This window comes from Cimex lectularius, unplaced genomic scaffold (assembly GCF_000648675.2).
Source record: "Cimex lectularius strain Harlan isolate CLEC.00 unplaced genomic scaffold, Clec_2.1 scaffold46, whole genome shotgun sequence".
NCBI lineage: Eukaryota > Metazoa > Arthropoda > Insecta > Hemiptera > Cimicidae > Cimex > Cimex lectularius.
The window spans coordinates 979,016-1,100,911 of NW_019392654.1; the positions used below are offsets into that span (position 1 = coordinate 979,016).

A 121,896-nucleotide genomic window follows, 5' to 3' on the forward strand; every position below is an offset into this window, starting at 1 on the left:
ATCAATAGCATAGCAAATGCCAACGGCTCAGATTTATAAATGACTCTTATCGCGATTCCTCTCACCTAATTTATTTCAATGATATTTTACTGAAAGCTTGCTACGATATAAAAAAAAAAAATAGAGACAGTAAACCTGTGCAAGCCAAAAATTGAGGTAGGTGCATCTTTTTTCTAAATTACTTATGAATAAACTGGAGCGAGAACAATTTCAAAACAATTCTGGACAAAAACTAGTATTGCGAAAGGGGGCTTGGACTTGGGCCAATCTCGCTTTTGTCCTTAGAGCAAGGCTATAACGAGTCAAAGGAAGCTATTACCGTGTTTTTACCAACTATTACAAGTCTCCACCTTCTAGGCCTTAAAGAAATAGTTGAAGGTTTAAATAATTTGGCTTTAATTTCTTTTTACATTATTATTTTTATAAGAAATATTTCTTAAAAATTAGCTCGCGTTATTGACTGACCTAAATAAGGTGTGACTCAATTCAGTTTTGTCTGATGTTTATCATGTACTATCTTTCCTACTTCCTATTAGGGAAATTAACAGCACATTCTGATATACGATAGAACGTACACTTGACTCATTTTCTTTCAACGTACGCAACTCTAATTTGTGGGTCTTTCTACACGTAAATAGAAGAAAAAAAATTTTTGTTTATATTGTGCTATCAAAAAAAGCTTTGGGACAAATTGTATGAATTTTAAAATGAGATAGTAATAATAATTGCTTTATTAAAACAAAATTAAAACTTTATTTTTGTTAAATTAAAGAACATGGACATGGATCGTTCGATTTACAAATATATGTATGCAGTTTAGTAAAGAAAGAGAAAAAAAGAAAACAGAAAAATATACACAAAAAATATATAAAATACAAAAAATAAACCAGCGTACGATATTAAAATTGAGGACTATACCCAGAAATTTGATTGCTTAAAAACAATGAAAGAATAAATCTTAAAAATTAAATTGTTGAATCAATTCATATCTGTAGCATCTGTACATCCAAGCATGTTAAGCATACCGAATCAAGCACCGATAATTTGAGCCATTCAAGAACCGCAATAGCTCACGTCTTGAGAGAGTAAAACAACCAAGGTGTAAGAGCCAAAGCTCACGCAAAATCGAGCACTCTGCCAAAAAGTGAAAAACAATCTCGAACAAGAATTGCATAGGGAGTATGTACCAAAGTTATCCCCATTCCACACAGCTGTATTTACATGTAAAACCTCACATCTCAGCTTAAAGCCCAGCTTAGTTCACGCAAGGAAAGACCGAAAAATCATTAAAAATCTGGAAAATGAGAAAATTGATTTGTTTAGCATTAACTTGATTTCGATGATTGTTTTCATTTTATACACCTAAATTAAAATCTCCTACTTAAGTTAGTTTGTAATGTGTGATGTACAAATACTTTGATTAAATCTAAAATTTCTATATTATGTACAACAATACATATATATTCATTTTCACATCGTACCTGCATTTGTATAATTTAAACAATGTTTATAAATCCCAGGCCCTGAACATGATCGAAATAATGTTCGAAACGTTGGCACAATAAGGAAAATACTTTTCCAAACCTAAATCACACCAGACCGCATCTCAAGATCTCTAAATAATCATTAGTTTGTAATGTTTTTATATACATCTGTATATTAACGCTCTCAACAAACTTAACATCTTCTATTTGTATGGACGTTTGGTAACGTATTTTTATTAAGGCATTTTTTAAAAATAATTTTAAGAATTCTTACTGTTTATGAACAAGAATTACTAACATAAGATGAGATTCTGCTCCAATCTCCTATCGCGTAATAGGAAATAAAAAACAGTAATAGGGCCAATGCCATTTGTTACCATTTATTTCTGCAAGTGAATAGGTAATTCGTTTATCTGTGCACTATACAATTATTACTGCTACTAACAATACTAAAAACCTAACAAAAAAGCACCATGTTTTCCTCTGGATTAGGACGTGAGAACGCCATCTGTGCAAAAGTTACGCGTTTCTAATAAGGGCACGATTCGCAGAGAAACGGCCCGATAGAGTTAATCTCGCTTCCATTTCAAAACGACGATGTTTTGAAGTTCCAGAAAGGTTTTTTTTCTGCCGTTCGCTTCATCAATAAAAGATGTTTCGTTTTCATGAATGCGGTAGGCGAAGACAAAACGGGAATGGAATAGACATGAGATTGAGAACTAACAGCCAGCAAATACATTATAGATGATTTTCGTCTTTGGCGCGGATGTAAAAAAATTAAAACGATCGATTAAGCCTTGTTCCCTCGAAGTGTGGCTTGGGGAGCCTGGTCTGAAGTTTGTCATCTAACGCCGTGGGAACAAACCATTACATAAAAACTTCTAGTTTCTATGTTGTAACAAAGTTATTGCCTAGGCTGTATTTGATTTAATTTGTTCCAAATAATAATTACGACTACCCCTTCATCCCCGAAGTTATCTATCTTAACGTTAAAATATTCAAACATTATGAATATTTACATTCCAAGAATTGGATTGCTATGGAGAACAAGACGAAAATAGGGAAAAGAGGTAACGTTTTATTTTCGGCCGTAATTCAATCCATCTTCGGTACCACCGGTGAAAAATTGACTCGGTTGACTTTTACTCCACTTTTGGTCTTGAAGTTTGGCTCGGCTCGAAATGTCAATAATGGAAACAGAATCCCATTCTTCAACAAATTGGTTTTAAGCTGTTCAACGAATGCTGAGGGCGGCGTCCAACCCACCTCTTTAACGTATCCCGTAATCGTTCCAAAGGATTCATGTAAGGAAAACATGCTGGCCAATTCATTGTGGTAATCCACGCATAATGAAAGTAATGGCAACAACTCGAGTTACGGTCGAGCATTATCATTCGTTAACAAAATTGCCCCCAATAAATAGAGCAACGGGGACCCAGCTCCCAGAGGACTTCCTCAATGTACCTAGGTGCAGCCAAAGGTCCATTCAGTAGGATAATCAGTTCGGTATGACGTAACTCTCTTTGAACAGGCTGTGACTCACTCATAGCACACGACAGAAAGGGTTCTCCAGTTTTCTCCACAAATACTCCCAGTCATCTAATTGCTACAAACCAACATCACTTGACTGTGACGAGAACAGCCCCCGATGTCCAAACTAGATGCTGATTTGCTATTAGTCGCCTTTCTACTCTATGCCGCTTCATTTGTAGACAACCTGATGTGGGACGTTCAGAGATCACCCTTAGATTACGGACCGTTTGCAGTTGACTACCTATCAAGGAAGCCGTTAAAAGACTGTTCCGTTGTGCGGTAAAACCATCTTTTAAGAAAAAATTTAATAATTCATTTTTTACTCCAATTTATTGTTTCTTCAAAAAAATAATTTAAACAATGATCTAACTGGACAATTTGGGCCTTGGAAGGATAAAATGGAACTCATATTCCTTTATTTTTAATCTAAAGAGGCCTGACAGTCCCAAAATCCTAGGCCTAACCACCAGATTTGATGCCAGAGTGCTCAGAGTGAACTCAGTTTATTCAGTTCATATTCTTATATTGACATAAAGATTATTAAAACTGACTTTGTTTTACAGGTATGCACCAATAATTATAAATTATGAAAATTATAAAATATTAATAAACTTTGTCTTACTGAACCAAATCTATCTATAGTCAAACCCTACTTAGAAGAAATTATATGCATATAATTGACTGAATAATTGACTACTGAAATTTAGTAAGACCATTTTTTTCTAATTCGAAAAATGGGCAACCTTGCAAACAACAGGACCTACTTAATTTAGATTAGTTTCAGTCTTAATTTATATGCTTGTTTGTATATGTAAGTAAACCAGGCCAATCTTTGATCTGATAGAAACTCCGAGCCTGATCATTTTTTCTCATCTCCTGCAATTTCGTGCAAGTGCCATTAATTAAACTACTTCCTCAAGAATTTTCTTAAGAACTGACATTGCCTGTTGACGTGGAAAATCTCCAAAGCGTAAGTACCACGACAGCTCTTTAGATTTGTGCTTTATAGAAGCTGACGAGGGTAAAGCTCAGTGTGTGATTTGCGCGAAAGCCCGTCCAAACAGTTCTATTGGTCCACTTAAATTGTGTCGTCATTTTGAGCGTACACAGTCAAAACATCTTAAACAACAGTGTGATTTTTTCACGAGGTAGTGCACTGAACTGACTGCTTCTCAAACGATCATTAAAACTCATGCAAAAACTGTGATAACTCACTAAAAGTGTAAATAAAATAAATAAATTATCGAGCAGATTATTAAGATCAAACCATCGCTGACTCCAACATAAAATCGTATGTTAATGCTATTGTATCTTGCATGCTTGACGAAAAAGCAGTAAAACTTATGTGTTCGGGGCCATTATCAAACACTACTGTGAAAAGACGGATACTCGATTTGTTAAATGATGTGAAAGAATCGCTGGTTTTCCATATCCACCACAATTTATTTTCTCTCCAAATCGACGTATTAACTGACGTCGCATGGTTGGCTGTTTTATTGGCTTTTGTCCGTTATGGATCTTCTCTTTGGCAATCCAGATCTTTCCAAGGTAACAGGTGCCGATTTATTCTGTTTGTTGAACGATTTCTTTACAACTTACAAAATCTTCCAATTGCATTGACGTGTGCACAGATGATGCAAAACAATGGCCGGCCGAACGATCGGTGTGATTACTAAAATAAAAGAAAAATCGAAGGATTGCAGCAGCACTATGTGCTCTCCTCAGATCTGCTTTAGCTATGAAACCAATTTGGAGAACGACTTGGTTGGGTCTGTGCAAATTGTTATTTATATCAAAGTCCATAAAGTCAAGACTTTTTAACAATGCTATGTCTCGATATGGGAAGCTTACTTCACCATTCTCTGCTTCACCATACAGAAGTGAGGTGGCTGTTTCGTGGGCAAGCACTATCATGATTACGTGAATTACGTTCTGAAGTCTTATCTCCGTGAAGAGATTTATGAAGAGTTTTCCTGTGTTGAATGATTTTTTTAAAAGAAAACAAACTAGTTCTTGGGAATGGCCCGTTGTTTGATGAAATGTGTGTACATCTTCGAAGTTCCATTGAGCAATACATCCCAACAGCTCGAAAATACAATACTGCAAGACTATGAATGGGTGTTTTACAAATATTTTTCAATTCGACCAGGTCAGTCTATCTTCAAGTGAAATATTTGGTAGACATTACTTCAGATTCCACCTTGAAATCTACTTTCAAGTCTGATACTTACGCTCTTTTTTGGCTGGAAAACAAAAAATTTCAACCACACATTGAAAAAGTGAAACGTGTTCTTCCATTTGCCACAACTAATGCGAATCCGGACTTTCTATTTATACAACCAACAAAATTAAATAGCTGTCCAGATGTTGAACCAGACATACGTCTCCGAGCATCAAAAATTAAACCCAACATATCCAAATTGTGCAGGCTAAAACAATATTTTCTTCCCATTCTAATTCATTAATCATTATTATTCGAATTATTATTTTTGAATTTCATATGTCAATCTAATGTTTGTTTTAGTAGTGATATCCCTCGCAATCACTAATTAGGAATAGATTGGCTAATTTACGAAACTTTAGTTTACTACATATACTATAATTTATTTAAGTAATTTTAAGTGCTTGATAAATGCGAGGGGTCCGCCCTGGATTTTGTTCTGTGAAAGGGGTCCGCTGGCTAAAAAGTTTGGGAAGCCCCAATCTAGATTGACAGAAAGGTTCACACATATTGGCATAACGAGAAATATCATTAATCATATGTTGTTAATGCTTGTGGGGCCGAAGCGACGAGCTTCGCATCATCTTTTTTATTTCACCACAATCGATTGAATCTTCGAGATCGTTAAGGAATAAGGACAAGAGAAATGGGCATAATAGTGCCCCTTTTTTACGCTCATGTCATTGAATTTTTTACACACTCCATCTCCAATTAATACGTGACCAGTAGTATCTGTCAAAAAAAATATTTTACAATAGAAACAAATTTACTTGAGATGTCCAAATGGAATAATTCAACAAACAACGAATGCCTATCCATGTGTCAAAAGTCTCTGAAAACTCAACGAAGAAAGCATACAATTTTTGTTTCTTATGTTGGTACGAATTGGCATAGAAAACTGGAGAACGTGAATATTAATTTGAACCAACTTGCAACCAGGCATTTAACAGTTACGACTAACAGCAGGTATGATACGTGACGAACCGATCCCTGAAGAGGGAAACTTGCTGAAACGTATTTGAAAGACAAAACCGGCAGACTTGGATTAGGGACTCGCCCGATTACCTTTATACGATATTATCACAGTTGAGAAACATCGATATACATTACAACTTGTTCCGGGGAAAAATACTCCTCTCCCTCTAACGGTGGCGGGATCTTATAAGGGATTTTGCCCATTTTTCGCCAGAGAATAAATGAAAGTGCAAACCTGTTTTCCTTAGCACATCCGCCCTTATGCTCTTGACATCCCCTAAACATAACTCATCAACCCTTCCTTCCTCCTTCGGCCAGCGTCGGTTACAATATAAATTATCTGGACCGATAATGGAACTCTGAGAAAATCGAAATCTTCTAAAGAGGTCTTTTGTAGGCTGGAAAACCGGTTCGACGGTCGTTATTTGTTTTGAAGACCATCATTTTATTATTATACGATTAGAAACATTTTATAAAATTGGAGGCTCGTTCCATTTACATCTGTAGGACGGATGATCGCAAAGGGATGAAATGAGTTAGATCCGATTAATTTCAAATTTCCACCTCGTCAAAATTGTTAAACAAACTTAAAATATCGATTTTTCTATTATGAAAACATTGAACTTAGATAACGACGTTGACAATATAGCAATAATTGAGATAATAAATAAATTAATTCCCTACAGATTTTTGCAGGAACGTAGTGTCGGTGGATCCGATTTTCTCAATTGACTCAGTACTTGATCCATAGCGAGTGGTTCTTGTTCAAGTCCATCTTGGGGTTGACCTCGTTTTCCAATCCGACGCAGAGAAATCTATAACGCAGTTGGACTTATCCAAGTACCGTTTTCAAACTAACGGCCTAAAACAACGGGAGAACCGAGGATAACTGTAGCCAGAGTTAAACCCTCACATTTTGATAGAGCAAAAATGTATTGTAAAAAAAAATGTTTTATGTATGTTATGTACAGAATTAGGAGGATCGGCCGATAGTGGTAAATTGTTCGATTTCCGGTTCACATTTCATGACGGAATTATAGAAGGAACCTGTCAACACAGAAATCCGCACATATTCACCCATGATGATGGCGGCCAAAAAAATTAGGATAGGCTCACCGAAATAATTGGAAGAGGACAGATCTTGGCGAACCGAGGTTCATCACTCCAGTAGGCCTCGAGTGGAAATCTCACGATTTAACCAAATATATGGTTATTCATTTTTTAATGTTAGATTAGAAAAATAGAAAATCAAAACCTTCAACTGATCGAATCTTTGGTCTTATATTCAATATTTTGTGTTTCCTCTTCTAACTTTTACAATGTTCTTCTACAAAACCAGACCTTAAACACGTAGATTGTCTAATGTTGGCACTTCTTTCGACCGCCGGTGTGCTATTCCGAGTGTCAAAGTGGACTTTGCTTCACGGTATTTAGACATACTTCTTCTGGATGTAGTTTCGACGCGACTAGCCGTTGTCTGTTGAATCTCGACCTAGCTGTTTCCATCTCGAAAGGCGTTCAGACCTTAGCAGAAATAACCTTTGGACGTTCTTGGCCAGTTCGATAAGAATTACTTCCTGTCTCCAAGTATCAACGCCTCATTGTTTCGGGCAAACAAAACAATAGTCTGGCCAAGGAACGTTGACAATGTCCTTTAAGATTTTAGAGATTTTTTGAAATATTAAAAAGACGCTTTAATAGTGGGGAGTCGATGGCCTCAAACGATTAAGGGGCTGACACGGCGCTCATCACTGTAAGGTAAAGGTCCCGGTTCGAATCCAACATACTTAAAAATGGATTTTTTTCTTTCAAAAACTCTGGCGCTAATGGGTTAATAAACATTTTTGTCCCTGAGCGCAAAGGTTCATAAAAGGGATGAAACTTTTTCTGCTTAGTAAATTTCAACTGCAAATCATACGATTTTGGTAACAGAGTTCTAGTGTAGAATTATAACAATAAAATTGCTAATTTATAAATCAGAAAAACATCGAATAGAAAAAATAAAGGATCTCGCAATTCGACTCGTTGCTGAAAACAGTTCAATTAAGTTGTCCGATTGATTTATCACCACCGGGCAAGGCGCTTGCTTGTTGTTTCGATTGGAAATCGACAATGACAAAGGACGAAAATGAAGAAAAATCGCTTTCCAAATCCTCGAGGGAAGTTAATTAATACTCGATGGATGTGAAAATTTCCATTCACCCTCATTATTTTTGCACACATTCCGGCTGGTATTAAAGTAAAAAGTTTTTTTGTTTAGATATTGTGTTATTGTGTGTAAAACATCCTGCTGAGTCGATTTGAACAAGACTTATGCTCGTAAACCCCGTAATTTTTGAGATATACGCAAAACAACCGAAATTCTTTTGTCTTATTCGATGTAAAACGATCTGCTGAGTTGAACATCCGGTCGCTAAATATCACACATTACTTTTTATGTCCAGTTTCCCATAAACCCCTGGAATTTTAAGATTTTTGTTTTTGAGTTAAATTATCGAGAATCGTTCGAGACGTTTAGATAGAAGTCCTAGCAGCTCTGTCCCCAAGGTAGTTCACTCCTGGAGATTCGTCGCCATTCCCTTTAAAGGATGAGAAGGACGTTTTGAAACCGACCCTAAAAGTAGACAAGGCCGTGGCTATGTTCCCATTCGAATTCGAAAACGAAATCTCAAAAGCAGCAATTTAATTTAGATTGGAGCATTTGCAAAGTGAACAACTCAGATTAAATTTGTCAAATAAAAAAGGAATATCTATAATTTAAGTCAACAATTATGACGGCCCTGCTTTCGTTTCTGAGGTAAAACTTTCCAGGTTTATTTGATTTCAAAAATGTACGTTAAGTGTAATTTTTTTATGTTTAGTTTGGAATATTCTGCCCCTTGGCATATTAAATTATTGACATTAATACATTCCGCTTCTTTAACAATGGAATTTTTTTTAACATGTCTATTGGTTTTATTGGTAGTTAAATTTTTAACACCATGTATTGTATAAGGGAGGAAAAAGTCACTGATCACTACTCACTTAGTAGCTGACTGAGAGGTAAAAAAATACACCGTCCATTCTTTATGATACGGAAATATCATTATTGTACTGCTTATTATCATTGGGGTGTCGCAACAATTTAAGAAGGGAACTGCACAGTCCTTTATGCAGTCCGGTGCATAACCGTCGGCCCTAGCTCGAGGCCGGTTGTGCAATGGACCCCCTGAGAAAATGCCATTCGATGCAACTCGCACGGAAAAGTTTAGGATCGCATCGTCAAAAGTGGTCCCCCGACCGGTCTAGAATCATCTTCTAGATTTATTCAATGAAACGTCCAGCATTAAAATCAGCATATCTATCGAACAACCGCTTCTAGTCGCCTATTTGTGTTATCAAGCTTGGAATTTTTCTATTTCGAAATAAAAAATAGGCATAAAGAGCGAATAAATGACCGTGAACATCATTTGCTCAAACAGAGAAAAGGATGATATGTTGTAGTTCTTTTTTCAAATCAACTCGATGTCCCACCGGACTCTACTCATGAAAATCGGTACGTCCATTCTGTTCTAACATACAGATCAGAAAACCGATTAAAAAACACATAACTTTACAGTATTGATTCCCTCTTTTTAAGAAGATAGTTAGTTCCCACTCACAGCCAGACACTTTCATGCTCAAAAATCCACAAATCAATCTGTTTCATTCTTGAAATTAAACCTAACCCCAAAATTCGTTCTTGCTAAATTGACTATTAAGAATTGTTCAAGTCTCTTACAACGTAAATGGCCAAAAATCATATCAAATAATGAATTACATAAATTGTACAGTCAAAGGCATACGAAATTTTGTTAAATAGTTTTTATCAATATCCTGTACACATTAGGCTTGCCTCAAAATTGTTTCCAGTAGAATGGGGTAAATTCATTATGATACGCGATAAAATTTAAATTTATCATTGATAAAAAACAAAGTATATTGGATAAAAAAATTAAAAACATGAAGAACGGTACACTTAAAAATAAAATACTCAAGACAAAAAAACTGTGAATAGGAACTATCTTTTCAAAAAGATTGAACACACTCCCTCCGCCATTTATTGTTAAAAAAAACCACTATAACTGAATTAAAATTATAGGTTTTTTGTTTATTCAAGAGTTTAATCTTCTTTATGCAGTAGAAATGTCATGTTGTTTTGTTCAAATTTCTCCCATATTTGTCTTGGCAGACGAATTATCATTATTGTAAAAACTTTGTACGTCTCTTGAAAAAAAAAAAATAATAATTTGCCTCAACAAAAAGATGATACGTAAATTGTTAATTGTATCTGCTTTAAAAATATATACTTAAACTCAACTCATTTTGTACAAAAATGAAATTCTCATGCAAAATAAAGATTGTTACATATTATTATTATTGTTATTATTATTATTATTATTATTATTATTATTATTATTACAGAGTGAACATAAACATAGTTTATCTCAAACTCAAAATCAAACAAATATGTATATTTTTCTTCTTTCCCAACAACTTTTTGTAAGCATTTGAGAAATCTCCTCTTTTTATCTGTACAAATCAATTCGAATAAAAAAGATCTATTTTTAACACGACCATTTCCTATTCCTCCCATATTCATGACATTCGTTTTAATGTGCATATATGATATGATATTAATGTAAATTTTTTTTTAAAATAGAGAGGATAACTTTTTTATTATTATTATTATTATTGTTGTTGTTGTTTTAGAACACATTTATTGACAAGCTAGGTAGGGCCAGTTTGACTGTAGTGAAAACAAATAAAGTTTAATATTATTGTTATATCTATTAGGTTTCGTAGTCCGATTGAAAAATGGCAAAAAGGGGAGAAAATTCGAAAGGTAGGTAGAGATGGGAAGTTGGTGTCCGATAGCTCAAGTGGTAGAGCAGCGGCGTATTTAGCTGAAGGTCGTGTGTTCGTATCCCGCTTGTGACAATTACTTTTTTGATCACAACCAAAACCTTAATTAAAGATTAATTAATTGGAAAGAATTATTGTTATATTTCTGATATATGATTTTTTGGTTTTACATAAACGTTTGCTTTTGGATCCAATTGCTTGGATGACGCCCAACGGATTGTACATAATTGACAACCATATAGAGTCGACGTTGGGAGTTTGGATCTGGGTCGTTACGGACCTTCACTTTTATGGTCGGGGCCGTAAACGTTCCGGTTCAGAAATCGAAAGGAATCCGCGTCACTGCAATGGTACCCGAATATTCTTTGAGGACATTTATCAGACCTAATCGATGTCTAGTTGCAGACCGGCCCTGAAAATAGAGTTCGAACACCATTATCGCTTGATAAAAAGAACAGACCGTATCCATATATGGCGAGTTGAGCTGGGCATTTGTGAGATTTCCAATCATTAAGGTATCGAGGGTGATGGTCTAGGGTTCGGATTATCACCCCTGTCCGCCTTTCGCTGGCTTGATTGCTTTGATCTGTCAGATGCTTTTTGGCTTTTCCACTTTTTTAGGAACTGCTAATGGCGAGATGCTGAAATGCGACGAAAATATCAAAATAACCAGGAAAGGCAAACCAGTACGATGAGAATCGAACATACAAGTTAGATAAGTTCCGTTTTTGGTTTCTAAATTTGAATTACATGCAGGAAAGAGATAAACAATAATATATTTGTCATTAATTAACAATGATACGATCTAACACGTAGGTTTTTTACACGAAGACACTGTACACTAAACAAATAGTAGTATTCCGTTAATTAACCTGAAAAGAGAGCCATCGAGAAAGATGAAAGTTCATGAAAAACATCCGTCTATAAGTAAAAAGGTTCTAAGTAATGTTATTAAATAATAGTAATAAATAGAAGAAATAAAATACAAAAGTTTGAATGAAAAGTAGAGCGAGCGAAGGAGGAAAAAATGTTACTGATAAAGAGCGATGTGAGAAGTACGGGTTTCAAGTAGGTCCGATAACAGTTCAATGACCCTTTTTTTAAAGATCCATTAAAATACTGACCAATCTCAAATCGTGCAACGTAGTCTGATATGCACATTTTGCCATGTTCCCTTTTTTCCTTTTTAACAGCCTATTTCTTAGTCGGGAGAATTATTTTTGAGCTACCAACACCATCACTTGAAAATTTACTGTTAATAGTAATAACTTTTGTTTCAAGTATTTATTAATCTGTAACGATGTTTGTTTAAAATTAAATTTTTACACCTTTTCCTATACCTTATTGTTTTCAATTCTTTATTTAAATATTAAAAAATTTGGTTTATTTCCAGTTGTTGTAAGCGGACAGTGCTAACTTCTAACAGGATAACTTTATTAATCTGTTAAGGAACTCTATTAAGAACTTTATTAACAATTGATAACAATATAACAAACAAGTGTAGAATCTTTTTTTAGTATAAGGAACCGTTTTTATTTTCTCGAATTTATATGTGATAAAAACTTTGCATATTATCATCTTCATAGCGAGAGTACGGTGAAGTCATTTCCTAAAAAGATAAATGTAACATTGTATAAAATGATAGTGACAATGGCTAAATTATTATTTATGTAGTTTTATTAATAACTAATTTTTTCCTGTTTTTTTTTCGTTCGTATTATAGAATCGAAGAATAAAATAAATTTATAATATATTTAGTTTGTTTAGTACTTCCATACAATTGAGATAATTTTCTATTATTCTTAATATAATAAAGGGAATTATTTAAAGTAATCTTAGAGCTGGTTTTATTCTGTCAGAAAGCAATTAACAAATAGACAAAATTAATAGTGTTGATCAGAACCGTGGAATACCAATAAGATAACAATTGGGTACCAATAAGACGAACGAATTGTGAATACAAAACTCAAATCTAGCCAATACTGAAATAGTCCAGCTGGTCTTGTAACCTGGATTGTCGCACGTGCTAGCTTTTTACAAATAGCGTTACAACTGTAGCAGATCAACTCGACGGATGGAAATATTTCTACAAACTAGTCCGATGCTGAATTTACGCAGGCGTTGTGTTTTAAGGGTATTTAACACTTACAAAACTCAAGCATTATGAAACGTGGCACAATTATTGGGCATGTGGGACCTGATCTATTTTGAAAGTTCAATTATTCTAACATACATATAATCATTTATAAAATAATACAGAGCGGCGAAAATGAAATTACTAAACTGCATTTTCATACTAATTCCTTAAAAAGTTAAAATCGGTGACCAGTACAAATAGTCCTTTATGATCACGTCAAAATATTTTACACAACTGTTTCAAGTGGCATAAATAATATTTTACTTAATTAATAAGAGAACATGGAAATTTTCATGATCGGGTTTTGTTTGAGGTTTAATCAACCGACGCACCGGCAATTGTACAATTTACTTCTTGTCAAGAGGGTCTGCAAACGAATCGATTTATATTTGAAATGTTCTTTTCCAACTAACCGATTTTAATTAACATCAAATTGTCATATCTCGTTTATTATTGGAAGCTATCGTCTTAAACCTGTTATATCGACTACAACAGAACGAACCGTGAAAGGAAGATAGATGTCCTTTTGAATTGCTACAGAATTTTCGTCGATGCTGTCTCATCCTTGGCGAAGGAGCCGGCCAATTACCGTTCGAAACAAACTAGAAATCACAGTGGGAATAGGTCACGAGGTAAAAGTTGGCTTTTCCAATCCTCGTGACGACTGAACGGGTCAACGTTGTTACATTTATGGATGAGTCTCAATTTTAAAACTTCTCAATACTGATTTTAGAATTACGTTTTGTCACATACAACTTAACCTGACTCTGCGATATATTCGTGTAGTCCGTAGTATACAAAGGAGGAGGAAATAATATAAAAGAAATGTGTGAGAAAGCATTGTAAGCAATAGGTAAATTAACCATTAGCCGAAACAGAACGGGGGACGTTAACAGTAAGAAGCGGAAGCGTTAAAAATAGTAAAAATGGATCTTTTAAAAACGCATGAAATTAAATAATATTATAACGGAATATGGAAGACAAACTACATTAAAACGAGTTCAAATTATATGCCAACAACTGCTCGAGCAGATGACGGCTGGAGACGCAGCCAACGCCACTGTCTAATTCGAAGCCCATTTAATAATGTCAGCTAATTCGATTTATCGATAAATTGTTTTGAAAAATAACACGTATAAAAACTAGTAGCAACTCTAGGCTGATTCAATTGCAGTACTTTTAATGTAAGGAAACCCCACAAAAATTTAAACCGGGGGAATAGTTCGAAAAAGTATTTTAAACTGAGCCCACGTTCGCTTCATACAATGAGTGGGTAGTGAGTTATAGTACTACAAAATTATTACGGTTTGACCGGAATTACTTTACTATTACTGTGCACAAAACTCAAACAAACTGTAATAACAATTTTAAAAAACAAACGACATTTTAGAGATTAATAAGTTATGTACACAACATAATGAAATTGAACCTGACTGACAAGGGATGTATTTCATGTATTGGTGAGTGACGTATTTGGACCAAACTTTTGTTGGGTGATTCCACGCTCCAAAATATCGGACACTCATCGTAAGCAATAGGTCAGAAAATGGTCAAAACTTGTATTTGACCTAATCGTCGTAATTCAACGTTATGAAACCGTCTTTCGCGGAAATGGGTGTAAATTAATTTTTTGACTGATAATTTCGACGACCTGCCTGACGTTCCCAGTGCAACCTCTAACAAATTTTTTCTCAAAAGAAGACCGATTTTCATGATAATTCGTGTTAAAAAAATTTAAAACATTTCATAACTGAATCAAACATTAAAATCGGACTATTTTTTCCAGTCAAAAAAAGAGGTTAATTTCAAAATAATTTTCCTTTTTTGTGTCTTTTTTCTCTCTTCTTTCGTACATACGTCGTTAAAAAGCTATATTCCGCTCCTTTCAAGTGGTACGTTTGATGTTAAAATCCTTTTAGCCGTTTTTAAATTATAGCCTTTTCAATCATATATTCCGATAGCGACTTCTCAAAAATCGGAAAAATTTTAGGAGTCATAATTTTGAACGTTTATACCAATGATATAATACTTACTTTGATAAACGTTTATTTTAGAAACTGACTAAGGCAAAAAAGGAAGAGTCACAATTTTTTTTCTAAACAGGCCGCAATTAATTTAAAAAACAAATATTTTTGTGAAAATGATAGTTTAAATTTTATTAGCTCTATGTTAAAGGTTCGAAGAGAGCCGTTAAGATTAAATTATGACATGAAGTAGAGTAGAGGAAAGAAGAATTTGTAATTTAAGTAATACGGCAGAAGTGTACTTTTCATTTTATTAGTACGTGTCCAGTTTTGAGTAGTTTTGGCAGGATTGTTTTGATAAAATTACCATCACTGAAATTTTTATGTTTGAGTTTTATGTTTAATTTTCAATTTACAACGATCTCCGACAATAGACGGATTTAATTCCATTTTGTATGTACTTTTACTAATATGTGTCATGATGTGCTCAATTGTAAAATAAAGTTTTTCTATCTATCTATCTATCTAAAAAGTGAAAAAGAGGAGTTTATGAAATATATAAACGGCAAAAATTTGGAAACATGTAACACTATACATACATGGAGAGCTCTTAAATACCGTAGATTATTAGTCAGAGAGTTTAATTATTGATATGAACAAAATATAATAACGTTGTAGTAATTTAATTACATGTAAATATATTATCAATTAATTATATATTAATTTGTTTTGAGATTATTTGAATATTAGTAATTAGTTTATGAAATAAGAAAAACATTTGAATTGATTGTTTTATCAATTGAATTTATGATTGTTGAACTTATATAAGACAAAAGTTTAATTATTTAAATATTAAATTATTTAGTATGAGTCAAGAAATGAAATTTTTATATTTATTAATTAATTTTTGAACCTTGAAGGAAAATTTATATTTTAATTGTGATCAAGGCCTACTCTCAGCTGACGGACTAAATATCCAAGCTAAAGTGTATCGTGTAATATTATTAATTATGCCGGTTTCAATCAGGAATAAAAAACGATATATTTCAATTCAAACAAATTTTTAGGGGTCTCTAGAGGTGCTAACGAAATTTTATATTAGTTTCACGAAAAAATTGCTTTATAACCTAGTTTACATGAAAAATATTTCCCTTTTAGAAATTTGTTCGTTGTTGATAAACTTACTTTTTACTACAGTTTTATTGCAATCTACATAAAAAGTGCTATAAAATAATGTATTCAAATATTTGAGCACGTCGAAATAAAAATATTAAAAACGGAAAAATTTTCAACTGTTTTTTGTAAAACAGGGCCTTTTTACAAGAAGTGGCGGATACGTATCCGATATTTTGGAGTGTATTATCACCAAAAAAAGTTTGTTTCAAATCCTTGACCCACCAACCTGGTCGATAGTTTCGTCCAACCGTTATGCGACTTTTGAAAAATTGATTATATATACCCGATTAGGTTTAATATGTTTTGGGGGGTCAGGTTCGAAAAAATGCTAAGTGTTGTACCCTGACAAGGAGTTTGACTTTTTTATAGAGAGACATTCACCACCAAACTTAGTCTTAATATTTGTTTGTATTATATACCAAAAATACAACTACAATACAGCAAGACGTTCGAAAATAATGGTTCGATAAAAGATTACAAACGCTCACGATATATGATACAGGCCAATAAAGGTCTTGTCAAAGTTCAAAATTGTTAAAATAACGTGAAGGGTTTGGGTTAAATGTCATGCATATGAAAACTGATACGGATTTGAAAATTCTCATATAAACTATTTTTTTTAAATCACTCTTGAATCAAACTACAAGTTGAAAATTTCCAGTATATAATAAATGAAGTAGAAAATCACTGCCATTTCAATTCACGATTAAATGTTATGTAACATTGTGCCCATTAAGCAATAACTTAATAAAGAAAAGATATTAATTAAAGGCATATTAAAAGAACTTGCTTGATACAGTTGCCATACCAGCCATCAATATTATTAAATTATAATAGTATTAACTAAATAAAATCAGTGGTGAGGCCAATTGAAAGTAAAGAAAACATTCAGTTATTGCCTATATATAACAATCGGGAAATTATATCGCCTTTATCAGAGCTTTGAAACTATGTAAATATTATATGTTATTTATTGTGCAAAAGTAATGTATTAAGAGTATTAATGTAATATACATAATATTTATTTATAAAAGTTCAGAAGGTTAACGAATTTGAACCTCTACTTACAGGGCTGCTCGTATGGTTTCAATCATAGCAAATGTCCGAGTCATCATCACCCATCTTTTCTATATCGGAATTGTTCTTTAATAGAACCACAATAAAAGCTGCGGTTTTGATTGAAATCCACAGATTTAACAAGTGGGTCACCGTTAACATATGCCATCGGCAGATGGACCCCGTGAGAAACTTGGACGATTCCTGTTCTATCTGGTTCCCCTGTCGGTCTACCGTTCGGTTACATGCGAGTCAGATGCTTGCCTACCAAGCCAGTCCTAGAAATAGCTTACAATAGATAGGAGAATAAGCACGAATTATAAACCGTCTGATGTATGTTATTACTTAACAGTAAAGTGATATGTGTAAAAAGGTTTACTCCGGCCGTCACCTGGTGCACGGTGAGACGCCTTTCAGTAAACACTAGGTCGTACTGAATGGATTCCGTTAATACACCTTTCGCTTCTTTTTTTATCAGTTCTGCTGGTACGAGGAACAATCCAGTCTCAAGCGAAATAAAAAGGTTTATAAACTTCTATTGTCTCACGGGCATAGAAAATTGATATAAACAGGATGTTTTAAACTTTAACTCAAAAACAACTACATCTTTATAAAAAATTTTGAATCAACGGTCATTTACTTTTTGTCAGTAATAAGTCCTCGTTCAATACATGAAAGACAAACTTTATTAATCAATACAATGCCAGAAATCCGCTAGAGTTGTTCAGTGTCTAAAATGCACCCGGAATCTACAGATGACTGCAGACGTTCATGCAGCATCTTTATTATGTTTTCATTTGGACAAAATGTTTTTAAAAAAACTACTTATTGTCTCTAATTTTTCGTCCTAATGAAACTATGAGAAAGATTACACCTCGTGTGAGTTGAAAACGAATCTGAGTGAACTGCAGTGCGGTGACCGACGAACCAATTCACCCGGTTTTTCTCACCCTCATATCTTTGCTTCCTCTTAAGATGGGCTTTTGAAATTTGAAACATGAATTAAGCTTACGTCGCTTAGGACATTGTAATAGTTTGAGCATTAATATTAAGCCTTTTCGGAAGAGGAGAATTTCAAAATTTACATTTTTGTTACGGGCTGACTCACGGATCATCAAAATTATAAGATACTTCCCGAATAGGTAGAAACATGACATTTGGTACAAAAGTAGATCTTATATTGGAAAAAAGGTATGAATGTGAATCTTGTAATTTTCCCGAAATTAATGTCTCTGTAGGGGAGGAGAGGGTAGTCTCATTATCAAAATTGTAAGACACTTCCCGTATATGCAAAAATGTGAAATTTGGTAGAAACGTAGGGTTTAAATTGTAAATAAAGGGAAAAATCTGAATATTGCGATTTTCTCAAATTAGTGTGGCTTTAGGGGTGGCTGTGGCGGGTAGTATCATCATCAAAATTATAAGCCACTTTCCATATAGATAGAAACGTGATATTTGCAACAAAGGTAGTTTCATATTGTAAGTAAAGTGAATAGTTGCTTAAAACTTGTGCCGCTTAGGGGAGGGCAGTTTTAAATGCGTGATTTACCCGCACGATCTAAAAAAATTAATTTTCGTTACAACGTTTCACCTTCAAATTGCGCGTTGCTTGATTAAAATGGATGGTTTTGGTGGCCCAAACGGCCCTCGGGATTGAATAATATTGTTTTATAAATCGTGTTTAATGAAAACGAAAATATGAATAATAAATTTTAGTTTATTATCTGTGCCTGCTGATTAATTGAAAATATATTAAGAAAAAATGTAAATACACGTGACTACGCACAAGGGGCTAATTTCTCAGCTCCTCAACAGAGGCCCAAACGATCTTATAAGAGAAAATCTACGACATACATAATCGCTACTGTTCCTAGGAAATACCAAGACGACGTCCACGATGCTGAAGCGAACAAAAATATATGATTTCCAACAAAAATCTAACTGTGAAAAAAGGGCCAAGTTCAGACCCCCTCTAAAAAAATTAGCCCATAATTAATGATATCTACACTGAGGCCAAGTCCGTTCTTTTTTTTCCATAACCTGAGAGAACTCGAAATAAAAGATAAAAATTCAAGACTCTCTTCCAAAAAAGTAAAAATGTCAGCCTATCAAATAGTGATATCTACATTGTGGCCCAACCTCATTTCACTCTTACTTTTATGAGCAACACATTAATTCTTTAATTTTTGTTATTTAACGCTTGGCCTGTTTCTGAATGAGCAACAAGTGGTCTGGAACGTTTTTCTTTTCTTATGAGTTCCCTATCTTCAATCAACTCCTCTATGTGAACAAACATGGTCCTGATGTTTTAATCATCATTCAGAAACTGGCCAAGTGTTAACCAATAAAAATTAAAGAACTGTGTTGCTCATAAAATTTTCTTTTCTTTGGAGTTCTCTCAGGTTATGGACTAAAACAAGAACGGACTTGTTCACAATGTAGATATCATTACATTGATAGGCAAATTTTTTGTAGGGGGGGCTTGGAAGCCTTGCCCTTTTTTCGCAGTAGGTGTTTGTTGGGATTTTAAATTAAAGGATTTGTTCTTCGCTGAAGTTCTTCTTCGTAAACAATAATTATGTGAAGAGTAGCGTGAGTGTTAGTAAATAAATAAAAATAAATGGTAGGACGCTCTGCCAAAAATTGCCCCAGGCTGAATTCTGAATTCTGACCTGGACAACATGTTCCAGCCTTACCCTTCCACATACTGCTCACGCTTGCTCCCCCCCCCCGCAACACCCGCATAAATCGCAATACCGGGTCAGCGTCCCGCTGTGGTAAAATGAATATCGTCGTTCACAACTTGAAAGGCAGAATCGATGTGCCAGACAAAATTTGCCCGTTCGAACGAGGGATTTCACAACTTTAATTAAATGCCAATTTGTCAATAGAGTAGGAGAAACATTTGAAATAAATGCATGTTTCTCTAGAAAAATTATAGCTACTTTATTCTCTTCCGAACAAAAATGTTTTTTTATAAATGTTACAAACGTACATATTTTTAATGTTTGTTTTGTAGCATTTCTTTACTTGGGAATTACTCAGTCTTTACCAAGATGTCAACGTGTTATTTTCACGTAATCTCGTTTGACGAGTTTAAACTCGGTCGGAACGGTGCCCAAACAGCCTGAATCATTAATGCAGTCTGGGGGGATGGCATTGTGAGTGAGAGCACCGTTCAGAGATGGTTGAAAAAATTAAAAAGGGGCTTTAGCCTTGAAGACAAAGAAGATCGTGGAAGGATATCTACCCTGGATAATGATGTTTGGTCGAACTAAATCCGAGACCAATTGTTCGAGAACTTGCTGTCAATCATTCAGTTAGCAAATCGAGTCAGTTGGAAAGACGAAAACCCATGAGAAGTGGGTTCCTCAAACATTAAACGACCGCCAAAAAAAAAATCATCGTTATGAAATTTGCGCAACCTCTTTGCCGAAACAGTAACGTTTTCTGGATAGAATTGTTACTTGTGATGAAAAGTGGATTCTCTCCTATAATGGCAGATGTTCTGGACTGTGCGGCTCGACAAAGGAAAAATAGCACCACATTTTCCAAAGCCCCAACCCATTAAAAAATGATAGTGACTCTTTTGGGCTAATTTACTACCTTTCAAATACTGGCGAAACAATCAATGCCGGAATGTATTTCTTTCAAATCGAAGCAATGCACCAGAGGCATTATTGAAATCATCTTTGGTGAGTCGTAAAAGGCCGATTATGGTACACGACACACCCACATGTGACAACACGAAAACTAAGTTGTGAGGCTCTGCCTCACCCTCCCTATTCTCCAAACCTCTTTCCATTTTTTGTAGACACCTGGACAATATTTTAAAACTTTAACTTAAAATTTATTGATTCAAAGTCTTTAGAAAATTCGTTCATTGTTTGTTAATAATAAACGATATCTGAATAACTGTTAATAATAAAGACTCAAAATTCTATCCAGAGGGTATAGCGAACTTGCCATCACGTTGGAAGAATTATATTGAGAGTGATGGAAAGTACTTTAATTTAATGTAGAAATAAAATAAAATCACTTATTTGTCACGAGGCGCTAGGGGTCGCCTTTGGACACGTTTAGGTAGGACAAATGCCCCCTTCCATCACAGAAGGTAGGTCAATTAAATTTCGGGCTAATAAGACACGGCTCCTGATCCTGCAGCGAAATTGATAATTTTTTTTTACTTTAAAACATAAACCTGCATTATTTTTCGGACAACCCAATAATAACTATTTTATATAAATGTCACTAATCCATTTAATTACTGTTCGATAGGTCAATAGAGCCAAAAAAAGGGGTTACTTTACTTTTTTCATCATTATTTTTAAATATTTATTCCATGATCTAAAGAGCAAACAAGGTAAATATTATTAATTTGCTTATAATATTGAGTTTAATATTTATGTGCTTAATGCATTCTATGTATAAACAGTAATAAAATGCGTTGAATAACCCTGATGATGTTGATAATGGAACTCAATGAGATGTAATTAATTGAAAACTCATGAGAGAGCAAATTAAAGATAAACGTTTTTCCATTCTGATTTCCTCGCTTTAAGGAATCGTAGTTTCAACCACCTTCACCGTATATATGTTCGGATTGTTTCCAGCTTAACCACAGTTTTCCATTTACCGTCAATAAATCGTTATTAACACTCAAAAGTAGACCATCTCGCCATCAATATGTCAACTAGCATCTATCGAAACTGACTGAGATAGGAGCCAAACTGTTAAAAAATACGATTGATGAGAAGTAGGTAAAAATAGGTGAATAATAAATATCACGACGTTTACTGGTCTAACACTTCAAAGATCGTTTTTTTCCTGATCAATAATTGTATTCATATATATAATTAATAATCAGTACTTATTACAAAGAATAAATATTTGTACCAAATTATTTTTCTCAGAAGAATGTGAATAAGATCAAAAATGAAATTTATTGTGTGCCATAAGAATACACTTTATTTCTCGGATTATTTTCTTTAAATTATACATTACTATTTTGCATATAATAATTATTAGAATTCTTATTAATTACTACTTAAAATAATTATTATTTACGATAATGATAATTACAAGTTATCAAATAATAATATTTAAAAAAAATAGTTTTACAAATAAAGTGCATAAGTATAGTGCAGGATGTTGAAACATCTAAACACAAATAAATTTCATTTCTGATCCAGTTACATATATATCTGCTTTATAAAAAAAAGGTTTAAAAAAATTTAATACTAGTACATTATACTGCAATAAGGAAGAAGGGCAACAAAACCTATATGGTATTGATTATGAAAAGAAGTACACACATTTGTCTGCTGGGTAAAGGGACACTCAGGTAATGGAGACTGCCGATAAAAGGGCAAAACTGTTTACTCAGGATGAGGATTGAAGCTCTCATCCCAACTTCGTGAAACGACATCAAATTTAAAATGAAAGAAAAGTGGCAAAAATACAACAATGCCCTGGTCACGGGTCTGCTGTACCACTCTGTCACCCCCAGTTTAATAATACACCATGGTTTTTGACGTCAAAATTCAGTAAGAGGTATTGCTCGATCATAACAATATGGAGCTGCAATCAGGGGTTAAGTGGGTCTTTTCTATATACGCTTAACCTGCGAAGAAGTGATATAATATATATGATTGTCCAGTGTGTAAGATAAAAGAAAATTTAGAACATGCTATAATGGTGTGCAATAAATTTGAATACAAATGATGAAAATTTGAAAATAAAATATACATGATGAAACATAACAAAACCAATAAATTACAACTATGTCTTGAGTATAAGTGACCTGGACGTTTATAAAACGATACTGGTCTTTGTATATAGTTGTGTCATAACAATTTAAAATTAATATAATTATTTATTTATATGTCTGTGTTCGGTATTTCCATTATATATTAAGCTGTTTATTTGTCTATTGATTTATTAATATATTTATTTTGTTTTTTTCTAATACACCGCCCCGCCTTAGGGAGACCCGATAACGGCGGACCACGTCAAACTAAAAACTGGAAATGTGAAACAGAGAAGGGGGGAATGTTTGAGCTTATCGTATTCCTCGGGCCTTGCCTTAAACTTTTGTAATAATATACAATTGTAATATATGATTATAAATATATTATATACTATGTAATATCATATAACTTGAAGATAGAGCTATGACCGGCCCCTCACGTCTTGTCTATCTCGCATTTCTTTCATTACCCCATTCTTCATTTTTTACCCCTTCCACACGTGATTAAAACATCCTAAGTCAAACAAAATATTTATTTTGTATATGTGGAATATAGATCAAATACTTTATACCTGTGACATGTGACATGACATATAAATGACACATGACATATTATATATATATATATATATATATATATATATATATATACACCTGTGTGTATGTGTAGGGTATTTCGTAGTGGTATTTACATTTATTTCATAGATATACGTATATTTGAGTTTTGAAAAATTTCTTTGAGGTATTTGATAAAGCAAAGGTAAAAAAAAAATTTATGAACAATCTGTGTGAAATTTCGAGTACACACAAACCGATCGAATGAATTCGGTTAACTTAGGATAGTGCTTGATTTTGTATGTATTTATTGGCGTGAATGAACGGTTAGGTGAAATTCACCTTGCCGGGCTCCAACCGGAGATTTAGGCTGTACATAATTTTACCCTGTGATTGTAAGGGTAGGGTCTCAGCAGTGTATCCAAAACGCTTGATCCTCTTTAAATTTAGGATAGTTTAGATTAGGTGATCTTTTATCTTAACTAAGGAATGTATTTCACTTAGGATATTTTAGCCATGTGTGGAAGGGGTAAAAATTGAAAGTAGGAGTAATGAAAGAAATGCGATATAGACAAGAAGTGAGGAGCTGCAAGCTATATGATATTACATAACATATACTATATTCATAATAATATATTACAATTGTTAATAATAGGACCTTTGGAAAGCAAGATGGAAAAGAGTAAGTCGTTATTAGTCAAGTTTAATAATTTGCAGTGGTCTAATGCGAAATAGACGAGTTGCTTAGAATAATTAAAAGGTTTGACTTCGTCTTTATCCCTCAGTTTGACTGGAATGATTTTGTTTGAAAATTGCCGGCGGAGGTTAATCCTCTTGGTCGGGGGTATTGTTACAGAACACGTCCCTTCCGCTCAAGTCGGAAAACGTTGGAACCTCACTCAATCAGATCCTACGTGGCGACGTGAGCCTCATATTAGATCCCCGACCGGAGATTACCCTCTCAGAAACAATAAAAATTGTTGTAATTGCAAAGAGAGAGAAAAAAAAACGTTTCGACACAGATCGCGGTTGAAGCCCGCGACCAGGCTCATATTAGTCGTGTTTAATTGAGGTTTTATCTCCTCAATTGAATCTCCCAGCTTTGCTGTGAAAAGAACACTGCGAAACCTCCCACAATGTAGGGCGACTCGTGGAAATGGAATAGTTAACAGGCAAAATGGGATCCAAATACGGAAACGATTGGTGATGTGTAAAATCATGGCATGAGGTGAATAAGGTAACCGGACGGGACCTGGAATGTGCATGTGGTTGATTATGTTCTCATTTATGCTTTGTTGTTCGTTTTAGCGCTTCAAAACTTTTACCTAGAATTAATTTCGCCTATAATTTTAATGATGTCATAGCCGTATTCGGAATGATCGATCTCTCCCCCCCTCACCGAAGGATAGAATCCCCCGTTTGAAGAAACCCATTTCCCGCTTATTTCCCGGCTTCCGTTTTTCCTTCGAGAATTGAAGGACCTCAATTCTCGGAATTAGGTTTCTATTAGCATTAGGACCTCCTAAAAACTAATTTTCAAATACGTTCAATCATCCGGCGGGGATGTCTTCCCCATCGCATTTGGTCAAAAGAACCCGGTTTTAATTAATCGAGAAAGAGGAAATTAAAGGGCGAACATCGGAAAATAACGCCTTAATTTTGAAAAGGTGATTAGGCGTTTTGCAACTTTGATAACAGTCGATTTCAGGAGTTCCAACAACATCACTGGCCATAACTAACGCGGACAACCTCTGAAACCGATTAAAAAAAATAGATTTAGTAGTAGAAAAGTTTCTATGTATTTATTTGTAGCTGCATTATTTCTCGCGAGAACTTTTGTTCTAACCCAAAGTATTTAATACAATTAATTATTCTTTTATAAGTAAGGTCTTGAATGAGACACTCACGATAGCTCAAGTGGTTAGACTAGCGGCGTTCTGAGCCGAAGGTCGTGGGTTCGAATCCCCTGCTTGTGACACTAACTTTTTCATCTCAACCAAGACCTTACTTATAAAAGAATAATTAATTGAAACAAGAAATTGGGTCAATCAGACCACTATACATAATTGAATTAATATTTAATACATTTTTTATCTGACTATTTATTAGTTTTCTTTATGTTTTTTATTTTTTTGAAAATGGGTAATTTGTAATTTAGATTTCTTTTATTATTTTGTAACAGACTATGTACGGGGAGTAATAATTTATGTACTAATTATAAATTAATATTCATTGTAACTCAACAATTCATGAGACATTAGAACCCTGTATATTTACTGGGGCTAAGTTCAAATGTTGAACTTTTTGCATTGAAATGTGTATTTACACAGGGTGCCCCAGAGATAGTTCGAAAAAAAAGATTTGGGTGATAGTGCACCCTATTTGCAACAACGTGCCCCACCTATGTTCAGTCCCTGATGAGTTAAGATTTTTTGTTAATTTTTCCAAGGAAACTTACTTGAAAAAAACACCATCCACCATCAGGGCAGTTTTGGACAGTTTTCGATTTAGCATTAAATTTGCACTATTTTCATCTGAAATAATTTTCAATTAAGTATCTTAATAAATGCTCAAATTTAAAAAATACCACGAAGTTTGGTTTTTAAGAAACAATGAATAATTATGTATGCCCTTATGTTTAATCGTTATGTTTAATTTAAGATTATCAAACTTCACGAAAAGTCCATTACATAAGCGTACTGTGTATCAATAGTTGAAGAGATCAGATCAACAACCACGGCTCAGTTCAGGATGGTAAACAGAACCGTTTGGCTTTCAAGTTTTATAATTTTATCTACAATAAATTATTTAATGATTTACAGCATTTTGGACATTACAAATTAATATGATGACCACGAGGTCGACACACAATTTTGTGGTATTTTTTAAATTTAGGCATTTATTAAGCTTCCTAATTGAAAATTATTTATGATGAAAATGGTATAAAGGAAATTTGATGCTGAATCCAAAACTGCGGTAGATATTTGTGTTTTTCTCAACTAAGGTAACGTTTTCATGTAAAAACTAACAAAAAATCGTCCAGTATTGAAGACAGATATAAGATAACTAACAATAACTGGCAGACGGCTATACGTCGGAAGTTGTTACAAATAGGGTGTGTACTATCCAATAAATTTTTTTTCACGCTATCTCTGGGACACCCCGTATAGTAAAGAGTAAAAACGTCAATGGAAAACAATTGATATTACATTATTTCAATATTAAACTCTAAAATAAAAATTTCAAACCCTTTTTGTGTATATTTAAAATAAACTAAATAACAATCTATGCAACTATGTTTTAATCTTTTACTGTAATGTTTACTTTTAGAAAATACAGTAAACGCAGCTCAGACAAACTCTGTAATTTGTTTTTTTATTATATATAGATTTTTCATGTCCCTTTTTCTTTTGGAGGCCATTTAAAATCTGTAGTCTCAGTTGATATCGATTAAAGTAAGGAGCGAATTCTCACTACAATTGAGAATTTTCCGATAGATGTAATTCAGACTAACTATTGAAAAAAAAAAAAACTGAGAAAAATGTGTTGAAAGTGAAGAAAAACTTTAATACTGACATTTTTTAGCCTTTCTTTTATCCTCATCCATGATTTTTTTTGTGCAGAAAATTGTCATTCTTTACGAAATAAGTGACTTAAGTTTCCTGAGTTGTGTTTAATGTAACTGGCGGTTGTGAAAGTGTTAATACTTAGTAAAACTGTCATTTCGGTAACTTCTATAAAAATTAAGCTTTCGAACCCGGACCAAAGCGAGCAATTCTTAAAAATGCCCGTTTTGAAATTCGAAATAAAAAAATGAACAATCCCAATTTAAAAAAGTTATGTAAGAATATATTTTATGTCATAAAACAATGAACCAAAAAGTTATTTCAGGAACCAATAAAACATCTAAACATAGTCTTCATAACGTAATAATAATGAATTAGTTTTATTAAAATTGGACCATGTCTGTGGCGTATGTAGTTCTTCCTAAAATGTCATGCACCCGAAAATTACTTTCCTTTGGTTTAGATCTTCCTGACGGAAGCTTGAGAATTTGAGAAGAACAATATTATTTATTGTTTATTACAGGGACCAATGAAACATTAAATAAATTAGCCAATTAAGGGCTAAAGCGTACAATATCTTTGTTTTATGACCAATAGGCCAATTTGGAGTTTTATCAATTATCAAAAGACTTTAGCAGCCCATTGCTACTGATCCAAAATGGAAAACTATACTATGTTCGATTGGGCGACTCATACAACAAAATCCGATTAGTGGCCATTCATTTCTTTTTATTGAGTTCCAAGGCGTCGCTATCCTCTCTTTTCTTCGTTCTTCCGTCATATTTCTTCGTTGAAAGAAACCTAGCTAGGCATTTTGAAGGTATTTGTTCCCTTTTAAATTGGCGGTTGGCATTTTCAAACTCTGTATTTGAAGGCGACTCTTGCTCTGTTAAATTACTGCCCACTCCTCATCGATAATAACAGATATTGACGGAAAACGGCATTTCGAGAATGCGCCCGATTTCTATTGAGATATCATCTTTTGGGAAAGGATCAGTATTTATCTATAAACTATTCTTTCTCGATCTATCCAATATTATTGAAACGAATGAACAAAACTACCTCTAATCCCAATAGTGGAGGTATGCAAACAAAATACATTTAGTTGGACATTGTGCTTTGGTAATGTCCATGTTCTATAGGAAACTGCAGAAGGGCGATAACCTGTTCCAATATGACCATCAACGTACCTGTTATCAAAAATATTGAAGAAATAAAAAGATAATAGAAAAGTTTATTTTTGGTATTATTGTTTTTTTTTAATCAATAATATTTGTAGGTTACTTAGATTATACGGCACTCTCACTACTTTATGAAAGGCTACATTTTGCAATATACAGAGTGAGTTTAACTTCTGCCCCATATTTATGTTTTATTGGGGAGTTTTTGGGAAAACGTAGAGGGACGTAACCTTTAATTTTTTTGTCTAATTTTACATGATTAAAAAAGTTTTAATCTAACTCTTTAGGATAGCAGGATACGAATAGAGAAGATAGTGGTGACGATGTACGTCTAGAAAGATCGTTTTATTGCTCTTACCGCACAACGGAACAGTCTTTTAACGGCTTCCTTGGTAGGTAGTCAACTACAAACGGTTCGTAATGTAAGGGTGATCTCTGAACGTCCCACATCAGGTTCTATACTACTGAAGAGGCATAGAGTAGAAAGTCGACTATTCGCAAATCACCATCTAGTTTGGACATCGGGTGCTGTTCTCTTCACAGTCGAGTGATGTTGGTCTGTAGAAATCAGACGACAGAGTTTTGTGGAGAAAATTGGAGAACCCTTTCTGTCGTCTACAGAATGGATTTTGGATGAACCTATAAGCATTGAGGAAGGTCATTTCTTTTATTGGGGACAATTGTGTGTTAATGCATGATGATGCTGGACCACATGCAGCTCGAGTTTTTATGGATTAATTGGAGGATGTGGAGGTAACCACAATGAAATGGCCAGCACGGTCTCTTGACTACATGCTTCGTATAGAACACTTATGTTATGATAAAGAGACGGATTAAACATCGTCCGCCACATCTTCAAACCGCTCTTGTTGAAGGATGGAATTCTGTTTTACAAGATGAACTGCTTCATCGTTTATTTACTCCATGCCAAGAAGATTAAGACTAGAGGATATGCATTATTAAGAGCATTATTAATAGAATAACCTTGTTACTTAAATTCTAATTTATCACTATATGATTTTTCCGGTTTTTTGGTGAATTTTCTTTCAGACCATAACAATTAGTACTTTTTTATTAAAAATCATAAATTTCTGATCCCGCTTAACTTGGTTTACATAAATAAGTATGATGTAATTAATATAAAGGTAAAAATACATATAATTTGAAAGAAACAATAAAATACGAGTGTCTGGGTTTTGTCTTTGAGTATATAACAAAACGAATTAAAAGCCGTTGGTTGAACCTCGTTGTACTCAACCCCGAAGAATTCTTTAAGGAAGACAATTTTGACTCTAAGAATTGTATATGACAAAACGAAACAGTATACTATTAAGTTGTTAAGTACTAGTAATGCTACCGTTAGTTAAATTCAAATAAATAAGTACATTTTTGTTCTTCCCCGATAACTTTTGAACAATATTTAGAAAAATGGAAAGACTTGACTATTCAAGTCTCTTTTTATTCCACAAATCAATTCAAATCAAACCCTACCATTACCTGTTTCCTCCAAGGTAAATGATATTCGTTTTTAATACGCTATTCGTAATATGATACTAATGTAAAACTTTTTAAAAGATAAGTTAACTTTTTTTTAATGTAAACCAAAAATCAGATCTCGTGGTCCAGTGCAAATAGATAGATTGCAATATTTCTTTTGATGGCGTATAAATTCTAAACTGGACTTCACAAATATGACGACAATATTAAACTTAAATTTTTTTTAAATTCATAAAGATTTGCATTAATTACAATACATTAATAACAATAGTGTTATAATGGCCTCGTAGTGTTGTCTCTTGTCGCCATCCTTCTTCATTTTCTTCCCAGCCAGATACTTGGGCTACGAGCAAATCACACTCTGAAGAGTTTCACACGACATCATCTCTACTGCAAATCGTACATCATTGATATCCAGAAGCTGAGGTCATATTATATTTAAATCTTTTCTACAAAATATTTGGTTAATGATAGAGTAGGTGTAAGGCGGATCTCAAAGTATTTATATTCATAAAGCACCTCAAAGCATTATTTACCGAGATGCCACGTCTCGTTTGAGGCAGGTCTGTCCACATCGCTAAAGCAGTAATTATGTAAAGATTATGTAATTTGAAAATTAGTGAATTTAATAAGTTAAATGAAGTATATCTTCACTAAAGCTCTCCGTGACAATTTCCTTTGTCGCCGAGAATCAAATAGATTACACGACATTTGAAAATTGGCAAAAAAGGAGGGAAAATTCAAAAGGTGAGGGTGAGATGGGAAGTTAGTGGCCGAGTGGATCGAAGTCACGTTAGCACAAGTGGTAGAGCAGCGGCGAATTTAGCCGAATGTCGTGGGTTCGAATCCCGCTTGTGTCACTGAATTTTTTTACCTCTATCAATACCTTAAACACAGATTAATTAATTTAAAGATATTATTTGGTCAAGCGGACCGCGAAAACTAGTGAATTATATAAAGAGTTGAACATTCATTGCAATATGTATTAGACCTACACCTTTAGCAGTATCAGGCCATCGGAAATTGAGGCCAATTAACTTCACCAAGAACTCATGAGGAAAATAACACTCCATAATACTGTGGTAGAAATTAATAAAGATGTCAAATATCTGGGCGTCACACTAAATAAAAAACTGACATTTAAGTAACATATCGGCTCCCTCATCATGAAGGCGATACGAGCTTTGACGGTGTGCAGAAGAAAATCAAGGAAAACCTGGGGATGTAGACGGGAAACCCTGCCCATAATGGTTTTTCTTACATACGGAGCCATGGCCTGGGCCGATAAAGCAGAACAAATAACAAAAATAAAGAACTCACAAAAATTCAGTATGGAAAAGATACTGTAATTAATCACCCTATACACATGATAATGAGACAGCACAGAAAACTAACAGTATTATTAAAGAGAAACCTCCAACAGGAATAAAACTAAAATGGAGAGATAGCAACAATATGATGAATGACCATCCGATATTCATGGCCCGAAGGGACGACATGAACAGGATGTTGGAATTTAATCGGAACTTCCAAACAAACAACATAAAGAAATGAGAACGAGAGAAAGGTTTTAAGAACGCGGCACCACCTTTAGGTACACACACATACTAAAACAGAAGAAGGTACAGCGGTAGGAGTATTCGGTCCTGGAACCAAATAGTCAGAGCACAAGGAAAATACGCTATATCTTCCAAGGTGAGGTATACGCAATCGAGAGATCAATTCAAGTTGACTAAAGGGTACAAAAAACTATCTTGTCAGATAGCCAGGTGGCCATCAAAGCACTAAGCTCAAACATCATTAGTTCAAAGATGGTGTTGAACTGCAAAACCAAAATAAACATTAGGTATTCAGAACAAAGTCAGCCTCTGCTGGGTCCCAGGACATGTGGGAGTAGAAGGCCACGAGAAAGCGGACTCCCTTGCAATAAAAAGGGCTGCTATACAGCTGATAGGACCCGAATCTTTCTGTGGCAGAGGAACATGAAGGAACAATGCAACTCACTTATTGATTCACGATCCTAACAAATTTCAAAGTGCTTTGAGACGTACACCGCAACCGTAGAAAAAAATTCAACCATAGCAACCAGGCCTACTAATCGAATTCCTTGATGAAATAGGACTCAACGGTGTGCTATAGGCACAGAACGGGGGATACAACAGCTCTTAACAGGGCCCACCCCGACAAAAACAGCTTCATCTACATTTTACACAACCATACCAACACTCTCAAGGCACCATCCAGCTCGTTATAAAGATGTGGATCTTGTGTACAGAGAGAATTGCATAGAGAAAAGGCATCCTTGCGTTAAGAAATTTAATCACAAACGCTAGCTGTATTATTTTTTAACGCGTTTTTTAATTAAATTTATGTTTTTGAGGAGATCTATTCTATGGATTTCAAATAAGTCGTAACATTTTTTGATGATAAATTCTATGAAAATTGTAGGTTCTCGTATACCAATTTTATTAACAATATATGGACAATATATATTACCAGTTGCCATCTTTCGTGTAATTTTGTAAAATCATCCTCCCAGAACTTCTCGGTGTTTTCTACAGTCCTCAAGTTAAGTAAAGTTTTCCCGTCAATTGAGTTTTGAAGTTGATCTATTGCCAGAAATAGATGAATATATCTGAAGGGGCAATGTCAGAAATACGTTGGGTCGAGTAGCACATTCCAGACATGCACCAACAATTTCGGGAGCGCCTGCAGAGAAACGGGTGGGCGAGCGAGAAAAATCTCTTTGCGATTAGCCAATGCCGGTCGTTTTTTGTCATTTGCTGAGTTCAATCGCTTCAAATCTATTCATTATAGACTAGAATTAATGGTTGGGTTGGGAGGAAGAATCTCATAATAAAGCTTAAACCCTTTCAAATCCTAATAAAATGCGCATTACCTTCTTGACATGTAATCTGGCTTTTGGAGTTGTTAACTATGATTATTTGGAAATCGTGAGATGCGGTCTGGTGTGATGTAGTTTTCAGATAAACATTTTCTTTATCGTGCCAACGTTTTCGATGTTTATTGAGATCATCTTCAGTGCTGTGATTTACAAACATTGTTTAAATTTAACAAATACATGTAGGATATGGAAAAAAGTGAATTTATACAATGCAATATATATATTCAATCAAAGTATTTTGTTTTATATTATTATTATATAACAGCAATATCTCACTGGCGATCGCAACACGACCCGCAGGAATGGCACAATTACACAGAAAACACACACTATGATTGAGTCTAATTTTTCTATCATTGTATAAATTGATGTTTTCATATCCTACATGTATTTGTATAATCTAAACAATGTTTATAGATCCCAGGCCCTGAAGATAATCTTAATAAAGATCGAAACGTTGGCACGATAAAGAAAATGTTTTTCTGAAACCTACGTCACATCAGGCCGCATCTCACCATTTACGAATAATCATAGACTAACGGTCACTAATCACCACACATTATGTTTAACCTTTTTTGAGTGTGTGCTAGCATATAGCGAATAATGCTACAACCTCGCATTAATTCTTATCCCTTTATTATTATTTTTTTCGTATATTCTTTTTCTCTTAACAACGACCTAAGTAAATAATCATACTGTTATATTTGTAGAAATAAAAAGCATTAAAAAAATTAATTGAAAGAAATAATAATAATAAAAATCTTTATTAACAAATACACATACAATATTATAAATTTCTTTCTCCATTCCATACGCTAGACTTATTCATAGCCATTGAGGCCGTCTGAGGGGTAAAAACTGTAATGTATTTTTTAATTATTTAAAAATATATTGACAAATTTTAAACTGTTCAATTTTTTGTATATTATTAAATATGCCGTTGTTTTGTTATTGTTATAGCATTGTGTGTTAAGAAATATCAGGGGTGTGGTCCAAATAAAGGGTATTGTTATAGCTCCGCCAAGCTTTCAACTCGTTATGCTTCATCAGGGTGGGATACACTGTCAGAAAAGTTAACTAAAAGCGGTACATTGGAGTTCTTCAGTTATAATTTCTCATATATATATATAAAGATAAAAAATGATCTGAACTTCAAATAAAAAATCTTTAATTTATACACTGGTCGAAATCAGCTACTCATGTTAAGAAAGATGTTATACTAATTAAATTGGCTTAATGTAAGTTGTAAAAAAAAAGCTAACAATTGTAATGTGGTTGATGCTGGAGGACTGATGATGGCAATAAAATGTGCTGGAAGCTTGGCAAGGTTGCAATTAGTTTTTCTTTAAAAGACTTCTGATTATCCGTCAAGCCACCAAATACTCTTTATTGGTGAAAGGGAATAAAACGCAACGCATAAATAAAACTGTTTACAATAGAGCAGGAGCAAATCTAGGAAACGACTAATGTTTGAATACTTTCTGAGGGCTTTGACATCTGGGGTGGAGGGTCAGGTCTCATCCCGATCTAAAGTAGAAAAAAAAAGGAAACCTGAAATCCGCCATTTTTCTCTCTACTGAGTCGAAGCCAAACTAGTTTTGATGACACAAAGCGATGTCGTTCGCAGAGGTCATTTAAATTCTTTCAGTGAGGAGGCAGGGTTCCTTGCCCTCCCTTCACGAAGAACCATAACATCGCATTGCTCTTGTACAGGCCCTTTTCTCGCGACGTACGCACATTTTCCGAGGGTCAAGGGGTCGGCGGAAAAAAGACGAAGACGCATGAAAAACGACACCCTCTCTCCGTCTTATCTGATCCCATGAAAATACCGCTTCACATTTCAAATAAGACGCGAAGCAATTTTTATAAATTTACGATACAAAATAAGAGTAAGAGATTCGGCGAGTAATTTAAATTGGAAAAAATTAACAATTTAATTTGGCATTTTAACGCCTACAACTTTATTCGGATTAATCGTTACTACAGTTTTTGACCGATTAAAACAGAACAATCAAAAATGTTATTGCTTCGGATATGAAAAAGTAAACTACGAATAATTTTTTTTCTACATCGATAGATATTGGCTTGCATCTTCTGTTCAATCAGTTTTGTATGTTCGAGTTTCGTTTTGACCAACCATAACCTTCATATATCAATATTAAATTCATAAAAAAAATAAACTGACAGGTAAACAATTCCACCCAATTGATTTTTCTCGGTAAAAGAAAATTCTACCCTTAATTTACCACATTGATTTTACCATTAAATATTTGTTTATGCTATGTTTTAAATTGGGAATATCAATTAGACATAAACACACTTAAACCTTAATCCAAAACAAGGATAAAGAATTATTCAATGTTCTTTTTACGGAATTTAAAATGTTTATTCAGACTCATTCGAATTCTGAAGCAATAAAATGTTTAGTTTTCATCTTCGTTTTCTTAATGTCAATTTTTATGCTTAAAAATGCTTCTTAATGCTGAGGATGTTGCGAATGGTGTGGCACTTATTGGCAGTTATGATGGACGTTCTATCAGGTAATCGGCTATTGCCATCGGAGTTCCATATGAAACTATGCGGGACGACGTTAGACGTATTCGAGAAACTGGATCCTACCATAGAAGGCCCGGTTCTGGACGCCCTATGGTAACTGAACCACAGGATGAACTTTTTTGACTTTGAGAATATTAGAAAGCCGGCACCTTACTGTGTTCAAGCGAATCATCACCTCCAGGAAGTTCGAGGTGTTCAAATTTCTGAACGCACTGCTCGAAGAAAATTAAATCAGAATGGACTGATGTCTTTTCGCCCTGGTAAGAGGACCAGAATTGACCAGAACACACGGAGTTGCACGGCTCGGATTTGCTCGAACCCACGGGCATTGGTTTTTGGACAATTGGTCTGCTGTACTTTTTGCAGATGAGTGTAGATTGGCGATCTACAGATTGGCGGGAAAGAGTGTGGAGAAGGCGAAATGAAAGGTACGAAGCCTGTAATTTTTCCCAGATCTAACTTTTTCAACGTAGATCAATGGTGTGGGCGGGAATCTCTATGGAGAGTCGCACATGGTTGGTTGAAGTCCATGGAGGGTCTTTGACGGCCACTCGCTATGTGGATAAAATTTTGGAACAACATGCGTTGTCAATCCTCGATGAAATCAGCGACAATCCTGTTCTAATGCACGATAATGCCCGTCCACATGTCACTCGCATAGTACAAACGTACCTCCAACAGCTTAACATCAGGGTTTAGCCGGGCCAACCCGTTATCCAGACTTGACAATTAATTAATTGTTGCATTAATTAAAAATCTGAAACAAAATTAAAACAAATGTTATCTGTCCGTTTTGTCCTTAGCAATTTACATTGTTTTACTTTTTTAGACAAAGACTCAATTATTAAAGGTTAAAAACGAGAAACTTTGGTTAATATATAAAAATATATACAAATCAAGTTATATTACAAGTGTGTGGAATTTTTTGCCTGTCAGTGTATGATATGAAATATTTTGTTGAGGTCTACGAGGCGAATAACGTTGGCCAGATTGTCTCCCGTACCCAGGTAAAAGTTCATTCTCTCTGGTTTTATCTGATAAAAGGGTTTCGGAATTTCTCCATCTTCGGTGATCGGTCTGTCTCCGAATCTTTGTATTGTACCGCTAATTAATTCCACTCATTCAACTCACTCAGATTGTGCTGCTCTAAACAAGCGAGGTTTTAACAACACCAAATATCTCCTGCGTAATGTAAACACGTTTAACGGTACCGTGTCATTTTCTAATCATTACAAATTATTGAATAACCGTAGATTTTATACAGACGAATATCTGTTCTCCTGCGGTTAGGTCACGAACGCAAGCCGTGCATTAATGCGTAGATGCGGGCAGATCTTATTTATACATCCTCGCCTCGCTCTCACGGCACAGCGGACATCCTTAAATCCTTAAACTGGAGACTGGAGATTTGCGAGCCGAGGACCCCGCCGAATAACTCACCTTTCTACATGTTTTTGTAGCGAGCAAATACTTGTGGAGGAATTTATAATTTGCACGAATCTCGTTTATTTATTGTTTGTGTTAAAAACAAATCTTTTTTTGTGGTATGTTGCTCTTGTTATTATTTAATGGGTATTGTGGGAGGGGTCAGAACCCCATCTTCATCGCAAATATACCAAAAGCAATTATAGATTGAAAGATAAATTTATTTTGCAAAAAAAAAATTATTTCACAACTAAGAAAAACAGAATAATTTTAACAGGGAAAGCGCTCCGGTTGCTTTAACATCCTTTGGCAGGGTACGAGGTTAGAACTGCGTGATTTTTAAAAACAAAAATGTCAGAGATTGTGGGAAAAATTATTTAAACAAAAACCTCTCATCCTCAGCAATGTAACTAAATCCTACATTATAAATAAACAAAAAAGTATATATACAATTTTATAAATAGATAAATAAGTCTGTCTAAATAAGTACATAGGCATCAATAAATAAATATGTAGATAAATAACTTTAACAAAAAATAAATAAATAAAAACATAATAAATAGTAAATAAATATAATATACATCAAATAACCAAGCAACAGTAGAACGACATAATGTATCTTGGGACTCTTTAAGTACCCGAAAGAATTTAGTTGCCGTCCTATGCACCTCTTGACCGATCTAGATAAGTGTTCGTGATGTCATGCAGCGTGATAATTTTTAAACTTCTACTGGAGTTTAAGAACAACCTGGAGTTTATTTAATTGGTCTTCCAATTGTGGCTCCAAGAGGGACAGGCATACAGTAACGTAGGTTTAACAACTGTTGTAAACCAAGAGTTTGTTTTTTACGCTCATGTCCAATTGTCTCCTAAGCAGCGGGAAAAGGATTCTGATGGCAGCTTTTCTTTTTCCCAGTATATTTTCAGTACGGTCGCTGAAGTTAAATTTCGATTTAATTTCAACACCCAGGTAAGTGATTCTCTTGGACCACTCAAAATGAATTCCTTTCATAGTTATTTTGTGGGAGATCATAAGCCTGCGTTTTATGAAGAGGGCACACTGATTTTCGGGATGTTGATCTTCAATTTACATCAGATACAGTAGCGCATTACACGTCATTTAGTATGCCAGAGATAGCACTGATTCTCCGCTCTGCTGAAAAGTAGTACAGTGCGATGTCATTTGCACATGCAGATGCAAATTGAAAAAAAGTGTTGGATCAAAAATTGACGCCTGGGGCAGTCCTGCAACAAGGTTAAAACTGGCTAATAGCGAATTGTTACGGACTTGTTGTTAAATAAAATAGTGATCCTTGACAAATAGGAAAATTGTTTTCTACCATCCGGTATACTATCCCGTGCTGACACACAGTATCAAAGGCCTTTTCTTACTCCAGGACAAAACAAAAACAATTATAAGTCAGCATTCAACACTATAACATTACATAAAATTTATTTACAAAACTATTGTATTATTTTACAATATGTAGGTTTTTCACTTTTTATCCAATTGTATTCTTTTCTCCGCTCTTATCTGACAGAGTTTTTCCGGTACAAAAAGGATCAGATCTTTTGCCGATGACACAGCTATATTACCGTCTAACCCCGATCCTGTAGTTGCTTCGGAAGATGGAATATCACATCATCAAAAAAAAAAAAATGAAAAGAACGTTTTTTCTAAACTTCCTCATTAATGTTAGACAAAAAACAAACAATCTTCACCCTAATGCGCAAGTTTCGAAGCTTTGTACTTTTAGGCACCCTGTTTCTAAGTTGATAGGTAGGAAGTAAAATGCCTTTTCCACAATATCCAGTTCAGAATGGAACTTATATAAACCAATCTATAAATTTTCTTGATTTAAAAATAACTATATCTATTACTAAATTAAATTTTAACATATTTAGAAAACCAACTCACACGGACACCGAAATACACGCCCAATCTTCTCATTCCACACCTCATCTGCCATGTCAACAGTATGATACATTTACTACCAATAGTTTATAGTTTATTTCAAGTTATTAAAGAAACTGTTTCCTGGTTTACATTTTTTGTATTTTTTTATTTATTTACTTGGCTCTTGGCTCTCTTTGACACTCTTTAAATATCAATGTTATTCCTTTTTATCATTTCTACTATTTTGTCCAGCAGAGGGACATTGTAAACTTGACAAAGTAGAGCACACAACTGTGGTGGTAATTGGATCTGTTTATCTATCAAGAAACGCGCGCGCGATAAAAACTCTCTCTGTCAATGCAAGTCCGGCGGCACGCAAAAATAGTACAAAAAAATAGTTGCCTTTCATTCCTTGATAGATGGATACATAGACTTTACATCGTGCCGCTTGACTGGACTAAGCCTATTGTGGAAAACGCACACCCATCTACGTATTATGGAATTCCACAAAATCAGAACGGACACTATCAACAAATAACCATGTTTTTGTCTTTTTATAAGCCTATCATCTTTCTCGCCGTTTAATTAATGTAATTGTTTTTTAAAACGTACGATTTGATGTGGCAGGCGGGATATTTCCATAAAATTAATCAATACTACTACAGTCAAACTACATTAGATACAATTAACAGCTTTCACCCACGCCTACAATTTACACATGAAATCGAAAATAACAAAACAATACCATTTTTATATACACTCGTAATAAAACAACCAGATGGCGCATTAATCACTGATTGGTATCAAAACCACACCAACGAGAAACACAGATCTCTACCTCAACTTTACGTCTCACCATCCTCTTCATACAATAATAAACACTGCCAAAGGGCTACTTCACAGAATTATTACTCTAAGCCATGAATCATTTCACCACAAGAACATAAAGATATACAAACAGATCCTTCAAAACAATCACTACCATAAACACATAACCAACAGAATAATCAACAACTACAACTCAAAACTAACACCATCTGCTATTACTAATAATATCATATAAAATCTATCAATACAGACAAACCAATATACATATCCATGCCATTCATTCACGGCCTTTCACATAAATTAAACACATTTCTCTCTTCTGATAACTTTAAAATAGCCCTTAAAAACTATAAAACAATTCACACACGTTTTTCCAAAATTGAAGATCTTACACCAGTAACTAATAAATCTGACGTAATTTACAAAATCAATTGTTTAAATTATCCGGCAACTTACATCGGTATTACATCCCAATATCTGGATACGAGAGAAAAGCAACATATCTATGATTGCAAAAAACCGAAACAAAATCCTACAGCACTGGCTACCCACCATTTTGAACACCAACACAATTTCGACTTCAACAATCCAAAAATATTACACCCAGCACAAAACAAAAATAAACGTAACTTTTTAGAAATGGTTTTCATGAACAGAGATAAGCACAGCATCAATTACAGAACAGACACATGTAAACTCAGTCGCAGCAATATCATTATTCAAATTCAATATCGATAACATACATATATCATCATCACATCACGCATAACATATAATATAACATAAAAAACAATCATCACATTCTACACATTAAACATTTCTAAGTAGTTCTAATTTTTCAACAATTTAGCTTTCCTTTCCCTAATTATCCCTACCTATATAATCCTGAAAGGATAATCATGCCGAACCATTACCCATTCTTTCCCATTGTCAGCTCCTTGTATCTCAAAGAAGCCGATTCCTCATATAAAAATGTTTTCTGCCTCAACTTTCTTCCGCACCTCTTCAAAATCCAACGTATATAAACATAATACATCAATATCACACGACACCCAATAATGGCACATCTACACAGAAAACAAACACTTTGAGTGAGTACAAATACTTTGAGTCTAAAATTTCTAGCATTGTATAAATTCATTTTTTTCACATCCTACACGTATTTGTATAATTTAAACAATGTTTATAAATCCCAGGCCCTGAAGAGGATCTCAATAAAGATCGAAACGTTGGCACGATAAAGAAAATGTTTTTCTAAACCTACGTCACACCAGACCGCATCTCACGATCTCCAAATAATCATTAACTAACGGTCACTAAGCACCGCACAAATGAATATAATTATAACATTAGTTTCTATTTTTAATACATCTTTCCATACTTCTCCATTTTTAACATTTTCATTCACTTTTTGAGGGGTTAAAAATAATTTCTTAACTTTATGATGATATGTTATATATAGCAGAGCTAGTCCCATTCTTAGAATTAATTGCCCCCAATTAATTTTGAATATTTGAAATATCCCAACTTGAGCTTGACGTGTCCATACCTGAGTGGGACATACTTTTGAAGCATTTTCTAATATTGTTTGTACCTTATTTTCCTGAATGAAATTAGAAAACTTTTTCTATAACCGGGTTTCGGTGTAAACAGTACCGTTTCCCATTTTAAATTCATCACGAATGAAAACTGATTATTCGGCGGAGGGAGATGAATGACGGCCGAGCGGCGGATGACGATTTGGCATTTTGGGAAAATATCCCTGTGGATTGCAAGTGGCAAGGGTGGAGGGTTGCCACCCCTTAGCAGGTCGGACGCCCCGCCCCTCGGGCCCGCCATCTTTACTAGGCCTACCCTAGGCAAAAACAGGAAAGCGCCATTATTTGTTGTCCTCTCCCTCCAGCTATCTCTAGGTTCGTAGGCGTGCTGAGCACCTTCGGGCCCCGATATTCAGACAGGCTGCAGCCCGAACACGACCGACTTCTTCCTTCATTCATTTTCCCTTTGTAAAAACAGCGTTTTCGAACGAAACCTCGTCACATAGAACAATTCATATCACACGGTAAATATATTCTATGCTACATAATCTAACCAATTTGACTAATACAACTCATGCCATGATTATCTTTCATGGTATTAAACAATAAATCCTTTGGCTTCGAAGTCGTTCGCATTGTTCCAATCGCCGTTGTCACTGGTCGAACTTTTCTTCTTATCCTGTCAACGCACCTTCGAAAAGTGACCTTCTTTACAGGAACAACTCAATTTTCGAATAGAGTAGATCAAGGGTTCCCAATAGCCAGTGGATCCCTTTCACAGAAAAAAAATCCAGGGCGGACCCCTCACATTCATCCAGGACTTATAATTAGATACTTATAGTATATGTAGTACATTAAAGTTTTATAAATTAGCCAAGCTATTACTAATTAGTGAATGCGCGGGATAACACTACGAAAACAAACATTAGATTGACATACTTATCTTTATTTACAAAATCCGGAACTCAAAAATCAAATTCGACAGAACGGAATCAATAGGTATATAAAAGTCGATTCAAATTTGAAAATAATGATTTGAAAATAATGAAAAATGAATTATAATAGGAAGAGAAGGTTGTTTTAGCCTGCACAATTTGGATATGTTGGGTTTAATTTTTGATAGCTGGAGACGGATGTCTGTTTCAACATCTGGACGCTATTTAATTTTGTTGGTTGTAGAAATAGAAAGTCCGGATTCGCATAAACAGTGGCAAATGGAAGAATAACACGTTTCGCTTTGTTTGTTTCCCAGACGGAGTCAAAAATGGGGAGTAAATATCAGACTTGAAAGTAGATTTCAAGATGGAGTCTGAAATAATGTCTACCAAATATTTCACTTGAACATAGACTGACCTAGTCGAACTGAAAAATATTTGTGAAACACCCATTTGTTGCTGTATTGTATTTTCGAACTGTTGGGATGTAGTGCTCAAAGGAACTTGGAAGGTGTACAAGCATTTCATCAAATAACGAGCCGTTCGCAAGCTCCAGTTTCTTTTCTTTTAAATAAATCATTTAACACAAGAAAACACTATATCTTTTTTATCAACAGATTCAACCCAAAACTTTTGTTTCGTTTGAAGGCGCAAATTTTGTCATTAGCATCAAAAGTTGTGATAATCTTCCCTTCCAAAGAAATTTGAATGAAAATATCTGATAAATACGATTGGATTCTAGCCGAAGATAGTGGGTTCAATCCCCCTCCCATTGACTTTTTTTATCTTAACTAAAAACCTTAATAATTGTAATATACTAATTGGTCAAGCGGACCACGAAATTAGTGAATTTAATGAATTAAAATGAAGTATACTTCAATAAAGCTCTCCGTGGCCATTTCGTTTGTCGCCGAGAAGCCAATCCGATTACACGACATTTGAAAAATGGCAAAAAGGAGGGAAAATTCAAAAGGTGGGGTTGAGATGGGAAGTTAGTGTCGAAGTGGATCGAGGTCACGATAGCTCAAGTGGTAGAGCAGCGGCGTATCAAGCCGAAGATCGTGGGTTCGAATCCCGCTCATGCCATTGACTTTTTTATCTCAACTAAAAACCTTAATTAATTGTAAATTATTGATATAAATAATAATTTTGACAGACCCATGCAAAACGTTATTAAAAGAGGCTGTCATTTCTTTCATAGCTAATGCAGGTCTGAGGAGATCACACAGTGCTGCTGCAATCCTTCGATTTTTCTTTTATTTTAGTAATCACACCGATCGTTCGGCCGGCCATTGTTTTGCATCATCTGTGCACACGTCAATGCAATTGGACGATGGAATTTTGTTAGTTGTAAAGAAATCGCAACAGAACAAACAGAATAAATCGGCACCTGTTACATTGGCAAGAGAAGACCATAACGGACAAAAGCCAATAAAACAGCCAACCATGCGACGTCAATTAATTCGTCGATTTGGAGAGAAAATAAATTGTAGTTAATATGAAAAACCAACGATTCTATCACATCATTTAACAAAACGAGTATCCGTCTTTTCACAGAGAATCTCCGCACTAGAGATTTCGCCCTGTTGAGTAAAGGGCCTCTTTCGGCATGCGTTTATTTTGAATGCAACACATTGTAATTGTACTTTAACATTCGCCTATAACTGAAGTAATTCTTATTATTAAAATGTCCTATGGAAAACGGGACCGAGTAATTAGTGCGTCCGGAATTGTATTTGCCACGTTTATTTGCCTTGGTTCGAATCCCACACCAAACCCATGAACTTTTAATTGAGAACAGTATCAAAAATTATTGTAAGTGGTTCGACCTCTCGTCCATGACAACCAAGGAACAGGTAGACGTGAATACCTCCTGTACGACACGAATTAATTTACTATAACGCCAATTGGAAAGAAAACAGTTCCTTCGTCAAACATTCGTCGAAAATACCCCTTTTATTAGTACTTTATAACTCAGTTAACAAATATAAACATCGGGGGGGGGGCAACGGTTTAGGCGAAAACCTAAGGTTTCAAGAGCAATGGTATTAAATGCTGAAATGATTTAGCGACAATTCATACATACACGGTGCTTTCTATGTGAACAGATCTAATTGTGAAAAATAGCTATTAACCTTTTAAATTATCTTTGGATGTGTAGTCATTACTCACTAGTCTACCTTTAGGGTTCATAAGTTATGTACGAATGAGACGTTGGAAGGAATTAAAAGAACACTAGCATCCCTTGTCATAGGTTACTGGATTTCACTGGATCACTGCATTTAGTGGATATTTTAAATATGAAGATCAAATGTATGAACAAAAGGAGGGTGTAACAATGAGAAGAACTCTTTCACCAATCCTTGCTGACATAATAACGAATGTGTTAATTAAATTGGATTAGTCTTAAGTATGAATTCCGCATAAAATTATCACAAAATATGTTGATGATTCCTAATTTTTTTTCTTGCCCATCCACCACCCCGCCGTACTGCCGGCGGACCTCGGCCTCTAAACTGACTTAACTATTTTCTTCTTCTTGTATGGGGGAAAAATGGAAGCTTAAGCCTTCCTTATGCCTCGCTCTAAATGAGGGGCACGAGGAAGGTTAGGGATATATGGGATGACTCCTAATTGTAAAAAAGAGAGTGTTGGTGGACATTGTAGTAGCTTTCAATTCATATCACCTATCATTATAATTCACAAAAGAGATAGAAGTGGATAGGACGCTTCCTTGTCTGGAGTTGGCCGTGATTCGGGAGGAGAAAAATTGTTAACCAATATGATATATGAAATCAAATAATTCTGATAGGATGTTACATTATTCATCTGCTCATTTATTGAAAATGAAAATTAATATTGGGTACAACCTGATAGATAGGCCACTAAAACTGAGTGATATTAGTTTCCAAAAGAAAAACAAAATGAAGGTACAATCCATGTCCAATGGATATCCAAAGTCTTTAATAAACAGAGTATGGAACAATTGGGCGAGTGTAACTACAAAACACCACCAGCAGGAGAAAATTTTTTATCAACCTATAACAGGTATTACAGAAACATCAAACAAATTAAAACGATTATTGGAAACAAAAATCAATAATATAAAAATAGTATTTCAATTTAAAACCCAGATAGGAAAAACATCTACACTAAATTGACATGTAAAGAACCTCTGCTAAAAAACACTAATGTTGGGAGTTATATAAAATGTACCAAATGTCTGACTGTTTATTATAGTCAAACCAAGCAGTATCTCTACTGATTAACAACAACATCAGTATGACTGTAATGATGTTGAAAGGTAAGGAATTGCATTATCAAAACACGATCATAGTAGTAATTATAACTTCGATTTTGACACAGTTGAAATTATGAATATAGGTCTTAGGGAAAAAGAAATTGTGTACATTCATTAAGATAAGTCTTATAATCTAAAAACGGATCTGAACGAGCGAAGAGTAATTTATTGTAAGATTTTGGAGAAAAACAAGCGCCCTCCTAAAATTTGTACAATACATATCAGTAAAAAATAAAGAAAGAAATTGAAAATTATCGATAAAGCCACGAGAGTTCAGATAGTTAGAGCAGCGGGGTATTGAGCCGAAGGTCGTGGGTTCGAATCCCGCTCATGACACTTTTTTCATTTCAACCAAGATCTTAGACAAAACGTATAATCAATTAGCACAATTGATATTAGCTAATAGCTTGTAATAATTTTTGAAAAAAAGACTTATTTTACAAAAAAGGATTTTTTATCATCGTCGAGTCCATTTCATTTTTAAAATAACTCACAGCTGTTATTATGTATTGTTGCAGATTTAACGCTTTAATGAATGTTCAAATACGCTTCCTACGCAAAAGAGGCACGGTGCAACCCCTGCATTTTAAATCTAAAACGGGGAGGGCCATCTTGTTATTATAAGTTGTTAAAAAGCATACCCTTCTCACGCGTCTTCCGTCGAGTATAACTCGGAAATGGTCTATCCTATCAAAATTTTCCCTTTAATAAAAATTGTATAAAATAAGCTCTAGGATCGAATTGTACAATACAAATATGGGATTCTTGTATAAAATAACAAACATAGTGTCATTTCCCAGGTAGATATTCAAAAAGTTATGTTAAATCCGTTACTGCCACGCCAAAATTACTTTGGGTTTGTAAAATACCATTTTTGGCCAAAGTTAATTATTTCCGAATTAAACGGTGGACTATAGAAGCTGATACACCCTGTTTATATATATATANTATATGTGTGTGTGTGTGTGCGCGGAAGTTTTTGTTATATGAGAGTTTTTTCCTCATGTCTTCCCCTATCGTTTTTTTTTTTTTTTCAATACAAAAATTTAACAAAGAGCGATAATCCTTTCAATACACCCGCAAGAAAAGGTGGAGTTCCCTAAGATCAAAACAAAAGGTATAAAACGCCACGGTCGGCCGCGAGGGTTTGGGACAGGCAGGAGATCCGATATCACGAAACTATGTTCAGATGTGATATACAAGGCCAAAAAAGAAAAATAATAGTTTTTCAATTAATTAATCTTTATATAAGGTATTTGTTCAGATAAAAAAGTCAGTGTCACGAGCGGGATTCGAACCCACGACCCTCGGCTAAATACGCCGCTGCTCTACCACTTGAGCTATCGTGACTTCGATCCACTCGGACACCAACTTCCCTCTCAACCCCACCTATCGAATGTTCCCTCCTTTTTGCCATTTTTTTATCTCAACAAATACCTTATATAAATATTAATTAATGAAAAACGTTATTCGGTCCATCGGACCACGAACTCTACTGAATAATAATTAGCGATAAAGATTATCACAGTTGTAAGCGAATATATATATATATATATATATATATATATAAAATAGTTCCGTGACTGACTGACAGAAGCGCACAGACCAAACCGCTTGATCTAAAAGGCTGAAATTTCGACAGTGCATTCCTACAATGACATGGATAGCAACTAACAAAAGGATTTTTTGAAATTCCATCCCTAAGGGAACTGTATGGTCAATTTTTTACCATGTATAGACCGAAGTGAACTGAAGAAGAGAGAATTTGAGAAACGAGACATTATATTAGGAAGCCATACTAGTAATCTGCAACGCATTAGAAGGACTGCATTACATTAAGGACTAAGTCGCGGGTAAAAGCTAGTTTCAAAATAAAATTACAACGTCCTCCCATAATTTCTAATTAATTGTGTTATTTTCTTACTTTACTTACACCAAGAACAAACAATTATTTAATTTTTATTATTATAAAATAAATAAAATTAACCATTATTAGGCAACTCACGAGCGACGGATTGTTACCCCTATCGTAATGTATGTACTTGGGTAAAATATGTTTGAACAATGTAAAAATAACTTAATTATACAAGTTAGGTTTACAAAAAAGTGAATTTTGTACCAAAAAGATCGTACTTTTCAGGACGCACCTATGACGGGAAAATCCTGCAAAACATGTTCGCATGTCGCCCAAATCCTTCATTTAAAATCATTTTTAATCATTTTTACCGTTTTATGACAAATAGTTGCCGAGGTTTAATTCAACATCTTTCGCTTGAAATTTATTTCTCGTGAAGATTCGTGAACTCATGATGAATGAGTGAATTGTGTTCTCATTTCTGAATCACAATGCCTTTATTTTTTTAATAGTACAACATGATAAAGAAAGTGGCAAAAATAATTAATGCACTTAATACACAGTACAGGCTACCCTTGTATCCAAAACTGCGTTTGTGAGATTCGGAAGGGAATCAAAAAAGGCGACGAAAAGATTCATGCAGTAATTTTTTTTATCTTGAATTGCTTATATTACCTCGTCCATTTAAAACTGTCAGCACCAAATGACCTATCTACGTCACTAGACATTTTCAATAATATTCATGTCAGGGGATCTAAAATTTAGAGATGTAATTTGGTGGCTATCCTGGGTTCATGCCTCAATCTGTCAGAGGCGTCACGGCATTTCGCCATCTTCAGTGCGTACAGACCCAACAGCACCAGAATGAGCGGGAAGGATAAAATTACGTATTATACATCACCTCGCAGACCACCCAGAATCCTTCCAATTTTAAATTTTAATATATTTTCTAAATAATTATTTTAACGCTTAACCCAATCTATACTGTAACCCTTAACCCTATTCTGTTGAAAGCCAATATTTCATTTACAGATTGTTTCTTTTTTTTACACATTTTTTTAGTCAATGCTGATTATTTTGCAAACACTAATTATATATTTTTATTAGAGTCAATTCAACGTAAAATCCATTTTAATTCCTCTACTACTTCACAAACACTCTTCCTTCTTTGCATACACCATGGAAATTAGAAGAACCGTCTAAATAGTTTTCCTTATCTTAGAACAGACCTTTCTTCCTCTCTTCTATCAATTGGAAGTATGCGTGGTTTTATCTTGAATTTTTTTTTTCTTTACGAGGGTGTGTGTGTGTGTGTGTGTGTGTGTGTGTGTGTGTGTGTGTGTGTGTACGTGTGTGTATGTGCACGTGTGCGTGTGTGTGAATGAATAAATACCCAAACAAAGAAGCAATGATATCATTCTATATCACAAAAATTAATATATACCGGCCTTTGTAGATTTGTGAAAGGTTTGTAACATTCACTATTCCCTATATTTTCGTAGTTGTTTTTATTGTTTGAGTCATGTACTGATTTACTACGTCAATTAAACTTTTTACCTGGTTTTACTGGCCATTTACAGTGCTACCGATGTAATTGAAAAATGCAGGGCAAAGATGCCTCATTATCGATCGGAAAAGGGTAATGACTGTAATGGTCTCCTTTCGGCAGGTCGAGCGTAAAAATCTTCCCAACTGGAAACTAGATTCCAAAATCCTAGGTAAAGCCAGTCTTAACTCGCTTCCCGGATTCGCACCACCTTCAAAAGTTGGTTTTTGGGTATGCCTTTTTTCTGTCCGTTTTACAAGTATTAGAATATTATTGTAAAAGTAAACACAACAGAAATTCCCCAGTTGAGTGTTATTTCAATTCGCAGCATTACCAACCCATCTGTGTTTTACTTTACAAATAGGTTTAGGAATGGAAAACATTTGCCATTTTATCAACTCGATAATTTATTATACCGAGTTTTTAAGTGAACCATGTTATTGTGTTCATTTTGTTTAATGACATTGGACTACGTTCATGTTCAAACTGACAACAAAAATATATACAATATACACTGATAGATATATTAATGTTAATATAGGCGTCATTTTCCCATGCTTATACAATCAATATCACAATACATCTCGTCTATGATGCGTATCTCTCTCTCTCTCTCTCTCTCTCTCTCTCTCTCTCTCTCTCTCTCTCTCTCTCTCTCTCTTTCAATAATTAATAATTATACTGCCGCAGGATTAGTCACTAGCAACTTTCATGTAATCTCGACATGTCATTTTATTGTTTTAAGGAACTTTTTAAAGCAATGCATATATGAGAAACGGGGTAAAAGAAAATTGGTAAGTAATTGAAAAAACTGATTTACAACTAGGGATTAATTGCATTGATAAACGCGACAAACTTAAATAGGCTGAGAAAATTAGCTCGGTTGAAAAATGATTCTTTATCAATTCTTTATTCTTCTTTTAACTTTCTTATTGAATAAAATCAATCGCGAAAAAGGTCAGCCAAATATATCGTCCGACCCAAAAGTTTTAATAAATAAGTTAAATAAAAATAGCCTTTATTCCAAATCACTATATATTGTTATTATTAATATTAGTGTTATTATTGTTGTTACTGATTGATTGATTTAGAAACTGCTCAAAAATGAATTGGTTGTTATTCTATTAATTTTAATTAAATTAACCGATATATTCTCATTAGTCGTATAAAACAAAGTAGAAAATACAAACAAATGTTAATTTTCATTTTTAATAGCGGATTTACTTAAAGAGAGTAAACATGAAGATTACTCATTTTCTAAACAAACACCTTTTCTCCATTTTAATCCAGTTGTATTCTCTTTAACCATGGAAAGACATCATCTTGAACCAGAAGTTGGCAATATTATTGTGAGAATGAGTCATCGAGATCACCGGCAAGTGGATATCGCAGAGGCAGTTGGCGTTTCCCAGAGCATGGCTTCCCGGGCTTTAGCCAGATACCGAGAGGGTGAAGTGCCAATGCTTACTAGTCAATCTCAGTACATTACGACATTAAGGGAGGACAGAAATATTGTTTTACCCTTAGTGCCCGCCAGATCGTAAATGAAGTATAAGATGTTTTGGCAAGGCTTTATCAACACAAACTCTTCGTAATAGTTTGTAAGAAGTTGGCGTCACATCGTATCCACCTTTGAAACGACCTGCAGCAACAGACACCAACCACTCAGACGAATATGGTGCAGCGAGCACCTAGAAGAGAACACCAATTGGAATGCTGTTATGTTTACTGATGAGTCGCGATTCTGTCCGTATATAGCAGGCGCCGAAGAGTCCACCGTGAACAGAGGATGAGTACAATGCCCCAGTTCGTGCTCCCTTCAATGCAGTTGAAAAGGCGGTGGAATGGTCTGGGCTGGGGTTTACACTGGAGGACGAACTTGGCTTCGTATTGTTGAAGGCAACCTCACCGCAGTCATTATGTCCAAGAAATTATCGAAGAACACCTACATCCCTCAAATCAGGGATTTTCGATTTTTGGATGACAATGGCAGACCTCATAGGGGCAGAGTTTTTCATCAATGTTTAGAAAACCTGGTGATTTCCCATCTGCCCCTTCCCCCATTGTCTCCGGACCCCAATCCCATTGAGCACATGATGGATCCGTTGCAGAGAAGGCTTTTCGATCACCATCGCAGCCAGTTTACCTTCAACAACTGAGTACAGCTTTGCAACATCTATGGAGTACACTCACAAATTAGTGACAACCTTATTAACAGTGCCCAGTGGTTTTAACTAACAAAGAACGTTTCTTTGTAGGAAGCCGTCTGACAAGGTAATTAAAAAAATATTGTGTCCAATAAACAAATTTATGGAATTAAAACCTTTTATTTTATTTTGCAAACCTCTTAATTAAATTTTTCTTCAGTACAAAACATAATTTCTAATAAATTTTAATGCGATTTATGATAAAAATAAAAATGCTATGGAAATTATATACTGCAGAATTGGCAATATCCCTATTCATTTTTGAGCAGGCTCTCCACTCCACACATTTATGTACAATACATAAATAAAATAATCCGCTCTGGTGTATGGCAGTCGGAGTCGAACCTAGGTCTTATCCTACTAAGTACTAGCTACTTACTAATTTTGTAAAAAGCAATTATTATGTAATTACTTTTTAAGTTAATATTCTACTAACTATAATAAGCTCACAGTTAGGCAAAGACATCTCCCATCTTTTTCAACCATCCTTGTCTTTTGCATCTCTTCGTCAAAGCGCAACCACCAAACGATGTAAGCTCAACTCCGTGTGGATAGTAAACAAATTCGCCCATCTATCGATCTATCTAGAGTAATATCTATGTGGGTTCGCGTCCCGTTCGTGACAATAGCTTTTCATCACTACTTTCTTTTGGTAGTTCCATTTAGTACAAACTGTAAAAACTTTGTTAATTAAATAACAGTAAATTGTACATATACATAGAATTGCATACATAGCTTTGCTTGAAGTATATCAAAGTAACCATAATACTAAAGATGTAACTAGTTATATAAAAATGAATCACAAAATTAATAACTTAAAAATGGAAAGTTCTGAGAAAAAGTAAATTTAATGTGTAAAAAAATCTAGGAAAATATCGATAGATAAGCATTTGTGAACAAATTCAAATCTTTGTACAATCCTAACCTAGAAAAGGGTCAAATATTGCTGCTCCTTTTTGAAATCAAGATCCGCGAAAACCTTTTAAATGTAAACAAATGAGAAATAATAAAAAATTATAACGATTGCACCTCTTTGCTAAAAAAAAACGAGGGTCGCCACATTTTTTGCCTCTCAGTGTAATATAAATATTAACATGTATGAGAAGAATTGAGCTTATATAAATCAATCAATCAAACTTTTAAATCTTGCACCTATAGATTTAATTGTCTCTATTAATGGTAAGATAAACATAATTGTATAGCATTTTGATTTCTCAATAAAACTTTGACGTGTACATTTGATTTATGTTATTTTGTATATAACAAAATTCTGTTGCGCAAATTCCTGTTGTTCTATGTTCTAAATAGTATTGCAATGTATATTATTAATTATGTATAAAGGACAATTCCTGGCTTCCAGCTCAAATAAATCTTATGAATGGCAGAAAATTTAAACATATTTACATTAAATTTAAACATTTTTGTAAAGCGTCGCTAGCAGCAGGCGTCCATCACAGTAAGGTTAAGGTCACAAGTTTAAATCCGGAGGCCCTACATTCGAACAGGGCATACTTACAAATATGTTTTGTTTGTTTTTTTCAAAAACCACCGGCATCCCGATGGGTCGGTATACCTCGTAGATGAAATAACAATGTATTTTTTTAATATTTTAAAAAATGAATCTACAGTCTATCTGTTTTCCATGAAACAAATTATTTCGGTCTGCCACGTTCCAACTCCACAATGGATTCAGAAAAGCTATAAAAAAACTAATTTTTAAGAAAGTGCATCGTGGTGTTGCATTGTTGTTTATTACAATGTTGGCCGGTGATGCAGCTGCTCCTTCACAGCTGTTCCCTACTCTAGTCTGCAAAAAATGCATACGGGTTTTCCTCTTAAGTCTATTTTTTAGAAAATAAAACCTTAAATGCAAAAAGTACAACTTACGGTTATCTTTTGGCAAGATTAGAAATCAGCAACCAATTCATGACTCTTTTGTAAATTTTACTTACTTTATATCCTTATCAGAATCATTTCATAAATCTATTTATTTACACTCAAATTAAGATATCTTCCTTCGGTTGTAGTGCTACTGGTATGATTTTTTTATAAATCTTTATTTTGCACATTCTACATGCATTTAATTTCCAATTTACATGCATTTACCGTACAAAATGGAAAAGTATACCCAGTATGTATACGATACCATTAATAAATTATAGATAATAATCTAATTATAAAATTAAGATATACTAAGTATAAATACATAAAATTAATACATGCTATCATAAAAGAAAGTATACTATTTATACTGGTGTGCATTATGCTATACGTATAAAATTTACGTCATATTATAGTTTAATCGTGTTTCGTATTTTTTTGGAAAATCGGATCTCGATAAGTTTCGCAATAAATTAACTCGTCCTCTGATTGGAACGTATGCTGCATTAAATCATTATCGGCGTCAAACATATGAGGATTTGTAGCTTACTCGATCATTGGCGGCGGGACAGGGAAAGCGTCGTGGATTAAATTTATCTCTTACTAGTAGAATATCCGATTAGGACGTAACTGAATCCTCATTATAAGTCACATAATTTTCCGATTTGACGCTCTTAAAATTTTAAATTCTATTTTTTTCGAACTCTTTTTGAATTTTATAATGTTTTTCTTGGAGTTAAATATATAGAAATTGGTATTTAATTTTGCAACTTACATAATTTTTGTTAATTTTCACGTTACATCGAGCGTATAAATTCATAAAGTAATCCGTTAATAATGCATGTAAATCGGTTGATTTTCTATTAAATATATTTTGTCCGTTGTTATTGTTGCTTAGTTTAACCGGTAAACATGTTGTATATCTAGTTAAATGGTATCTATTCCGTGAATAACCAGATGAAACCACAGCAATCAGATCCATTGAATTTCCTTCCACTAATTTGTAAATTAAGTGATCTTTTTATGCTGTCATCGATGAGGTTAGGGCTGATATCGACCATATCAATTCACCAAAGAGTCTACTTTGTCTTTCAACGTACAAAGACAATAGGCGCTTAGATAATTATTTTTCTTTTCAAGGTCTCCTATCTTAAGTTCAAGGTTAATAAGCGTAACGGAGCAATAATTAATGCACAGTTACGGTAGCTGGTGTTAATAGTACAAATCTCTATTGATCGTCCGATTATACCAGGCACTCGTTATTTGTACAAATAGATTACTCGTCGTTAGATAAACGGCGCATTCGTCTACAACGGCGAACAGAACGCATCTCTGATGGAACCAATTACATGGAGGTGTAATGTAATTAGGTTGCGAGCAAATATTGTGCTTCCCACGGCTATTTACACGATTTAAGCCCGGCCCGCTGTCAAAGGGAGAGCCGTTATACGTATTGCTAACACCCGATAATTACGCTTCCTTTATCTCAGTTCGACCGTTGTTGTTTTCTCGAGAGGAAAGATCAGAAGTGAGAGGTGTCATCATGGTCGTTTATGGTTTTACGCTTTGCAAAGTCGTAGTAACATTGAAATTACCTTTAGAAAAAGCATCTGCAGAAAAACTGTACATGATCCCATAACGGTTGTTTCAACAAAGCTCAACACGATAAAGATAAATCAACTCGACATACACACATTTCGCCATTTTTTTTTTTTTTTTTAAATTCGAAACGCCAATAAATAAACTTTTGACATGTCAACCTGCACTGTGAATACGCAACCACGACACGATGAATTTCACAACTGCCTCGGGGAATCCTATTCTCAGGAAACGTTACGCCAAAATCGATGTTTTATTTAAACATTACGCTTTCTGTTCTTGTATCCGAATAATAACCAGTTATTTGTGTAATTGCCGTGTTGGGGCCAGAACGTGACTTCGCGCCGGCTGAACACTGAGCCCTCAAAATTGCAAAGAGTGAAAAACGAGAAAATGAAAAAGAGCATTGAGACTCACATTTGAAACGTTTTCGAAAAAAACACAACGAGCTTACGAGAACGGTGGACTAACAAATGTAATCTCGACGGTTTGACCATTTAAGTCTATTAATAAAACAACAAGGCTTGAAAATTAGTGCGTGCCATATCCTCGAATAGTCCTCAGTAGTTCAAGCTATTGGGTTATCCGGAAAATAATGCAGATTTATGGTTACAAAATAAAACCAATTAAATAAATGATTTTAAACATTTTTTTAACTACCACCCTAAACTTTGCAGACAGATACAGCGATCCTTCAAGCAATTCTGATCCAGTCATCTCCATTCGAAACCTTCAAGAACACCTCACACTACTGGAATCATGGTGTAAAAAAAAGACAAAAATTCAACCCAGAAAAATCCACCCACATAACCTTCACCCTTCGCAAAAAGATCCCTCCTCCAGTCTACTTCAATCAAATACCCCTCCCAACTGCAGACAAGGTGCGCTACCTAGGACTATACATTGACAAACGTCTGACGTGGATCCCCACACACGACTGAAACGACAAGAAGTTATGAAACGTTACAGATTACTTTCACATCTTCTTGACAGACGTTCTAACCTACCTCTCTTAAACAAAAGACTACTTTATATCACCGTAGTGAAGCCGATATGGACTTATGGACTGGAAGTGTGGGGTTCAGTCAAACATTTCAATATCCTACGCATCCAAAGAGCCCAATCCATAATCCTCAGAAAAATCCTTAAAGCTTCCTTTTATGTATCCAACTACCCATATAGACTTAAATATTCCTTGTGTCCAAGAAGTAATCCACTCCAGGTACCGAAAATTTTACACAACCTCCTCAAATTCAAATCCTCTCATCCCGACGAATTCCTTCCAACCCTATTCGCCGACTAAAAAGACGATGGCCACGGGATCTTCTATCCAGTGACAACAATTGAATAAAGAATACTTAGGAGTACTACTACCATCCCTAACCATCCTTCTCCATTCTCGAGCCACTGTCCAGAACATCTTCTGTTATCGTAGAGATTTCTCTTTTCACCACAAGTAACAATTCTATCCAGAAATGGTTCTTTTCTGTTTCGGAAAATTAGTGTTGCGCAAACTTTATAACTATGATTTTTTTGGCGGTCGTTTAATGCATGAGGAACCCAACATTCGAGCTTTTTCACCTTTTCAATTGGCTCAAGGTGGTCAGCGACGGTCGATTTGCTAATTGAAAGATTCTCTACAAGTTCTCGAAAAGTTGTTCTGGGATTTTCTTCGGCCAAACAACATTTTGTAAATCATCTCAAACCGGTGCTCTCACTCACACTGGCATCGCTCAGACTTCATTAATGTTTCTGGCGATTTGGGTACTGTTCCGACCGAGTTTAAACTCGTAAAACGAAATTACATAAAAATCAAGCGTTGACATTTTAGTAAAAACTGAATTATTCTCAATACAGAGGTAAACAAACATTTTTGGTTGGAAGAAGAAATTATATCGAAGGGTAATTGGAAGAAAAAATGAAAATTTGCATTTTTATCCGGACAACCCAATACAATATACAATACCAAACTGAGAGAATAGGGTAGCTGGCCATCCACTCGGCCCTGTAAAACCTGATTCATTACGATAAAAAATATGAAGTCACGACAGCTCAAGTGGTAGAGCAGCGGCGTATTTAGCCGAAGGTCGTGGGTTCGAATCCCGCTCGTGAAATTGGCTTTTCTATATCAACCAATACCTTACATAAAGATTAATTAGTTGAAAGAAGTTATTTGGCCAATCGGACCACCAAATATAATGGGCAAAAAATATGATTAATGGATTTGCCAAATATTTCTAAAGCGATATAAATCAATTTATTCGATAAAAAAAATTGGGGGTCGTGATATCTTCCCAAAAGATAGGAGGAGATTATTTTTTGCCCCAAATAATATTTTATATAGTTTCTTAGAATAACCTTGGAAAATGAAAACAAAAATAAATTAAATACACTGACAGGCAAAAAATTCCGCCCACTTGTGATATAACTTGATTTGTATATATTTTAATATATTAATCAAAGTTTCACGTTTTTTAACGTTTAATAAATGAGTCTTTGTCTAAAAAAGTTTTAAACAAATGTAAATTGCTAAGGAAAATGAAACAAAAAAATTAAAAAAAAAAGACGGAACGATAAAATTTGTTTTAATTTTGTTTTAAATGTTTAATTGACATTTTAATACCGCGTATTTCCTCCTCGTGCCTTAGTTTCATATCGATGACTTTCTACCAGTCTGGAAATGTCCCTTTTCTGGAGGTTAGGCCATTCTTCACGATGAGTCTTTTCAAGATCGTGGAATGTATCAGGAAGCGATGGAGGTGGTCATATTCGTCTTTTGAGTTTATCCCATAAATGTTCAATGCGGTTCAAGGCTGGAGTACGGGCTGGGCAGGCTAAGACCCTGATATTATGCTGTTGAAGGTTTGTACTATGCGAGTGACATGTGGACGGTAGAATAGGATTGTCGCTGATTTCATCGAGGATGGACAACGGATGATGTTCCAAAATTTCATCCACTTTGGGTGGAATTTTTTGCCTCTCAGTGTATATTCGTAAAGGATACCTTGCCATTGAAAGTTGTTAAACGTTTCATAAAGGTAAATAGTGAATTGTTTCATTCAACGGTAGTTTCTGAGCGGCGGAATATTTTTAGAAAACATCCAAATAATTGGATTCATGCGTGGATTTCCTTCGAAAGTAGGGGGCCGAGAAGTTTGGCAGCGTGGAGTGGTGGGACGTCGTGCTCGTAATTCGGCTGCTCACGCAAGAGTTGAACGACCCCCGGTGCCGATTCCGACCTGGGTCAAATTGACCTCATTCCCTAATTCACGACCTCCGACAATAGGTCCCATGCTCGATCCGAGAAACCCTCTTCGCCGTCTCCCGACCTCTCCACCCATTTATTTCCACTTTCTTAAGGAAAACACATCAAAACCTGTTGCTCATCTACTTAATACTTTGTTTGGCCTTACTTTTAAATAATAAAAAAAGTACATATGAAATTAGGTTTTCTCATAGCCGGTCCTGTACAGCTGAACTTGTACAAATACAATAGTACATATTATAATTCACATTACAATTAATAAATAATATTCAAATTCCTATCGTTTCCATCCGTCCGGGTGAAATTGTTCTTTTATAACATCGAAGATTATGTAAATAGGTTATCGTCAAAATGTGGGTCAATTTGATATTTTTTCATTCAACGTTCCGAACACGAACTATATCGACTTTAACTAGATTGTAAGTATACATTATTACAAACTATTTATGTTTAGTGGCCTAATTGACCATATTAATTATTTCAATTAATTATTCTTTTTTTGTAAGGATAAAGTCACGAGTGGGATTCGAATCTATATATTGACACTAACTTCATCCCAACCAAGACCTTACATAAAAAGAATAATTAATTGAAATTATTACAAACGCGAAGTCGTAAAATGAGCAAATAATTACATTAAAAAGAAGATGATTAAATAGAATGGGTAATTATTCTTTTTGTCTCGTCTCAACCATTGACTAGAAATGTATTGTTTTTTCAAAACTAACACAAAACACCACATTATCAAAATAGTCATTGAAAATTAATATAACTAGTCAAACGTGAAAGTTCAACGCTCAATCTTACCAAAATAATCGTCTGTCAAAAACTTAATTTATGCCGAATTGTAGAATATTTAAGATTGTTTTGCCCCGATGATTACCTCATCCGAAAGGTTGGTAGTAAAACTGAATTTGCTTTTTCGTCAAGACCTTGATCCAGAGTATCCGTTACCAAATAACTGTAGTGAAAATGATAGTTTTCATGTGCAGAGAGGGAAAAAGATATATTTTTTATATATTTTTATAATAATTGATCATTATGTAAAACGGTAAGTAATCATTTATTTATCGTATAGTGTGTTGAGAATTTCGCAATCTAGAAAGCCTCTCAACTTATAATATTTTTAACTCTTAAAAAAAAAAAAGATGAAATACTCAATGTAGATAGCAGTGTTTAAATAGTGGATTTGTTGTTCGTGTATTCAATAAAGCTTTTAGTATTAACCGGTTCGCTCTTTACTCGTCTTAAACTAAATTCCCACAATGTTTTGCCTATGCCAGTGTGCATACAGTGCACATTAATGATAAATGGTGGAGTGAGTGTGTTATTCAATATTAAAAAAAAAAAAAAAATAGTTCCGACAGTACAATGTACAGTGTATATACAAGATTTAACTCCCGTCAAATCTTCTACGGGTAAAAGTAAGAAGAATGAGCGGGTTGAGCGAGCGAGTGAGAGTTTTGTGTCAGTCAGTCACGGGTTAGTCAAGAGCCTGTGGATTGGAGTAGGTCGTAGCCTGTTGGTTGAGGTAGGTCTAAAAAGGCCATCGGCGAGTTCGTTCAACCCGATTTCGCCCCACTCCGGGTCCGTTTTGTTTCGTCGTAACGAGTTAGGCCGCCAACCACGCCGAAATATCGAACCCACGCCCAAGGACGGCAGATTCGGCGGAGGCCCCCCTCTTCGAATCCCCCAGCCAGACGAAACTCCTCTGAATTGCACTATCGATCTGCCAAGACGAGTCCTGATTTCAAGGAGGAACATCTCAGGTAAGTCGAACCTTTTGTCTCGTTATTCTCTTCGGTTTCGCCCGCAGACAAAGGTGATGATCGCTCCTCCATCCGTACAATTCGCTCATCAAGAATTATTTCCTTCTGCATCCATACGTTACAGTAGAACTTAGAACTTTTTTCGTGTTCTAACAGACTTTTTAACCGGTTACTGCACTTATCACAAATCTAAACCACAAACGTTCATTTTCCTCTTTGCCATCATTTATTGTTATTTGAATTGTTCATTGTTTTGATAGGCGGCCAAAGTAAAAAAGTCTTCCGCCCCATCCCCTTTAGTTTTTACGATATTTCTACGTTTTATTTTTTATTTATTTCATTACTCACCTGAAGAATCAATAGCTGATGTACACTGTATGAGCTATATGTAGCTGTATGTACACTAAAATTGGAACGATACATGAAATGATAGCATGACCCCTGCGCAATGGTAACAAGATGGGAAATTATCACCTTTTTCCACGTGTAACAAGCTCAATTACTAAGTTGCCAGTTACCACATTCACTCGATGCCTCGATGCTACCATAAATCGTCGTTGTAAAAAAAAAAATTCTTAAAAAACAAGATACACAAACCAACATGGTAGTACATCTATTACAATAAATTTACTGCATATTTAATGTGTTTATAAAATACAATGTTATACTGACTTTTATGAATAGCATAATTATAAAAACAAGGATAAGTGAAATAGATGTGTTGGCTTTCTCGCGCGATGTATTAAGGAGAAAATACCTTTCGATTTACCTTCATTACAAAATACGGCTCCGATTTAATTCAGATCAAAAAGTTGTGGTTGTTCCGTAAGCAAATCTCCCGTGAAAAATAAACAATCGACTGATAAACAATTGCAAGAAAGAAAACAAAAACAATTGCATAAGATAAAAAATAAGCTTTAAGAATACAATGAGGGCTAACATACAACAAGTTAGGCCAGGTCAGGAAACGGAGTCCTTGAAGGGGCCCAGACCGGGTTCACGGCTCTGTCGAAATTCCCGATTAGATACCCGGTCGTGGAACCGACGAAAAAAGTTATCGCGTGTCCCGCCGTGAAAACAGAGCTCATTGATTCTTCAGGTCGTTGGCCTCAGTAGCAACATTCTTTTTTTGCACACATGCACGCATGTACATAATCATCTTCATGGCCAACAGCAGGTGCAATCATACTGTACCATCAAAACCCACCCAAAAATTGTGTGATTGTCGGTAGTACGGTCTAAAGCGATTAAACAATTTTAGATACAGTTAGCTTTTCCCCCGTGAATGATTGGACAGTCTAATATTTCAAGCAGCAAATAACGAAAGGAACGGTTAACGAAGCTTTCTGACTGGATTCTAATGTAACGGGAGAGGACAGTCGAAAAAATCCAAGGAAGAATAAGAGATAATTATCATGTCCATAATTGAATTGGATTACGTCTCAGCTGTTTTAAATAACCTGTAAATTAGCACGACAACAAATCCAAAAATATTGTAGGTGTAGATTTGCAGCAAATCTAGAAAGCATACCCTTGTCGAGTGTGGTACACAATTCAAAGAAAGGGTGTCGCATCGATGTACGCTCTTCTCCGGAAGGGACCTGGAATACGACAGTAGCTCACGTACGTTCAATTAACCGAGCCAAGATCGGATGATTATAAGTCTGTGCCAATTAACCTCAAATCTCACGTGTGAAAAGCTTTTGTCGGCAACTACACCCATTATCCTCTAATAGCCCCAAGAGCTTATAATTGAAAAAAAAAAGATTAAGCTAAAAGTAGGAGCTTTCGTTAGTAAGGAACCGGCGAGATTCAATATTAATTGCACCGGCTGAAATAAACCGTGTCGCGCTTGATAACATGAACCATGGCCCTCCCCTCGTAAATCTGCACCGCGGAACCGGTTGCGACGATTCGTAGAGGGAAAGTGGTGGCAGAATTCTCATCGAACACATCTTTTTGATTGTGAGATTGAAAAACACATAGGAGGAATAAACCAGCCGAGCCAAACCTTGAAAATCGCACGATACCACCCGTAAAACAATCTTCAAGTGAAGTTCAAAGTTGAAAAAAAAATGTCATCATATAATAATATGATTTACGTATACAATAGATCACTCATAAAACAAAATGCAAATATCAAATTGCCTTTCCCATATCTAGTGATTAATGTAGACTAGATTAGAGAAATTATGGGCGGTAGTCGAAAAAAACGTGCACGATAATTTGGAGCAGCGTTGTTTCCAACGTAACAGTGTATGTTCAACTTTCATTATAGATGAGAAGCTTTCTTCTCTGATATCCTCTCTACCAACTTGCGCTTGGGACGAAAAATTTTCACTTGTTGGAACTGTACACTTGGAGAGAACCAGTTCGATTTGATATTTAGCTAGTGGACAGTTTGAAAATTCGACCGTCCAGAAAAATAAAAACAATCAGTCGTTTGAATTTCTATCGCTGTTAAATGTCCCACTGTTTTTTCTTTCAATTTTTTTCTTCATAATATTAAATTTCGTTTCATTTTGCCTGTGAAGAAGTATGGAAATGAGCCCGATACAGCCGGTTGCACTCCCTCTACAAGCTGGCCCCGTTTTGTTCCCTCTTATTTTTATTGAGACTTTTCCTGTAAAATCATAACGAGGCGTAAAAGTATATTTTTTTACAAAGTATAACGGAAAATATAATAATTTTTTTTAAGTGAAACTATTTTGCAAGGTTGTTCAATCTTCTTCCAAATATAATCACTTAGACTACGTATATTTATTATGATATAAAAACTTTATTATTACTAACTTTATTACTAACTGGATGGCGTGGCCCCGCTCCCAAAATAATTACGCAGAATTAACTCATGCGCCGGATTAATTACACAAAAATAATACCCTTAGGATGTTTATAATGTCTACAAAATTGTACTTATAAGTATGTCAACTATCAACCTCCGGTGTGACGCAATTTTTGAAAAAAGTCGAACAACGTTGAGTACAAATTCAGGCCCGCTGGATTCGAACGCAGGATTTTACAGTGATGAGTCGCCATGTCAACGCCTTAACCGTTGCGATCACTGATGACCCTTGTAAATCAATCTTCTTTTAAAATGACTTACTTGAACCTTGCAATTTAAAATATATTATAATATAGATAATAATGATATATATGCAATCTCTTAGGACACTAATAGTTTTTGTGGTAGTCCTCATTAAAATGAAAATTATGAATAATAAATTATCCGGGAAATAGACGGTGAAAATCCTGGAGTAAAATTCAGACCAAAAAGCCTCTGGTGTTTCTAAATACACTTACAGACAAGAGTGAAAGTTAAATCTGGTTTTGGTGCAACCTGAATTCATGATCACAAGCCGCACTTTCCTCCTAAAGGTCATAACTATTTTAGAAACAATCCATTTTCCAGTAAAATCCAAGTAAAAGAAGCAATAGAAACATACTATATGTTTTACTCTGAACTTGGCAATATCTGTGTTGAAGAATGGTGTCGGTTTAGCTCTCCAATTAAAACGATCTATAATCTGATCTATAAAATGATCTATCTAAATAATTTAAGAAATATTTTTACTACTTCTAATTACATATCAAAGTTTTACGTATTTGATGCTATGCATTAAGCATTCACATCGGGCGACTTTTTGGAATTGTTATTTAGTTAAAATGTTAACTATACCGTAGGACATAGCACAACCAGGAATATTTCATTTTCATGACACAATTACCAATTTGGACGCCAGAAGGCCACCCAATAGTATTTAGTTACCATGTATGTTTACAAGAATTAATATCACCCCATATAAATGAATGTCTAAGATAGTAGATTTTAAAGATGACTTAACTCTGTATAAAACTAAAGCATTCGTTAGGCTGTTTAAATGTGCAGCTGTTATGTGAAAAGACGAATAAAATGAGAGAGAATTATGGAATGTAAGACATTTTTCTGTTAACCTGAACGAAAATGGCTTATTAATCAGTAGAATAGACTGTCAGTAGAATAATTGACTAAGGAAACAATACCTAAGCTGTCTGAGCAGATGGAGAAATATAACTTGACCCAATTATAAAGTTAACCAGACGGTTGTATAAGTAGCTCGCAATGAACAGTAATCCACTGATTAATCTAATTAATACTTGAATGCTCGGGAAACTTCTGGGAACCGCTAGTTAGCCGATGTATTTGACCAGTGAAAGCCAAAGCCAACCTATTGGCACCAAACTTCATAAGTACAAAGGGAATAGCTAACTTGAAAACCTCTTTTAGTCGTTGACGGGAGCGTTTTACCACAAATCTCATGACCAGCTGTTATATCGCTAATGTTCGGGTCTAGAAAAAAAATATTCCACTTACGATGAAACGCATTTGCATATCGTTAGCTATTTATAGATAAACCACCGAATTCGGCTGCCGCCGAACGATTATTTTCACTCTGCTTATGTCACCGAACTGAAGCCCATTCCAAGTAGTCACCAACAGTGAGGGGCCAAGTGTTGTAATGCATAAAAATAAAACAGTCGCTAATTAGTGGCATATAAGGTACAACTTCTTCTGGTAACACATCTTCAATATATCGCGCAGCTTTTAGGGAAACCTGGATGAAAATCAAGTTTATGCGACCTTCTATAAAAAGACTCTTCGGACTGTTGTTCTGAGAATATTAAGCACCCTGGTCGCATACGCTTGGCTTCTTCTATCTTTCACCTCCGTAGGTTCTCCAGAGTGAAAATGTTGCGGGGCTGTGCTGTTCTTTTCCACACCCGATCTCGGCCGATAGAAGGTCTCAAACAAAACCTTGACTCATCTGAAAATAAGATTTTAGTCTAATCTTGCTCAGACCAATTGATGTGGCAGGCTTTGCAGCAGGTAATTCAACTTCTTAAGTCTTCCCCTTATAGTGCGACATGGTGATGATACTAAGATATAAAGGGGGGAAAACTCATAAGGTGGGGTTGAGATGGGGAGTTGATGTCCGAGCGGATCGAGGTCACGATAGCTCAGGTGGTAGATAGGCACGACAGGCAGCGGCGTATCTAGCCGAAGGTCGTGGGTTCGTATCCCTCTCGTGTCATTAACTTTTTTTCATCTCAACTAAAAACCTTAATTAATTTTAAGATATAAAGTTGCAATACTGTTACAGCCCTTGTACATGTTGGGACTGAATCGGTCTTCAAGGAAATTTGAGATCGCCTGTAAAACTTAAATATGACAATCAGTCATATTTACGGTTGTTTTGTTAGTACTATAGTAATATTGATTGTTAAATCAATTGTACAAATATGTTTTTTATATTGTGAAATTAATATAGGCCCTGATGGTGGTTACCTTAAAATAGGTCGAAGCTTGAGAGTAGCAACTAAATTTGCTTTCTTCAAGACCGTACCTCAATCCAGAGTGTTCATGTGTAGTTTTCTGCCAGCTCTTCCAAAAAAGATCTATTGTAATTCATTTGCCGGCAGGCGGCCTAGTAAGATGTATTGCTATAGCCTTTTGTAATTCACAATAGCGTTTGGCGCTGAGCTGTGCAGTGGGAGGCTTCCATTGACGACTTCCATTGATTGTTTACGCTCTTTATTAAAAATTTGAGCGAGTACAAAAAATGTTCATAATCCTCTCACAAATGGTGGACAATGGTTTATAGTTCACATGTGGTATCATACGTTGTGTAAATTTGCATTTCGTAAACCATTCTTTGATGTCGCTTTGTTTAATTTGAAAAATATAAAAAGACTTTTAAAATAAATGTAACATTAAAACATAATTCCAAGTTATGTTTACTAGAATTACAGGTTTCCGTTACTATTCTTGTCCGGGGACAATGAACCTAGTGTGCAGGAGGGGGTCATTTCTTTGCATTATGCATGTGACTGTTTTAATTCCTTTTCGCATTTGTGGGAATCGGAAATAAGCTCGGACGTTTGGCCTTATTCGTTCGCTTCATTAACAGCTATTAAAACAATTGCATTTCAAATTTTCTAATGTTAAACGATACAATAAAACGCCAGTGCCTTAATGTTTTGATTTTTATATCCATTATGTCGTTGAAGTTTATTTAGTCAAATCAATTGAAATATGATTTTTTATAAAATTACAAATTTTGATTATATATTATAATTCAATTATTTTTAAACCAAGTAAAGTTATGAGACGACCTGGAATAACGTCTTTGGAATACAAACTCATATCTATGGACTATCAACCTCTGGGAAGAAATCAACAACGACTTCGATTAACAAACATAAGAGAACTAAACTAAAGCCAATGCCACCGGCAACACAAAAACAAAACAAAAATAACAAAACAACGATGAATGGTTTGCCCCCCGTTACGTCACAAAAGTGCATCTACTTCCAGTGACTGGCAAGCACTGGGCCCTCTACACATTTTTCCACTCCTTCAGCCAGTACCGTATCAGCAACGTCGACGGCGGGAGCAGGTAGAAAAACATCTAGATCAACAGCAGCAGCAATTGTTTCAAAAAGAACAGAAACCACAAATTACGAATCACAAACTTCAACAATCGTTAAAATTCGCAACATTTAACAAATTCACCTTTCTACCTGAGAATGGTAATGACTCATCTCAAGGCTCGAAACCACCTCCAATTTGGTGAGAAGAGAAACCAGGAGGAATCACCCGCAAGAACCTAGACTACACACGTCAACGACTATGCAAATCTCTTTGGACAGCAGCACAGAATCCAATCCCATAAATCCGTTCCTTCTCCTCTTCACCGAGTTCGTAAATCTTGAGCTACGACCGACGAAGAAAAATCTAACTTATTTGCCTCCTTTCTCTCGAGTGTTTTCACTCCTCATCCTGACCTGAACGATCACGAATTCAATAACACCATAGAACAAGGCCCAAAAACTCCTCTACATCTCTTAACATTCACACCCAATTAAATAAACCATATATAAGCTATCTACCACTAAAAAAGTTCCTGGTTTCGACAAGATCACTGCAAAAATCCTACGATACCTGCCTAACATTTGTAGTTTTCTTTACAATTCTGTCCTTACAACTAAATATGTATTTCCCATTCCAATAGAAATTTTCCGTCATCCGTATTATTCCAAAGCCTAAAAATCCTCACAACCGTTGATCATCCTACCGAACATTTAGTCTGTTGCCTATAATGGGCCAAATCCTAGAAAGGCTCCTTCCTTCTTAAGTAAATTCTCCTACACCCATCATTCCCGCATCCACACTCCTGACCACCAGTTCAGAAGTTCAGACGTTCTCGTTCCACTATACAGAAGTGCCATCGTGTCGTAGACATCATCGCTTCCTCTCATACGTAATGTGACCGAAGGAGTGATTTTTCAGTATATTCCTAGCAAGAACAACGGGTATGGCACTCGGGGCTACTCTAAAGCTTAAGAGAATCCTCCCTTTTACTTACTACTGATCCTTAAATCCTACGTAACCGGCATATAATTTCAAGTCAACAGTGACCCCTCTCGATCAGCTGCCTATCGCACAGATGGAGGGTACCACAAGGAAGTTAAAACTCATTATATACACAGTATACACCGTTGACATTCCTTCCTTTTCTGAAAGTTTCCTTACAGCCTGTACAGATAACCGCCATCCTTTGCTCTCATAAATATCTTGCCATTTTAACCAGAAATCGGCAAACATGTCACATCTATTGATCAGTGGTTCCAAGAGGTGGAAGATGACAATAAACATACACAATTGTGAACATGTCACTTTCACTATTCGGAGAATGACCACCGCTTCTATCAACTACAATCGTATGCCTCTCTCACGCTAATGTAGTACGCTATCTTGCTCTATACATTGACAAACGACTTTCATCGGGACTTGGGCCATACATTACACCCGACTGAAAAAACAACTGAACTGACGCTTTAGACTTATTAATAGATTGCCGGACAAACGATTAAAACTTACTCTACAAAACAAATGACCCATTTATATTACGAGTTTGAGACCCATATGGTCATACGACATCGAACTTGGAGGTTCAACAAAATGTTCCAACCTCCAACATATTCATTCCCCTCAATCAAAAATCTTCCTAAACATCGTCCATGTTCCTTTTATGTATCCAATCTAACATTCAAATGACCTTTATATATGTCCTTATGTCCCAATATGTCCTTGAAATAGCGAAAAACAGCTACATGAATTTTCACACACGGTTTTCCTGTCACAACAAACCCTCAAGTTAGAAACATTTCATCCGGCACCCTTCCAGGTAATTCTCTCCCTCTTATTACTCTCCGAGCGTCACAGGCCTCGCGACATCCTAAGTGACACTAAAGTGATTACCACAAATACATAAGAATGAGTAGTACTAAAGAGTAGCTCCTCTGTTTTCATTGTAGCGCGTTGGATCAAGATGATTTCTACATTATCATTAGAGTGGGGCCGAGTTCATCCGGCTGTCCCCAACCCACCCCCTTCAGGTGTGCAAGAGACTTGGATCAGTGCGGAAAACCCTGGATACTTTGAGTGTTTCGAATTCAATTTGTTCCAACCAACCATTAATTAACCCAGAATTATAACTATATATTAGTTAGTTTTAATTGTGTTAATATATGTACCACAGACCTGGAATTGCAGAAATTTGGTTTTATTCAAACTGGAAAACTGTCTAATTAATTATTCTTTTTATGAAAGGTCTGGGCTGAGATGAAAAAGTTAGTGTCATAAGCAGCCGACTATCGTCTCGATACGCCGCTGCTCTAACCATTCCAGGTATAGTTTAATAAGGAAAAGAAGTAGCTCTTCACTAACAGCTCCCCGTGGCCACTTTATAAGTCGCTGAGAATCGAATCCTGATTACACGACATTTGAAAAATGGCAAAAAAGAAGAAAAATTCGAAAGGTTGTAGGTTTAGATGGGGAGTTGGGGTCCCATGTTTAGTGGAACAAAGTTAGCTCAAGTTGTTTAGAGGTATTGAGCCGAAGGTCGTGGGTTCGAATCTCGCTCGTGACACTACCTTTTTCATCTCAGCCAAGACCATACATAAAAAGAATAATTAACTGAAAGAAGTAATTTGGTCATTAGACCACTAAACATAAATGTCTAATTAATTGTTTTATTTCACTTTGTTGCTTTGCATGCAATAAATTTAATTCTCTCCCTTTTCGGGAAACACAATTTGATGCGATTCGAAGGGCCATAACAATATATATTTTTTGTGTTCATTTTGTTTTGATTTCTAAGATGTTATCAAATTTGGTTAAGCGCATAAATTGGCGCAGGAGTAAATAAATAAACAAATTTATATACAATTGAAGGGTTGAGGTTGATTAAGGTCGACACGATTTATTTTTATCAATTCTGCATCCCCATCCGACCTCGATTTGTCCAGTTTTTAATCGCATTCCTTCTTCCACACGCCCCTAACAAAAAAAAAAAGTTTTTGACCAAACTGTGAAATTGCGGAGGGGAGAAAATCGATATTAAGCTTGAAAAAAGAGGTCACCTCGTGAAACTCGAAACGAGGAAGTGAGGGGAGCCCCTGGGGGAATGTGACTCAGCCGCCTCAACCTCCCTAAAAGTTTAGGCCCTCTCCCGGCATGTTCGGTAACCCCGACCGGAGGAAAACAGCACACCGTCCTCATAATGCGCTGAGCCCCTTTGATTTAATAAATTTATCGCCTTTATGTTTGGCAAACATTGATTGAAACGGATTGCGTCATTAAAGATGAAGTCACCGCACTCGAGACCACTGACCTCCCTTAATAAACACTTTATTGGTGATTCGGGTCTTCGATAGTGATAAAACGGAACAAGCAAGTCGCTCGTATTTTCTCCTTTTCTATTTATCCGAAACACAACAGAAAAATATCGCATATACTATTTTTTTCTTTTAAATCGACATCATCTCAACAAAAATGCAGCCATTTCAATACAATTTTTCTTTAAAAAAATTTTGGTCACACATTACAGTAAAGACGATAATCTAAGTGTCTTGTCGGTATATTTCACAGGGCCTTAAGTATAAGTGTTTCCAGACTATACGACGGCTGTTAAAAGTGGAAGTAACCGACCAGATACTGAAAAAGGGTTAAATTGGACGTTTCCAAGTGTATAAGGTGATTTTTTTTTCTTAAAGTTAAAAACAATGGAAGGTCCGCTGAACTATGTTCGACCGGGAGAAGATGGAAAAAGTGGTCTTTCTCTTTCTCTTTTTCCCCTTTCGCTCTCCGTCTCGCGCTGGCAGGGGGCAACTGCGGAGGGGCCACTGACCTACCCCAGCGCATACTCACATGTTACATATAATAACGGATGCATATTTTGCACTTTGTATGAAAATCTACGCTTATTTACACGTTTATTTACAATATTTACCCAGATAATTGTGATATGATGAAAGAGATTTGTATAATGTTGTGAAGAACAAATCTCTTTGTTCTAAGAAAGCAATAGTCGGAAATTTGCACCTAGCCCAGTCTGTACAAAAAAACTAACTAAAACTTCAAGTTAGGAATTAGATATATTTCTTCAATATTTTAAACCATTTGGTAAGCATATTTTTCAATTAAATGTCATTTTTTATTTAACAAAGACACTCAAAGTTTTGCCAAATGTTCCATTAATATAAATAATTTTTGTAAACGTAAAAATTGCAAAATTTAAACGACCACATTAGTATAGAAGTAATAATATTATAATAGCTAATATATATTTCGCCCCTAGGAGCCGGTGTTTTTGTAATACTCAGGGCCGATTAGATTCGAACTCCGAACCTTTACCTTACAGTGATGAGTTGTGTCAACGCTCTAACCGTTGCGGGCACTCTTTGTCATTACTATTATCGTTTTTAAATACAACATGTATAATTGTTAAGACAATTATTGAATTTTACTTATCGGTTGAACGTTCGGACGTGGGAAACTACTTTCATTCGTCATTTCCTTTCGAGCCATTTAACTTCATCGTTCTAACTCGACCTATCCATTCCTATTCTACCGTTAAATATGTGAAATATGATAGTCTTTAATGATATAGCAGGTGGATTTTAAATTCCTATCGAGCGAATCGAATTCTCAATTAGTGATCAATGGAGTTCTAAACATAGGGCCTGCCGCCCACGTTTGGCCACTGTGGTTTTAGCCCATATTGGTGCGACTGGAATTCGAACGTGACAAACTGTTAAGTTATTTTGGAGAAAATGGAAGAACGCCAAGGATATTCTCGTTTGGGCGCCGAAACACGATGGTAGGCCTAGAAACGTTTAAATGACATTTTATTAAGAATGTCGAAGTCGTTTAAATTTAGCCTCACATTTTACTTCGTACAAGAAACATTCTATAAATAATCAAAATATTTCCAATTACAATACGAACGTTCTAGTGTTAACATTTGCCGACGTCCAATTAACAATTAGTGAAGACCTCGTGTCGCCAAAGCCGTGATCTTTATTCAAAACGCATATACGTTTCATTTTCAAACCGCCTCGAATCCCTCGAAGGGCTCGCTCGCTCTCGCTCAATTCTATCTAAATCCACCAACAGCCCATCTTCTGCTTTGTAAATTTTACGAATTACATTCAATCATTCCACCATTTCCTTATTTTATGTGTTTTTTGTACGCAAATATAATTTCGATTATTTGTAAATAATGTTGCACTATATTTTCGTAAAATCTATATATCTCATTAAAAAAATCTTATTATCATATTCAGAACAGTCATTTGGTTCTAAAATTCATGCTAATTAGTAAATGGTGATAACGATGTTGGAGAGAGTTGAAAATTAAAAATTTTTTGTCTTATATTAAGCATTTAAAATTGCAAAATTAAAAATTACCCTACATCTACCCTTTTTATCAACTTTGAACACAACAGTTGAGGATCACAGGGACGGAACTTTAAACTAAATCAATCAATGACAGTGAAACAGCTGAATTATACTTTAGAGCTTTATTTTTAATATTAATAAAAATAATAAGCAAATTTGATTGTATTCCTTTTCAAATTCGAAATTCGTTTAACAAAGTAATAAATAATTTTTTTTTTTAATTGTTTCAGAATAACTTCTTCCTCCAGTCGTAATATTTCATTCATTCCTTTATTTGAAATTACGCACAACCATGACTTGCATTCGATATCTATTCACATTTGAGCAATTTATTTATACTTACACTAAATTTAAGTGTTTATAATAACACTTCACAATCGCGTGATGCTACATTTGATTCTGAGAAACAATTAGCATTAGCACGTTTTGGAATGCATTACCTACTCAATTAAATTTACAAACCTTGTTCTCTCTTTCTTATAAATATTCCGTGCAAAGGATAAGTTATTCTAATTTATTCAAAGGAAAATAAGGTTTTAACTTTGTAGATTTTAATTGAATCAATTGGGACATTTTGGTTATCAACTTTCCAAAATTTCGCTTTCATTTATTTTAGTCTATTGTGTCTATTAGTGTCTGAAACATAATTTCACATCCTTCTTTCTCAAAATCAAGAGCAACTACAACAAAATTTTAAGTGTTAGTAACTCCCCTTAATTTTTGGCTTAGCAATGGAATACGTAATCAGATCTATAACTTTATTATTATTTAACGAAGTTATACGAAATCATACCCAACTCTTTAATTTCAAATAGCACTTCATATTTTTCTCTTAATTTTTTATGAAGCGTGACTGTTTAAAAAAAAGTCCATTTGTAAGAATATCGGACCTTTACATTACATAAGATGAGCCGCCTCAACGCGACCAATGACGCCTCTAAGAAGATCGGTTGAAAAGTAAAGAACTTAGCTTGTTTAAAGTTTTACGCATATAATATTGCGATTATTTTATTTTTTTACTTTAAATAAAATGAAAAGGATTTAAAAATTGAATTACATTACAAAACAGTCTTTCTAAATCGTACTGCATTTTTAATCAACGATTGTTTTAAGTCAATGCTCCAAAGCTTACAAAATATAGTATACTCAACTGAAACGAATAATACCGAGTTTATACTCCAAATTAGATTAATTTAAAAATCTGTATGATTAAAAAAAAAGTTTTATATTATTTGGGTACGACATGAAATAGTGTATATACTGTCAGGCAATCTAGAATAATTGACGAGAAATAAAATTGGCATTATTTATTATTTTTGGAATTCGGTCGTTTGCGCTCAATTCGGTCTGCCTATCCTAGTTCTGTCGGGCTGTTAGATGGGTCTCCGGATGCTGTATCATAATGTGTATAAAATGTTAAGAGAATTTATAGAAAATGTTGGAACACGGATTTTGTTGCGTGGACGAGAGGCTCTTTTCTACAGAGCACACGATTCCTGCGTACAAGTGTCGAACGATGAATAACAAAATAGATTTTCAGGGCCGCTTCCGATTATCGAAAACAGCTGGCGTTCCTCTCAATTTCAAGGTGTGCGGGTTCTTCAGAAGTAAAAGACACAATAAAGCTTTTGTCCAGGTTGCAGGATCTTTCGTCTTTATCTCTGCTAAACCGGCGGATTCAACTGGAAAACCAGACGGAAGGAGCCATCTACAACTGCGAATTCCAGTCTTTATCAAATTTTATCGATTGACAATTTTGTAGGACGAAGGCTGTTAGCCTGAGATTATACGCCACCGTTTTTACGCTATTTCCAGTTTTATTCCAAAGTTAACAAAGGAAAATATCGCATACGTTCTGACGGAAGAAATACAACTGTAACTCTGTCTTCTGCCTGCCTGCTTGCATTTCTAATGGCAGTCTGGTATAAATTTTCAGTGCATTGAAAATCTTGCAATTGTGATAAGATAGGCCACCATACAGCATCAAACGCCCCTTTGACATCTAGTGCAATCAATAGAGTAATGTGTTTTGTTGGCAGTCCCTCATATATTCATACCCTTTCACTTTCATGATCGCATCAATCGTTGTTTTTTGAGGGATAAAGTCATATTGTGTATCACTCAGTAAGTTATGTCTATGTACGTAATAGTTTTTTTTATTTTTTTTATTAATTATCTTCTCTAATATTTTCCCCTACAAGGATAGCAAACTATCGCCCGAATTTATAAGCACTATTACTGTAATATCTTCCTGGCTTAATAATGAATAATATGTGTAGTATTTAGTATAATTAATAATTATTTGGAGATCGTGAGATGCGGTCTTGTGTGATGTAGGTTTAGAAAAATCTTTTCACCACAAGAACATAGAGATATACAAACATATTCTACATAACAATCACTACCCTAAATATAATCAACAGAATAATCAACAACTACAACTCAACACAAACACCATTCACTATCAGTAATAACACTACATCAAATCTATCAAATACAGACAAACCAACATACATTTCCATGCTATTCATTCACGGCCTATCACATAAATTGAACACACTTCTCTCTTCTGACAGCTTTAAAATAGCTTTCAAAAACTATAAAACTATTCACTCCTTTTTTCCAAAATTAAAGATCCCACACCTGTTACAAATAAGTCTGATTTAATTTATAAAATCAATTGTATAAATTGTCGGAATTATCAATCAATCAATCAATTGTTATATCGGAATTAGATCCCAATATCTGGTAAAAAAGGTAAAACAACAAATCTCTGATTGCAAAAAACCTACAACACTGGTTACCCACCATTTTGAAACCAAAACAATTTCAATTCAACAATCTGAAGATATCAAACACAGAACCAAACAAACAACAAAAAGAAATGGTTTACATTAACAGAAATAAACACGGCATCAATTACAGAACAGACACATGTAAACTCGCCGCAGCTACACTAATATCATAATGTCAGTAACACACAAAACACACAATACAACATATAACACAATCATTGCACTCCACACTTCACACAATTTCTACATAGTCTAAATACCCAACAATTTATCCTTCCTTTCCCTAATAATCCAGTTTACAATAATCCTGAAAAGATAACTAAGCCCGAACGAAAAACCATTATCCTTTCTTCCGATTGTCGACCTCTTTCACCTCAAAAAAGCCTACTCCTCACTAGCACGACACACAACCGTGACACATCTACTTAGAAAACATACACTTTGAGTGAGTACAAATAATTTGCTTAAACCTAAAATTTATATCATTGTATAAATTCATTTTTTCACATCTTACATGTATTTGTATAATCTAAACAACATTTGTAAATCCCATGTCCTGAAGATGGTCGTATGTTCTGATTCATATAAAGATCGAAACGTTGGCACAATAAGGAAAATGTTTTTCTAAACACACAAGACCGCATCTCACGATCTCGAAATAGTAATGAATAATATTATTGACTTTTTCCATAAATTTGGACAGGTACTTCTTAGTAAGCATTGATTATACATTATTAGCATTGTCTTTGGGAATATACTGATGACTGGAGAAACAATGCGTTGCGTACGCTCTAATGTTTTTCCGGTACTTTTTTCGTATCGAAAGAGTCTATAGCTGATTTTACTTCTCTGAATGTAGAAGGTTCATCGATACAATTATGGACAATCTGCTTGGTTTTGCTCCGTAAATCCTTATTAAATTAATCCGTTTCGGGGTTTATAAATTCATCAAAACAAATTTTTCCATTAACAAATTTAATCTTTCATTTACGTTCATTTTTATTATTTTCATTTTCTTCAATGAATTTCAATTTTATGATTTCGTATATCGGCCGTATTTCTTTAGCGAGTTAGTAAAAGCTGATATTTCCCTGCTGCCTCTATACATAAATCTAAGCTTGTTTTTTTATTTGTCGCGTTGCAGGAGTCTTTTGAGGACGACAATTTAGGGTTTAATATAATATTTTTATATTTATTCTTAAGCTGGTAATATTCATTTCTACTGATATTTTCTGAGATTTTCTTCTATATATACTCTTTGATAACGCCTTCTCTTACTATTAACTTCCTTTCTATGCTCAGTCAGTTCTTTGTTCCACCAGTGTACAGTTTTGTGTTTTCTAACAGTTCTTCTTTTAGAAATAGCTTCATCACATGATATTCCAACTATATGTATAAAATCTTGTACTAATTTATGAAACTTATATACATATTTCTATAATTTGCTAAGATACTATCGTAAGCTGTAACATCAGCCTCGCTTTCCTCGTTAAGTAGATTTTTGATTCTATTTTTCTGGGTTATTTCGAACCGATCCCAACCTGCGTTAGAAGTATTGTACACGTGGCTATGATTCGTTACATCATTAATACGATCACTGTTTTTGAAGAATATATACTTATGATCCGAGCAGCTCTCCTCTTTGGACACATACCAATCGTGTACATGAGAAACTATGTTAGCGTTGACGACTGTCAGGTCAATGTTACTCTGAGCCCTAACTGTTTGAACAATTGACAAAGACGAATTATTATTATTCATCAATACCAAACAATTATAGATCAGCATTTCCTCTAGTGATTTGCCTCTATCGTTTGTCAACAAATCCTTCCGTAGAGTAGATCTTGCTTTAGAATTCATCCATATAATAACTGGTAATTTCCACAAGTTTGTATAGTGTTGTATTAATGTCCACATTACAGTCAAAATATAAAAAAGCCGCATAAAATTTGAAACTTCTTTTTGTATTTATTTCAGTATAAACATAGTCTTCATCAGAAAATTCGGAGAGTAGCATAACATCTAATTGTTTGTTTCTTACAACAATAGCAGCTCTTTTACGTGTTTCACCCTTAATTTAAATACTTTCATCACAAGAAAAGCTAGCAATATTATTGTGAACATTATTAACATGAATATTAAACATTATTAACATAACATATAATAATGAACATTAATTCGTTGAAGAACAATAAGGGCTATTTCGTTGACAGTAATAAAATGATCAAGTTTGTACTCCCGCACTTTAAAGGCTGTGGAGTTATTTGATTCAGATGAGACTTTGTTTTTATTTGTGTTTCCCATAGTTTGTATTTTGCTTTATTTTATTTAGAATGAATTATAACTACGGGACAGTCTCTACTGTATGGCGGGTGATTAGTGCTCAATTTTAAACTAGTTTTATTAAATCCATTTTTATTTGCACTATTTATACATTTAACATCCGCTAATTTACGAGGACATTCCTTTACATCATGATCTCGTGAAGAGAACGGTCAATTAACTGTATTTGTGCAAGTGGGGGAAGAATGATAAAAACGATATTTACGATTACATACATAATTCAAATGTAAATAAGCTATATAACAATATTCATGTTAAATTCTTTTACCTTATAGAAAAAAATCAACTGTATGAAACGCATAGAAAGAGTGACGTTGCAATGGGAACGGAGAGGAGCCATGTTCCAAACATCTGCCACGGCGTCCTATTGAAGAAAAGGGGGGACGGCATCACAATTGGGTCACTAGTGCTTTTCATTGCGTCATTCTTTGATACCGGAAAAACACCATTGGAAAAAGTACAAGCCTTTTCTTTTATACCGCCTAGTCATAATGCTTTCATTATACCTTCCATTGACAAAAATTGTTTAACGAATAGAAAAGAACAAAAAAAGGTAATCATAGTTTTGCAAATTTTACTTTTAATTGTATTGAAAAAAAATTTTCCATTGAAATATCGTACATATGTATTTTTTTTAAATTAACAGAAACGAAAAAATTGTTGTTAGTCAGATAAAAACTGCGTGTTGCCATCTTTTTAGTTAGACGAAAGTTGAACATTACTTACAGTTTTACTTTTTATTAAAAAATCTACTTTCAAAAATTAGTTCTTACCAAAAATATAATGTTCTTAGGTAATCTTTGTAAATTTTTAACGGCTTTTATATATATTCCCTATTTGTACGGTCACTATTTATTGCGAAATGTATCTATAATATGCAGTATACATTGATTTTTATGATATTAGTGTTGAAAAATCCTAGATTTTACATTGCGAGATAATCATAAATTAGAATTATCTAGTACACTTCTGAATAAACGACCAGACCTCTAGGATTGGCATAAACTGGCAATTTTACGACCGGATATGATTAGTTTGCCTATTGTAAAAATTATATTCTCTCGGTTTTTTTTTTTTTTTGCGTTAATGAACTATGCATATTAGCCATGTGACAATTCATATATGTGTGTTCAAATTTGGGGGGGGGGGGTTATTGTGAAAAAAGGGCCAGAGTCGACGGTGGGAATCGAACCCACGACCGCGGCGTGAGAGTCTCTCATGCTAACCACTCGGCTACCGCGGTCCCCAATATTCTCTCGTTAATGGTTAAAATGAAATTAATTTAATGTTAGCATTTCGATGTAGCGATAGGTTTTGCACAGAATATTATTGAAAACCTGATCAACGTACATGTATAATGGATATAAGCGTAAATTAAATCTTTAGATTGAGTCCGTTTCAATTTTGATAGGACAAATATTATGTATAAAAATTAAAACATTTTATGCTAAACCGTACTGTAACAAAAATGTTGTTATTACTAAATTAGTCAATAGATTAAACACTTTTAAGTGAAAGATGGATAGTAATTTTTTATTAATATTTTAATAAACTAATGTTTTATCGCACAATTTAATTGTTATTTATTAAAAATACTTCTATTTCTACGAATCAAAACCTTTAATATTTCCTTTGCAATAATATTGGTGACATTCTATTGACGTCCTTTCATGCAAAGGCAATCTAAATATGAATTTACCAGGAAAATAAGAAACAATCAATATTTTAAACGTTCAATCAATCTGTAGTAAAAGTCCCGACCACTTTCGGAACTTTAAATTGAAACAAGACTGCGTTTAAGAGATGGTTCCAAGTATGTTACACATGAAAAGTGAACACCAGAGAATTTTTTCACCTTTTCTTTACAAATTGCATTTCCTGAAGTCGGTTTGTCCGAGCGCTAAATCCGACTGTCAGATTATTTTTAAAAAATAGTCATTGTCACAGTAATTTATGTCCAAATAAATTAATACAATGCAGCTATATAATTGCAAACTATATTTCAACCTCAAAAATGTATTATATTTGAATTACGTGGAGAGAGGGATTTGACGAAAGCCTGAAAATTCGGCAACGCCGTGTTTGGCCCATGTATACTATTTACGCATGACCGGTCGAAAAGGCTGTGATGGTTGATTCTTATGCCTTAATTTCTCTAGACTCCATCTGCTCGCTACAGGTTTTTTATTAATTTCTTTTAATTGTTGAAACAAAAAGTCTGAACCAGATCGCAACACGGGAAATTTTATTTCACAAAACCAGCGGTTCAGAATTAAAATTCGACTACTGGCCAACTGTAAGGTAGAATGCTTATTTTGTGAATAACGATAATGTATAAAACCAAGAAAATGGGATTTTGGTTGTCTTTATTGCACTGTACGAACTTTTATTGCGTAACGATCGTCGGGCCTAACTTTACGATGGTGTACCTGCTGTACATTTACTTATATTTTTAATTGTTAAATAATCGTTTATTGTTACCTGATAACAAGAGTCGGAGCTGACAGCAAATCATTGTTTGACAGGAAAATAGTTCGTTTTACATTTTCACTACCGGCTTATTCCTTATTTCAACTCGCCGCTGTTGTAAATACGTTACACCGTTATTTTTATATCTTATAATTAGGCGAATAAATTTAAAAAAAATAAAATAAACAAGTTGTGTGAAAATTTTTTCTTAATTTTGTGATAGGCCATTTTTTTGAGCGAAGGTCCGTTTCCGTTTTTGCCGCATTTCCACATTTTAACACAGACAATGCATTACTGCGGTACTAAACCGTTTCCGCTTTCCAAGAGAAAATCTATTCCCGTCTTTGTACCCCTTTCAACAGGTTCAAACGCGTCTAAAATTAAATAAAGTTCTGCTAAAGAGTATGTTAAAATATTAACAAATATCACAACTCTATATTATTATATAGCTGTTATTATATATTCAAAAGCTAATTTTGGTTCTTATAAAAGAAAAAAGTCTTTATTTCGTCAAGTTTACACCATAAAATAAGTCTTTTTTTATTATTATTTTTAACAAAAATTACTATTTTCACATAGTTATCGAATTCTTCGTAAATACCTATCTAATAGTTACACTTCCCTCGTAAAATAAATATATGATTTAATTATTTATAAATATATATTTATTTTTTCTTGTTAAGGCCATTAGAACGCCAGTAAGAATATCTAGTACTTGTTGACATCTTGCTGAATGTCCAACTGTTTGCGTGTGACTCCATAATATTTGTTATAAGGTCTAACAGTGAAAGACTAAACTCGGTTGTCATTATCGAAACAATTATTTAACATAGAAGGATTTTGTGTTTGATATATTTGTCTACATTGATTTATCTTTTTTTTACTATAATCAACTTAATTTAAGTAGATAAAAGAATAGTGGGCGGGAGATATCTAATTCACGGAAATAATATTATATTATGGTGTTGTATCTTTAAGTATTAAAGTTGCAATGGAGGTTACATAGTTTTCTGTTTCGTTTGTTGAAAAGGTAAAACGTAAAGTCACTTTTTCAAATAATCGGCAAAATTACATTTTACAAAGTGCATTCTCAATTATTTACAATAACATTTTTTTTATTTTTTAGGTTTTCGTGATTTTCCGTTTCTTCATCAAAGTTGCAAAGGAGGGATGCCTTCTGTGTCTTTACAGAAAAGTAAGGGTATAATATTTAGATTGTTTTATATTTAAACCATTTTCTTTCTCAGCAGGAGTTTGAAGTTCAACAATTTCTAACTGTTATCACAATATCTAACAATTATCGACTGATTGTACTTATTATTAATTATTCCAATATTTTTTACTTTTAACGGTTAAACAGACCTCTTCAACAGACGATGAGCGCGTCTTTGAACGCCCAGTCGGAACAGGAATTTTGCTGTGAGCTTCTATGTACAGTTTATATACATGTATTTTGGGTTGTCTAGCAAGATTGTATTTATTAGACGGCATGAATAGTGTGAAAGTGCCAATGGTAGAGAATTGAATCTTCAGCAAACTTAAGTGGATGTACGTAAATAGGAAAGAATTTATTTAAGAGTGAGAATATGCCTAGGATTTAAAAAAATGGCATGGACCCTTGTATCTAGTAGACGATAGCCCAGCCTATCTTTGGTTGGGAGGACAGACGAGTCCGTTTTCTGATCCCGGACTGCCAAGAACACGGAAGTAGGTGTGATTTTTACGGTTTGCCTTGAAAAGACTTATCCTAATTCGGCAGATGATGTTATCAAAATTAATTTACGATTTAATCGATTTCCTCACGTCGGTATTTAACATTATTCTTAAATATTAATCCATTTATGTTTAGTGGTCTAATTGGCAAAATTACTTATTTCTATTAACTATTCTCAACCAAGATCTTACATAAAAAGAATAATTGTGTCTTAAATGAACCTTGAATGTTAATTATTAGATATTTATAATTGTGTAAATAATTTAAATTTGAAAAATAAGTATGATTTATTTGGTTTTAAATAGCTAAAACCTTGATCTTGTGTTCAGTAATTCGCGCATTCGATATTGCCCGTATTGCATTAGGAATCAAATGTTTGAGCAAACTTGAGGCTATGCCGAAATTTCATTTCCTCAATTCATAATCCAACGATATATTTTTATTTCCTTGTAAACTAATAATGTAATAGCTAATTATCACCATCGTCGTATATTATCTTTATTCTTACAATCTATTTTTTGTGTTATGAGGAAAAGCCGTTAAATTGCCGAATGGAAACTTTTTGCCTAAGCAACGAGTTTTACCCCTTGTATAAATTTTCATGCAAAAGGAGTTTTGGGATAATTAACCGGATTTTCCTAGGAGGAGATAGTCATGTTTCGCAACCAGTTGGCATTGGAATCAAGTGAGAGACCTCGGTTGGGAATTACGAAACCTTCTCGTCCCCGTGCCTCGAACACGCCTAGAACACCTTTGTCTACGAGGACCGGAATGCAAACTTAATCCGTCAAATTTTCTTTGCAAAATTGCCCTTCGATTCGCGATGCCTGCCGGACTCCGTTGATTACACTCCAGGTCGGTTCAAACAATTGGGTCTTCTGCAAAATTTATATTGTTAATGCCTCTGCCCACTATTCTATCCGTTGGCCGCCAAACATTTGTAATACAAATGAAAATTTATAATTCTATCAATAATCATCTGCCACAGATCATCTTCCCTTTTTTTAAATATATTTAATTTCTTTGTTAAACATATAAATCACACCTTCAACGTAATAACATGACTTGAATTAAAACTAGAATTTTATGTGAGAAAGGCGACTGAACAATTTGACTATCAATCAATTTGTGTTAAACATGTTTTTGGGATTAATAAATTGAAACTGGTAGGTTTAATCAATAATCAATAATTCTGGAAACCAACAACCGTCTATTATTATTTTACACCTGTATGTGTATCAAAAATAAATAAGTTCTCAAGCTTAAATAAGACAGTTTATCCTCCCATACAGAGTAAAGTAAGCGGTTTATAATATGTTATAATTTTAGAAATAATATTATTGTATTATTTTAACATGAAGCATGTTGAACTCACTCTGAAACGAAGGCACGAAACTACATCACCACTTTTTTTAATATGTTTATTATACAAAAAGAACAGAAATGTTTCTTAGATTAAAAAAAACGTGTAAACTGCTCAAAAATTAAAAAAAAAATAATAATATAAATTCATTTGAATGGTTGATAAGTGACTTCGACTTACGTGATCCGTTTGTATGTTTTAAAAGATGGAACACTAATTTGTTGACATGAAATAGGTTGATAACTAAAAATAATAACAATAATAAAATAAAGGGGGCGTCAGTGTTTGCAACGGTTTAGGCGTTGACAAGGCGCTCATCACTGTAAGGTAAAGGTCCCGGGTTCGAATTAGGGGCCGCTGCATTCTCCCTAATTCGAACCCAACTTACTTACAAGTTGATTTTTTTTTTCAAAAACACTGGCACTCCTGGGTTGATAAATTTGCGTCCTTGAGCGTAAAGGTTGACCCGACATACAAATAGGCATTTTTCAAAAACACTGACACCCCTAGGCTTGATATGACCTCTGGGAAACCTCGTAAAAAGTAAAGAGTAAATTAAACCAAAAAACAGTAGAATCAGCAATAGAATAATGGCTTCAACCACATAATCGATCTGATTAGGCATTGTCAGACGTCATGTTGTATAGTATAATGGTGCAAGCAGTACGTAACACAACATGAAGGGTTCGAATACTGGTACTCAGCAAGAATGAAGCAGAAGGATCTCTTTTTTCAAACCATTTAATTGAATTAAATATAGTGTCAAATTAAAATTAAATGTTAGAAACGAACTTAAGTCCTATAATTCATGTGTAACGTTATTTTAAATAGTACAAGTATGAGGTGTATTTGGTCGTTTCCACGTTTTGGTCTTCCTCGATGGTTTGGTCTGTCAGACGCGTTCCGGCATTTGGCCATATTCCAAGAGACTCAGTGAAGATGGGCCAGTGATAAGAACACTGTCGATGGCAAAATGCCGAAACGCGTCTGACAGAAATAATCAGCGAGGATAGGCAGACCAAAATGGTGTAACGACCAAACTACAGGTTCATCCCCCCGCACGCCAACTGGAGAAAGTAATTACAGTTCAAAGGTGCAGTTAATTTGTTTCTGTTCAGTATACGTGATTGCTGAAATAGCACAGAATGTCTTTATTACATTCAAATGTAGCTAGTTATTACAGTCATCATGATATGAAATCCTGGTTAAATATTTTTTAATTGGTTTTTATTTAACTTAAACAATATACAAGTAGCGTTTATTCTCGTTTATTTTTTTAATTGTTTACGGCAGACAACATCCTTTACAGGCAAGGAGAATTTTATTAAATTCAAACGTAAATGTTGTTACCATGTAATTTTGGAGTTCATAGAACAATAGCACAAACCCTCCAGATTTATGACAGTTGCGTGGCCGGATGTTATCTGTCGATTTCCCTTGACGGTCACGTAGGCTTGCAAACAGATTTCGCCCCCGTTCAGAATAAATGCAAATAAATCTCCCCAGTTTATCCAGAAAAATACAAAATGATTAAGACATGAAACTCATTAAAACTATCGGAGGCACGTATCATACGTGTATATTACTGGCCGTTAATTACTAACTCCCGCTGTTTCAGGTGCTGCACAAGTTTTAACCTTTTTGCCTCTGATAAGATAAAGCCCATAGTGTCGAATGTGTAAAGAAACAAACGAATATATAAATATCAAAACGGGTGTGTGAAGTATCGTTATGCAGTAAAATTTAAAACTTTCGCCGTCAATTTCGCCTATATGTTTTTGTATGTCACCATGCTTGTTTCACCAGTTCGACGATCCATCCCATCATCTTTTAAAGTTCGCCTGTACGTTTTTGTTAATTCTGTCAAATTAGGTTCGCATGGAATTGGTTTTCGTTGAAGATTTCTATATTTCTTGGGTTTAATTGCTGCGTTTTGACATGATGGTTGGTCGGTTTAGTGCTTTCAATTGTCACCTACTTGTGTGAATAGAAATTTAATAATTGTTATGTGTATCTCGGAAGTCTAAACTGGAGAATCTGTTTGTTCTTTACATGTTTGTGGTGATTGTGAGGGACGTCGTGAAGTCCGATAGTCGTAGTTGTCCTGAAATAATTTCATACCGTTCCAAATGAATTTCTTGCCAGTATTTAATATTTACTCCTTCCAGCGCTATTTTTTTCCGATTTCTGTTGAGCGAGTTAGCTCCGTCGGTGTGGTGGATATTGTTGGTGAAGTGCCGAAAGGTGTCCGACGGTCCACAAACTAAGCAGAAGAACGAATTCGACGATCATGTTGGGAAATAAAATTTTTGAAAAATAGCAAAAAAGGTGGGAAAATTCAAAAGGTGGGGTTGAGATGGGAAGTTAGTGTCCGAGTGAATCGAGGTCACAATAGCTCAAGTGGTAGAGTAGCGGCGTATCTAGCCGAAGATAGTGGGTTCGAATCCCGCTCGTGACACTGACTTTTTTATCTCAACTAAAAACCTTAATTAATCGAAAGATATTAATTGGTCAAGCGGACTACGAAAATTAGTGAATCAACAAAATTTTTGTTTTCACGTGCAATTGATATAATTATAAGTAATGTATGATGACTTGCCATTTATTGATGATATATCGAAGAAAGAACCGACCCAACGATCATCTTTCTATAGGTCAGAGAAAGTAAAAACACATCAAATTACGTGTAGAAATGTGTAGAGATTAGTGACCGTTAATCGATAGTTATTCAGATATCGTGAGATGCGGTCGGGTGTGATGTAGGTTTCAGAAAAACATTTTCTTTATCGTGCCAACGTTTGTTCTTTTATTGAGATCATCTTCAGGGCTGAAAGTGTTTGTCTTCTGTGTAATTGTGCCATCCTTGCGCCCCTCAACACGACACGCAAGGATGGCACAATTACACAGAAGACAAACACTTTCAGCCCTGAAGATGATCTCAATAAAAGATCGAAACGTTGGCACGATAAAGAAAATGTTTTTCTGAAACCTACATCACACCCGACCGCATCTCACGATATCTGAATAAACATCAAATTACGTTTTCCCAACTAGTTTTTTGTTCATGACATAAATTTTTTGTAATTAATACAAACTTTAACATTTAATTCCAATTTAACGATTAGTAATACAAAATTGATGAAAAGACAATTATTTTAGAACGCATGTGCAGGGCAAAAATATTTCTGTCTTGTGGCCTCGTCCAACAAAATATTCTGTACTTTCGGCTCATCATTTATCACCAGTAAAATATAAGAAAATACATATCCTCTGGTTTTTACTTAGTTTTTTTAGTTCTCAAGTTAAAAATAAAATGTAAGTACTAAATTAAAACGGATTGTTAATGTAATCTTCTCAATGTAACTGAATAGGTTTTTCATTCTAGCAGTTGCCATATAATCTCGCTGGAGATAAAGTCTTGTACAAGTTGACTGCGGGGCAAAATCGAATTCTTCTATGCAAAATTTTGTCTTATTTGTAAAATGACAGTTTTATTATAGTTCGTAAAGAAAGAAGTGAATTTTTAATAGTGTGCACTGCATAAGTAGTCCAACAGACAAAAACTTCTATTCTGTTGAACCTGCATTGGGTTACTTTCTGGGTTTGATAATACTCGCAGATTTCGGATGTTATTCAAACGCGTTTCTTCTTTGCGTAATCTTCAGTTCCTCACTGAAGATGGCCAGCCATTGACCGATTTAACACGTGTCCACGACCAACACCTACCATCAACTTTAACCGCTATTCCGTTATTGTTTTCTGTCTGTACAGGACGAGAATTAATACATAAGGTAGGGCCGCTGTACATATGGACGGTTTTTTTTTTTTTTTAATTTATTTTATTTCTTACCATGAATAAAGCTAGTCAATATAAATAGCTAGCCCTATCAAATATATTAATACGTTTCTGTAAATTGGCTGTGAAAAAAACAACATTAAAAATGGAGAAATTGATGAAAGAAAATTAAAAACCGTGGTTGAAGGATTGGTAAGGTGGAAAGATTAATAATAATAAAAAATTTAAAAAAGGGAATTTTGAATGACTTTATTAAACGTTTTTTAATTTTGATCCGAAATGCTCTGCACCCTCCGCAATTATTTAGACGCGCTGCCGTTGCACAAAACCCGTAAAACATGTACATAAGATGTATATGAGCGTATTCTTCATTAGAAAAAGTAGCCATAGTGTTAACAAGATATCATATAGATAACTAAAAACGTTTTGAATATTAAAACTCTTTTATTCCGGAGAATAATAATATAATAATTCTTTAATCAAAGTTGCAGGCGTGTTGATAAATAAGTAAATACTTGCTCTATCTCGGTTTCGAACCCAAATTAAAAATAACGTTTAATAAATCCATTCAAAATTTTCTTAAGTTTTTTTTTTTAAATTTTCCACCTTATCAATCCGTTAGCCACTGTTTTTTTCTTTTCCTTGATAACTTTCTTCATCTTTGAAAAATGTATTAAAAAAGCAATTGCACCACTAAAAAGGATATTAAATGGAGTACTTTTTCTGAAATTTGCTGGTCTCTAGCTACTATTTGGGGAAAAAATAGTAGTTTAGAATCACTATAGTATATTTTTCAACTTTGAAAAAAAATTACTAAAACCCTTATTTCACGAATGTTTATAATTTAATACTGATCACATCTTATTGGAAATTTAACGTGCTTTTCAATGGTATGAACGGATTTTTCCAAGACCTTTTAGTTTTGGAGTTACATTGTTTATTTGAAGATAGGCCATGAAATGTTAAAAAATCAGAAAGAGTGAAATAACTGACCATAGTAAATTAGGACGTTTCGGTTCCGTTTTGAATGTAGAATCTGCGGGCAAAGTTTGTAACATGGGTAGCTGAACACCCTGCATATTCGTCATGAACCCAGACAACCACTTTAAAATTATTAAAGTTAGATTGAAACTATAAAACATATAGTTAAATGTTATGTGAACTATAAAACACGCTAAATTATTTTAATTTTTAATGATATTAGGGAATTGTACATCCGGCCAAGTGAAAGTCTGGTATAAACACGGTACCATTGTACAACTGATTTAATAATTGTTTCACTCCGTCCTAATACAATGCCATAAGATTTGAAGGGTGTTGAATGTTGTGTTAACTGTATTCTTTTTGCCGGTTTCAAGGTCACAGTCAGGAGGGTGAGATAGTGGAAGCCGGGGGGCGTCCGTGGCCGGTCCGAGTCGGAACCGCGTCGATGGAAAAGCGTGCTGGAGGCGCGGAAACTGTCCAAAAGTGTGGAAAGTGCAATTTGGACGGAAACAAGAGAGAAAGACGGTGAAAGAGCGAGAGGAGGAGGAAGTAGGGGAGCGGCGACCGCTTGGTGGGGATATCGAAGAGGTTCGGGGAGAGGGGCGCGTTGCAAAGGCTGCAGCCAGTGTGCATTTCCCCGATGCACCGCTTGCGTCAATCGTGACGTCGCAGCGACAATTCCTCGGCATCCCTCCGAACGCCCCCTTTAAAAATCCTGCGACGACCGAGGATGAGCGCCGACGACGAAGCGAAGAAGGCCGCAGCAAGAAGACAGTTGGCCAAGTGGGCAAAGATCATGCTTCAGATCGTCGGTGAGTCAGTTTTTTCCTTCCCCCGGATGGATTTTCATGTGGAATCGGCCCCATCGGTGAACCGTCTCGTTACCTTTCCAACAGTTCTCCTCCCCCCCTCAACATCATCGGCTGTAACACATCCTCCATCCACTATGCTCCCCTCGTTATTTAAACATCACTGACCACCTCAACTGAACATACGGTTCTCTTCCTAATAAAACTTTCAAACTAAACTCCGTTTAATAAATCATGATTTAAATTTTCTTCTGAATCTTTGCCTGAGCTGGGTGTCTCAAATCAAAATAATCAAGTTTATTATTTTTATTTTAAAACAATCGTTCAAAATTGTCCATAACAGTGATTCGAGATGTAGCTGATGGTAGTGAATGTCGGGGATCACTTTTCAATACGGCATGTTTCTCTCCTGTCTGAACGTGACCAAAAATTATCCATCGCTTCATAATCGCATAACACCCAAAAAAATTAAGCCAAGAGAAAATATTAAAAAATCTAGTCGTTTAAATAATGCAAGAAATTTACAAATAGTATTAAAAATATTAATAATAAAAGAGTTGAAAGTAAAATGGAAGAATAAACGAGTCATAACCTGGCCAGAAGAAAACCCAACGATTGTCTATTGCCAGTTTCTTAAGTACGTTTGCTCGAACTTTCGTAATATTAATTAGTTTCCATTCTATCACAACATATATTTGATAGAATATAAAAACACTATTTGATTCCGTCTGAGTTTATGGTAAAAAGAGATACAAAATTGTAACCTACTTCCTGAGTTTCGTCCTTCGGAGCTGTTTGCTCAAAATAATCTTACGTTATGCAACTCATCGTTTCTCGTTTTAACCTCTCTCTCTCTCTTATTTATCAAAGTTTTCTTCGATTATTTTTCCGAAATCGGGCAAAATTCCGATTTGACAGAGTCAGCTACGAATCGGGACGTCGGACACCTGACCTAGAATGAAAGTTTATTAACACTTATGTGTATCGGGGTTGGGAACATTTTGTGCGCTACATCTGACGACTTCGGGCTCAATGATAATAGACCTACTGCCCGGAAATGAATGTATTTTTTCTGAAAATTAAAAAATTCAATGTAGGATATCGTTCACATGTTCTCTGAAAAACAAAACAACTATAAAAACAAAAACTATCACGTGTTTAAAATGATACATGAAGAAATTACATATATAAATAAATATGCTAAAATGTAATCATTCTGGGAACTAATAATAATACGGTTATATTATTTCAGTTAATTGCTGTCCCTTAGGACACTGTAACAGCTTATTTTTTAGGTTGCTTGTCTTTGTGCTTTTGTTATAACTTTCGATTGTTGTAAAATACATTATACATTCATATATATATATATATATATACATATTCTCGCATATTTACAATACCATTAGCAATTTACTCATTCAACCAATATTTTACCAACCAGTAAAAATAATCAATAATTTGCAAGGTCATCTTGCTTCAGACAAGACTGGTGCTACACATCTCGTCCAAAACATGTGCTGCATTTTATTTGAAACTTTTTTTTTTTTTTTTTTTTACTTCATTTATTTATATCTACAACTGTACATGCATGATATACAACCAGCAGATTGGATTTCAGACTGTGTGTTTGGCATTATGGGCGTTATAGAGAAAGCTACCCATTGGCAGCCGCTCTGGATTAATGAAATTATATTAATCATTTAAGAGGTCTCTTATCCATATTCTTTTCAGACGTTTACGTGGTAATTGTGGGGAATGGAGTAATTGTATTTGTGTGTTGGTGTGATTTTGTAATTTACTATGAAAACGTCTGTAATATGTATTTTTTTATCATTGCAAACATCTTTTATGATCTTGGCATATTACCGAAACACAAAGAAACTGGATAGTTCTAAATAGAAGGTACCGAATATGATTTTAACACACTGCACATAACTTCCTATTAGGATAAGATTTGTAGATAAGTCGGGCACATGCAAAACGCTTGCGTCGCTTTCCCAAAAGTCTCAGTTATAAACAATTCCTAGATAAAGCTCAACAGTGAACTATCAAAAGAATGTTGTTGACAAATCGCTTACACCGTTTTAATCGGTTTCACTTGTTCATTTCTATCATCAAAACAAATACAACTTAAATAAATTGATCAAAAAAGCATTTCAGGCTGAAATCTTAATAATCTTCGTTAAACAGAATTACGGCCATAGTAGAAAAATAAACAATAAATAGTAAATACATATACTTTATAATGTAAGAGTTCTTTACAAGACAAATTTCTTGTTATAGACCTGTTGATTTTATTTTGGAAAAATGTTTAACCCTTCTGAAAAATCATTTATTACCGTTATAAATAACAATTATTATTATTATTATTACAGTAGCAATAATACAACTCCGTACACTGATAGTCAATCATTTAAATGATATCTCTGCAAAGGTTGACTTTTTAACTTTTTCTTTACTTTACCCGATTTATCTCGCGCAAATTAAAGCCTAACTAATTACTGAATAATATGCTAATGTCATAATTTAGATAAACGTTTGTTGTAATACCTTACCATAGCAGTTGTTAGCTGTTTAACGCTGTTTGCAACATGCGAGTACAATTGATTCAGGGAAACTAGGAGATAGTTGAAAATTCGGATCATTTACAAAAAAAGTTTATATTCAATAGGAGGAAGAACTCGAACGGTGGTAGAGATACTGAATGGTCGTAAACTGGCTGGTGTGCAGTTCCGAATTTAAATTGGGCAGATCAAAATGAGCTCAATGTTTTGATAGAGGAATTCTTTTATTTTCTATTAAAACCTTTTTATCTAAATTAATGTCGACAATGTCGTCCTACATTGTGATATTAGATATGAATATCTTTATTCTTTCATTGATAGGAGTTACTTAATACAAATGGCAACGGCAAGAAACGACTGGAATTGTTGTGAGGGCAGCGCCGTATTAGGACCACCTATGCAAAACCTTCAAGACCTCCAAAAATTGCTTTATACCTCGCCCTCTTTCGCCGTGCCGATATACTATAAAATAACAATTATTAATTACACCTTGCTCGTCATCGTAAATTTAATTAGACCGTTACATGCCGATTGGGGTAGGTTAGAATCGTGATTATTTTTAAGTCTTTTTTTCTGGATCGAGCATGGTTCAAATGCCCATTTTCATTATTTCAACCCAAGCTGTGTACAAAGATTTCAGATAGCGAGGCACAAGTAAATAATTTTAATGCTTTTCATTGCTGTCTTTAGCCAAATTTTGTTTACTGGTCTTGCACACAACACACCACAATATGTCTACTTGATTGGCCGTAGTTGAATCAACTGGTTCACCGAAAATTATATAAGTAACTCACTCTGGATTTGGTCCGAGGCCTAAAGTCAGTTGTCATTCCGTCGTAAGCGTTCCAATCACTTCTGAATGGGTGTTAGAATTATGTAGTTTATAAATTTAAAAACTATGACCCATTCGATGTCTTAGCATTTATTCAATACATGTAAACATTATAAAAAATGTTAAATTGAAGGCACTTGATAACTCTAATGGTGTGTCTACTCTCTCGCGGTTCATGCAAACGCGTTTAGGTTTAACTCTCCTGTTATATCACACATTATACTTTGAGTTCCTTACTCATACAATCGTCGTATAGCGTAATGTGTATAATGTTACTAAACAAATGGAGTTTTTTTTTATTTAGTCGAACATTGTACATAGTGTGCCTAATGGAGTGAATAAATAGCGTACATGTTCGAGTTAAGCTGATTGTACTTAAAAAGAACTCGTGTTGGGTTAATTTACGGTTTTTAAAGAGGTCGCTGCCTTGAACTCAAGTTGGCCGGAAATGCAGTTAGTTTCAACAATCTTCAGTCTGTTGTTATCCAACAAAATAAAATTAAACTTAAGTTATATCAGAAAACCACATACCTCGCCGTCAATATTACATTCAAAGTAGCCATGAAATAAAAGAAAAGTTAGAAAAATAAAAAAATCTAGAAACAAGCATAATTTAGCTGCTAATTATCACTCAAAGGAATAACATAGGGTAAATTTTTAGTGTGTAATGTAACCTATGAGAAGACTATTTGACTACATATATTTAACGAAGTAATATTACTAATTATGTATCATTCATTTTTCCTGGAATCAACACCCCACCGCAGACTTGACACCTCACGGCGGGACAATGGCTTTTAATTAACTATACATGGTGTGAAACCTTGAGCTAACTCTACAATCGAGTCTACCTATTAATTTTTGACAACGACCAAAGCATGACCTACATAATTTTAAGTAATACATATATCAAACGAAAATGTAACAATTGATGGCAGCAATGTCTAGTATTTTATCATCTACAAAGTATTTGTGCAGAGTATATATATAGGACAAAGCTAGACTATACACTTACTTACTTAATACTGTAAAAAAGAAAGTAAATGGTGATGAATACATGCTATATTTAACAGGAACATTTGTTTCGTTTTCAAACTATTTCATATCTCTGTTTTTCTAAATTTCTTTTTGTATTGGCTCACATAGCGAGTGTAGTAACGCTAGATGCATATATATATACTAAATATTACCGAACATGCATACAACATATGTAAAATTCATAATTTAGCTTAAATCTTCTATTTTCTTTCATTTATTTGATTTTGTCAACCTGGGGATTGTAAAGGAATAACTGGAATATTTGAACCAATTTACGATATTGTTAATAATAATACTTTGCTTTCTTATAAAATGAATAATGTTGGTATTTTAACTTTTATTTTGATTTTTACAATGTACACACAATAAATTTTACAAAGAAGGAGACATATGTATTTTGTAAACTTACAAACGATATGTTTATTTGAACAAACTTGCAAATATTGTTTTTTGTTTATCCCTCTGCGCGCCTCCATTTCCTAACCTGCAGTCTCAAATATCAAGGTTGGCCTATTCATGGTCGCTGGCTTTCCAATTCTGCTGCTATGAGAGGTCATCTATATTTTATTTCTATGAGAGATTGTTTTTCTCTGCAGTCTATTTGGATTGAAATTTAAATCGACCACTTAAGAAAGAAATGTTTAAAACAAAATTGCAATACGACTCTAATGAGTTTTCAACTTGGCTTCTTGTAAATGGGCAAACCCGTATCAAAAAATCAATACTGGGAAAATTAAAACTGTTTAAACTTCATACTCTATTTTTACAGTGCAAATTTATGTGTCACACTAATCGACTTAAAAATTATATTATCTTCTTTAAACAAATAAATTATTAAATAAGTGAATTATTACTTATTATCGATAAATTAAAAATCATTACATGTACAAAAACTATAATATCCTTTTTTTTATATTTGTTTTAAACCGCTGTAATAGAAAACAAACCTTTGAAGATATTGTCTTTCCTTTTCTCACTCATAATAAATTCTTCCGATTGATCTTCGTTAATTTTTATATTATCTTGGATCTAAAGGTTGGATTGAATTTCAAAAGAAGTAACATTTCTCATGAAATAAATTAGTAAGACGTCGTTAACTAATTTAACTCAACGACGTTTTCTAATGAGGGATCATATCGTATTTAAAATACTTTAGGTTTTGGAACATAATTTTTCAAGAAATTTATTAATTCAATTCCAATTTATATGTACTTTATACGTATCGAAAAAATAATTAATTTTAAAAAAGTCGACTAAAACAGCGCCATGACACAATAAAACGCCCGCAGTGCAAGTTTATTACAAACGTAAAAAAATTTTCTATGTCAATCTTTAATAAGTACAAAAATGATAATCTTTTTATTAATACATTCTTATTATTAAACAGTGCTCATTTAAGCTTACGTTTGAAGAGCTTTTGATTTTGGGCAAAAGTAAATAGAATTGATTGTAATATCTGATATAAATCTCTTGTATATAAAATGGAATAAAAACTGCTTTTATTTAGACGAAAATGAATCCTTTTGTGATGGCAAAAGCATAAAAACGACATGTATATTCAATCCATCTGTTGTAAACTCTTATTATTACTATACTAAAATTACACTACATAGATATACTAAGACTAGACCGACTGGACTAGAAACTGTAAGTACGTGTTTTCTCATTTAAGATTTGCTGTTTACTGCGATAATTCAATGTTTTGTAATTGTGCAAATGACATTTTAAGCGAGAAACAGATTACTTTTTATATTATATTAGATTTTACTTTTGTTTAGAAAACCAGTGGTGAAACGGTAAAATCACATGAAATGTCAAAATTGTAATGACATTTTAACAAGCAGAGAGAAATTTGAACAATTCTCTATCCAAATCGGTAAAGGAACTAGGAAAAATTAAAATTACTACTAAAAAAGCTTCCAGTTCTTGCAGGAACGGATCTGAAATAATTTCTGCTTTTCACCTCTCCTAAAAGCCTCGTGGCCCCTCTAAAGCTGTCCTAGGGCTAGATGAAACGTCCTTGGCAGGCCAATAGAAAATGACGTCAACCTTGAGAAAAATCATCTATTCAAGCCTTCTAGACACGAGAATCGCCAATCCCAAACTGCAGATGAAAAATTATATAACACGGTGACGTGCCTCTACCCATTACACATAATAGTTTTATATGTAATAATGCATTAAGATGTAATAAATTGTTAGTTAAATTTTAATCTATAACTAAATGAAAACCATCAGAATTAAATTATTCTGATTAAAACTCATGAAATTTTAATTTGGTTTACATTAAAATAAGTATAATGTAATTAATACAACAATAAAAATACATATGTAAGATCAAGACAAAATACGAGTATCAAGTTTTTGTCTTTAGGTGTGTGAACCTATAAGGAAGGAAAATAAGAAGGAATGGCATAAGAAGGAACATTTAATTTTCTTATTTTTACTTAAATTTACCTTATGTTTTCGTCCATTTCTTGTAAATGCTCTTTTCTGTACTTATAAAAAAATTTCCTTATTTTTCCTTCTCTTTTAAAACACAGCTGCCTTTTATATCATTATATAAATTTATATACTTATAATTGTATAAATTATAATAATAAATTAATAATAAAATCTATATATTCATTAGACTTTTTAAATTAGTGAGTCTCACACTGCTTTCTCATATCTAATTATTTTGAAACATTTGATAAATTCAGATAGAAAATAAAACTCTGCAACATCAGTTATTTATTTGAATGTTGTTGTCTTGCCTTGAATGTCTTCTTGTCAGTAGGTCGCTTGTCACTGGCAGAGTAAATACACTTTTATATTGTGTAATGATATATAGAGCTTTGTATATTTAATGTTACTCTTTATTATATTATTGATAATGTAAATTAAATCAATTTAATTTTAAAAAAAGAATAAGTTATTTCAGCTTTATTTGAATAGTGCGCAGCTTAACAAACAAATAACATAAGCAAACATAATAACTTAAAAAGTTGAATTGATTTTGTAGAGTAACTAATTGTATAAGAAGCTTCGCTAGGACATGCCCAAGTCCCATGCCCTTTCCTCCATTGAATCCTATTTCAGATGGTTGAAATGGCTCGCGTTAGATTCGATGATTCCTTGATTGCTTTAAGACTGTCGTGTTTTTTTATCAGCTGGTCGCCAAAGCCACTTGCAACATCATATATTAATGTAAAATGTGTTCAAACTAATAAATAAAAAACAACAATAACAAATAAATTAATTAATTAATACAATAATTACAACTATTATTAACCTCCTATTATTACAACCCTTATTTTAATATAATTATACTATTTTGTTTATATTATTCAAGAAGTCCTCTATTCCAGACTCGCTAGAACAGGACTTATATTTGAATATCCTACCATATTTCCCATTAAGTTTTTAATATAACTCAGCATCTTCTTACGTTTTTCTTTGCAGGGTGGACACATTATGATTATGTTTTCAATGTTTCTATGCTACTATATGTGTACTTTTCGTCTTGTACTTGATTTATCTTTTTTAAAGTAATATTTGCACACACCGCAGTTGGATCTAAACCTCACCATTATCCTGCATGATGCTTTTTTAAGAGCGATCGTTGAAAACTAGGGTGTTGTCGAAATGGCAGGAAACTTAGTTTATATAGCAACCCCTTACTACACTCACCGTATTGAGTCTGCCAACTATGCATGCCTTTCACCTTGGACATTGGACTGTCGATTAAACTTGTTTCACTATCCAGAAAGTGTTTAAATAATCCCAAATATTTGAGTTTTACTGCATTTTCGTAAAATAACAGATTATAAATAACAAAGGTTTTTCATAAAGGAGAATAGTTGATTGAGGAGACGTTCCTATATCCGCTCAGCACGTTTTATTTTCCACTTATTACCTATTTGAGATGTTCTTATTTATGGCGTGACCGCAACGCTTGTGATGAAATATAGAATTTTTAGGTGGTAATTACAAAATTAAGCTTATAATTTGGCCGCTTATTTTCGGCATTTCACCACCTTCCAGGAGACCTATTGGTGAATCAATGATGAAAAGTGAAGTTGGCGAAATGCCGGAACACATGTCTTACAGACCAAAGCGGCGAATGTAGGGAAACGGAAATACACCATCGTCAACAACCAACGTACAGGTTCGTCACCACGACGACCATATGAAGAAATTTTTACAAATAAGTTTGTTGGAAATCTAGCAAGTGCAGATTGGTAATTCCAGGACTCTATCCGTCTACATTCGTCAAAATTATACCAATGCACGATAACGCGAAGCGAAACTGGCGATAACAAACTAGAGAGATAAAATGTTGGAACATTGATAATGTGCGTTATCAATTCGACGAGGGAAGATTTATAACAAGTTGACATAAATAGACAATGGAGAATGTAACAACTTTTTTTAGAAGGAATTTTTTATAAGCATCCTTGTAGTGGTATATAATACGCCTAACTGCTAACCTAACTTGGCAGTACTAAATCTTAGATAAACAATCATTTAATATCTGAAAAGATAAATGCGTTTGTGAAAAGTGGCGAAACGAAGACGGTGTTTTTAAAGATGGAAAAGTCATTAGGATTCGCTACATTAACCCAATCCAAGTAAATTTACAAAACAAAACAGTTGAACAGCATTGAAGAAGATCAGCCCATTTTATACTTTAATATAATAGGGAAATTCTTCAAAGACTCACCCATAGGAAAAATGTCAAAAGTCAGTTTCTTCTTTCAAATTTATTGCTATAGATAAACCGGGAAAGTTAGTGGTTTCCCTGTCGGTGATTCATTTTCCTCAGGCGTCGTGCTTGTTTGTCAACAAAGAGCCCACAAGTCGGTGAACCGTTTTAAAAATGGCCGAGCCAGATAGAAACCGTATTGGATGAAAATAGAACCACCGCTGTTTGAAAAGTAAAGTAATCTAAATGCGAGCCATTGCTCTATTAATAAGAAGTAGCAACATTTCGGTATGCCCCCTAGTAATGCACATGAAAAGTTAATTTGTATTTATAATCATTTCACTAAATAAAAATGATTCATTCATATCATTCATAATTACATATGTGCAGTATAATAGCTTAACTCTAGTAAGATTCCTGTCCAACAGAAGATGTCCAGTCAGGCAATGGCATTTGATATTTTGTTTCCCTCCTGCACGTCCGGTGGCTTAATAGAGAGTGACTGTTTTTCATGCCCGACTTATGTAATTTGTTCTTGCAATTCAGGACCATCTGCAAACAGCTGCTCGCTATCTGACATGATAGATGTTTTTCTTTTCGTTTCTCTGTGAAGACTGAGTAGAGTACTTCAACCATATATAGTCTATATTGAATCATTTGAACAATTCCTCTTTACCTTCACAGTTCCTAGACGCCCTTTCATCATATTTTAAGTTGTTCTTCTACAGTCAGTGGGCTGGAACGTGGTGGTTAGGTGGTTTGAACGGGTCGGCTTTCGCTGTCCCCGTTCCTTTTCGTTCCTCATCAGACCAATTCGTCCGGTAACGCAGACAACTTCTGACATTTTGCTGAGACGCCCCAAATCGTCAAGAGAGTACATCAAAAACCTTGTACAGCTGAGAACGCTCTCAGGTGCAGACGAGGTAGAAGATCCGGCTCGAGAAAACTTAGCACGTACTAAATCGCATATTTCTGCGAAGAACACACCACATGTTATTAGGAGGTACACAGTTTCGGTAATGGCCAACGTTTAACTGTCTTAGACTAAGACGAAAACCTAGTGCCTCGATCAATGCTTTTAAGTACGTCAGAAAAGATAGGCCGGAAGTCGGCGAGCCCTTCAAAATCCGGTTGTTCAGTGCTCGAGTCCGGCTTTTTATCAAGTTTCGCCCAATCCCTGGCAGTCGTAAAATTTGAGAAAAGGCAGAACACAAAAATATTTTTGTCGTGGAAAAGGTGAATACAGTTTCCTCGGTAATTTAATCCACTCCGCACCCAACTTTCGCGAATGAAAAAGCCGAGATCATTACATACCATGACGATTTAAAGAATTTGTCGTCAATAACCATTTAACCCACAAGAAATATTAACGTTATTGTCATGATTTTCGAATGTTGTAACTTAAATCCATGGAACATTTAATTTGCAGTAAATTTGTTTTGTAAAATTGTTTTCATTTTGACTGATTTATAAATAACAGTGAAAAGTCTTACAACGATACCTATTTCCAACAGCGTAATCAATGTCGCATTATAAAAATGATTAATTCATATTTTGGCTGAACCAATTAGAAATCTAGTATTTAGATTGAGGAAGAATTAAATCGTATAACTAAAGAAATAACACTATTTTATCGATGGGTTAATTATTTAACGTAGTTTAATCACTGTTTTATCTGCAAATATAACATACCATTTCTATTTTCTTATTGATTTCCCATTAGGACTATTCCAAAGATATATATAAAAATCCAACATTTAAAACAATAAAATTAAAATTGTAAATTGAAAAATGTAATAATATGCTTTTATCAACAAATGTTTCAGAGAGTTTCTTAAAACTCATCGGTTTATACTTAAAAGTGCAAACTGTCTAGAACGTCTATTCTCGACGGTACAGAAGAACAATAATAAATGTACACTGCTTCTTTTGAATATTATTTTGTATTGCATAAACAAAATTAGTTATTGCATGTATGTATATTATTATCATTACATTTTTTCGTTATTAACATACGGAGAAGAAACACTACAAAACACTACACTATTCACATTTTTTTAATCAATGCATAAAATCTACATATCGGATCAGATAGATTTTTATTTCTTTTTACTTTTTCTCTCTTTTTAATTTTATATCTGCAACTGTACACAAAATAGACTGATATACAAAATAAACGCACCACCCCTAAATTTTAATGTATTTAGGTTTATTTTGTAAAATTACGGCATTCAAAAAGAAAATGGTTTTACCTAATTCTTTTAAAAAAATTATTGAATAAAAAACAAAAATTCAAAACAAAATTATAAAAAAAATTTCCCCTTTAATACAGAGTATTTCCACCACTGGTACGTCCGTTAAACGTCTTTGCATTCCTTGGAAAAGATTTCTGATAAAAATCTTGAGGAATTCTTTCCTATTCAACAAGAACAGCTGTTTTCAACTTTTCTTGGGTGTTAGGACCTGGATTTCGCAATAGTATTCCTCGCTTATGTTGTTATTAGGTTCAAATCTGGACGAAATGGCCACACCTACTCACCTACATACCACGACGTACATCTGTAAAGTAAGAGATCATCGTCGCACATTTTTGGTGTGAGCGATCAAGGAAATGCCACCCTAGAACATCAGTTACCCACCGTGGAATGCCACCTGAGGAACCATACAGCATGGGGGCGTACCTTTCTCCTGAGCGTCTTCATATGAAATTATGCCGATCTATAAATTTGAGGCCAACTCTCACCTAATCTGTAAAGTGAACTCGTCCCCAATCTTCCAAATGTCCAATTCACATGTTCCCGTGCGAATTGAAGCCTGGCCATTTTCTAAGCTGTGGTAAGAAGAGGTCCACGAGACGGGTGTCGGGCTCTGAGATTATTTTCATTGAGCCTACTTCTTAGGAGGAAATCAAAATATTTCGGACTTGTCTTATCAGATTTCTTATCTCAATTCCCGTAATGCTATGGTTTCAAAGAGCCTGATTAATGAACTGATGAATCTATCGCCTCTTTCGTCGTAGACCTAGATCGACCCCATCCTTGCCTTTTAGTGTGAAGCCCTGGTTATCAAAAGTGCTGAAGAACCCTTCCTATTGGAAAGTGATTTACACTCAGTCTCCTGACGTATTCACGTTGGCTGTATCGTTCCGCTAATAATGTTATGACTCTGACACTGTCATACTCACTCATATGCCTGTCTGGAGCCATTGAAAAAGGTTTAAGAATAGGAATAATATCAAATGAAATAAATGACCGAAGGAAAAAGATTAAATGAAAGAGGTCTTTAGGCGTAGCAGAATTGAATACTTTTTATGAAAATTGGGTTGATCAGTACAAAAGTAAACAAAGCATTATTTACTGTTTATTTTGACTATGATAGTTCCTAATTACCTATAACTAATGTAGAAAGATAATGGATTTAATTTTATATGTTTCAGTGTAAATAGTAAGGAAATGTTGGCAGGAGTGCTAAGAAGTTTAAGATGAGATAAGTTATGTATTATCGGATAAGTTAGAAGATAATTTTGAATGGAATTTGAAGTATCGGGATTTGACAATGTTCAAGTACATATGAGATGTTTAGGTCGGTGTAAATTTTTGAATGCTATCCCGTATAGTTCTAGCGCATAAGTCGTTAACATTGATATATGTTAATGTTAGCATGTCGTAGCGCAAATCATTAACCGAGGATGGTTAATTTTCTGTTAATTTTTCCCTTCTTATTTAATTTAGTCGGCACGTTTCATTTACCTTTATGTTATTACTTTTAAATCATTATTTATATATTCATTTTGTTATTCAAGGGGGCCGAAAGCCCCAAAATAAAATTTATTTTCGTTTTTGTTCTTAAGTCCATAGTGCAAATATTGTTGTATAAAGTTTTTTTTTCTGTAACGTTGCTTTAGAACGACTGTATAGTTGATGAACCGTTTGATCATTTTATAGATCACTCTTGAGTGAGTAGGTACAAGTTTTAAACGCAGATGGTTTGGCGGGGGGAATAGATATATTGTTGAGGGAAATTGGTGGAAGGTTTTTTTTTTAATCCTTAGCATTTCACTTTTTTTTAATTTACTAGGATTTGATAAACATGAACTTTTGTTGCTCCTAACATAACCCATTAAGTTGAATAAAATCGCATTGAAGAGAAAATCTTTTTCTTGACTTTTTTAATTTGGATAATTAAAAACACCATATAACAAGATTTACAATGCATATGTAATTTAATAGATTTCAAAGGATCATTGAGATTTCAATATTAAGAAATTACAACGTGTCAATAATTGTCGAAGCCAATAATTCGTGTTGTATAATCCAGATATCAAATTACCGTCGGTTGTTAAAAAACAAAACCCACGAACCTTCTTCGCGAGAGGAAGAGGTCGTTTAAGAAAATAACATTTTACCTAATCGTTTTCAACATTGTCTTCGTAATAGGACACTTGTTGCCGGAATCACCCGAAATGTTTGGATTACGTGACACCTTCATTTCTTTTGGTCGGTTTCCGTTAAAAACATCAATCGCGTGGATTTATAGTTTTACTCAACGATACCAATAGTCAACCGAAACGTGGCGGTCGAGAAAAAAAGATTGCAGGGGTCTCCCTCGAGCATGGACATCTTCTTTCACGTTTACTTCATCCTGTCCGCGAATGCCAAGGAAACGTATGAATTCTATGCCAATGGCTTAATCGAATGTTTTCGTGACCACAATGAAAATTCTAAGAAGAGCAAGCAATGAAATTTCTCAGTTAAATGTTTAGATTTTTCGCAGTTAAGATATCCGTGCTTGTACAAACGTATTTATTTATTTTGCAATTCACCTAGTTTGTCTCTCTATAGATAGATAGATCGAAATACTTTATTTTACTATTTTGTGCAAGTCATGAAATACATAAATATACATGAAACATATAATATAAAATAGATATAACATGGAATTAAATCCGCTGTCGTCAGAGATAGTTGCAAATTGTCAAACACAATTAGAAATTGAAAATTAAAATAAAACTCTAGATATACATGCATCGATTGTAGGACATGTAAAGAATAGAAATAAATACATAGAAAAATATGAGTTTTCCGTCCAGATCATTAACTTTTTATGGTTATGGTATTTGATGAAGGAAAGGTGTGAAATTAAAAATTAAATTCCTGGGCTAAATGGAATCTATACTTCCAGGCGTGGCGAGCATACCGTATGAGAGCCCGGGGATCCGAACCAGTCGACAACTCAATGATTTGGGCTCTTGAGAGAGTGAATGACCCGAGGTGTAATAGACGAAGTTTGTCTCTCTATAGGATATTCCTATAATTGGAATGAAAATAATAGTTTCTATTTACCTTGAGCACTTTTGTGCACTTGACCTCGACCTCAAATCGAGTTCTTCTTCGAGAAAGGTGTCAGTATTTTTCAGTAAGGTTCAATAGGTCGTAATTCGGCCCGTGTCAAAAAAGGGGATGGCCGAAAGGGCGAAAAAGCCGATTTTTCCCCCATTCGATAGGGGGGAGATTGGAAAACCCGGTCGGCCACAGTTAATGCATGCCAAGGGCAGGAAGAACGGGGAGGATCGCTCCTAGAAGAAAGAGAGGGGGTGACCCAGTTGCAGCTGGGAAAAGTGCATTATCCCGTGCATAGATGTGCCCGGCAATGACCCGGATGGGTTTTTCGGCAGTGGCCAAGAAGCAGCGCTGCTGTGGCGAGGGGTAGCCTCGGATGAAGGGGGGGAGCAGATTTTCCCTGCAAGGAGGGGACGCACAAGCACAATGCACTTCCAGTGCATTCCCAGGTGGGGGATGCAGTTCCAATCGGGTGGGGGACGAGTGAGAGGGGTCCACTCCTCGGAAACTACCGATCCAGTTCGTATCTTTTCGCGTCTCCGGCACCCCACCGCCCCCTCTCTCGCTCCTTCAACTCCAATGCAGTGTGATGCACATTTGCAAGCAGTGCGTCGGCTAAACCGGGTTACTCCTGTGTAACAATAAGTGACTTTTTCATCTTTTTTTTCAAATTCAGCTATTTTCCAAGCTGCCATTCATGATCTGACTGCCAACTCCTTGGACACTAGTTCGCTTTTTGAAGTGAGTGCACCACACATGATAAAAGTCATTTCGGATTTTAACACCTACAATATTTCGGTAAATATAATTATAATTATCATAGGCCTGTATTTGTATGTTTGTATATTTATACATATGTATGAATATATCTACTTATGTAAGAATTACTTATTTTATTTATATATATATATATATATATATATATATAAAATGTGTATGTTCAGTACATGTGCACTGCTAAAAAATAAAACTTTTGAAATGTAATTTTTACACGGTTTTTTAAAATAAACAACTAATTTACTCACCGATCATTGAATTATTAATCAACTTTTTTTATTTTACATTGTTAATCTAATGTTAATTCTCCGTGTGCGAATATGTCTTATGTAGGTGGGAATTCGGTAAAATTATTAAAGGCTCTCCAGACTTTTCATAGAAGACGAAGGGACCCACTTTTCATCAATTCAATTATGCTCCGTTTCAGGAAGTGTTGTTCTGAACGCCGTGGCCATGTGGCATCTACTCGTTTATGCCTTGTGCCACACGATTTGAAGGGAAAATCGATTTAGAGAAGTTTTCCTCCCTGTAATCGGCCTCAAGAAAAATTCCGTTTCCGGGTGCAATCTTGCGCCTAAGGGCGCATTCTTGGATCAATAACTGCAATTCGGTGATTTCCGACTTGGCCTACTAGGCCGGAAAAATCTTAACACTCGAGCATCGGTGGGATCCGAGGACGTACGTGCATTTATATCGCGTTCTCTCCACAATGTCCATTTCCCTAATATTTAATATGTTCAAATGTCAAAAGTAATGAATCATTTCAACGTGAAACTAAAACAAAAGTCTGGTGACTGCATATGTATGTAACATTTTGATCGTAACTTGGTCTACTTTGTTTTCTTTCCTGCTTCTTTTGTAAACTGTTGTTTTGATAGATAAAAACAAATAATTGTACAAACACTATTAATTAGAAAATACACACTTATTTTCTCATCATGTCTGTATTAAATTAAATTTGAAATTAGTCAAGCCTTATCAATCTAAAATATTACATAAAAACTATTTATAGTATATTTTTTCGATTAATATGATATATGATTAATATGATTTATCTATGATTAATATGATTTATTTGTAATTCGAACTCTCACTTCTTTCGAAAGCCGTTGAAAATTGTCCCGTTTTTCATGGCGTGCTAAAAAAACGATCTTTTAAATTTACATAAGCGTTGACCATAATATTAATTAATTTTGGACAAATATTTTAAAATGTGCGCTTAATGCCACTCTTTTGAACTATAATTCACAGACTAAAACTATCATACCATAATGTTTATACATTTGCTAATTGATAATAATATTTATTGGAAAGGTGCATTTATTTTATTATTATTTTTTATTTTAATTTCATTTATTTGAACTTTTTTCGGCTGTTACGTTTACTGCAAAATTTTAATAGATTACGAAATCGTGTAATTTAAAGATTCACTTGTTCAAAATTTATTTAATATATTTGTTTATTATTTCTTGAATATATTTATATTAATAACTCTTATTTGATCAAACACCATATGATACAGGGAGTTAAACATTATATTTTAAACAGTTTTATGTATTTTAGTTGTTTTTTAAATGAATGTGTATGTTAATTCTTTGAAGTTCGAGATAGTAAAATTCCGATCCACACCGATTGAATTAATTGAATCTGTCGCAGTTCGAAATATATATCTTTTGATAGTACACTGCTTATTATATTAGCTTTATCGTGAATTAACGATCGCAGTGAGTCTAAAATATTGCATTGCTCAATAATTATTATTTATCTTCTTTTTCGTGATTTATTTTCCTAAAGCTAAATAATTTATTTTTTTCTTACTTTCTTACTTAACATATACGAAAATTTATGAACAATTAACAAAACAGTTGCAAAGATATGAATCAAGAAATAAATATTTTCGATAAAAAACAAAATTGGTTACTTGCATTTCTCCAAGAAATGCGGTTAAATTTAATCGATTTTATGTATTCAGTTTATACAATTTATTATTTTTAGATTAGTAACTTTCTTATTCTTTCGATTAGTAAATTCCAACGAATCTGTACACTTATCGGGAATCGGCCAATATTATCTAAAAAGGAACTTAATTTCTAAAATAATACGTATATAATAATTTTTAAATAATGGCATGAAAAGACGATTTGATGCACTAACAAGTAAATTATTAAAAATAATCTATCTCTACGAGTTATTTTCTTCTCATAAGTCCACAAAACTCCATCAACAACTGATTCTGCAATTTCCATCAAAATATCGTATTTTTATTTCAACCAGAATCAACAAAATACCCATTTCATCAATTTCTACAAAATCATGTACGATTGTTTTTAACAGATCAAAAATACAAAGGCGAGACGATTATTTTCGTACATTTACCGCGAAAACAATTATATGACGTTGATTTGTATTACTTTTTTCACTACCAAATAAAAGATATTATCATCTTAACTTAAAATGAAATAAAGTTGGTTCAAACGGTCGAAAAGCGAAATATACAGTCCCATACATTGTTTATCAAAGTCCTATTTAACTTAGCATGAGTTTTTTTTATGTTCCACATGGGCCGAAAAAACATGAATCCAGTTGTTAAGTTTATTGATTTCTTCATTGGCTTTCCGCTAAATTGGTATTGTCGTAATTTACAATAGATGTACGTGTGCCTTTTGAAGTTTTCGTCCATTTACATAGTTCCTAATATAAAAGATTTATTGGTCTCTTTCAGCATTATGAGTAAGTTTTAAACTGTTTTTCAAAAATCAAAACGCATGGACTAATTGTGCAAATTTGCTCATATATTACATTTCGAGTCTAGACAAGCTCATCCAAACGCATTCCATCCATCAAATTTGACCATCTCCCCCCACTTACTGAAAACATTTGGGAGAACGTTATCGGTTATCGTAGGACATCTGAGGAGTAATTTCAAACAAAATTCATTACTGCATTTCTTAGTGCTAAATCGTTTAAAAACTTCCAACGGATGGAAAAATAGAGCTGAATTTTGCAACAGAAAGTCTCCCATTTGTCGGCAGAGAACCTTTTCGCGCCTTCATGCAAAATAAAAAAAAAAAGAACAACATTTTTGGCATTGGAGATGGCAAGCGAGCAGGAATGGCAGACTGAGGTGATAGAAGACTAACAAAATAAAACTAGTGTGACCAAGATGATTTGTTAAAAAGTACTGTTTAAAAATTATTCTTATTACTATCAATTTATAATCTTGCTAACCTTTTCGATTCAGGTGTTAATTGTTTTGATTCAAGAATAGTATAGAATCACTATGTTGATAATCAGACAGGTTTTTGTAGGTGTAATTTACCAATAACAAGAATACAATTTTCTTCATTGTCCTCTACTAATAGCCACCATAAAAATGTCATAAAGGCATCATAATAATTTATTAAATGATGAAACGGTTATATTTTTTGCTCTAACTATTGAATATTAATGTTAAATATATTCAAGTCGGGAAAACAATAGTATCTAAATCAATTATATTTATTTGCATCCGTACGACTCTAGATCAGCGTAATTTGCAATACAGGCTGTAATGTATCAATACATTTATAACGCAACCTTACTTCTTTGTTGGCTTAATTTTTGTTAATCATCATTGCATCGTGCTCGTGAATCATCATTGCATCTCTTTACTAGTTCACACCACTTCTAAGTTTGCATGCAAACTGTACGTACACATTAATACGGAATTTCGTTCGTTCGAAAATTTCATTTTTAAATTATAAATAATGTGTTTAAATGAATGATAAGTGCCGTTGAAATAATTATCTATTAAAAACAATTGCACACGTGTTTAAATTATAATGCTAGTTGTGTTATGGGAATACTTTCGCACGACTCGTAAATTGGTATCATCCAACGTTATTGTTCTAATAATAGAAGTATTTTGTATTGTTTTAAAATGGTTACATTTAGCAAAGAGAAATGTAAAGAAAAGGTTAAAACTTGAATATTTTAAACTCAGTGTTTACACGCCTTGAGAAGAAAGTAAGCAAAACGGTAGTTCTAATTTTTAATATATTGCTTAAATGAACAAATAATAATGCGCTTACACTGAAGACATCAAAACCTTTGGCAGAATGGTATAATTTTATAATAGATAGACGAGTAAACGTTTAGGTTTTCCTGAAATCTTTCTTCCTGAAAATCTCGTTTAGTTTCATGCTGTTTTGTTATCGTGAAATCTTTTTTTAATTTTCTGCTCTTACTACACTTTTTCAAATAATATATTTCGTCTCTGGGGTGTAACAATTTTTGACTACCCATTAACAAAATATGCAGCATATAATAACTTAATAATATAATAATAACTTTATTAAACTTCAAAGGTTAAAGTGTAAACAATGTTTTGTCCACTTCCTTTCTTATTTTTCTTTCTTCTGTTTCTTTTTCTGTAATAAAACATAACAAATTAGTTAACCACAATGTATATGTAAATATTGTAATGTACTTCGATCATTTTTTAAATGAAATTTTTTTCAAGAAATATATCAAAATTCAAGTGTATTGTCCCGATCTGGGTCAATTATATTATTTATTTTATAAATCCATATTTTAAACTGTTTGGTCGTTGTAAGCAATTCAACATGTCCTTTGTAAGTATATTCGCGATTGGAAAGGGTATAAATGTATTGGTCATCAGAATTTACTGCTGCCTTTGAATGCAAATCATAAAAACAGAACCGTCATCTCATAAATTCCGTCATTAAAAAATTAAATACTACAAACACCCAAATCCTAAGTGCCTTACCCTCCATGTTTTTGGAAAAATGAATAGCGAAAATCCTTTACTAAGTGGGAAATGGCGGATTAGTGTCATGTAATATTTAATCGTCGCCAAGATAGTTGTTAAAAAAACTATATATAATATTTTAAGAACAAGTAAATCACCACAGTATTTAGTTTCTAAAATGTAAATATGGTTATAAATATATGAGACTTTTATAATTGAACAATTTTTTACGGTCGGTCAAATGCCAAATCACGACAATCAATTATTAAATACAAATAAATAATTTATTCGAAAGAATTACCCAAGAACAATAAAAAATCATTTGAACCAGAAATTGATCGTGTAGATTTGAAAGGAAATATAACGTAGAATTTCATTACGTTATAAATTGTATATTTCACAGTGAAAGTGGCATTGTGTTTTAATTTTATTGTATATATTTTTAAACTTCAATAGAAAAATTCGCTGTAAAAAACGTTTTATAATCGAACGTTTCTGACTTGAAAGCTATATCTTTCTCAGCAGATTACAAAACGTGCTCAAACAGTAAATAGGTATTATTCTATAACGTGTGCCTAGTTTTTGAACTTAATAACATCGTTTTACATAGTCCGTAGAAAATTTCTGCTCTTTTCCCTCTGTCCACTGTACGCTTCTATTGCACAATCCGATGTTTCTCTCTCAAAATCTCTCTATCACTGCATAAACAGGGTGTATCAACTTCTATAGTCCACCATTTTAATTCGGAAACGATTTACCTTAGGAAAAAATGGTCTTATACAAGCCCCAAATTAATTTTGGCCAGAAATCGCGTGATGGTAACAGATTTAACATAACTTTCTCATCTAGCTAGGAAACGTGTTTGTAACTTTGTTATTTTAAACGTGAAGCCTATATTTTTATTGTACAATTTGATTCTAGAGCTTATTTTGTTCCATTTTTACTGGAAGGAAAATTTCGGTAGGATCGACCATTTCTGAGTTATACTCGATGGAAGATGCGTGAGGAGGAATGTTTTGATTAACTTTAGCAAAAAAATGGTCTTATACACACCCCAAGTTCATTTTAGCTAAGATTTGCGTAGTGGTAATAGATTTACCATAAATTTCTCATCAAGCTTAGAAATGACACGAACTTTGTTATTCTAAATGAGAAGGCCGTATTGTTATTGTACAATTCTATTCTAGAGCTTATTTTTAGCCATTTTTACTGAAAGGAAAATTTTGATAGGATCGACCATTTCTGAGTTATACCCGATGGAAGACGCGTGAGGGAGTATGCTTTTTGTACCTATATGCTAGCCCACCCCGTTTATTTCGAAAAAGATTAACTTTAGCTAATAATGATCCTTTACTAACCCCAAGTTAATTTTGGCTAGGAATCGCGTGGTGGTAACAGATTTAACATAACTTTCTCATCTAGCTGGAAAATGACACCAACTTTGTTATTTTAAATGAGAAGACCAAATTTTTATTCACAATTCTATTCTACAGCTTATTTTTAGCCGCTTTTACCGAAAAGAAAATTTTGATAGGATTGACCATCTCTGAGTTATGCAAGACGGAAGACGCGTGGAGGGGGTTCTCTCAGCTGTTATTTTGTATTGTTGCAGATTTGACATTTATTAAAATTTGTGTATATAATAAATGCTCAAATACGCTCACTACGAAAAAAGGCACAGTATAAAACCCCTGCATTTTAAATCTAAAACAGGGAAGGCCATCTTGTTGACACAAAAAGCATACACCCTTACGCATCTTCCGTCTGGCATAACTCAGAAATGGTCGACCCGATTTCCCTTTCTGTAAACGTTGCATTAAATAAGTTGTAGAATAGAATTGTGCAATAAAAATATGAGCTTCTGATTTAAAATAACAAAGTTAGTGTCATTTCCCAGCTAGATGGGAAAGTTATGTTACCATCACGCGATTCCTAGCCAAAATTAACGTGGTATAAGACCATTTTTTGGTAAAGTAAAGACATTTTCGAATTAAATGGGTGGGCTTTAGATGTTGATACACCCCGAATATAGTATGTACTCTTACCGGAATTTATACTCAAATGTTGATCTTTTCGACTCCTCAATAGGTCGAGACGGTAGGTTCGGTTGTTTGGCAATAATGGCTTCTTAAAAATCAAAATGAAAACTCCGAAATATTTGTGCTGTTTTTATTTAGGAAAAAACGTCATGCCATTCCTCTAAAGACGTTTGTAAACTCATTAATTGTCGAGACAAAAAACACGATACGGAATGTAATTATTGTAAGATTTATTGGCTACAGATTGTGTAGAAACAGTATCAATGTCTTAAGTTGAATTCGGGCCGATAATTTGCGGATTGTGCAATTATAAATTGAAAGCTAGTTGGGACGAATCGAGTCGCGGTCCCTCCGCCAAGTCAAGGTGACCGGGAGGCAAGGCAGTCGTAGAGCGGGCCCCGATTGGGCGTTCGTGGATCGAGGGTCGGTCTAAAGATTCGTAGCTACCGGCAGACATTTTCTTTCTTGCCTAAGAACGGCCCGCCGCCATTCTCCCATTTGCCCAAAGGTCTCGCATTCTCAAACGTTCCACACAGAACGGTTCTCCTCCGAACAATTATCAATATCAAGAATCATGGAATTCTGGTCAACATATTAGTCAAAATCGTCCCCAAAAAAAAAAATATACATATATATAAATGTAAAGAGGAAACCAGCAAGGGGAGACCCATTAGCTCAAGATAATTTAAACTCAAAGAAAATAAATCCCCATACGTTCATAAGGCAAGGCTCGATGAAGACGATAAGCTTAAACATTTCTCCCTTCTCTGTTTCACATTCCCAGTTTTTAGTTTGGCGTGGTCCGCCGGTATAGGGTCTCCCAAAGGCGGGGGTGGTGGATGGGTTAAAAAAATCTCGAATGATGGAAAATCCGTTTTGGATGAGTTCAATCACAAAGTGAATATGTCTTTCATACGATGAATGGATGAAGCTTTCTACTTTTCACCCTGTAAAATCCGAAAAATAAAACTAAATACATAAAACAGTAAAAAAAATCTTTAACTCGTATTTTTTTAACTTGTGTTTTCTATTCTAAATAGTACTACAATATACTTACGTGGTCTGTATATTGCAGATGTGTACAGCTCTAAGACAAACGGTCCTTACCTTCAGAAGCTCTCAAAACCACGGCCTTTGTTTTAAAATCATTTTATACGGATTTGTGCCGAGAAATCGTCGTCGATCCGATTTTTAACGAGAACCGGAATCGCGATTAAATCAAAAGACGTCATTAATAGCATAAATACACATTTATGCATTTTTAAAATGTTGTAGATATGTTTTATTCAAATTAATTTGCAACGTATGAAAGCGATTTCAAAATTAGTCTAATTGACTAAACGGAACGACATCACTAACTTTTAATAAGAAAAAATGGCAGTCAAAAACAATAGATAGTACTGATGCATTTGTATACATGTATCAGCACTATCTATTATATAATTGGCTATTATCGTTTTCGACTGCATAAATATTTTATAAACATATATAAGTATAAACTATGTACATTCATAGTAATATATATATCATTATATTACTCTATCATATATTTTAAACATCTACCTGGAGTTGAATTTTTTTTTTAATTTCTTTTACAACGTTCGTAATACAAAATTTTAATTCTCCAAAATATAAATAATAATAATAATATACTTTTATTGCAAAAAAAGAAAAGTTATAAACATTACATAATATGTAATTTAAAGTAAATTTATGGCATGGTGGGTCCGTTTGTCGGAGGTCGATTTACATTTGATTTAAATATTTGGTCGACACAGAGAAAAAAAGAACAAAAGAAAGAAAACAAAAAATTCCCCAATACATATATATATAATATGTACTTCAGTATAAGTTGTACTATAGTAAACAATTTTTATTGCAACAACTTATTCATGTTCCTAAGAAATATCCGTCTTAGATATACATCAGGGTGGATATCACATTTGATTTTTCATGTTGGACGCAAGTTTTATTTTGTGGTTGGAATGCGGAATAAAAGGGATAAAACAGAAATGTCTTTAGATAGCATTGTCCAAAAACTAAGATTTAAAATAAAAAAGTAAATAATAAAGACAAAAAGAGACATAGAGAATGTTGAACGCAAAACAAATCCATGTATCTATTTTTGAATGCTGCTACAGGTATGTAGTCATGCCGGTTTTTGTATTGAGCTGGTGCAAAAATAACGCAACTTTTGAAAGAACAGTCAAAACTATTTTTAATTTTTATAAAATAAAGAAAATTTATTCGAAATTTTTTCCATCACAACTATACATCTTTTCCAATGAAATAAGCGCTTTTATTCCGCAGACATAAAAAAAACTATATTTCGACACACAGCAAAGTGGAGGGCGTTTTCGGCTTCACTGCCTTATCTAAAAATTTTATTCCCCAAGAAGTGATCACAAATGCCTAAAAAAGTGGAAGTCTATAGGCGAGGGGTCAGGTGAATACGAGCTACGAGTGGATGGAATATACTAAGACGTTGCAGTTTCTCGTGCATTTTATCAATTTCTTGGAAATATTGCTTTGTTGTAATAGTTTCACCATAATTCAGAAAATTATTGTGAACAACCCTAGCTGTATACCACCAAACCTTTTTCGGGTGTAGATTTGGTTTCGGGAAGTGTTTTGATGCTTCATCCTTGTCCAACTACTACTGACCTGTACGCCTCCTGTTGTCGTACAGAATCCATTTCTCATCACACGTGATGACTCGATCGAGAATGACATGATCTTCAGTTCATGCGGTACTCACTTGTCGAGCTTGAAATTTACCAATTTGCTACAGTTGAGTGGTCAACACTAAGCTCTTCCACAATTTCCCGTGTTGTCTTACGTAAATTTTCTCCAATCAACGGTTTGAATTGGTCGTCGTCCACAACGGACGACCTAACGCGATCTTCTCTCTCTTCGAGATTGAATCTCCAAGACGAAATCGCAGAAACCATCGCTGCACCGGCATTCACTAAGGCTTCCATCCCCCTAACTGTATTGATGTTACGCGCACTTTGGGCCGCACTTCGCACATGATAAAATTCGTACAAATAAATTTGACGAAAATCTAATTTGGTCATATTTAATTTCGCAGGTCCTCACTCTTATAAAATTCAATGTAACTAAAATTTTTTGTATAAAAGATAACAGTTAAAAGTATTTATTATAATCCATGAATTAGATTTGAGGATTTAGCTTTGTTTACATGACAAGCACTTGGGAAAATAAAATAAATTTTCAAAACCTGTGTTAATTTTGCCCCAGCACAATATTATGTAATTGTTGAATGGGACCTGAGATAGAGAATGTCGAGCGCGAAACAAATCCATATGATATCCATTTTCGAATGCTGCTACAAGTATGCAGTCATATTTTTATTTTATTTTTTGCACATTTCGTAGTATGTAAGTGTTGAATGGGACGTTCTCTTCAGTCCGTGCGTTGGGAGTGTCGGACGGCTACCGCTCCGGTAGCGGTGTCCGCAACCGGTTACGGTGAGAAAACCGGTTTTTCGCCTTCAGTCTACTACCCCATCCTCGGGATTGAACCCTTGCCCTAGCCATTCCACACCCTCAGATTATAAACCAGACACTGACTAAACAATAATCCCTTCAGTTGAATGTACCCTACCTACAGATTTTCTTATTAATTGCCTTCGGTTTATTCGCGTGTGACGGGAATAACTTGTATACTTCCCCTCTTATCTCTCATCCCTCTACCCCCTCGCCTTTTCAGTAGAGAGAGAGAGAGAGAGAGAGAGAGAGAGAGAGAGAGAGAGAGAAGGAAAAGGTTCAGACAGGAATAGCAAAGAAAAGGCGGGGTACGGAACGAATTAGGGAGGACAGAATTCGATCAACCATGAAAAATTCATCCCCAGTTAATCCAGAGTTATTAATTCCGTCTTCATTCTTAAATTTCCGCAATTTAAGTTGGGAGCGTTATCGTCTGGTTATTTCTTATACATGCTTTAGGCCTTTATTTAAATTAGTTAAAGATTAAAGAATTGTATTTAATGTATCTGTTCGGTATAGCCTGTAACGTCATATTTCAATTGACTTGTCGTAGCGCTAATAATTTTTGAAACACTTTTTAGGGGGTTCGACGTAATGCATTTCATCCGCTTTTACATATCCGCCAAGAAGTATAAATATGTAATAATAACATTCTTTCATTTTATATTTTATAACAGCATATCCCTGCAATTGTTGAAATTGAATTCAATAGCCTTATCACTTATATTATTTTGGATTTCTGGTGGATGGTACATAACAATGGGGAAGTCATTTTGTTGACAATTAGAGTGAGGAAGGCATATTAGACAAGGAGTGGTCCTGTGTATAGGGAAAACAAAATTAAGTTTTAAGCCTCCCTAACTCAGTCATTGAATTTTTTTTTTTTTTTTTTTTTTTTGGCCAGCAACCCGGCCACACTCTCTTCTTGACGATAAAAGGGTACATTTGGATCGATGTGGTTACTTAGATGTTGAGTTAAAATTAAATCGGTTCTGATTTGTAGGGCTGGAGAGGGTGGCCGAGGAACTGATGGGCCGACGGTCATGGGCGAGCTATCAAGACACGATGGTCGGACAGGAGTGTAGGACCAAGGAGCCACTATGCGCCCCATCGAAAACGGTGGGTCCACCCCTCTTAGTCTACGCTTTTTGTTGACTGAACGAACTTTTTAAAATATTTATATTGTTGTTCTTTTGAAAAACGTTGGTTTCGATATGATTTCAGGTGGGTGAACCCGGAGAACGGAGCGGGTCTGACAGCCCGAGCCCCATGGACTCCTCTCCAAAATGGTACATTAAACCCCCGGATTCTCCGGAATGCTTAGACGAGCCTTTAGATTTGAGCGCGAAACCAGCCCAACCTCCGCCCTCGATCAAAATTCCGAGTCCAAACAAGCACATATTTAAGTGAGTATCAAATCATATCCCTTTTACTCTTAGCATATCAAAGCATGCTCGAAATGACAACTCTTCAGTCATTTCTATTATTTTCAAGTTTATTTTGCACAATCAGTGAGACAAATTTACTTTGAGCTTATTGTTGCATGCACTTTGCAAGGAAGTGCCAGAACAGAAGTAGTGAGTGTTGTAGTAGTATTGTATTTGACGACAGGGCGAAGCCAAGACTGAGTGCTGTAACTGGGCGGAGGACTTACACAGAAGAAGAACTTCAAGCGGCTCTTAGAGACATACAAAGTGGCAAGCTGGGGACCAGACGGGCAGCCGTTATATACGGCATCCCGAGGTCCACATTGCGTAACAAGGTGTACAAGTTGTCCCAGGAGAGACGGGACGTAGGAGGTATAGAAAGTGCCAAGGATGATGACGACGATGATGATGATGACAGGGACCTATCCGAGGAGGAGCGTGAAGTGGTGAAAGTCCTGAGGAGGCCTTTGCTGAGCATGGAAGACGTTCTGAAACTACCTGCTGACGGGAGAGCTTGGCCATACCTTCAACAACTTCTCGGTGCGCCCCACGGGCTTCCCGACCTCGTCGACAGGTTGGCCAGATCGAGGCCCAGTTGTTCGACCGACAAAGAGGAGCCCGGGGTCATCCTAAGAGTTCCTTCTTACAGACCCAAAGACGGAGGGTCGCCCATGGACCCTCAACTGGCTTCCAGGAGCGAATCGCCACCTGTCAAACTCCATGCTGTAAGTCTTAGGGACGTCATCACTAACACGATAAATAACAAATTGGCGACGCCGGAGTCATCCGTCACGCTGACTACGCCGACACCGCAGCCGTTGGATTTTAGGAGAGATCTCAATGTCATGAGAAATCTCAATAACAACCATCTTGACGAAAAGAAACATTCCTCTGGAAATAAATCCGTCACAAACAACAGCTGCGGCACCGGGAGCACTGGGTCGAACTCGAGTGGAGGAAAAGGTACGCGTCCCAAACGCGGCAAGTATAGAAACTATGACCGTGACAGTCTCGTCGAAGCTGTGCGAGCAGTGCAAAGAGGAGAGATGAGTGTTCACCGAGCAGGATCTTATTACGGCGTCCCTCATTCGACCCTTGAGTATAAAGTCAAAGAGAGGCACCTCATGAGACCCAGAAAGAGGGAGCCGAAGCCCCAACCCCAAATCCTGCCCGATGAAGGCAAGCGGAAAGACGAAAGGCCCAGAACGCAGAGATTCACACCTCCTCTCGCCACCGCTAACGGAAGTATCAAAGTTCCCGGTTTGTTCGACACCCCAGCCTTAGGCTTCCATAGCGCTCCCCCTTTCCCCTTTTGGCCCTCGGCGCCTCCCTTTTCCGCACTGCCCTTGGATTACGGAGGGAGGGAATTATTCGCCAGCCAGATGATGCAGCGACTCCACGAAGACGCCACGCAACCGCTGACGAAGACGACACGTGAAATCGCCGAAAGCCTCTACGACGGTACAGGTGAGAACGGCAACTTTTTGGACGGTATAATTAGATCGAGCTTAGAAACAGGCCTTCCCGGTGCCGGTAAGGAAGCGGGCAAAGTTTTGTTGGAGCAGTTGTGTCGAGGAGGTGCTTTGACCGAACAGAATAAAGCGTTGGTGAGTAAAGAGTCACCGATAACCGTCAAGCCTGAGACGAGCCCAGAACCTCCAACGAACGTCTGTGACACGGCACAATGCTGAGACGAGGGCGGCGTCACCCTTTCCTCCTCATTTCTATTTCCTATCCTCCTTCCAACCAATCACCTGAAATCCCTTGACAAAAACCGACTCGTCTCTAAAATTCCTCTTTGGTGCTTCTATTGTTGTGTTTATGTGCGGATAAAATTCTGATTGTAGCTTCGAAGCTTTGAAAGTTCTAGTCTTAAATTTTTGTACAAACTCTGAAATTAGTAATGTAATTACTGATTTCTTTTTAATGTATATAAATAAAAAATGATCCAGTTGCTTTAAATTACTTTTAAAAATTTGCTTCTAAAGCGTGTCAGAGACGTGTGACAAAAATCAATTGAAGATTTTGTGATTGAAGAGTGTTGGTATTATCCTAAAACGAAATACATCTATCTTTTTTACATACATATATTGAAGAGGAAAAAATGAAGTTTAATGAATAAATGAGGTTAAAATATTTTAGCAAAACTAAATGTTCAATTACCGAGGGCATTCCCAAGATCTTTTTTGGAGCATGTCATTGTGGTGAGTCGAGAATCCTTCTAACGTGATATTTAAAATTTAGACGTGATTCATTGAAAAAAAAAAATGTTTGTTGAATAACGTGTCAAGATCGTTTCTCTCGTTATATAGAATATTTACAAATATATAAACTATTATATTATATAACACTATTGATTGTTCGATGTTTTAAAACTCTTGTACCATTGTCAGAAAATTTTAATAAATGTCATTTAAAACATTTTTATCGGTGTCCTCTCTCCACAAAGAAAATTCAAATTTAACCATTTCTATGCACTCAGAGCTTAAACTATAAAGTATTTTTCGCATTAATGTTCCGGCAAAACTATTCAATTTTGGCCTTCAAGTCTATTCCAAACCCAAAAACTGTTACATTTTTATAAAATATTGCTATCTAAGAAGTTCCAGTTTACTCGCCCCATTAATCGCATCACTAGATTGTTGTTTTCTTCTTTCTTTATGTTCTGTGGTCTTTCATTATGGGATAATTGCGGGGTAAGCAATGTGTTCGATCATCTTGGGACGCCTTCAAATATTCACTGTCTGTGATTAAGCCAAATTTCCAAATATATTTTCAATGAATTTAAATGAAAAAAAGGAAAATAAGATCCAAACAAAAAATTATGTACGAGTTGTTAGTTGGATTTTGTTTTAGGTCGATTTTTATTTTTTTTATTATTTTTTTTTTACTTACTATTATTGTTAATGATAATTTTACAAGGGTGTTGTTTTTTGTTAAGTGCAATTGAGAAATATTGACCTTTACATATACAGGTTTTAAACCGCCTACTTGTACGGCATTCCATTCTCTTGTTTCCAAAATATATGTTAAATCGCTATTTAACAAATACCATTCCAAAGGGCTCGACACATCAGTGTTTTATGTTACTATTAAAATTATATTTAAATTCGTATTGAAGACAGAAATGAAGTGAGTGTTAATTTGCCCATCAAAAATTTACACGATTTTATTATATTTGTTTTGTTTTGTTTTTTCGTAAAGGGACGATAAATGTAACTGTGCAATGGGCCTTCGTCGCAAGAACTTTGGCTTTGTGATATTTAAATCCATTGTTAACTCAGATATTTTTACTATTAAAGATTATTACAACACCATTTTCATTTGTCCTCTGTAATGTCATATGTTCTCTGTTAGACTAATAATTTTTAATTAAAAGGCATTTTTGAATAGTACTTGTCCAATAGAAACAAGACCAATACTTTTACAAAATGCATAGTTTAAGATGTATCTATAATTGTTTTGCGGATAACCTGGTTGATGGAAACTTATTCAGAATGAATTAGTAAAGCTACATAGGGAGAATTGATCAAAATCAAAGTAGATGGACATCATTCATTGTTTGATTCCTAAATGTCGTTAGTATTCGCTCTGTATAAGTTCTACGACCCCAATGCAAAAAAAAATATTTTAAAAAATAAATAAAAAACAGAACTTTGTAATTATTTCAAGAGAACTGTTGGCCCAGTAAAATATGTAATAGAAAACTATTAGCTTTTTTTAGCGAAATGCAAAATCCTTGTTCAAAATGTAAAAATATTTTGTAACATATATTTTTGTAATTATTAGACTTAACAATCAAATACATTTTGTGTTCAGCCATACATACCTGAAAGGCTTCAATTTATGAATATTAAGTTTATGTTATTGTTTTAATATTTTTGTACTCTACTAGGATTTAATTTGTATATTTAGATTTTTATTTCAAATACTATTAATTGCTTAGTTGTTTACTTAGATTGCTGTTATTAATCAACATTTTAAATTGAAACTTGGACTTATATCAATATTATGTCAAAAATCTGAGAAAAAATTAACTCCTAGTTGGGAAGATTTCCATATATTTTATGGTTTACTCAAAATAACGAGGTGTAAAGTTTTTAAGTTTTTTAGATAAACAGTTTACTAAACAGGTTTCTGCCCATTCAAACAAAATTCAAGGTACTTCAAGTGATACATATTGGTATAGAGATTTCAAAAGATTTAGACGTTGATATAAGAATTTTAAAGTGTTGTGGAATATAGCGATGTACAGACTTCTACACATTATGTTTGTTAGGCACAATTTGTTAGTTTGCCAATGCTCACGTTTTTTTTCTTCTAAATTAACTAAACAAAAATATTTTTGAATGTGTCAATAATTTATTTGGAATGATTTGTTAGTGCAAAATGTGTTCTCTTCGATAATAGTGAGAAAAAGTCTATCCGTTCATAATAATATATTAATTCATTGAAAAAGGGACCACTTATTTGAAACTTAGCAGCTTTTGTATTTTGTTAGTCCAATTAATAACGATAAAATTCGAAGAATGAAAGTGTGCGTAATTTGTTGGAAAATCTACTTTTTCATTTTGATCTCCCAAAACAGAAAGCATTTAGAAAGTTACCTGTCGATTTTCTTCCGTGAGCGAAATAATCAAAATTATCCCCGATGATGTGGATATCATATTGTAATAACAATTTTTGATCTAATGGTAATGACGCCATAATAATAATAATAGATAGGGCAGAAATCATCATTTGTGTTAATGTTTATTTTGTTTATTTTTTTTTTAATTAGTTTGTTATCTCAACGAAACCGAAGACATATTCTTCTAATGATCATATTTCAAATAATTCTGTAATTAAATTTAGTATAGTAGACAAAACAATGTGAATTCTCATTTACACGCCAAAATTTTTGTTATTATAATTATAAATATAGGATAGTTAAAAAATGTAACGCATGGTGAACTCTTAATCAATGTTTTTTAATGGAAAAAACAAACAAATATTCTAATTCATGTTTTTAATGAGAACGACAGTGTTTGTAAAAATAGAATAATGGTTGCATTTATAATACTGACCAATTTGATGTTTTATATTAAAAAAATTTCTATTAAACTGCATATAATGTGAAATGTTGATTGGAAACAAAGCAATGAAGATGGAATCTGTAAAATACATATCTTTTAAAAGTGTGATATTAAATAGATTAAATGAAGCAAAAAAGAAACAAATCACTCAGGAGGACAAGTTTGCTGTTATTATTTTAGTCTTGAATAGATCAAAACTTTATGTACTGTAAGTTGTAAATGTTTTTAATTTTTATTGAAAGTAATTAATTGTGTAATTTAAAAAGATAAAATTTTAATACGAAAATGAGTGAATTCATATTCTGCGTAGAGTCTGGCCATATTTTAAAACCAATAAATAAAAATATGAAACCGTATTTTTCTATTTTTAAGAAGATTGTCAAAACGAGCACGACTGATTGTCCAGTGTTCTTAAATGGCTTTATCATGATATAAAGAACAAAATAACTGAGAAAAAAATATAATACAGTGTTTTATATAAAGTTATATACATTGGAGATGATTATTTTCCCATATTTTCCAACTCCTAACATCATTTTATTAGTTCTTACAATATTTACATGTTGATTTAAAAAAACATCTTTGTGCAGTGCATTTTTCAGCAGAGCAGACAGACGATAGCGCATGACATAAATAACCCGCTTTAAATATATTTTCAACTAAAAGGTATTTGTATTATTTTATATTGCAGTATTATTACTGTTTATAGTAAATCTTGAAAACATTTATTTATTGTTCACTTCAATACCTTACAAATGTACTGTTTCATCTTTAAACCCGACTTTGGACTTACAAAAATATAACTGCGAATTACTCTAATTTAATTTTTTCAGTGGATTAGAAGCGCTAAATGTATATTTATTTACATATTACAATTCATTTTCCAAAATTCAGACTTACTCCGTGATGTTCAGACTGAAGGAAAATCGGGCATACTCGAAAACGTAACGAAAATACAAACACAATTCACTCAATGATAAAAAACAAAATAAAAATCAAATTAAAAAAACAATGACAAAGCAAGCGAAAGACTTTTTTGTACTACTAAAAACCATCAAACTCAAACAGACCTAATAACTGACCGAGCCAAAAAAATACACACTCAAAGACAAGATACTCATATTTTGTTGTTTATTGCAAAATATATGTATTTTTATTACATCGTACTTAATTTAATGTAAAACATATTAAACTAGATCAGAAATTCAAGATTTTGAATAAAAAATATTTAATTGCAATGATTTAAAAGAAAATTCACCAGAAAACAGGAAAATCATTTTTGATTAAAATTTAACTAACAATTTATTACATAGTTTTGTTCTCAATAACGCTTATTACCTCATCTGGCCTCGTAGAAGCCTCCTCCTAGGCACCGAGTATATAAACGATCGGATTTCGTCTTATGAACCAAAATCCCAGTTTTCAACAACAGCAGCTTGAAGCAGTTAACGCTTGTCGGATCCGGCCTCATTGTCGTGTCTCAAAAGTGATGACAAGATTCATGCCACGAGAACGTGCTGGCAAATTCGTGTGGTAACACCATTCAAGGGTGGTAATCGAGCTGCATGCGGTCGAGCATTATCATGCATTAATATGAAATTGTGCCAAATAAATGGAGCGAATGGGACTACAGCTTTCAGAATGTATCACCTCAATGTATCTAGGTGCAGTTAAAGATCCATTCTGTACGATAATCAGTTTGACATGGACGTCGTTTCACACCATGCCATAACTTTGCAAAGGCTGTGACATACTCACGGCTCGTGAAGCGTCTTCTCCACACACAGTCAAGTCATCTGATTGCCACAATTCAATCCAATCGGCAATCGTCTGGTAGAGTACATCCCTCCATTAGTAGAAAACCTGATGTGAGGCTCTGTTTGGAGTTCACAACCTATCCGAAGCCATTAAATGATGGTAAGAGCACTATAACGATCTCTCTAGCGTATATCATGGTCGACACCACTTTCTCTTAATCGAGACTTCTGGTGGCCACTGTAAGCCATCGTGGATGGTAGGGCGCGGCACAACGATCATGGGCTTTGTAACGGACGCTACTTCCGTCGTTAAGCCCGGACGAGATCTTCCAAAAACCAACTCACTCGAAAAGTTGGCTCTGGAAAGGATGAAAGTGAACTGGTTTTCTTTACTTTTAATCTAAAGAGTGTAAAAGGATTAGTAACATATCATAAAGTAAACAACAGTTTTTTTACGAGGGTTCGCAACAGCAGAGGTCATAATATAAACCCTCGGATGGCAGTGTTTTTGAATAAAAGCCCACTTGTAAGTATGTCGGGTTCGCATGCAGGGCCGCTG

General features: G+C 34.5%; 1 protein-coding gene and 1 long non-coding RNA gene across 11 annotated transcripts; both read left to right on the forward strand.

Moving 5' to 3' along the window:
• Positions 1-41,557: 41,557 nt before the first annotated feature.
• LOC106672866 (mushroom body large-type Kenyon cell-specific protein 1) lies at positions 41,558-120,066 on the forward strand. 10 transcript variants are annotated; one of them, XM_024224574.1, is made up of 6 exons: positions 41,560-41,651; positions 76,684-76,865; positions 80,004-80,072; positions 114,082-114,197; positions 114,303-114,484; positions 114,672-120,066. In XM_024224574.1, exons 3-6 carry the CDS (start codon positions 80,048-80,050, stop codon positions 116,194-116,196), a joined length of 1,848 nt encoding a protein of 615 aa, XP_024080342.1. In that variant the 5' UTR covers positions 41,560-41,651; positions 76,684-76,865; positions 80,004-80,047; the 3' UTR covers positions 116,197-120,066. The 10 variants fall into 10 exon arrangements, with proteins under 10 accessions (XP_014260115.1, XP_024080342.1, XP_024080343.1 ...); XM_024224575.1 differs by lacking the exon at positions 41,560-41,651 and adding an exon at positions 73,335-73,394; XM_014404629.2 differs by lacking the exon at positions 76,684-76,865 and having other exon boundaries at positions 41,558-41,651.
• LOC106672868 lies at positions 92,892-94,210 on the forward strand. The gene is made up of 3 exons (XR_001341319.2): positions 92,892-93,624; positions 93,756-93,853; positions 93,901-94,210. It is a non-coding gene; the product is annotated as an uncharacterized LOC106672868 (long non-coding RNA).
• Positions 120,067-121,896: the final 1,830 nt, after the last annotated feature.

Excerpts from the sequence above, each read along its gene's own strand:
- LOC106672866 (XM_014404625.1), top strand. The coding sequence starts at position 87,465 with ATGAGCGCCGACGACGAAGCGAAGAAGGCCGCAGCAAGAAGACAGTTG. Across the intron at positions 114,198-114,302 it reads TATGCGCCCCATCGAAAACG|GTGGGTGAACCCGGAGAACG; the intron begins GTGGGTCCACCC and ends ATATGATTTCAG. Across the intron at positions 114,485-114,671 it reads CCAAACAAGCACATATTTAA|TATTGTATTTGACGACAGGG; the intron begins GTGAGTATCAAA and ends GTGTTGTAGTAG.